This window comes from Nyctibius grandis, chromosome 25 (genome assembly GCF_013368605.1).
Source record: "Nyctibius grandis isolate bNycGra1 chromosome 25, bNycGra1.pri, whole genome shotgun sequence".
NCBI lineage: Eukaryota > Metazoa > Chordata > Aves > Nyctibiiformes > Nyctibiidae > Nyctibius > Nyctibius grandis.
Window position 1 is genome coordinate 5,470,740 of NC_090682.1, and position 142,575 is coordinate 5,613,314.

At 45.1% G+C, this 142,575-nt stretch overlaps 6 protein-coding genes across 9 annotated transcripts; 2 read left to right on the top strand and 4 right to left on the bottom strand.

Moving 5' to 3' along the window:
- Positions 1-4,480: 4,480 nt before the first annotated feature.
- Positions 4,481-11,836, bottom strand: ABCG4 (ATP binding cassette subfamily G member 4). The gene is made up of 14 exons (XM_068418342.1): positions 11,608-11,836; positions 8,999-9,116; positions 8,784-8,916; positions 8,475-8,525; positions 8,145-8,290; positions 7,710-7,833; positions 7,349-7,463; positions 6,908-7,047; positions 6,486-6,584; positions 6,120-6,288; positions 5,446-5,546; positions 5,100-5,258; positions 4,818-4,936; positions 4,481-4,706 (listed from the first exon to the last, which is right to left on the bottom strand). The coding sequence occupies exons 1-14, from the start codon at positions 11,834-11,836 to the stop codon at positions 4,481-4,483; spliced, it is 1,929 nt and encodes a 642-aa protein (XP_068274443.1).
- Positions 11,837-17,672: 5,836 nt separating this feature from the next.
- Positions 17,673-22,560, bottom strand: HINFP (histone H4 transcription factor). 3 transcript variants are annotated; one of them, XM_068418256.1, is made up of 10 exons: positions 22,287-22,560; positions 21,857-22,083; positions 21,536-21,647; positions 20,896-21,048; positions 20,229-20,306; positions 20,015-20,135; positions 19,763-19,901; positions 19,352-19,476; positions 18,876-18,994; positions 17,673-18,701 (listed from the first exon to the last, which is right to left on the bottom strand). In XM_068418256.1, exons 1-10 carry the CDS (start codon positions 22,447-22,449, stop codon positions 18,472-18,474), a joined length of 1,467 nt encoding a protein of 488 aa, XP_068274357.1. In that variant the 5' UTR covers positions 22,450-22,560; the 3' UTR covers positions 17,673-18,471. The 3 variants fall into 3 exon arrangements, with proteins under 3 accessions (XP_068274357.1, XP_068274356.1, XP_068274355.1); XM_068418255.1 differs by having other exon boundaries at positions 17,673-18,749; XM_068418254.1 differs by having other exon boundaries at positions 17,673-18,994.
- Positions 22,561-27,323: 4,763 nt separating this feature from the next.
- On the top strand, positions 27,324-31,981 carry POU2AF2 (POU class 2 homeobox associating factor 2). Its single transcript, XM_068418156.1, has 4 exons — positions 27,324-27,443; positions 29,857-29,899; positions 30,654-30,952; positions 31,580-31,981. The coding sequence occupies exons 1-4, from the start codon at positions 27,324-27,326 to the stop codon at positions 31,979-31,981; spliced, it is 864 nt and encodes a 287-aa protein (XP_068274257.1).
- Positions 31,982-36,875: 4,894 nt separating this feature from the next.
- POU2AF3 (POU class 2 homeobox associating factor 3) lies at positions 36,876-42,541 on the top strand. The gene is made up of 5 exons (XM_068418147.1): positions 36,876-36,892; positions 37,373-37,490; positions 39,824-39,881; positions 41,466-41,689; positions 42,203-42,541. Exons 1-5 carry the CDS (start codon positions 36,876-36,878, stop codon positions 42,539-42,541), a joined length of 756 nt encoding a protein of 251 aa, XP_068274248.1.
- Positions 42,542-46,704: 4,163 nt separating this feature from the next.
- LOC137673562 (NF-kappa-B inhibitor delta-like) lies at positions 46,705-56,613 on the bottom strand. Its single transcript, XM_068418420.1, has 8 exons — positions 56,585-56,613; positions 53,675-53,780; positions 52,914-53,060; positions 50,554-50,605; positions 49,976-50,142; positions 49,500-49,616; positions 47,124-47,288; positions 46,705-46,776 (listed from the first exon to the last, which is right to left on the bottom strand). Exons 2-8 carry the CDS (start codon positions 53,750-53,752, stop codon positions 46,705-46,707), a joined length of 798 nt encoding a protein of 265 aa, XP_068274521.1. The 5' UTR covers positions 53,753-53,780; positions 56,585-56,613.
- POU2AF1 (POU class 2 homeobox associating factor 1) lies at positions 56,545-109,240 on the bottom strand. 2 transcript variants are annotated; one of them, XM_068418418.1, is made up of 5 exons: positions 109,147-109,240; positions 59,430-59,557; positions 58,666-58,708; positions 58,303-58,574; positions 56,545-56,856 (listed from the first exon to the last, which is right to left on the bottom strand). In XM_068418418.1, the coding sequence occupies exons 1-5, from the start codon at positions 109,238-109,240 to the stop codon at positions 56,545-56,547; spliced, it is 849 nt and encodes a 282-aa protein (XP_068274519.1). The 2 variants fall into 2 exon arrangements, with proteins under 2 accessions (XP_068274519.1, XP_068274520.1); XM_068418419.1 differs by lacking the exon at positions 109,147-109,240 and adding an exon at positions 66,613-66,628.
- Between the last annotated feature and the right edge of the window lie 33,335 nt (positions 109,241-142,575).

Here is a 142,575-nt window from a genome sequence, read left to right on the forward strand (position 1 = left end):
TGCACGTGTGGCACAGTGCAGAGAGCCAGCAGGGCCCTGCCAGCAGCCCTGTGCTCCCCACAGAGCCCGGGGGCTCGCCTTCGCCCTGCCTGGTTCCTGCCAGGCTGCAGTTGTGGGCAGCAGTGCCCTGGCCTCGCTTCATGGCCTCATTCCAGCAAGGCAGAAGAACCCAGGCAAATGCCACCCACACGCTGCCACCCCAGCAGAGCTACGGCTGTGCGAGCAGACTCCCTTGGCCTTTGAGCTGTTATCTGCATCTTATTTTGATGAACGGTCCCAGGAAAAAAGCAGCTCACATCTGGGGTCATGTGGGAGCATGGATCTCAACAGCTGCACCTCTCTGCATGGTCCCCCCAGCCCTGTATCACACATGCAGCCCACTGTACAACCTCCCCTGCACATGCAGACAAGGCGAAGGCTGGAAAACCACAGGGTCCAGCATGGCAGGGATGCACAAAGAGATCCCAGGCAGCTGCATGGTGTCCATGGCACCAGGAGCTCCCATGGCAGAGGGACAGGACAAATGGTGTCCACACACGGTGAGAATGAAACACTGTTTTATTGCCTGATTTGAGAGAGGGATGAAACCCTGGGAGAAGCCCCATTCCCTCCCTGCCCTAGCCCAGTCTCCCCTCCAGCAAACCCCAGCACCAGCTGGGTGATGAGACATTTGCTCTTCTTGTGCATGTGACAAAGGTGGCCTGGCCATGTGTGGAGGTGAGAGGCCATAGCCCTGCTTGCCTGCCTGCATTCACAGCACGCATAGGGGAGAGGCAGTACCTGATACAACCGTGCCTGTGGGCTGAAGGAGCCAGGCTAAGGGGCTGAAGCAGTTTTAGATGGGTTGAGGTTCAAATGGTGCTCCCAGGGAGATGGAGCCACAGCCTGAACCACATCCTCATCCATTCAAAGTGCATTGCAAGGGAAGGCAGGGGGCTGGAGGGGAGAGGAGGTGTGGGGGAAGAAGCCTGCTCTCCTCCATCACACTCCTCGTGATTATCCAGACACGTTCCCCAGTGGGATTCCTGCAGCCAGAAGCACCCAGGGCCCCACTCCCCTGCTCTGATAAAGTGCATCCTCGCTGCTGTGTGCCAGCCCAGCACGCGGGTGCTTCCCACCCACTCAGGACAAGGCAAGACCCAGCCTGGGCACCCCTGGCCCCACACCAAGGAGTGAACTGAGCCAAGGTGCTAGCACTGGGCCACCCATTCCCCCTTCCCTCTCAGCAAGGACAATCCCACTCCTTGGGCACCATTTGCCCTGGGGCACCACCGAGGGCACCTTTGCCTGGGGCAGTGTCTGCCAGACCCAGGCCCTCTGTGCCACAGGGTGCCCAGACCTCTCACTCATTGTGACCCCTTTGTACCAACAGATTCGCTTGCCAGCTCTGCTGGGAGTGCCAGTGCCCTTCTCCAGGGTACCTCAGACCTTCCACCCCCCTGGCCCTGGGGACAAGAGGTGCCTGTCCCATAACCCCCACGGCCCAGCACCCTTGCCCAGCTCGGGGACACAGCCATCCCCCATCTCCAGGGCTTGCCCTGGCCGTGTACCTGGTCAGCTGTGACTCTGCAACCCGTGCACTCACCAGCACAGGAGGCCTGGGCTGTGCTGGACTGTCCTAGAGATCCTGGGGGTGCTGCCAACTGCTCCATCCTGGGCAGACTTGTCCAAGCAGCCAGCTGTGGAGCTACCTGCCCTGGCAGTCTCCCTCCAGCCATGCCAAGCTCGGGTAGCCTTTCCCATGGGTTTTCTCTGCAAGCAACAGAGGCTGGCCAGCAAAGGCTTCTGTTGCAGCATCCCTGGGCATGGGAGACATGGGCAGTGGCAGTCGTGGGTACCTGCTGGTAGTCCCCTCTGCTCCACACATGGGCCATCGCTAGTCCGTCTTGTCCTGGTCCTTCTGGGAGTGGCGGTGGTGCTGGTTGCGATGGCACAGGGGTGTCCCAGGAGGCACAGGGCGCTGGGTGCAGGCAGCAGCAGGACACGGCGCTGGGGACAGCAGTGCCTCCGGTGTGCAGGAGCAGGACCCACCACGAGAGCCCCCGCTGCCAGGGAGTGGGCAGGAGGCAGGAGCTGTACAAAGCTGCACCATCGGCCCCTCCTGCCATCTTGGTATCCATCCAGGGAAAACCCTCGGCCCAGCCGTGCACACTCTGCGCTGGGCAAGGCTTGACTAGCCCCAGCCCAAGAGCAGAACGGCAGTGGGGTCATCACCATGGACAGTGGGGTGGAGAAGCAGGGAGAAGGGGCACCCATCAGCATCATGCACAGGGGGCAGGGAGGGCACAACCCGCAGCTCCACCGGCCCCTGGCTCCCTGCCCACCCACCCACCTCGTGACACGGCAGACACGGGGACCGGCCCCCACGCGATCGTGCCCCAGCAGCTGCGCTTGGCAGCGTCGCGCCCAGGAGACTGCAGCCCCCCAAGCTGGCACAGCTCCACTGCCGAGCACGGCACAGGGCTGGCAGTGAAGGAAGATCCGGGAGCGGAGGGGAATTTTGTGAGGGACAGCAGTAAGTCAGACAAGATCCCCTGGGGAAAACCCCAGTGTTCAGCATGGAAAGGGCATCGAGGCATGTCCTGCGTCCAGACCCTCTGTGCAGGAGGGCCCCGTCACTACAAGCTCCTCGCAAAAATGCTGTCCAGGCAGGGGAATCCCAGCCTTGCTGAGTGCCCAGCATCAGTGCTGCCACACGTCTGCCATCCACCTGCAGGCCAGCCAGACCCTGCTGTGTGGAGCAGTCCCAACATGAGCCAGTAAAAGCAAAGAACAGTCTCTTGCTGAAGTCTGGCATTTGCCCTGCAATCCCCTGCTGCTCAGAGAGTGCCAGCAGCAGCAGCATCTCACAGACTGCACTTGAACCAGGGCCCAGCACGCCAGGATGGGGCAGAGCTGCCTTCCCCACATCCGTGCTCACTAAAAACCAGTGGGTTCCCATGTGCGTGGGTGACCAGTGCAGCCCTGCGACACCAGTGCCATCACACCCACAGAGACAGGCCCGTGCTATGTGGCTCAGCAGCGTGCTGTGTTCCCGGCACAGCAGCACGTGCAGATGCCCCACCAGCTCTGGTCTCAGCCCTGTTCCTTTGGAGAGCCAGCGAGGTGCTGAAACGCCTTCCCTCCACAAGTGACTTTGGAGGAGCCACCAGCAACACTTGCCAAAAGGGGCATTTTCCTGATACCAGTCATGAAGTGCAAAGCCCTTCCCAGCGTCAGGCTCGCCCAATGCAAACAAACCGCTCCGAGATCTCACCTGCTTTCCAGTTCTGCCACTGCTGGGACCCCTTCTGCACAGCGTTACCCTGGGAGGTTTGCACTGTGGTGAGGCTGTGTGTCCCAGGGGCTGGCATCCCCTCCTTGCACAGCCGGTGCTGAGCGAGGCTCGTCCTCCCTGTTCTGCTGAGACAGCCACAGTTGTGCCGGGGGAAGAGGGGTGAGGAGCGAGATGGTGCAAGGGAAGGGCTCAGGGCCAGCTCGTCTCCTGCAGCAGAGGCTCCAGCGATGGCACAGCTGAGCCTAGCCCTGCTTTTCAGCTGCCTGGCTCTGGCGGGGTGCGGGAACCTAAATCCTCCCTGCTCCATGCAGCACTTGAAGGGACCAGTCACTTCTCTCCATGTTGGTTGATTTTATCCTCTTGGCTCAGAGCCCAAAGATGACAGGGACTGAACATGAGAATCCCTAAGGTCTGAGAATACTGTCCCATTCCCACAGATCCTGCTACATCCCCAGGTTTGAAGATCCCATCTCTGAGGATGGCATCCGAGCAGAAGTCTGAGGCAGAGCCCCAAGCCCTTCTCCGCCTGCTGGCTCCCCTTCCCCTCCATGCAGACTGGGAAGCAGTGGGTTTATAAAAAAAAAAAAAAGAGAGAGAAAAGAAAAAAAAGAAAAAAAAAAGAGGGAGGATTTTTGCAGGAGGAAAAAGGGGATGCAGCAATTTCTGTGGCTACAGCAACAGGAAACACTAAAGCCTTGTGCAACTTGGCCTATTGTATCTTTGGGCTCTTCTTAGCACGGACACACATGCTGCTGGCCAGGGCGAGCAACGGGGCTACGTGCTGTGCTACCAGTCTGTGCTCTGCAGGTGGCTCCTCCCGGCTTCAGCCCCAGGCTCAGGCAGCCCCAGGGTGCTGCTCCCTTCCTGCCCTGGGCAGCCGCCTCCACGGGACTGTCCCCAGTGTCTCAGAGCAGTGTCGGGCAGGGGCGACAAGAGAGGACCCAGGCTCTGTGGGGTTTGGCAGTCCTGGGAGAGAGGGTGGCACGTGCCAGGGCTGTACAAAACTTTTGCAATGAAGAGTGTGTGGAAAGGTTAAAACAGTTCCGAGACGTCTCAAAACCCTTCTCGACTGAGCCAGGCCTGGCTGGCACCTACCGATGCCTCCACTGCTGTCCGTGACCTGCTCGGAGCACTGTGTCCGTCTGCAGAATGTCTCGCACAGCAGGCCAGGCCCGGGAACGGCACTGGGGCCCTGTGGCCCCTTTATCTCTCTGATTTGACCTTGTACCTGAGGACCAGGTAAGCCAGGAGCCGTAGGATGATGAAGAAGATGCCCAGGATGAGGAAGTCCAGGTAGAGCTTGGCCTCCTCCACATCCAGCTCCTGCAGGATCTTGATGGGTTTTTGGAAAGGGCAGAAGTCCTCGAGGCACTCCAGGTCCTCGCGCTCCATGGCGTAGATGGTAAGAATGACGCCCTCGAAGCCATACCTAGGGCAGAGCACACCACGAGAGTCACCGTGTGCCCCAGGCAGCCCCACTCTCTCCCCAGCCCATGGGAGCCCAGGGCAGGGAGCTTCTGGCCAGAGCATGGGGACCCACCTGACGTAGGAGACGTAGGAGCTCCACTGCAGGTAGGTGGGGATGGTCTTGAAGCTGACAAAGAAGCCCGAGAAGAGCAGGACGGGGATGGCTGTGACAGGTCCCACAAAGGTGGCCACCTGGGAAGCAGAGGCCACTGGGTGTCAAGTCCCCGTCCACAGGCCTGTGGCATTCACACGCCTGCCTATGGGCAACGCTTCCCTCCACCCCTCCTTGTCGTGGGACCCCCTGCAACTCTCCTCCCGTCTCCACATAACAGACAAAGCCAGGGCCACATCTGACCTGTGGGGAAGTGGAAGCAGCTCCGATGAGAAGCCCGAGGGACTGGGCCACCAGGGCCGTGGCAGTGGCCAGGGCAGAGAAGAGGAGGAATCGCGTGGCTTCGGGTGGCTGGCCCGTCATCCAGTACACGATGCTGCAGTATGCGATGGGGCAGATCACCTGGAGAGGGGCAAGCAAAGAGACTGCTGTGCTGGACCCATGGCCATCCTCACCCCACAAACCCTCCCTGGGGGATGGAGGGCTGCAGGGACACCTCAAAGGCCAGCTGGGCTCTTGGGGTAGCCGGGCTGTGCCAAGGAAGGCACATCATCATCGGGGCCACGCTTTAGTCCAGTCGAAAGCTCACCTGGAAGGGCACATCCGCCATGGTCTTTGCCAGGTAATAGGCTTTCAGGCTGTACCAGTAGTTCAAGTGCTCTCGCAGGAACACAGACATCTCCTGGGGGACTGCAGGGAAACAAGGAGTGTTTCCATGAGCCAGCGGTGCCCTGACCTGGGCTGCTCCAGCCCTGACTCCCATCCGCCCTGGTGCAGGCAGACGTGATGCTGCCCCGGCACAGAGCACCAGGCAGCCTCCTGCCTGCGCCACAAGCTCAAAGCTTCCCCAGGGAAAAAAAGTCAGTGACCGATGTGGGAACATTCTGCATGGAAAAAGACAGCTTGGCTGGGGGTTTTTAGGCAAACTTTTTGAGGAAGTGAAAGAGAGGTGAAGCAGCTGAAAATGCAGCTTTACAGACACTTTCTCAGCAAAAAAAAATTCCAGCATTCTGCTTTGAGCCAGCAAGGACATTATAGCCAAACATTAAATAAAGGGCAAAACTGCAATATACCAAAACAGAAGTTTTCCCTCTTCTTTGTTTGAATTGTTTTCCTCTCCTCTCTTATTCCCCCCTCTTTTGTCCAATTCATCTGGCTCCACCACACACCACCCAGCAGACATGCTCCCACACAGCTGGAGCAACCCCCTCTGCCCCACAGGTTGGGAGCAGTGAATGGGTGTTGGGGGAAGGAGCTCCTTACAGGTGAGGATGGTGGGCATCAGCGCGGCAAACATGAGGAAGAGCATGGAGAAGAAGAGAAAGCCAGTGTTGTTGAAGACTTTGCCCGCATCGTTGCCAATGTGCAGGTAGAGCAGCCCGATCAGCACCCCGATGCAGATGTGGGACATGAACCGCAGGTGGGTCAGCACCTGCAGGCAGAGAGGGTACAGGGGCTCAGCGAGGCAGGTCCACAACCCACGAGCATCCTAGGGGGGCAGAGGACAGCGTGCCTGCTCCTCAGGGGTGAGCCCCACTCCAGCCCCCATTCAACTCCCGTCTCTGCCTGTCCCCAGTGACTGACAGGCCCCCATGCCCTCAGCCCTGACCCAGCCTCCCCTGCCCTCACCGTGTCCCTTAGGATGCAGACAAAGGTTCTCTTGAAGAGGATGCAGAACTGAGTTGAAGTGCTGGTGGCAAATGTGTGGCTCTCGATGGGGTCCACATCCTGCAAGACCACGGGAAAGTGAAGGACGTGGGTCAAGTTCACAACAAGTGCTCCCAACTAGGACGGCACCCAAACGCTCCCACGTGACCCTTGTGAGCACTCCTGGTGAGAACAGGCACTGCCAGCTGCACGCACGGAGCTGTTGCTCAAGACAAGCAGAGGCTGGCTGAACACCTCCACGCTCCCCACCGTGTCCAAGGGGCTCCAGGCATCACAGGGTGTCTGTGCACTGCGCGGCAGGAGGGACCAAGGTGTCCCTGGGTGGGCATCCCGTTCCCTGCCGCTCCGCATCACCGCAGGAGGCTCCTCTCACCCCCACTCACCGTCACACAGTGTGCCGGACATGACGGATCTGCCTTGTCGGGGCTGCTCTTCTTCTCAGCCATGGTGCACATGCCATTCTGGACGGCGCGGAAGAGGACAGGGTTGAGGTCCCCGTACTCTCCTGAGGCCACCTCGATAACTGTGGAGGAGGACAGGACCCCTGAGAGGTGCTGAGCCAGCCCTTGCCATCACTTTGCTTAGCCTGACTGGACCATGACCCTGTGGGGCAGGGGGGTGGGAGCCCAGCACAACCCCCACCCTGCGATGCTGCACCACACAGCAGCACTGCCCAGCCAGCACCTAATGGGAAGGGCACGGGAAGCCCTGCTCCCTGGGCAACCCGGGGGAATGCCGGGCAGACCCTAGGGCTTGGACACTGGGTTTGGACCTTGCCACCCTCTGCTCCCCACCACAGCCCCAGATGGGGCAGGGGCACTCACTGAAGTCAGCAGGGTTGTGGTATGTGGGGCAGTGGAGGCCAAGACCCTTCAGGTAGGGGATGAGGTTGGTCACGATGCCTTTGAAGATGCACTGGCCCTGGCTCAGGATGTACAGCTGCAAGAAAAAGCCAGGATATGCAGGTGCAGAGCAGCCAGGGGCACCGTCGCCTGCTCCTACCCACCTCCCCATCCTAGGGTGACACAGGCCACCCTTGCCAGACCCCGGCCATCAGGGCTGTGTGCCACACAAGCCTCAGGTCAAATGCCTGCAGCCCATCCCTCCCATGGCCTCTCTCCTAGGTCTTGGGGCCAGAGGGACCCTGCGCCCCTGAAGGATCCTGTGTCCTAGCCCAGCCCAAACCTTGTCAAACATCTCAAAGAGCTTGGCGCTGGGCTGGTGGATGGTGCAGATGATGGTGCGCCCACCCTGAGCCAGGGACCGCATCAGGGAAACCACCTGGAAGCAGGAGGCACTGTCCAGACCGCTGCGGCAACGCAGGATGGGGTGCAGGAGAAAGAGACAGCAGAAAGAGAAGGGGAGAGATGAGAGGCAGAAAAGTACATCCTAAAGATGCCCCCGCTTGCCTCCCCTTGTGGGCACCCTCCCCTCGGATCGACGGAGAAGAGCATCCCTTTGTAGCCCCAGCCCTGCCATGCCCCAGCCCCCTTGGAGCCCTGGTGGGCACAGTCCCGTCCCACCCTCAGGTCTCGCAGACCTGCTGTGCTCCAGAGGGTACCGGCCACCCCACTGTCCCCTGGCAGGGGTGCTGGGCAGCCCCAGCCCCTGCAGCCTCACCTCGTGGGCTCATCGAAGAACATGACCGGAGGGTTGTTCACCAGCTCCAGGGCGATGGCCAGGCGCTTGCGCTGGCCCCCCGACAGCGAGCTGGTGCGGGTGTAGGAGCACTCCAGCAGCCCCAGCGCCGTCAGGATCTCGTTCACCTGTGAGACAGTCTCATTCACCACGGCCTCCCATGGACCCTCACCCCATCCTTGCCACCTCCCTTCAGACCTCCATCGCTGGGAGCACCTCAGCATCCCCTGGTCCCCTCAGGGACCTCCCTTCCCTATGTCCCTGTGTTGGGGAGAGATAAGGGGGCCTTGGCCCACCTTCCTCTGCACTTACCAGCTCCTTCTTCACCTCTTGCTTCTCACTCAGCTTCAGGTTAGCAGAGACCTGCAGGAAGAGGATGGGCAGGGAGACACAACTATCAGACGTAGGGAACAGAACCAGCCGCACCCTAGCCCCATCCCTGCCCAGCCAAGGGCTGGGAGCGGTGGCTCAGGATGAAAGGAGCAAGAACAGCAGGATTTTGTTCCCGCATCCCAGAGCCCTTGGAAATGCCTGATGTCAGTGTGGGCTCAGTGCCCAAGGACACAGCCCACAGGATGCCCCACAGAGCCCCGCAGGCTGCCTGGCTCCCGCAGCGCTCACCATCATAGCCTCCAGCACAGTGAGGTGCGGCAGGAGCATGTCGTCCTGCATGATGTAGCAGGACATCTTGCGGAAGGTACGCAGGTCCCGCGGCCGGCCGTTCACCAGGATCTGGCCCTTCATGCCGGTCTCCCTGCAGGAAAGAGGCGTGGGGGAATGTAGCACAAGGCCCCCAGCCCTGCACCCCCAGACCTGCTGGCTTCCCCCCGCCTCACCTGTAGCCAGCCAGGATGTTCATGAGCGTGGACTTCCCAGCACCCGAGGGCCCCATGATCCCAATGAGCTCCCGCTGGCAGAACTTTCCTGACAGGCATTTGAGGAGAGTCTTGTACCCTGGAGGGAGAGAGCAGCGTGGGTTCGGCTTTGCGAAGCAGGAGCACTACAGGGACTGCGATGCCATCCAGCACCTGGGGGACCTCAGGACCCCCATGGGTCATGCCAGGGGCTGCATGTGCCTGGAGACTGTCTCCAGCGTCCCCAGGGCTATAGCCACAGCACCTATCATTTCCAGCATGATCTCTGACCCTGGTCCTTGGCTGACCCCACCGATTTCCAGCACCAAAGAGGCACATGCTCTGAATCATGGCAAAGACCAGAGAAATCCCTGGGTCAGGGCATGTAGCCACTGAGGAAGATTACCAGGCTGTGACATTGGTCCCAGGAACGTTGTCAGACCCCCGTCCCTAGGGCTAGTGGAGAGGGGCAGCGAGAAGCAGGGTAGCATGGGGCAGGCAGAGTCCCCAAGCCCACTGGATGCTCGGCTGTTGCCTTCATTGGCATTCATGCTGTGACACCCGGCAGCAGCCACTGCTAATCAGACCTGGAATTATCTCTGCTTTAAACGTAGCTGATTAGCATTTTCTGGCAGAAGGAACATGATGTGTCGGGAGTAGGGAACAGGCACAGCCTCAGGCTCTCAGGACCTGCCCCCCCCAAATACAACCCAGGCAGGAAAGCAATGGTATACAGGGTGCTAGGACCATGCCAAACCACAGACCAAGTCTGAGCATCTCCCTGCTCGAAATATGCCCCCCTGCGCCCTGTGGTGGCAGCTGGTGTTGGGTGAGGGCAACACATCCATCCCCTGCCCACGGGCTGGGGCAAGCCTCAGGGCCAGACCAGCTCAGGGCCCCCGCACTGGGGGGGCAGCCCCTCTGGTTTGTCCATCCCCAGGACAGGGGGTCCAGCACCACAAGCTCCCGGTTCCTCCTCTGCACTCCTCAGAGTCAGGTGCCCTGGATCCCGGAGCCTTGCGCAGGGGCAGCGAGGACTGGGAGGGGAGGGCGGGGGGCTGTGCATGACGACAGCCGAGCGAGCATGCCTGGCAGCCCCCCCGGCGCATCCCGGCACCACGCACACAGCTCCGGCACCGCGCATGCTGCTCACGTCGGTGCCACTGCAGCTTGCGCAGCGGTTACTCGCGTTCATTGACTGCCAGTAACCTCCTGCTTCAGCAGAGCGGGGCAGCCCGGCTGCATCCTGGGGGCTGTGGTCAAAGGCACCACAAGCTCCCCGCCAGCTCCTCCACCTGTGCCTGGCCTGGGGGAGAGGACAGTCCCTCCCACCGCCACCCCAGGACCCCAACACCCCTCGGCATGCTCCTATCCAGGCCAGCTGCCCGAGCCTTTCCCCCTCACTCCCTGCAGGGCACTGGCCCACTGGCAAGCAGCTGGTCCCCAGGACTCCTGGATGCTACAGTACGCTCTGCCCATGGTTGTACCACGGCTCCTCCTGGGATGCTTCCTCAGCCTCCCAAACATGCAGACCTCATCCTGCGGGATGTCAGGGCTGGTCCCACTGTCTTTCAGTGCCTCGGTTTCCCTAGCTGCAAAGCCTGGTTGGGGACAGGGTCAGAAGCCTCATCTGGCACTCCTGGCTAGCAGGGCACCCTGCTGAGCAGCCCTGCACCCTCGGTCTGCTCACCCCAGGCCCCTGTTCATCCCTCCTTGCCTTCAGCTTCTACAGATCAGCTCCCCCTCCATCTCTTGGGGCTACCTGATTGGCATCCCATTAACCGAGAGAGCTAATTAAAGGAGACTACCACCCACCAGCTGCCATCTGCCTCCCCTCTCCCCTCCCTGAGCTCTCAGCCAGAGCCACACAGAGGAAAGGGGACTGTGGCCTCAGCTGCATAGGGAGCTGCTAGAGAGGAAATCCCCTGCAAACCACATACGTTCTCCTTGCCAGGCTCTGAGCTGGGGCACCCCTTGGGGTCTCCTGCTGTCAGCACATCGCACACAGCCACCATACCCCAAACAACAGTGCTGGGGAAAATCATCCATCCTGGCTGCTCCTGAACCAGGAAATCTGCCCAATGTTCCCCATGCAGCCCTGGCCAGAGGGTCACCTGGGATGCAGTCTGCTTTCCTCCAGCATTGCACAGCAGAGGTATGCAGCGACCGCTGCGGGACATGAGCCTGCCCTCCACCCATGGATGCCCAGCAAGGACAGCCAGCCACGGCGTGGCTGCAAACAGCACCCGCTGCTCAGGCAGAGCACGGGGCCAGTCAGCCCAACCACCCAGCCAGCCCCCACTGCCACAGGGGACAGCAGGGTGAGCGGCTCCAGCATCTCCCACTGTGGCTCCCTGTGTACAGCCCCACTGCCACGCACCGAGGCAAGCTCCTGCTGGCAGGCAGAGCTGAGCCACTCTATGCTTGCAGAGGCTGGGGCTGCCTGAAGCAGGAACTGGCAGGGAAGTGATGAATCCTGCACAGAGGGAGATGCTGGGGACCTGGGTGAGATCAAGGCATACAGAACAGGAGAAGGGTGTGACAGCCCTGTGCGTCCCCTCCCCTGCCCTTCCCCAGCTGGCAGCTCCTACCTCTCTTCCTCCACCAGGACCCTTCACGCACGGAGTAGGACAGGTCGATGAACTCGATGTTGACGGCTGAGCGTTTCGGGAGGTGGGAAAATCTCTGGGCTTCTGTGATGTGGTTCTCCACCTTCTTCAAGTGGGTGGTGAGAAGCGGGGCATCGGGGGGGCTGCCATGACACACCGTGTCCTCCAGGGCGATGGAGACGCACGCAGGATCCATACCCTTCTCTGCCATCCTGCTGCTCTGTAGGAAACACACAGGGATCGACTCACAGTGGGTCCCTCTCTCAGGGTCAGACACTGAAGGGGCCAGGGACCAGCCCGCAGCAAGTCCTCTCACAAGCTTTCCTGCTGGCTCCAGGCCTCACTGCCCCCCTCCGCCCTGTGATACACTGCCCAGACGTGGTCTGGCACCCACAGCTGGGTGGAAGGATGGACCTGGCCAGGGCAGCTGAGCCTGCACCAAGGGGCTCACGGCAAGGAGGAGCTGATCAGCTCCACAGTCAATAATTCACGCACCTCCTGTGGCTGGGTCCAGCCCTGGCAGCAGAGCTGGTAGGCCGTTCAGCTCCCCTGGCCCTGCTGCTGCTGGATGTGCAAGGTGGGAGAGCTGATGTTCTGCCCTCAACAGGGGACACCCAGCTGTGCCTGGATGTCCCTAAGGGCTCACCAGGAACTACCCCTGCCTGGCCTGGTCCAGGGCTCGGGGGACACAGGTATGGGGTCCCAAGCAAGTAGACTGTTCTGGCCAGTTTCTCGAACAAAGCATGCTGTGCCTCACCCAGGCTTCTGGGGCAGAGTGGTCCTGGCTGGATTAGACCCTCAGCTGGTGCTCAGGGTCCCCATGGGCTTGCTGGGACAGACTTAGTAGAACAGGGAGGGGGCCCTGCTAGTGCCAGTCCTTCTCTGCCTCCCTTGGCTCATTTCACCTTTCTGGCTCTTACCAGCACAGCCTCAGAGACCAGACCAATACTTAACTGGGGCCATTGCACGATGCTAATGCACACACCTGCCCAAACGCTCTCCTGCTGTGCAGCGTCTTCTGCCCGCAGCCCTCCCCACAGCCGGTGCAGCACAGCCAAGCTCCCCGCATCTCTGCTTGGCTTGAGGACTCTCTGCGGTGCTGGGGGGGACGTTAAGCCAAGCAGGATGAGGAGCACACTAACCCAGGGTCCCTCTGCGGCATCAAAGACTGGGAGGGGGTTGGGGACCCCCACAGCGCTGTTGAAAGAGCCCGAGCTGTGCCTGAGCAGGCTGGGCCCAGCACCCACCTCGCCTCCGAGGCTGGGGTCCTAATGCTTCGCTAACCTACATTTTGCTGTCGGCAGCTCCTCGCTACAGCTGCAATGCACACACCATCCCCCTGGAAGGGGAAGCCGGCCTCGCGAGGAGCTGCGCCGAGATCTTCCCAGCCCTCCACCCGCTGCAGGCAGATCCCTTTCGGGGCTGGAAGAAAGCCAGCCCCAGCCCCGGGGAAGCAGAGGTGGGAAGGAGGGCAGCGGGACCCCAGCGCTCGCATCCCCCTCTCAGCAGCCCGGCACAGGGGCTCGGCCGCGGCAGCACCCCGGGGTGCGGGGCGGGGGGGCAGCAGGCGCGGAGCGCCCTCGGGCTCACCTTGACTCCTCGGCTGGGCGCTACGCGGGGCGCTAAACCCCGCAAGCCGCTCTCCGCGGCTTAGCCCGTCCCCGAGGCGACGGGTGGCGAAGGCGGCTTTGCCGAGGATGTTCTGCCTTCATCCCGGTCCCCTCCATCCCCCGCCGCGCCCCCCCCCCCCGGCCCCCGCCCCGGGCAGAGGAGGGGGCTCCTCGGGGGCAGGGGCTCCGCAGGCTCCCCCCAGGCTCCCCCCCGGCTCACCTGGCAGGCGGCTCCTCGCCCCGCCGCCCCGGCTTTGCCCCTCCGCCGCCCCTCGCCCAGCCGCGCCGCCGCCGCCGCTCCCTCCTCCGCAGCCAAAGGGGCGATGCCCGCGGCGGGGGCCGGGAGCCCCGAGGCAGGGAGCGGCTCGGGGGCAGCCGAAGGATGCTCAGCGCCGGGACCGGGCGCTGCCCCCGCTGGTCCCCAGCCGGGGTCTCCTCCCCATCCCTCCGCAGGGCTGGGCTGGGCTGGGCTGGGCTGGGCGGTGGCAGGCAGGGCGGGCCGGGGGCTCTCCGAGCCCAGCCCTGCAGGGCTAGCAGCCCCCCGGGCCCAGCTGCGCGGCGGTGCCCCTCGCCGCTAGCCCTGTCCCCGCTGCCGCTGGCTGTCGGGGCGGCAGGATGGGCTGCCGGGGCAGGCAGCGCTGCCAGGCAGCGAAAAATCCTCTTAAAGGGACCGGCCCCGTTTCATCTCCCTGCAAGCCAGAAGGCCCTGAGCATCCCCAGCCCAGAACCCTGGGGTTTGCCAGCCCTGTCTCCGCAGCCCCCCAGCACCCCTCCCTGCTCCCGTTCAGAGCCCACCGCAGCTCCCTCCGTTGCCCCAACACCCCCTAAGTCTGCTCCCACCCGGGACGCTCCTGCCCCTGCTCAGCCCTGCACGGACCTGGGACAGGAGCGGCACCACTGCACAGCCACCCGAACGGGGGCACAACCTGGGTGAAACCGGGGCTGCGATGAACAGGACTGCCTGGGAAGCCCACACCAGGAATCAAGATAGGAGGGTGTGACCCCCAGGGCTTTGCCCCCAGCACACACTCCCCTCTCCAGCTCACCCTGGGGCACCTGCATCCCACTGCACCCGCGCCATCCACAGCACCATGCTGGCTCCGTCCTCGCTGTTACTCACACCTCTCACCCACCACAGCACTTAAATGTGAAAGACATATGGAAATGAGTGGCACTAACAAGAGTATTAATTAAAAAACCATCTGTTGAGCCAGGGAAAGCTTTCCCCTCCCACAGCCAGCCTTGGGCTGGGACAGGGCTTAGGGCAGTGATTTGGCTCCTTGGCAGAGCAGGATCCAGCCAGAGGAGAGACTGTGAGGCAGGGCAGTCCACAGGCTGGGGAGGGCACGAGGAGGTGGCCATGGAGCCAAGCTCTGCATGGAGGTTCTAAGTCATCTTCTCATGGAGCAAAAGGCATACTGGACCCATCCAGTTTGCTCTGTGTTCAGCACGCTGACTCCCATACCCAGGGCACTCACTGTCAGCAGGTCTCAGCCCAGGCACCCTCTGCGCAGTACAAAACAGCCCTGCTTCCCTGCAGGTGGGCACAAGCAGGGCCTGGGAGTGAACCCCCTTGATGCTAAAGCCCCTTCCTTCTCAACTGCTCAAGGCTGGGTCAGGAGCTCCTGAGGCCAAGCTGGTGGCAATACAGCAACCAGCAGCTGCTGCAGCATCCTGCTGTGGAGTTGTTCCAAGGTGGAAGCCAGCAGGGATGAGAGTCCCGTGCCCAGAAATGCTTGGTGGTCAGTGCCATGGGCACATTCAGCATCCCTCTTGTCCCCAGCTAGGACCTTCCTACAGTGGCCTTGACCATAGCTGCGTCCCCATGGTGGCACACATGTTCAGGACAGTATCAGTGGCAGAGGGAACCTGTCCTGGCTCTGTCATTTACGTCCAGGGCTCCAGGAAGGCAGCCCCGTGAGAGAGTGAGTCCAGAACATCTCCTCTCCTCTCAGATGACAGCCTTGGGACGGATGGAGCTTATGGAAGGAGCGCAGCGATGGAGACACATGGCGAAGGGAAGCAGACATCCAGCGTGGAAGCCTCCCTCAGCATGGGGCCAGCGGCCACAGCCCCAGCTGGCCCAGCTTTACCCAGAAGAACCTGTAAGGAGAGCAAGTGCAGCAGATTTTGAGCCGTTTGGCAGCCCCCAGCTCTCACTGTCAACCTTTCCCACAAAGCAGTGAGATGGGCCCTTACCAAAGGTGGGCAGCTGCCGCCAGGACTCACTGCATGGGACGTGGCAGTCGCACTCACAGACGTCGCAGCGCAGGAACCAGCGGGCCCAGCCCGAGTGCTTGGTGACACAGGCTGAGATCTTGATGCAGCCATGGTTGAGGAAGGCTCCCAGGTGGGTCTGGGTGCTGCAAGACGAAGAGCACCTCCCAGTAATGTCCCGCTCGCTGATCTCGATCCGACCTCGCAGGCAGATCCCTGCAAAAGCAGGGCCAGAGCACATCACAGGGTGCCCTACAGCCCTCCCGCAGCGGGCTGGGGGAAAAGAGGGATGGAAGACATGCCTGCAGCCCTCCCGCCTGCTGCCCGTGCAGGCAGGGTGCCCCCTCGGGCTCCACGTGACACCCAGTGGTACTCACGGAGGCAGGTGGGCTTGGGGGTCCAGCGGCCGTCGGACTGGCAGGCGCTGGCCGGGTCCCCCAGCAGCAGGAACCCAGGCCGGCAGCTGTACCGCACCACCGAGCCGACCCACCAGTCGTTGCCGTACACCACCGAGTTGAAGTCCGCTTCGGGTCGCCCGCAGTTCACTGGGGACAGGGGGGTTCCCGCGGGCAGCACAGGGCTAGCACCCCGTGCAGCCTGCTCGGCAGAACGGCAGCCCAAGGGGATGCACCCAGACAAGGCTGCGGGTCCTGGGTGAGGACCAGGGTGATGGGCAGGATCGGCGGGTGCCCTGGGCTGTGTCCCCCTGTGGCCCGACAACCGGACTGGTGGATAGACTCCACGCATGTGTGCGTGGCACAAAACCTGCCCTCCCCACGCTCGCTGCGCAAAGCCCTGCAGCCATCCCCAGCCCCCCCCCGGGTCTCCCCCCTCCAGCTGTACCTCGGCAGAAGGACTTGTAGCCCAGCCAGCAGCAGCTGCCGTTCCCACACTGGCTCCTCTTCAGCTCCTTGTGCTTCCCCTTGCAGCCCCCCAGGCAGATGGGTGCTGTGCCAGACCAGTAAGTATCCAGGTCTCCTGGTACCACAGGGAGCAAGGCAGAGCAGGGCTGGGCTGGGTGCTGAGGACCACCCTTCCTGCCAGCTCCCCAGCCCTCAGAGACCCGCAGGGAGGTGATAGAAGCCCAGCAAAGGCTTGTCTCAGCCCACCCCTGATCCCTGCTGTGGTGAGGAGTGCATCCGCTAGCAGCCCCCCGCTCTTCTGCAAGTCAGCTCCCGCTTCCCCTGTGCTAAACCTCGGCACAGGGATGTGACAAAGGTCTTGCTCCCTGCTGGGGAAGACCGGTCCAGCCAGGTGCCAGCAGCTCTGGGGTACCCTGTAAGCCCCTCTTCCCCCAAACACCCTGTTACCTTCTGGGTCCTCGCAGGAGACCAGCGTGCCCAGCATGGTGAGGAAGAGGAGGCCCAGTCCCATAGCGCACACTCTGCCCTTCTCCCCTTGCCCCTCAAATCAAAGGCCCCCTCTCTGCTTGCCCCGGAGAAAGTGAACTTGGTTTTCATACACACAGGACATGGGATGCTGTAGGACACGGGGGAAGGGAGGAGACATTCCCTTTAATGCCAATCCTCTCCCCAGCAGATAATCTCTGGCAGATTACCCTCCCTGGACCCACTATTTAAAGGGACAAGTCCTCCCAGCCACCACAGCCTCACCTCCACTCCCAACACCTAGCACTTATACAGGGCAGGAGCGCTGCAGCCTGAGATACCGCAGGCACAGCCGAGGCTTTGGCAGCACAGCCCCAAGGCTGGAAGCGCTGCAAATGCAAACCTGGCAGGAGGCCCTTCTCTCGAAGGTATCCTCGGCCCAGCTCTGCCAAGTACCAGGGAGCAAGGGCTGGGCAGGGTGGGGAAGGCTGGGCAAGGTCAGCCGCATCGCATGCTGGCAGCCCAGGGATGCTCTCGCAGAGCTAGCAGCATCCTCCTGCAGTGCATGCTGTCAGGGCTGCTGGCTGCCTCCCACCCCGCCTCACGCCGAGCACAAGGTGCCCAGCACACAGCCCTAGCTGCGTTTCACTGGCCCATGGGAGGCACTCCGCACACACGCCCCTGGAGAGAGCAGTATTGGGGTGCACGGGTGTGCATTGCCCTTCACACATGGATCCAGCTGACATTCACGCCGTGAAGGAGGCAGCAAAAATCAAACCCACATCAGGACAGCAGGGAACAAGAGTGCCAGAGCTAAACCTGGCCTTCCAAACTCTCACCACAACATGCCACAGCTGGCAGGGATGGGGCTGAAGGAGACACCAGACACTGGTTGGCCTGGCAGTCTGACTTTTATTTGTCTTGCCAAAGTACACTTTGCCCAACCAGGAGCCCAAACCCCAATGTGGGGAGGAAACCCAGGGAAGGACAAAAGCAGTAAGAAGCTCCCAATCCCCCAGTGCTGCAGGGTAGCAGTAGCCTGCAAGGGATAGCACCTCCAGCCCTCTCCTCCCAGAGATCAGTGCAGTGTAATGGGATCAGCGGTGCAAAGACCACCAACAGCACCAGCTGAATGACCCAGGAAAGACAATGTGCAGGGAAACGCTGATGAAGGCCAAAGCAGAGCACACTATCCCTTGGAGAACAAAGTATGGATGTGGGAAAACAGGCCTGCTAAGGGCCACACATCTCCCCAGGGAAGAGGCTTCAGCCACAGTGTCTGCTCAGCACACCATCCTGCCTGGCGGGATCCCAGCTGAGGGCCAGGCTCAGCAAGGGCTGACACCTTAGCTGCACAGCAGCAGGGACATCACCAGTGAGTGACCAAGAGGTGAAGGCCTGTGTCAGGCTAAGGCCAAACCTCCTGGAAGGGTGGGAGTGGCTTGCTAGTCCCTCATCCCCAAAAGGAGGAGACAGACAGCTCTTTCCAGCTCAGATCACTTGACCCACAACTGAGAGAGACCTGTCCTTCCCCTCTCCCCATGCTGACCAGAACTGGCAGCCAGTGAGGCTGGGGAAGCTAGCCAGCTGCAGGTAGGTGAAGACAAACTCAGCATTCTGCCCCAAGCACTTCCCAACCTCCCCACCAGCACATCCCAAGTTTTCCACACACAGAGATGCAGGTGAGCACCTCACACGATCTGGATGCCCAGCTCCTCAGCTGTCTTCTGCAGACGGTCCATGACATTCTCCTCCAGCTCCATAGCCAGCCCGCCGGGTGCTGCCACCTGCTCCTCTGAGGATGTGCTGGCCATGACATAATACACGGTCTCGCTCTCCCCGTGCTCGTTGGTCCGGTTCACCACACGGATGATGGGGCTGGCCGGGGTGCTGGGTTCTTGCTCGGAAGACAGCGCAGCTCCTGGGAAGGCACTCGGCTGTGCTGGCTCAGGGTTGTCAGCAGAGCAAGCTGCCGGGCGCAGCGGGGCCACCTGCAGCTCAGTGATACTGTTCTCCACCAAGGGAGCCTCTGCCGGGGCCTCCAGAATGATGCCCTGCAGGTTGCTCTCACCCTCTGACAGCACCACACACTCACTTGAGCCATCCAGTGCCTCGCCCCGCTTCTCTCTGTCCTTCAGCAGCTGCTCTGTCAGCTCCACGCTCTCGTAACGCACCAGCTGCAGCCTCATGTAGCCATCCTCATGTTCCTTGTACCTGAGCAAAGACAGGTGGGGTGATGGAGCCCATCACACTGCAGCCCCTTTCCAAGAGACAGGTAGCAGCCTGAAGCAGCAGCCAAGGAAGGGGCACTGCATTCTAGGTTCCAACACCCAGTGCTGCATAGGTGATATTAGGCAAGTAGGATAAAAACCCTTTAGCCCCTACCCCTACAAGCCCATTCATGTGACAGCTTCCGAGCTTTCTGCCAGGCCTCTATCATCTCCCAAGCCCATCTCCTTCCACCACTCTGTTTCACTGGGAACAGTTAAAATCCATCTTCTTCCCCTCCCAGCTTTTAGGCTCTGGAAACCCTTTGGAGTTTCCTAGATAGGATGCAGCAGAGGGCAGTACCTGAAGCGAGGATGCCCCGAGGGCCATTTGAACTGGTGTTTCTTCCTGAGGTGGACAGTGAGGTTGTTTCCACGTGTGAAGCACTTGTCACAGACATGGCACTTGTAGCGGGGCTCCGAGTCACCCTGAAGGGCAGAGAGAGGGATGTGAATACCCCACAAGCCTGATCAGACGGCCTGGTACCACGCATAGGCATGCAAGGAGGAATCAGGTTCTCTGAGGAGACTGACATGAGGTACCATTGCAGCAGTAAGAGAGGAATGCAGCCTGACCTCACATTCCTACAGCCCCAGTAACTACACATGACTTTAGCTTTTTTCCTCATGCTTCTGTACAGCATGTTGCACTCAGGGGTTCCCAGCCTCATTGGGAGAGAATACACAGCAGAATAGCCCTCTGCTCCCTTCCCACCTCATGGACTTTCCGGTAGTGCAGTTTGATGGAGCAGAGGGAACGTGCAGTGAAGCTGCAAGCCTCAAACTCGCAGCGATAGGCTGGCTCTTTGCTGTGCGTGTCCAGATGCTTCCTCAAGTCAATGAGATTCTTGCAGCTAAAAGGAAACGATAAGGGAACAAAGCTGAACGCTCTGTAGCATACACATGCATGTGTCTCTGGGTGCTTCTCTGTCACCAGTCTGGGAAGACAGAAAGCCCTGGTCCTCACCTGTAGTCACAGTAGTCACACTTGAACGGCCGCTCCTCGCTGTGCCGAAAACGAATGTGATTGCGCAGGGAGGAGGGCAGCGGGCAGGTCATGTCACACAGAGGGCACTTGTAATGGTTCACTGTGCAAAAGAACACGTGGAAAACATTACCACAAAGCAGGGGAGAGCACATGCTCTTCGGAGCCTTAGTTGGGAGAAGGGTCCTTTACTCACCATGGTTCCTCATATGGTCACGGAGCAGCCGCTCAGTGGCAAACCTCTTGGAGCAGTGAGAACACTGAAACCTCTGCTCTGCAGCACCGGGGCCAGGGAGAAAGGGGAGGGGTGGTGAGAAAAGAGATCAAAGCAGAGAGAACAGCACAAAGAGCAGCAAGCGAGAAAAAGAGGTAGTTACAGTGGAGCTGGGAACCCTTCTCTCCAGGCGGAGACAGCAAACTGGACTTTGACTACAAAGCCAAACTAAAAAATAAAACACTTGCAAGGACCAATCTGCCTCCCCTTCGCACAGCCTCCTTGTGCTGCCAGTGCAGGAACACACACACACATCGCCAGCACAACACAAGGGAACACAACAAGCAAATCCCACTGCTGCTGCAAGTGCCCAGCTGCTGCCTTTGACTTCAGCCCTGAGTCCCTACAGGAGGAACAGCTCTGGCTGCAGCAGTGTGAGCCCTGTGCAGCCTCGTCAGCCTCCTGCCTCTGCGAGAAGACATTTCTCAGAGATTCATCAGTGTCTGAGTTCCCAGTCATCACAGAAGCCAGGCTGTTTCCAATCACACCTGTACCCTTTGCTCGCAGAGAACAGGCAGCTCTAGCAAACCAAATGGCCCAGCCAGAGGACTGCTCACAACCCACTCCTCCCCTGCCCGCGGGAGCTTACGGTCCAGCGCAGTCTGACGGCGGATATGGTCAAAGAACTTGGTGTTGTTGGCGAACATCCCCCCACAGGTAGGACAGGCCACCACCTTCTCCTGCGTGTGGCTGCGCAAGTGCTCCCGCAGTTTGCAGCGCCCCTTGAAGGTGCAATCACAGTCTAAACAGAAACAACAGAATGCCATTAAGATCCTTCACACATGAGCCACAATCCACAACCTGACTGAATGGCAGGCTTCTTGCTTCTGTTTTCACTAGCAAAGATCAACTCCTTTCTCCAAAAAGCCCACAGAGCAGGGTCACAGCAGGATGAGATCACTAGCGTACAACTGGCATGGGCCCCTCCCACTGCAAGCAGCTAAGGCAATTGCACAAACACAGGAGAGAGAAATTATTGAACAAAATAAACTGGAGCCTTTTCTTCTAGGGACTAATTAAATATAAATGAAAAGTTCAATATTAAGCACTCAACTGGATCCCCCAAAGGCAATTCTACAGGAACATTTCACTGTTAGGACCACGTACACATATTTTTGAAGTTCAAGAGGCTCTCTGAAACCTGTTGTACAGACTTCTCCTGCACAACATTTGCAATCCAGCCCTGCACAAAAAAGCTCTCTAGTGAGGCCTTGCATGCACCCACTAACCTTTCCAGCCACAGAGGACCACATGGTTCTCCTTCCCTGCTGCCTTGTACTCCGAACAGAAGCTGTGATCCTCCACGTGACGATAGAACCACTCAGGATTATCAAATGATCTCTGTTGGGGAGCAAGGGCAGAGAGAACAGGGCGAAGAGATCAGCACAAGCTGGCCTCAGCCAGAGCACAACAGATGCTTTCACACAGGTACAAACACAGCCAACAGGCAGGCATGCAGGTGAGCTGCAGGACAAAAGCTGCTCTCCTTTCCTTAGCTGCCACATCACAGATAACACACAGGAAAGCGAAACTGGGTCTCCTGTTCTCACCTCACAGTACTCCCAGAGACACAGAAAGTTCTCCTGGATCTCAGGGATGATATTGCGGCTCTGGAAGTCCAGCTGACAATGGCTCACATCTGACTGGCTCTGCAGGGCCCGCAGCCCCCACTGCTTCAGCTTGGTGTGGTAGCAGTGGAAATAGACGTGGCGAATGAGGTCAGCTGAGCTCTCTGGGGAACAGAAACCGCATTCCTGCCACAAACATGTATATTCCTCTGCAACACAAACAGGAGACATACAGGTCATAATAGTCTTATGGAAACTCTCCAAGTAAAGCTCAGGTTCCCACAGACAGAGAAACACCACGGCTCTTTGCATGAGACTCCAGTCCTGAAACAGGCAGCGCTGCTCTCAGAGAAAGGAAGATTCTCTCACAACGACATATCTCAGAGAAGAGGGAAGGCTGCCAGCTCCTTACCCAGAGGGTCCATCTCGTCCCGGTGCTCCCCGGGAAGGTGTTGCTGCAGGTGCTGGGCCACGTGCTCGCAAAACTCCTCCATCTTCGAGGCCACGTAGGTGCACGCCTCCCACTCGCACTGCAGCACCAAAGCCTCCTTCCCGCCGGCCTTGGCGGGCGGCATGGCCGGGGCGGCCGGCCCTGAAGGGCAGAGCGGAGACGCCGAGGGCTGCTCTCACCGGGGCGGCCACCCAGTGCCCCAAAGCGGTCCGGCCGCTGTCCGGCAGGCTTCGGTGAGGGCAGGGGCGGCCGCGCGCTCCCGCAGCGGCGGTCAGAGCCGGGGCCGAGCCACCGGAGCGGGCCGCCGTGCGCAGCGGCACCGAGCCGGCGGGCAGGACGGGGAGAGCCCCGGGCAGAGCGGGGCGCAGGAGATCGCCCCGGTCACCCTCCGCGCTGCCCCGCCGGGGGGCGCCGGAACCCAACGGACCGCGCCCGCCCGCCGACCAATCCCCGCGCAGGAGCCGGCTGCGCGCGTGCAGCTCCCGAGCGGGCCCGCCGGGAAGCGGCGCCGGCTCACGAAGGTTCCGAGGCCGTTTGGGGCCGGCCCCCCAACGAAGCGCTTTCGGACACCCGCGGGATTAACGCGCGTTTGGATTTGGGGAACCCGCACCCCGGGAGCCGGGACCGCTTCTGCTGTTATAACATAGCACGGGGCCCGGCTGCGCGGCGGTGGAGCGCAGGGACCAGCACAGGCTTTGCTACTGCCACACATGTCAATTTCTGGTGCCCCCACACTCATCCCTCGCCTAAACAAGAGCCCTCGCATCCCGGCCAAGTCCAGACACAAACCCCACCGGTATTGCCCTTCCTGCTGTGAAATAACGCAACGTATTCTCTTTACTCAGTAAGAATAATCCAGATTGAAATGACGGTTTGAATTAAACAAATATACATTGACTACTACATCTGCTGTTCCAGGCTTTTCTAACACAGAATGGAGACACAATTCCCAAAGTTTGCTTTGGCACAGGTAAACGCCATGCTAAAAACAAATGGGATTGTATAAAACGTGCCACAACTGCTTCTGTATCTCTTGTCATACACACAAGCTCTCCCCTCTGACATAAATAGAAAGTACACGCCCAAACTCACAAAATTATATACAAAATCTGTGTCTGATGCTTTTTCAAATGAAAATATAAGCTAAGAGATGGATCTCATCCAAAAGGAGGCTGGCTGAGTTTTTATTCTATCTCTGTTTATTGTTTTCTGCAGGATTTGTTGTTTTCAATGTAATTATTTTGTAATCATTTTGTAATCAGTACAGAAAACACCTGGAGTGGCTAAACAGTGCAAACCTATTAGCTTGAATGAGGCTGGGATTTAGCTTGTATATCCTAACCAAAGTATATAAATATCCAGCATAGGAGACAAAACTATCTGGGAAGCCTGCCAGGAGGAAAGTGGCAAACAAAGCCTGTTGCTGACAAAGCAAAGACAGCCCTCATCTGTTGTGACTTTACATCTGCCCATGCTTTCCTGACCCACCTGGTGCTTCCTGCCCATTCTATTACCTGTCAGCCAAAGCCGAGACACCTGTGGGTACCAGGAGGGGGTGGCCAGGAATGAACAGGCCAAAATAAGACTTGTCTTATTTAGGAGGCCATGTATACATGGTGAAAGATTCTGTATACAGGAGCTTGAGTCTTCCATGAGCTTGGTTGCGTGATGTGCTCTTGGTCCTGAGCTCCATGTCTAAACAGGCAGAATACGCAAGTCATTCTGCAAGTTAAGAATACTGGGAATTATTCAGGATGTTATTTCAGTTCTGCTTTCCCCACTTGCCTCAATGGCCTCAGTAGATGCAGCCTTTGCCAGCTGCTGCGCTTTGTATTTTCTATTTCTTCTGAAGGAAAAGAATAATAACACCTAAAAAAACCCAATAGCCTTCCCCAGGAAGGCAGTTCACATGACAGGCCAAATTCATCTCCAGCCCAATGCTAGGGAAAGCGCATGGAATTACAGAGAGGGACGGATCTTACCTAATAGACCCACAAGCTGGCAGCAGACTCCACAAGAGGAGAAATATTTAATTATGAGGAACGTATTGGCGCCAGTCTTGTCCTGCTCATGTAAGATGAGCACAGCAATACTGTGCACCAGCCCACTCTGCTTGTACACAAAACACTCCAGAAATCATCTGCCTCACCACAGCCTGTCCTCACCGTATTGATAGGTTGTGCTAGCCATGTTGCAGGGAAAACGGCACTCTCACAGCAAATGCAGATATGTTTCAGAACTAGGATATAAGCCACGGTATCCTTAAAGAAGGATTTAAAGGCTTAACTCTGCTGCTTGGTTCAGATATTGCAGAAACAGACTTGCTACCATTTGGAGGCTGGGAACAGAGGAATGGCTATAGCAGGTCCCTTTAGTCTGGGTCCAGCAGCAGTGTAAGAACAGGTCCTTTCCTGGCTGCTGTTTCCCCTCCTGGCACCTCACTGGACACTAACCTCAGACCTTCAGAAAGGGGATCCCTTGCTCAGTAATGCAGAGCCAAACCCTGGCCTCCCCACCAGGAGCATGTGGGTTTGCTAAAGGCTGTTCCTGCCGGTCCCAGGACCATGCTGTCCCTGGCTGAGTGTTACCGCTCTCCCTGCAGGTGCTAGTGGATGCCATGCAGACAAAGCCTCCTGGGTTCACAGTGTCCAAAGATCCCGTTTTAATTGTGTAATGCACAGGCTAGCCTGTGGGGTCCCAGAGAGACAGTTCTACTCCCCGAGTAAGTCCTGCTCTGTGCATCTTCAACAGCACATGGGTATCTCACGCAAGAGAAGATGCTCTTGTCCCAAGCCTTCTTTTTCCAGCCAGGTTCCTCACCTGTGAGGAGATGTCTCATCACAGCAAGGCTTACCAGCCTTTCACTTTAACCCAAGATTTTTCTGTGGGTAAACCTCAGCTCAGTTTTCATCCATGAAATGTCAGCTCAGACAGGAAAGAGACTCTTTGGGAATGATCCACACTGACCATGCAAATTGGCATGAAACACACATCAGGAGATTTGCATTTAAGCAAATCCCAAACAAGGTATCGCAGAGACATCACTAAATTGTAGAAAACATATTTCCATCAGGTTCAGCTGGAACTTTACCAGTGGAGTATGAGCACTGACTTCAGTCTGCTCTGGGAAGCTCATGACAGACAGCCCTTCTCCGAAGTCCTGCAGAATCTGAGAGCTGGGACTTGTCAGCAGTGACAACAATGGAAACAGGTGAGTTTCAGCACCTTGACTTTTCACAAGTATAAAGATGCATCTTCATGGAAATATCAGGGAAAGAACATACCGTGCCACCCTTGGGCTAATATTAAAAAAAAATCAGAAAGAAGAATTGTCTAAAACAGATGTGTGGCATCTTTAATGTCTCAAGAATTTAACGGTATCTATTAGCATGTTCTGCCTTCTCTAGACCGAATTTGTATTCCTTCACAATGCAATATTTTTCCAAAAGGCAGTTAGATCAAAGTGATGCAAAATAAGATTCAATCTACTTGAAAATTATTTAAACTCAGCACCCATGTGTAAAAGTAAGGTGTGGAAGTTTTTTTCTAATGTCTTTAGACCATAGTAAATAGGAAAACAGGAGTGCAGAAGTGCAGAGCATCAGGCACTTGCTAGAAATGGTCACAGGGAAGCAAGGTCAGTTAATACAAAGATTGTAGGATTTGGCAATATCAGACTGCAGAATAAAAGAATAAAAGCTGCTCACAGCTTTTCCAGTGATGCTATTTCAGAAATATCCCCATTCTGAAAACTAAATATAAGAGTGTCTCCTTGGCCTCAGTCCTCCTCCAGAAGTTCTGTGTTGAATCAAGGCCTGAATCTTCAGCTGGGTGCAGCTAGCAAAGGCTGCATGAGTTATCACAGGTATCAAACCATGATGGAGTTCCATGAACTGGGCTATACAGTTCAGACTTCTCCATCAAATCGCAATGCTGTTGTCTCTAAAGGAACTCTCATGCAAAGATGCAAAGTTTCCAATGCCAAAAGTATAGCTGTTTTTGCCAGTTATACCTGCTCTGCCACAGCTTTTGAGCTCCAGATACATGTGCATACCAGGTACCTGTGCTTCCAACTGCTATCAGTAAAAACAGCCCTGAAAAGGGACTACAGGAGGAAGATTTCTTCCTTGGGCAGTGGAAAAGAGCTGGCTGTGTCCTGGCTTGTCCACAGATACTCTCTGGTCAGTGTGCAAGCTCAGCATGCACCTCTATTTTCACTGTTTTGGTCATAAGCTTTTTGTGGCACTGTCTCTTGCAATGTGTTTGCCTTGTGCCCAGTCTTGGCTGAAGTCTCTCTGGTTAGTACTCAAAGACCAAAACTAAGTTGCAGTTGCCCAAAATTGCAATTGCTATGGCCCAACAGAAAACATTTGGGATACCCCAAGGCAGCACTGAGATTCTGTATTCTTTAAACCCTCTACTCTTCCCTTTCTAAGCTCTACATGTGCATGTGCACCTGGGGACACAATGCCACATGAACGAAAGTGATAAATGGAGCCAACAGAGCTTTTCACATCCTGAAAAGCAGAAGGGCAAAAAGATAAATCATAATTTTGGAGATCAAACACATCAGCTGTGGAATTGCTGTTTGTATTCCCTCAGGAGAATATGGCTGCATGTTTTCCAAGGGATTAGCTTCAAAGTTAAGTTCTTCTCTGGAAGATTTCAATAAAAGCCCGTATGGACACTCCTTCCTGGCTCCACAGGTGCAAGCTCTCTGTTCAGGCACAGCCTGCTAGCCAGGATAAAAGAGCTGTCCCTGGTATTGTGCCTCATACCTCTCTGCCCTCACTTGTGCCAAAACGCCTGTACAGTCTTTGTTCTCTGCAAATGAGCACCCTTCGCTGCTGGGCTCCTAAGGGATGATTTTGTATTAATAATAGCAGTCTTATATTCCTCCTTCCTAACTTGGTGTACAGAGGTGATGAATTTGCTGCTTCTGCAACAACCTCTTCTAGATGCTATGTGCTTTCTCTGAACTCCTCTAATGCTCATTTCATGCCCTCAGTCCCTACAGATTTTGGCAAGCGGGTGTACCAAGGAGTGCGAGTGAAACACACAGTCAAAGATCTTCTTGCTGAAAAACGATCCCAGCAGAGCAGTGGCTCCCGCTTTAGTGTAAGTCACTTCCCACCACTCACTCCCTCCCCTGAAAAGTAATGTCATGTAATCCTCTGGTTTAAAGAGCATTTATGTTGAGTTCAGGGTACTGCCAACATAGACAGGGAATAGCAAAACCATTTGCAACACTAGTGTTTGATTTTTTACATCAGTGAACCTTTGAGATATTAAAGTAGTTTTGTTTTTTTTTTAAAGCAAATCAGTAATGTTAAATTTCTCATTCCTTTCATATCTTGCATATGACACCTTTCCAAGTCAACTTCCTTTTTCCCTAGATACATTTGAACAACTCAGTGCCACAAAAATAGATGTTCTTCCCTGAATGTTGTGCTCCTTCCAGCTCCTCTCTGGCATACTAAAGTGCCAGGGGAGATTCAATGATGTTACAGTCTGGAAAGAGGCCAAGCAGCAGTTTGTAAACGATGATTTCTTTTTAAAATGGTTCTGTGGCAACAGGAAACCTAAGTCAAATTATAGTACACTACATTGTTTTTTCCTCAATTACTAGCCAGAAAAGCAATGCTGTCTCCCAGCACTTCACTTCCAGGCTGATTGGGAGCAATGGGGCCACTGACAGATGACGAGATGCAGTCAAACTGCTCAAACTGTGTCCTGGAAGGAAAGGGTGGGAACAGAGACCTGAATTACTGGCAGTCTGCCCTGACTGCCCGGTCATGTGTGAGGCAGGCTGGGACCAAGCTTATCAACAGCTGAATATGCTGTGGGCTCAAGTGATGCTAAACAGACACGATGCGTTGCAAAAGATCCAGCTACCCCAGTCCCACGGCACTGAAAGGAAGTAATGCAGGAAGGAAATGAACTAATGGGCTTAAATTAAGCTGAGCAATTCTGTTGCGTGATAAGGAGTCAGGAGGCAAGTGAAATGTAGGTCTCTGCAAGTATGAAATGCTTTCTATGATGAAGGCCAAAGATGGGCTGCTGTAGAGGCTCTTGCAATTGAATTAAGGCAGGTAAAGCCCTTGCAGCTGATGTCAGCTCTGTGGCTATCCATCGTAAGTGTGCGCAAGAGGACCTGCTGCCTGTGACACACAGTCAGGTAGTTTCAGTGGCTGTTGAACAGGCAGGATCAAAGATGAACTGAGATGCACTGGTAATTTTAAATGCTCCATGCTAGAGGCTGGCAGCTACACCCAGGGATCTTTCTGTCCTTCTGGCAAAGCATCCCAGCTCCCATCACTGCAGCCCTTTGACCTGTAGGCAGCATCTGTGCTACTGAAGCAGGAGAAGGTATTACTAAAGTGACATGGGTGCTGAGAGAGGGGTGTCTGCTGAGACCAGATTTGCATGTGGAGGCTTTAGCTTTGCAGGGCAGTGTGCATTACCAGCCATGATCCTCACTGAGGTCTGTGGCCAAAAATGGCCCAGCTGGAGGCAGGTGCAAGCCCCAGCCCTGACCCTGCAATGTGAACTCTCTCATCTGCCCGCAAGCCAAAGGGCTCCTTCCTGACTGTCGCTCCTGCAGTCCACATGACTTGTGTGGGCTCAGAGCTCATTTTCATGGTGGAGCAGGGAGCAGCTGCAAACCTCCCTCAGCAGTAAAAGGAAGTCCTAGCACTGGCAAATTTAATTCAAATCTAAACCTCTAAATTTGGTTGCTTGCTATGTCAGGAACCTCCTGTTTGCACTATGCAAACTGGAAATAGCATGCCACCGTCACTGGCCAGGGCGACAGCACAGCTGAGGTAAATGCAGCCGCGGGCACTGTATTTCTGCTTTATGGCTTTGGAGGTCTGGAGACAGAACTCAATGAAACTCCATGTATGAGCTCTGCCTTTGCCACACTGCTTTGTAAGGAATTAGCCACCGTGAGCACCAGGGTCACTCAGGGCTAATTCTCCCTTACCTAGGGACCAAGAGGAGATTATTATTATCAGTATTGATGTAGCACCCAAACAGGAGCTAGAAACAACTGCCTTCCACACAGAGCCTGCTTGTTCTGCTAGGAGGGGCCAGCTAAAGCGGCTCTGTGGCAGGTAGACACAGCACAGGAGAGCTGGATTAGAACATGGGCAGTGCAGAATCTGCCTGTTTTGACCAGCCAAGGACTTAGATACCAGCTTATTGAGACCTGTTTTGTGCCAACATCAAAATGACTGCTCAGCATTATGCCTGCATTAAGGGACCCTGCAGTACATGAGAAAGAAGACAGTTATCTTGATATTTCTACTGTTATCAGCTCTACACAAGACTTTCAAAATCTCTTCTTAGCCTACATCTGCTAATACCTCAGACACCCCAGGCTTGAAGTCTGGTAGTTAAGCTCTTCATACTCATAGCACCAAGGCTCAAATAGTGCATCTGAATTATGCCAACACCTTCCCAAACTACATGCTTAGAGAGCTGCCTCGCTTTGAAAAGACATTTTTTAACAAGTCTTTATCTTTTGCAGGGCAGCGCCAGCACACCACAGTCACCATTTGCCCAAATGCCAGGTGAGGTTTTCGTCCACCAACAAAAACCTTCAATGCAGGTCGGACAGTTGACACTGCTCCTGTCTCTTCTCCCCCAAAGGACGTGGAGTGAACAAAGGAGCACTGAAGCAGGGCCACCACTCAGAGAGCACCCAGGAGGAAAGTAATTGAAAGAGTCAAAATAGGAACAACAATAGCAAAAGAAAGGCCCCTGTAGTCTTTTATGAAATTCCCAAAGAGGGGAAAGAGAGGTAATTAAAGCAGTTCCCACCTCTTTTGATAGAGGTGCCACACAGAACCCCTTCTTTTCCCTCTGCATCTTCCAGTTTTCCCTAGAGCCAAAGAGAAAAAGTACAAAACCAGGAGCTGACTTGTTTACTCCCTTGAGCTCTTGGGCAGGAAAAGGGGAGTGGGGCTGGAAGAGAGGCAGGTGGTCTTGCAGCTGTAACCCCATCCTCTTCCTCATGGGTTGTAGCAGAGAAAAAACAAAACAAGGCTGGCAAAGCTTAACCTCCCTACCCTCATATTTGAAGCTTCCCAAAACACATTTAGTTTGCTGCAGATGGAGGTCATCACCTGGACCAGGGCAGTTTGAGGTGCTAAAAGCACTTGGGCTGACACACCTGTTTCAAGACAAGATTGATTCCTGCCTTGGGTGATGCTAGAGAGAAAAGGGCTCTACTTTACACCTGCAGAGGTGCCTGTAGCTCTGTGGCTCCCCAGGTGCTGCTGTTACGGTTTCCTTTTAGCCAACTCTTTTTTCTGACCACCACAGGCTCACCTACCATGGCTGGTTACTACGGCATCAGGAGATCCTTCACAACCGAGTTGGATTTTCACAACACAAAGCAGTTTGTCAGTGATGTCTACTCATCCCCTTTAGGGTCCAAGACCTTCTCGTGTGATTCCTCTGCCACTCAGGGCTACCCGGCACTTCTGGACCCATATCTCACCGACCAATACGGGGATTACCGTGCTACTCCGCTCACAGCTGGTACCGGCTCCTTCTTCAGCCCTTCTGCTGTGCCCCCTCTCCTGCCATCCTTCCCTAATGACACAGCGCACTTTCTACTAGTGAGTGAGTCTACGGTTCTCAGTCACCCAATGAAAGATTACCCAATTTAAAACTGGGATTAAGTCAGGGGGACTCGTGCGGGAAGGATGTGGCTGTTAGGGGAGGCAGCCACAGCAGAGCACACAGAAGATGGAGCAGGGCTGAGGGGGAAATCTTTTTCCCATTGTTCCCACCCTCCATCTAATTGTCCCCTCTTCCTGTTGGAGACCATCTCCCAAATTAATAACCTTCCCTGCTCCACAAAACAACTCCATTAAGCTCCTTAAATTTCTAGAAATGCCCTTTGTTGGCTCCAGGCAGTTGCCTATCCCTATGCCTGCCGCTTCCCAGGAGCCGGCTCCATTCACATCCCCAGAACAGAGCTCCTGGGCCTTGCAGGGTCAGGGCTGGTCAGTCCCAGCAGGAGACTGTTCCAGGCCTTTCCCACTATTGACAGCATGGGTGTTTCCTTTCAACAGTTTTAACACCAAATACTGCTCCAGAGCAACAGAAACCATTGTGAGTTCTCCCAGCTAGGCTCTCGGGATAGCTTGGCTTGCTGAAGCCAAGCTAGATATACCAGTGCCTCCAGGACAAGCTTTTATTCTGAAGGGTCTTTCTTGCCTTCTCTCCCCGCTTCCATGCAGAGAGAGCCCTGGGAGCAGACCTCACCCGACAGTCTCAGCCAGTCAGACGGTGCATGCTCAGACCCTCTGCAAGCACTGCCTGCCAGCGCCAGCTGCCTCTCCTCGCAGGAGTCCGGAGGTGTTTCCCCATACCGAAGTCCAGGTTGGACGCCAGCCATCCCTGGAGCCCAGCCCTACCCTCTGCATCCTCTTGAAGATGTCCACTACTCCCCCAGCTATGCTGCCACCTCACCCTACTCCTTCTCACCATTCACGACTGTGGCAAACGAGCTTACCTCCAGGACAAGCCACCTCTCGCCAGAGCAGTCCTCGGAGACGCCACCCCTTCACGATAACTCTGCCTGGGCAAAAGAGGATGGAAGTCCCATCTGGGGGACTTATGAAGGCCAGAGAACTTATTGATGAGAGATAAGAGCTGGAAGAAAAGAAAAATGGACATTATTGAATCAAATTAATTACTTGTCGCTTTTTACTAAAGCTGGTCCTTCAAACAGAGGATGCTAACAACATGCAATGCTTTATGCTCTGTTTAGAAAGGCAATCACTTGGATATACCACGTTTAGCTTATAGTGGTGCCTTCTAGCGCCTTATGAAAGTCATTGCTCATAGTCCCACTGTGCTACAAGTAAAATACACAGCCTGAAAAATATCTGCACGCTATGGGCCTTTCCTATGAACAAGGGTCTCAGGGACTTCTTTTCAGATGCTGAGAAAACAAGCTGCTCTGAACCTTAAACTACATCTACAGAGCAATGTTACCAGAAGAGCTTTGGGAAGGCTGGGGAGCAAGGCAGGGGCTGGGGGAAGCCCTCCTTAATAGCACAGAGCCTGTATAATGGTACCTAGTTACCTAGTGACATAAATGTACGTCCCTAATGCTAGCCTGCTGTGAACATGGCACTGTCTTGGGCAACAGTTATGGCCAGAGTAGCAAAGGCACGGCACATTTGAGCCTACAGCACAGAAGGCTACAACCAAATAAAGCTGACCATGCTACACCAGGGCCTGGCAAACAGCTTAGGGTGCTGGCAGGGACTGTCGGGGCACTGTCCTGCCCCCTGAGCTGCGCGCGAGGAAGCCTCACCATCCCTCCCACCTGCAATGCAGAAAACACATCCTCCCCAATGTCCCTCTTGCCCTGAAGAGAACACAGAGCTGTTCCCCTCCTTGCCTGCGCCAGATCAATACAAGTGACTTGACCCGAAGCCTTGTGTCGGGGGCATCATGCAGACAGCCCCCAGCCCCTTGCCAAGGGGCACCCACTTGGGGCTGTGGCTGGGACCAAGGCTGATGTGAGTCCCAGTGCCAGGCCAGGGTCCGTGGCCACTAGAGGTAGCTCTGCACACACAAACACGCACGGGGAGCCCTGCACATCCCTCACGGACGGGGCCAGTCCCGCCTGCTGCATCCGCACCCGGCGGAGGCTACCCCCTTTGTCCCGTCGCGTCCCCCAGCCTGGCACCCACAGAAGCAGCAACAAAAGCCTCGCTGAGGAAGAACAGGAGCTTTCCAGCCACTGGCAGTGTGTAGTGATGAGATGCTTTAAGGTCCTCCTTGCCTTTTCTCCTCGAATCCTGGGGCTGATGGGGCATTTGGAGCCTTCTCAGCACCCTCCAGGATCATAAATTGCACTGGGGTCACAGGATCAGACCCCATGAGGATGGCACCCCTCATCCTGTACCCTAGGAATGTCCCCACACCTCGGTGAGCACGCAGCAACCATACAAGCCCCTTGCTCAACCCACACCTGGCAGATAACACCTCCCTGGCTGTTCAGGGACCCACAAACTCTCCAGAGTATGTTCTGGCATCAAAGGATGGAATGAGTGCTCCCAGGGATCCCCACACCTACCCCAAAAGGGAAGGCTCTGTGCAAGTTGCCCCGGGACAGATCTCTCACCCTGACCCCTTGCAGCACAGATGAGGAGCAGCTCCAAGAGCCAGAGCCCATTGTTGTCTTCAGGGGGGTCCGCAGCCCCAGGGTTAGTCTGGCTGTATTCCCGTCAGGCTCCAAGGGAGAATAAGGGACAGAAAGTTTTTTGAGCTGTCTTGGAAGTGTTTGACCCACTCTGGCATTTAGCTCTTAACCAAGGCAGGGCCTCTGTGAGCCTGGAAATGCTCCGAAACCCAGGACATGCAGGAACACCCAAAACACGGGTGCTTCATGGTTCCTTAAGGCGTAGAGCTCAGTCATGACTGGAGCTGAGCAGCCTGCATGCTGTGCTCTGTGGTCTCTGGTTACAGAGGTAAACATTACCCCAGCTCCCAGGAGTGCCGGCTCCTCCACACCGGCCTCACCGGGCTGTACCCACCCACCGCTGACGCTTCAGTGGGAAGCAGCCCCAGCAACGCATGGGCTTCAGGTCCCAAACCACTTAGCACGGGCAGTCCTGTGTACTGCCCTGCGAACCCCACTCTGCAACTCCCCCTCTGCAAGTCCCCCAGCACAGCACACTCCTTTTTGCTGCATCGCAGATGTGGGGAGAGGGTTCCTCTCCAAGAGGGGCCCGGGAGAAGCGTCCCTGCAGAGCTGTCCCGAGCAAGGCTTGGCCAACCAGGAGCTGCAGAGGCACATTTCAGCACAAGGAATGCCATTGCCACTGCGACCACTCCGCACGGAAATCAAGTGTATTTGTTCGACTTAAAGGAAAAGATTCAGCTGTAACAATAGCCAAACTGAACTGCTAGTAGATTATTAACAGCCTAGCCTGCTTTCTGCCTCAGCCAGCTATTCCCAGGGCACAACAGAGACTGAGGTGCCCAGGGAAATGTTTAAATGCAACCTAAAAAACCCAACTACGTCACTATTGTATAGTGATGAAGGGTTACCCCAAAACTGTGTCATCCCACCATACACTGAAACCCCACCACTTGCATCACACAGGACAGGCCAGTGCTGAAGCATGTGAGAAGAGAGGGGCCAATTTGTGCAGCAAGAGCAAATAGTCTGAATTAGGGGAAAATGCAAATAAACTCCAATATAAGGCCAGCACCTGGGCAGAGGGAAGGGAACGCTGTGGAAAGAAGTGGGGTTCGGGTAGCTTCAGCTACCTGGGTGCCCAGGGCAGCCTCTTTGTTACGCCATGCTCGCCCACTGCCATTTTGGTCCAAAAACCTTAGTATTTAGCCTTAAAATGTGAAAAATTGTGCAAAAAGCAGCTCAGTCCCTTGTAGAGTCCTCTCTGCAGGTAGCAAATGAAATATGAGAGGGCTGGAGCCCAGCCTGTGCATCTGAGGGGAAAATACTGAGCCAGTTTCCAGGCATCTGCTTCGTTTGGGGAAAGATGGATAAAACCCTGCAAATGTCCCAAAAGCAAAGGGTTAGGGAGGGTGGCCCCACCAGATCTTATTCCCCCAGACCCTCTGCTAGATGGGGATGTGCTCAGTTTCACAAAAAGATAGCCCATTTTGTGGAGCCTTTGAATATTCAAATTGAAAGTATCGCGCAATCATTGATTGTCAAATCATTGGTTTCTAGAGGTTTTAAATACTTGGCATTAGGAGAGAAAAACTCAAACTTATACCCGTAGGGATAAAACAATAATATTGTCAGGATCCACCTGGCATTGCCACCGGGCAAGCAGGTCCCCTCACCCCCAAATTCTAAGCCTGTCGCCTCTTGCCCCCTTGCCCTGCTCTGGGGCCGGCGCTGGGGCCACAGCCGCCGCTGCACCGGGCGCCCGGCGAGGTGCTGCCCACCCCGGCTCAGGATGTCCGGTAAGCCCCGCCGCGCCGCCCCCGACCCGGCCCCCCGCCGCCCCGCTGTGGGGCCGTTTCGGGGTTCGCCGGGGTCACTTCGCGAGCGAAGCCATCTCGCCTGCCAGCGAGGAGGAAGAGCGGGGAGGGCGGGGAGGAGGGAAGGAGGAGGCAGGGAAGGGCTCCTGCCCGCCGGGTGCCAGCCCCGGCCGGCCGCGGGGCCGCCAGCGGGGCGCAGCGGGGCGCAGCGGGCAGGGCCGGGCGGCAGCGGCCGGCGGGGGGAGCCGGGGCACCGCGGAGCCGGCCCGGCGCCGCTCGCCCTCCGGCGCCCATTCCCGTGGCTCCCGGCGGGGCAGCGCTGCCGTCCCGGCCCCCGCAGCCTTGCCTTGCCCCTCACCTCTTGGTGCCCTCCCCGCACAGCCTGCCCTGCTCCCCGACCCCGAGCCCACCCTGGCCCCCAGCCTGCCCTTGGCACCCTGCTCCCCATTCCCAGCCCGCCCTGACCCCCAGCCCACCCTCACCACCCTGCTCCTTGACCCCCAGCCCCAGCTTCATCACCCTGCCCCTTCCAGCCGCAGCCCGGCCGGGTCAGGAGAGCTGGCCGTGGTAGCCCTGCTCTCGGTGCTTCAGCTGCACACAGACCACGCCGGGGCCTCGGGGTGCTACAACAGCAGGATCCTTGGGGCACGATGCTCTGCCCGGGGAGCTGGGGGCTGCCTGACAGCCAGCCCCTGAGTTACAGATGTGTCCATACCTCACCTGCCAGTTTAAGTTGCCCATAGTGTAGCCCCTAACCCTGTCCATCTACCTGTGCAGACCAGAGCTAAGGCTGTGCACAGCACAAACCCAAACTTGCAGAAGGGGCTGCTAGCTCAGGGTCCTCCTGGCTACAGGGAGGCCTGGTAACAGGGTGTTCTCGTTAAATTCAACCCGTCCATCCTTTCATTTTCCCCATCTTTGGTTTGCCAAATAGAACACAACATAAAAATACGAGGTGAATAATCCCCAGCTGCTGAAAGCACAGCTCAGCAAACTCCCCTCGAGGCAGACCCGGCTCAGCCTGACACCTTTCTTGAGGGACCTGTCTGCCTGTTACAGCATGTCCTGAACCAGAGCACCAAGGGGGCAGCAGGAGGGCTGGGGGTGGGCAAACAGGAAGGTGAAGATGCTGTACAGCCATCAGCAATAGGGAGAGGTTATAGCAAAGAGGACAGTGCCTATAGTGTGGGATTTCTTGGATATGTGGGTGGAACCCACAAATCCAGCACAGTTGTCTTGCTGCACGCAGCAGCAATAGGACAAGGAACCTGCAACAAGCTGCCTCCACTGGGGAACAGCTGACTGCAGGATGAGACAACACTAGTGTTCGTAGGATCTGCTGCTGGATGAAAATAACAGCAGAAAGTTAGGACAGAAACAGAACTGCCAGAGGCTTGAAGTATTTTAGCATGAGTACAGCAAGTGAAAGTGTAGGTAAATTCTTTACCATTTCCTGTACTAAAGATCCCTCATCAGGTAGTGACTGATGATTGATGATTGGTTTTGGATGAATTAAAGACAGCCTAAATGCCTGTTTGAAATACATGGGAGTTGTACAGAATGAGCAAAATAAAGAGGTAACGTAGGCTTTGCAAGAAGTGATTCATGAAAGCAGTCATTGTATTTGTGTTTTGTTTAGCCCTCCTAATAACTGCCCACATATTTCCATTCTTTTATTCCTGGTCTTCTTCTGCTGGATGAAGTGCTTCCCACATCTATTTTCAGGTCCGAAGAGCAGCAAATATGATAGGAATTCAAATAAATTCAACAGTAGCACCAGATGGAGCTTGGTATTAGAACACCTGGAGGGTGGGGGGGAAGAAGGAGATAGTAAAGAATAAAACATGTATGATTACTAAATATAAACAACACCAACTACTTCATAAATGTCTGATTGTCACAAGCTTGAATAGCAGCTGTTAAAGAGGGCTATAAACTGTGATTACAAGTGACTTAACCTGTTAATCCTCTGTTAACTCTAAGTAGACTCCACACAGAGCATGCCTGAAAACATGCTGGATTTGCTATATGCTCTGAAAGTCTCCCATCTTGTAAAGTGTTCTTCCACAAATTCTTTCAGGAAAGCCCAAGGTGTACCAAGGGGTTAGAGTAAAGATTACTGTTAAGGAGTTACTGCAGCAGAGAAGAGCAAGACAAGCAGCAACCGGTGCAGCAGTAAGTAAAAATCTTTTGGTGTCTGCTTTGTCTCTTCTCTCTTAATCTTTTCTGCATAAACTGTAATCTCTGGGCCAAGGAGACTCCCAAAACCCAAGAGTAACAGGCTGGTGAGGATGGGAGAGAGGAACATTCAGCCAGGGTAATTGCAGATCTGAACAGGTGACAGTCTGAGCCTTTAGTGCAGGGGAAAGCAGAGCTGGTACTCACTCTGGGATGGAAGGCTCACATGGACAAATTGCAGTCCTACTTACAGTTATCGCAGCTGCTCCAGTATCATTTTGCTGGATGAGCAAGGCAGGCCATCGTCACTGCCCCTCCATTTAAAATGTAGCCTGGCCAGGCTGACGCATGCACCGAACTTTTGCAGCATCAGGTGAGGCATATGCCCAGGGCACGTCTTTGACCCAACCTGTGTATCTCTGAGGAGCAACCAGTGCAAAGCCCTGTCACACTAAAGCTCCCCTAATCTCCCCCTTCTCCACAAGTCTCAGCCCCCAGGAAGCTGCTTTCAGCCACCCCCTACCCCTGGGGGCTTTCTCTTGTCTAGTTAGATCAGGCAGGAAACGAAGGCACCAGAGGTACAGTGCCTCCAGCAGCTCCCAGGCAGCAGAGAAGGTTTGGGAATTTGGGACTTAGCAACAGCCCCAGACTTTGGCTAGCAGAAAGGAAGAAAAGGCATGGGCAAAGACCCCTTAAGCAGGGCTCCATCCTGCTCCATCAGGGGTCCTTAGTGTAACATTCAAGCGTACTTGCCTGAATTCAGGTCTCCAACATTTTTCAGTACCACCTGGGCAGCTCCTAGCCCCATCCCTTCTAAAGGAGGGGATGGAGATCTCGGTGTGTGTACACACGTGTGCACTCACTCTCTCTCTCTCACACTCTTCCAGTCTTTGTAGGAGTTCTCTAGCTCCAGCCACTCCAGGGATTTACATAAAGAGGTTGGTAAATCATTACTTCTTCCTGGTTCATGACATTACAACTTCGGATGGTTTTCAGATTTCATCTCCCACCTCCTGTACCTGTTTGCAGCTGATTGCACAAAAAAAGCTGATCAGCCTGCAAGGCACAGGCAGAGAGGCCTGGGTGAACAGTGCACAAAACTGCCGGGCTTTGGAAATGCTGGGTCACTCGTCCCCTCCAGCCCTAACGGAAGCAGCCTCTTCATCGCAGCCAGGCGTCACAGGGCTGCGTGGAACTGGTTTTCGCTTCCCGCAGCGAGTTTACACGGCGCTTGTTTTGCCCACACAGGAAAAAGTGAAAAGCGGCAGTGCAGAAGGTTACCTCTGTGATCTGCAAAAGGTACGCGTTGTCCTGGAGAGGCCCCGGAGGTTAGGGCCGGCAGGATAAGCTGCCCCCGTGCGCTGCTGAACCTGAAACCTTCTGCTGCTGGTGTGGCTCTGTCTGCCTTGTTACACATCTGCAGCCAAAGAGAAGAGGGGTAGTCCTGCGGGCACTTTCACCCCAGAATAGCCACTATTTAATGAAGCCAATTCAGGGGGATGTGCTAGAAAGTTGTTGCTAGAGAAATGAGCCACTAACTCGAGAGCATTGTGAATAAAGGAAAGTGGAAGCCTGTATGAATCCAAACTGAGGAAAAAGAACAGTATTTGTATTTGCAGAGTAAAATCCTGGTCCCAAACAACAAGCGTCAGAACTCCAGTTGTTTTTGGGATGGATTTCTCCCCTCTGGCAGGTCAGCTTCCTAGAACAGATTGATCTGTCCACTTCAGCTTCCAGCATCCCTCAGAAAATGAGACTGTCCATTTTCATAGAGGCACATAGCTGTGTTAGAGCAGGGAGCGATGTCAGAGCTGAGTCTCAAATGGCATCAACACCAAGCATGGTGACCCAGTCTGATGCCTAGCCGTGGGGATACCTGCAATTGCCTTTAGTATGTTTCAAGAGTGATCACTACAATTTGTTAATTACTCAATTATATTTGTCACTACAAATTCTTTTGGGATCCGCCCACTGTGGAATTCATGGTCCTAGAAATGAACACTTGTTAGTTTCACAGGCAGCCACAGCTCTGCTGAATTAACAGTAATAATAATTAACAGTAATAATGCAGCACACTAGCAAGGTGCTCTATCAAGGGCTTTATACCAGGCTGGTGTTGTGCTCCTCCAGTGCTGTTACAGGCACAGGGACAAATCACATTATGCACATTAATCTTGTTCTGTCAATACTAGGGAAGTTTTCCATGTCACAGGTAAATAAGGTTTACATAAATAAGTTGAAGCGAAATCCTGACTTACCTCAGCATGCAGAAAAATGCTTCCCTGTGTTCCAATGTCTACAATTCCTTTTCTTCCCTTCTCTTTGGTCAGGTTTCTTGGGGTGGCAGCAGCATCCAGTTTTCAGAGTCTGTGTCTCCTCCTCACCCAGGTTGGTACAAAGCCCATGCACATGTCCCTTCCCATCCCCTTCCCAATTTTTCCCACAGCCCAGAGTCTTTCCAGCCCTTGGTCGAGGCAAGCACTACCAGATAACCAGCAATGCAGCCAATCAGCACCTGAAAGGAGCCCATGACATGCAGATGAGGATGCCGTGAGGCCAGCAGGGTACATATTACCCCGTTTAGGAGCACACTCATATGCTCTCCTTTGTGCAGTTTATTTTTCCCATGGCAAGGAGCGAGATCCCCTTCAGGAAGGGATGCTCATCCCCTAGGGAATAACACTGCTGGCATCACCTCCTGCAGGCTGCAGCCTGTGGGTCTGATTGGAGTTAGAGAGTCAGATCGCCCTGGAGCACTTTGCTGAGCTCCAGCAGAGCTGGCTGTTCTCACTCTCCTGGCAACATCCATAGGAGCGAGAGGAGTGTCAGGTTTTCAGCAACACAGAGTTTCTTCCTCCCGTATGTGAAAATCCAAGGAAAGGGGTGGAGGGAATCGCACTTTGGGCTCACAGATCCTTCAATTATTCTGCAGCCAAAGCACAGAGACCTAAAAGGTTGGGCAGGTGTGAATATATACATTGTAGGGACATGGAAATTATTAAATCATCAATATTTGGGAATCAATTTGCTTATGTTAATACAGAAATGTGAGACATACCAAAGATTTTTCAGGCTGGAAAGTCTCCATCTGTTTATGTATTTTGAGTGCTTGTCACTTCCTTCCCACATCCAGCTAAACACTGCCACCTTGAACACGCAAACAGTTATGACTGAGTGACTCTACCCACGTGCAGTTCCATTGCCTTTAGACCTGTGCCCCTCCCTGTAGAGGGGGGCTTTGCTTTTAACTATACTTGCACACAGCATGGAAAGATATTAATTCTGAAAAGTCAGATCTGCTGCAAGATTTCATACCCCCAGCAAGCGTGTTGCAGTGCAGTGAGAGTCTGACCCTACAGCTTTCTAGGAACTCACACTTTCACCAGTAACGCTACGCGGACACAATGCTGCGTTATCACTGACTTGCTCCATTTCATCTGCTCAGAAGTTTGTCTCCTGTCTGGCTGTTTGGAGGATAAAAGGGCAAATTATTCTTCTGTTATCCCCTTCTTCCTGCAGATGTAGCTAACCTGCATCTGGAGACTGGGTGAGGCAAAGGCGCAAGCCGTCTGCCAAGCTGTGAAGCATAAATCACTGCATGGCAAGCTTCTAGGGCTGTAAACAGCTGACATTTGAAGGGAGGCCAGAGGGTCAAGAGTCTGAGGAAGTTTCCAGCTGGATCCCTGTCCAAAATGGCTGGAGGCAGAAGAGTTTCCAGCAGTATTTATACAGCTTTGGAGCTTTCCGTGGGGACTAAGTTCCCAAGTTATTTGCATGCTTTTGAGTATCTTCCTCCCGGTGTCTGCTTCCCCACAAAATTCACCCTGAACCTGGAGGACCTTTTTCCCCTGTCTAAATCCATAAGGGTACTGAACATGTGAGAACACTGAAACCTGACCTGGGGCAACACCTGCCCTTTGTGAAGACAGATACTGAATAATCTGCTCCTGTCTGGTTTACCTTCTCTCCTAGCACCTTTTGATGCAGAACCCGTCTCTTCTGTTCCCGACTATTGTCCACCATGGCAGTTTTCGAATTGCCTCTCCTGCGAAGAAAGCCCTAGCTATTTGGAGCAGCTGGTAGATTCCTGTCTTCAGGCAGATGCACCCTTAGACCCAGCCTTCAGTGCCTTCCAGACGTCCTTGCACTACACCTCAGATGCCTTCCAGCCAGTAAGCTGCTTTAACCAGGGCCTGGTAAGCTTTGTGTCCCAGGGAGCAGCCACAGGTGTGCTCAGAGGAAAGATGGGGAGGGGAGTCACATTCTGGGGCAGAACAGCAGCAAGCTGATTTGGAAATGTGGCTGCTTTTAGGGGCATGGGGTACAGCCGCAGCAATGCAGGCTGCTTGTGGGGACTTCTGCATAGTTTCCCATTGGGAGCAGAGGACAGTGAGGCCCAGCCAAACCTAGAGAGAGGCTTGAAAATAGGTAACGTCCCTTCTACAGATCCTGTAGATTTTCTGCAAAGAATAGCCCAGTTCCTGCTAGTGGTTGTCTAACTCGCCAAAGAAGCTCCTTATTAACACTAATGTCACAGGAACTGCCTCTTGGGTTCAGGCCTCCAAGGGCTAAACCATCTCCCTGGGTAGCCAGACCCTCCTGAGAAAGGCAACGGTGTGGGAATTCTGGCTGCTGTCTGCATTTCCCCAAATGACACCCTGAAATGTCCTGGTTTGTTTTTCTTTTTTTTTTTTCCCCTCAAACTCCAGGCTGCCGGATCCCCCAGTTCAGCTGATCTGTCCAGCCCATTAAACTATAGCTGCTCTCCTCCTCAGCTATCTCCTTTCACCCCGCTGACCCACAGCCCACCCTCTGCTCCGGACACCAAGACCTGTAGCTACCCTGCAGAGGAGTGGTCCTGCCATACCCCCTCCCCATACACCACCCCTGCCTGCTGCTGCACCGCTTGTGCCTCCCAGCACGTGGACAACAGGGTCCCGCAGTACTTCCCCTGCACCAGCACGGACTGCATGGACTACCTACCGCCCATGGCCATGGCCGATGACTTCTTCGGAAGGGATAGGAACTGTGACATCTGCTATAGCTAATGAGGACTGTGGTTTTACACATCCACTGTATCCAAATCAGATTAATTGCCCATGAACTATGCAAAGTTGCGCTGCCTAAACACAGTCCAGTTTATTCTTCACTACTTACACATTTTTTACATGATGCTGTCACTACATGAGTCCTCCTGTCTTGTATGGCCAAAGGTGTTGTGTTGCTGTTGTGGTGGTTTGGTTTTTCTGTTTGTTTTTATTGTTGTTGTTTTTTAAAGAAATCCTAACCTGCTTTACCAAACACATGTCATTAAGCCAGCTGGTTTTGATACAAATAAATAATTTGGTACACATGCTGAAGACTCTTTGTTCCTCATGTGCTAAATGTCAGTGCTTTTCTTTTTGGCTACTGATCCAGGATCCTGGCCCTGTTCTCACAAAGGTGACAAAGACACTCTCAGCAACCTACACAAGGAGCACATACTCAGCAGCATGAAAGGTCTCGCTTATCCTTTCCAGCAGATAAAAATTCTATGTATCTCAGCACCCAGCACACTATCCAGAGAGATAGCTGTGCAGCACCCTGCTCTGAGATGGATCAGCAGCTCTTAGCCACTGCTTCTGCTCAGGCTGCCATGATGATACTCTCTAGCGGTTCTTGCAGAAAAGGGAAAACGCTGTTTTCTGTGCAAACTCAGGGCTTAGCCCCTGGATCATGTGCCAGAATGGCCCCTCAGGCCTGCACAGAGGTTGAATCCAGCACGGTTAATAGTATCCCAGTCTACACAACAGCACCAGCATGGAAGTAAAATAAAGTGTTACAGTCTAATAGCGTATCCCTCACCTCCACATCAGGCAGATATCTAAATCTAATATGTTATCAGTATATCGTGGCATAGATCTGTACAGCTATCAGTGGTTACACTGCATCTCCAAAGAGATGCTCTGTGCAGACTGTGGTGTGCAGTGGAGAAGTTGTGCCCATCACTGAACCCCCTCCCACTTACTTAAGTAAGTAGCTCTGTCCTCCATCCTTGCAGCCTCTTCCTGTTTCTCTGAAGCTCTTTCTCCAGTTGTTTTGCAATCCCCCATGCCATGGGCTGCAAACATGCTTTAGACACCGTTCCCCAACTCCATGTCAATAGCTCCAGGTGACATATACAGTGCAAGTAAAAGCTTGCTGGCTGTTGACACAATGATGTCTTGTTGACACAAGAAAGGAAAAAAAACAACAGAGGAGGACTATTCAAAGGTTGATTGTGTACCTTCTGGCTATCAGGAACATATTCTTTCCCTCCTTTATTCCCCTCCCCTAAAAAAAAAGCGGGGGCGGGGGTGTAAAGGTAGCTTGGGTCACATCTCCAACAGAGATGGCACAGCACTATGGAAATGCTGGCATTTCATCAGTCCCTGCCAGGTGAAGTTCTGCCAGCCTATATAAACACGTGTTTACACAAAAGTGAGGATCACCCCTTTCTTACAAAAGCCATGAATAACTCCAGAAGTAACGTGCAGTTATAGAGAAAATAAAAGGTTCTTATTTTCAGGTTCTTTAGCAGTTGCACAGAGTATTTGATCAAAAAGTTTTCCTTGCCAACCAACTGGCAACTTTTTTATGGTGCCACTTCAGAACATTTGTTTGGTGATAACAAGCCTTTGTTATTAGCAACTTATCCAAAGCCACAGGTAGGAAGAGATAAACTGTGCAAATAAAGGGGTATCACACACTGCCAGCGCTGCTAAGGTTATAAAAGGTACATTTCCCCTGAAAGAGTCATAAAAAATTGAGGGGTTAACTGTGAACTAAGATACTGCTCAGATCAATGAATTTCACCTCAGAATAGAAGCATTAACACTCAGGCCACCTTTGAGCCTTAAAAGGGATTTTCTTGATACACAGGCCAGGACCCAGCTGGCTTGAAAGGGAAAGGTGCTTTACATGCGTGGGGAAGCAGCAGCCTCCAACTGTCTCGTGGATCCAGTCCAAAGACAATATGAACAGCTTGTTGATTGTGGCTGGCTTCAGAGCAGGCTTCTGATGTGCGAGCTTTGCGAAGCTGAGCACAGATGTGCCTGTAGAGAGAACGAATCCTTCCTGGGTCGGCCATGGGATCTTCCCCCTGCAAATATCATCAACTCTGAGTAACACGGGCTGCCAGGGTGATGCTTTGAATGAAGCCACACCCATCCCTCCCCAGACCGATACTTTCCCTGGTACTCTGGAGATGGTGATGTTTACAGTCCAAGAGTCACTGATGGCATCACTCTGGAATAAACATCCAACAGCAGGCAGATGAAAAAATAAAGAGACAAGCCACTCCAGAAAACAGCTCATGTATTTTTTTCACTTGCTGCAAAAGGACTCCTCTTGTCTCATAGACATTTCTAGACAGCAAAACGCTTTTTGCCATTTTCCCTCGAGCATCACATGCCACTTTGTCACAGTTTTCCAGTTTTGTTGCTAGCAAGTTCAAGAAACAGGTATTTTATTGACCATTTGTCTTGACACAGAGTACTAACTCGCCAATGCAGTTATCACTGAATTCAGGGCTTGTTATAACATCCCTTCAAAGTAAGAAAGCACATGCTTTTGCTGGCCTGTGTCCAGATACATGCAAATTTATGCAAACACATACAAATACACGTCTGCTTTTTTGTCAGCGGATGTTGGCAGGTTTGTAGCTATGACGTAGTGAGAAGCAATAGCAAAACGGCAGAGAGGAGGGCTGAAAGTCGAGAAGATCTCTGCATTTCTTGAGAGCTTTTGTTCAAGTCTGCTAAACAATTGTTTAAACAGTCCAGGCCTGAGAGACTGACAAGTGCTTTAGAAAACCCCATTCCATTGAGTTAGTCAGTGAGTGATCAAGGAAGTTACTGCAGTGATTTAAGACATCTGCCCTTCATCTTATTGTTCAGTCCTGTTAGAAAAAATAACTTGTGCAACATTGAGAAATCAGCGAACTATAATTCAGAATGTGTACTGAAGGTGAGACACCCTCTGTGAAAGGGTTGTTGAAACATGGCTTTCACTCCCTTCAGGCATCTACCTTCTATCCTGTTGACCTGACAGAGACACTGCTGCCAGCTGATTGCACAGCAATTCACAAATCATTTCACAGAAAGAGTAAGAATCATCTATTAAAATGCCCCCTTAAATAAGAATGGGAATAGGGGAGCACTTACCACATTGCACTCTGACCCTGCTGTGTGCAGGCCCACACGGCTCAAAGCTTTTCTACTCTGCCCATGCCTAAAAGCTCTTGAAGACCCAAAGGAAGCCTCTGCCTCCTACACAGGTAGGTGTAGGTTCAGCTCCCCACTCTGAGGTGCTTTCAGAGCTATTCTTTGCCATCAGAGCTGGAGACTTGCATTGGATCAGATGTCTCAAAGAGGAATCGCTTCACTGGGAAGCACTCAGTACCCACAGGAAGCTGCACTGCTGAGAACCTGCCCCATGTTCTTGCTATTACAAGCATCTGTTTTCTTTTCTTGAGGTGCGGTGAGGGACTGTGTCAATGCACAGCTGCTTCAGCTTTCTTCCACAAAGTGCTAAGAAATGGGATAGTAGCAGCTTGCAGGAACCCTAACTTGGAGCTCTTGAGTTCGGATGTCCATTCACTCAGGTGAAATACAGCCGTGGATGACTCCTCAGGCTAACCTGACCTCTTCCATTCAGTCTTTCCCCTCCACTCAGGTTCCTGCATTCCCAGGCTAGCAGGAACAACGGAGGTAATTGCACAGCACAAAGGCTTCAGCGTTTCATCCAGTGCCTCTGTGCTGGACCTAAGAAGAGGCACAGTTCGAGCATATCTTAGAGCAGTATTTCTCAACATTTTATAGCCAAAATACCATCTTGTGTTCCGTCACCACCATGGGTTTCAGTTGCCATCAAATCAAAGGTTGGCTGTACTTCGAACATTTGCTTATTATGTAAGAGCCATTTGCTTTGCTTGCCTTCTTGCTTGCAAGCAATGCTTGAGGTTTATTAGTATTCCTTGTTAACAAAATAAAGTTTTCAACCATTTGAAAGCTCATCTTCAGATATCTTACATGCTACTCATGGTCCACAGGTTGAGAAACACTGTCATCCCACCCTGGTTTAAAAACTCTAGGAGCAGGGATGTTTTGGTTAACCATCCTCACAGTCTTTCTAAGAGGCCTTGTGCAATCAACAAGCTGAAGTTGAAGCCATTCCAGAAATTGCAGGCAACCTAGGATCTGGCATTTCGGCGACAGGAAATGAAGAGAGATGCAACTTTCCCTTTCTTCAGCAAATGTCTAACCTGCCAAAAAACGGAGAAGTTCATAACGTACCATGTGAAATTGTGCAGGCAGACACCCCAATACATACATACACATGCTTATATACCTGTATACGTGTAACTGAATACACATATAAACGTATCAGAGACTACACATTGATACCTCCCCAGATGTATTTGCAGTACCAGCTAATGCCTGCTTTGTGCTCCTTGGTTACGGGTTTACTTAAGTGGGGAACCCCCAAGCCTACGCCACTGCAACGTCAGACCCATGTCATATGGCTTGTCCTCGCTGTTCCCCTGGTGAGGACAGACAGCTGTGGTGTGCACAGATGTGTTAGGAAGCAGCAGCAATGACGATCATGTACCTGATCCCCAGCTTTTCCAGCAGGAGCCATGTGGATTGGTTGATCATTGTCTAAGTTTCGGATGCTCGGGTCTGCCCCATGGTCAAGGAGCAACTGGACAATTTCTTTCTGGTTCTTGTCACGAGGCAATGCAGCTGCCATATGCAAAGCTGTGTTGCCATGTGCCTAATGCAGTGGAAGAAAAAGAAAAAGAAGGAAAGCAAACAATAAAAAAGAGCAACCTCCTGATAAGCTGTGCCGCCTACTCAGAATTGTCCTAGAAATGGAGACTTGTGAAATGAGAGCTGAAGAAGCTTCACAAGCTTCAGTAACAGGATCAGTACAGAAAGGCCAGACACTATTTGCTGTGAAGCCACGCGGGGGCGCAGGACGGAGCACACTGCGATCCGTTGCAGAAAAGCTCTGCCATCACCAGACCGTGTAGGAATCTGTGCCCCTGCCTAGTCAGGTATGACTGGTAACGGTTTTAAATGAGAAAAAGCTAATAAGCAAATGCATAAGGCAAGGTATTTTTAGTCTGCAAGAAGTCTCATTTAGGCAGCTGTATATTTTTTTCTCTCAGAAACGATCATACGTTTGCCATGAACCTGGAATGGTTGGACACAACTTGCAACGTGCATTACTATTCCAGTTGTTAAAAGGAATACGTATGATTTTCAGGTCCTATTTACCACTGAGACATAAGGGAAATTGAAGCACAAAACAAATCAGCAAAATCTTAACAGCTATTCTCAGACAAGGCACTTTTTTACAAGCCCTGAACAAGCAGATCCTTGTCAATTTTATCATCTCATAGAGTCAGGGATAGTTACAAGCTCTTTATAGGACTTCTTGTTAAAATGGAAACATCTGCATTTCTTTGCTGCATCTCTGTGGCAGGAGCACTTGATAGCTTCCAAATCCAGGCATGGGGCTAAAAAAACAAGGCAATCTGACAAAGCCTGATCTTGAAGCCTCTCATTGACTTTAATAGGGCTTATGTGAGACAATGGTCCAGAGCACCAATATATGGCCTTTAGGAATCCATCAGATGAAAAATACCTCAAAGGCCTCAATGCTTTTCTCATTGTGAAATCCACAAGGAAATGGATTTGGAATGAGACAACCACAGCAAGCAGTGGGTGAGCCAGGAAAGCCAAAACATGGATTCCAGCATCCCTATTTTCTTGTCTTCATACTTAGAAGAGCTAAAATGCCAGGATGAGTATCACATAACCTTGCCATCACATTTCTCACTGTCTCAGACAGCTCACCGACAAGACTGAAGACTCCAAGTGATCCTATCACAGTAGGAAGCTCTCAGAGGATTGTGATCAAGCGACAACAGCAGACTCCCACAGACAAGCTAGCACCTGCCTAATGAGTCTTAAAAAGATACAGAAAGAATGTAATGAAAAGGCGGCGTTAAGGGCCTTCACTGAACAGAAAGACAAAAACTCAGTGTTATTACCTACATACACAGAGCAAAACATGTTTCCTCCAGTCCAACAGAAATCTGTAGGGGGAAAAAAAAACGTGGAGCTGCCCACTATCTGCTACCCAAATGAGCAACTGAGTTGACAGAAAACACTCTTTTCTGATGGACACAAGCATGTGGGTGCTCTGGGGAGTACAAGCAAGGCTAAGAGACTGACACCGTTGAAATGAAAAGCTCATGCACTGACCCTCTCAAAACAGGGAGCCCTAGCCTTGTCCTCTCCTTCCTCTGTCCTTTCCTGCTCGAGGGTATCCTTATGCAGAAGGACCCAGAATCACCCACTTAGTCCTGCTGAGAGGGGGCAGCTAGTCAAGAGCTAAAGTTCTGGCTGATGGTGAAGGGCGATGTCTCAGCTAAGGCACAGGAATGTAAGGATTTTTGCTTAGGAGGATGGGTGAAGCTGATACATCTGCAAGATAGTGTCACTGCTTGGTATCTGCTCAGAGGTGAAGTACAGGGCAGCAAGGGGATGGGTGACACAACAGCAGCACTGGGAAGGTTTCTGGCTTGCTTTGTATGACCTAGGAATAGCTGTGCCTCCAGAAACCCTGCACTGAGGAACCAAGGTTAGCAAAACTTCAGCTTAGTAAGGAGGCCTAAAGGAGTGCCTAAAGCCAGGTCTTGAGCCCCTAGACTCAGAAGTGATCTACTTGCCACAGTGCCTATGCTCCTGCATGCTCAGCAAGGATGCTGCCTCACTTCAAAGAGCTGATTGAACTTTCCCTCCAGAAAAAAAGTGTGTGAGAAGAGAATAACTGGTTTCTGCAGGACCCCACAGAACTCTTAATGCCTCTGTCTGCATGAAGTCTCCCACCGCAGCACAGTGCTCGCACTGCTCTCGGCATCTCCTCTGCACGTGGATTTGCACACAAATCCTGTCCACGCACAGCCTGACTCACCTGGCTGTTGACAAAGTCCTTGGACTTGAAAGCATTCAGCTCCAAGAAGTATCTGAGCAGGGAGATGTTCCCATCCTGGACTGTATAATGAAGAACTGTCTTGTTGCTTTTCACATCCTATTTAAAAACAGAAAAACCAAACAAAATAAGAAATGTTCTGCAGAACAACCTAAAGATATTATATAAACCCATCAGAGAAAAGTCCAGGCCAGCTCTGCAGCTGATGCGGAGCACCTCCTTCCCTTCAGTGGCCCTCATACTGTCCAGTGTTTGCTTCGGGCTGCAAGAAAGTTAACTCCAAAAGGCAGCGACTGACTCTGCAACCAGTCACTTGAAAGGGAACAGGCTTGGTCCTTCTGTCAGCAGTTCATTCCTTCTCCAATTCTACAGTTTGAGCACAGCACAAGCATCAGGCAGGGCAGGGGAGAGTTCCCATACAAGCAAATTGCACACGGATAAGTGAGCCAATCCCTTACCCGGCTGTAGATGGAGGCTCCTGTCTGCACCAGGAGGTGGATACAGGACTCCAGCTCTTCGCTTTGGTGCTGAAGATCTTTCTGCTGCTCCTCCATCAGTGTCTGGCAATCCTGCTCCCGGAGCAGAGCGTTGTGGGCCAGAACAGCACAGTGGAGTGGGGTATGGCCTGGCAACCAAGTACAGGAGGAAGATAACGACAACCCCAACAAAGATATTGATGTGCAGAGAGGAAGCGAGGGCTGGCGGGGAGAGCGCATGCATCTCTGCACGTGTGTTGTTAAGGCACAAACCCTCCCCTGGTTTCAAAGGTACCACACTGGCTGTATAGACACTTTATGGGGCACTCCAGCATGTGCTCAATTCCAGTTGCACATTGAATCATCACTGAATCATCAGCACCTTTGAATTCTGTGGCGTTTGAGTGCACAGCAACGAGTCTCCCCCAGGCAGTTTCTGAGGCCGCTTTGGCCTCCCAGCACACCACCAAATACCAGTGGGCATCAACCGACGAAATAGCCAGTACAGTTTTTCATTGTTTTTTACCACCACTATAAAATATTTGTACAAAGGGTTTTACCTTCAAAATCCTTCATTTCTAAATCAAGAGGGAAACCTAGTGACAGTATAACCTAGAAGCAACAGAGAAATGGAAAATTTTAGTTCAGCAGAATACTGTCCAAGCCAAAATCAGTTAAAACTAACAAAACTTCAATACAATCAATCAGATAATTATCACTTAGCTACAAACTAAGCCCTTACTTGACACTAGATTTCAGCGCTGTGAATCTGTTTCCTAACAGGGACACTCAGGGTTACACAAGATGACCATGTTCCCTAGTTTCCTAAACCCCACCTAAGTATAGCATTCTATTAGATTCTCAGTTCAGAACAGTAAAATTAAGTCAGTGCCCCCAGCTCGAGTGCTAGCCTCCTCGCTTTCACCCTGGATTAAGCAAACACACCAATAACACCAATTCATATTTATTCCGAGTTATTCTTGGCAAGGATAAATGAAAATCTCTCCTTGACATATACAGCCAAAATTTATTACCTAAAAGTTTGCTAACATTGGAAATTCTCAGACTGGATTTATTTACTTTTCCTTTTTAATGTGCGGCAGATGGGCAGCACTGGGACAGGTCGAAACCACAGCTTGTTGCAATGGCTGCAGCAATGGGGATGCAGAGCCTATAAATGGTATGAAATAGTGGTCTGCAGACGAGCATTGCTTGGATTTAGCAGAGAGTAAAAATTTTAAAACTCCCTAACTTAAGAAAATGATAGACTCAGTGTGATGCAGCCAACTAGCTCCTTGTCTATATTACTACAGATAATGCATTTTTTGCTCTTGATTGAATAAAGCAAGTTGTTCACATTACAGCATCTTGGCTGAGAATTTTAGCAGTGCAGTTACTCATCCAGAAGCTTGTCAAGTTAGACAAGGTGCAGGACAGAATCCTTCTGCTGAAAGATTATCCAGAACGGTTAGGGGTTGTGCTCTCTTTTCCTAACAATATTATGATATACACAGATCAAATATTGACAAGTAGCTCTAAGATGCCTGTTGATAAGAGATTAGATATTTAATCCATTAGAAAAAACAATTAAAATAAACAAACAGCAAAGCATTTCATGGCTTTGATCGCCCCAAGAAGCAAGCTTGTGTGCATTTTGACTTCTTATGTCAAGGGAAAAAAGAAAACAAAACAAAAAACAAAACACAATCCACCACAATGCACTCTGAGAGCCTTTGTTGGAATCATGTGGATGTAAAACACTTTCCCCCTCTGAATGAAACACCTGTTTTCCAAAGAACTGGCAATGTTACACATTAACTGCCTGCTCATGACTTAACCCAGGGCGTGTGCAAGGCAGAGCTAACGACTACTGGAGATGGACTGCTGGCATGCCAGGTATCCCCTGGCACTTCCACTGCCACATCCCTCCTCCTCAGAGGACCCTGTGCCCTGCCCTCAGGTACACTCAGCAGCAGCCACACTGCTGCAGTGAAACTCTGCATTGAAGCTGCTTATACTCAGCCCTGACATGCCCCAAGGCAGGCACGTTTTGTTAGTTCCGTTTTATGGCCAATAGTTAAGCATTTAAGGGACTCATTCCAGTATGCTTATCTCTGCTATGTAATCCCTTCCAAAAATTCCCACAGTGCCTTTTCTAATGTGCTAATTTGCTCTCCAGGGCTGTTAGAGTCTGGCTGGCACACAACTTAGATGTAGACCCTGTCTACGGAAAGATCTGTGAAGCAATAGGGAAGCGAAGATCTGGTCATATAAGTCATAAAAGCTCTAGTAGATCCGGATCATACAGGAGTGTCCAGTTTCTCTCACGCCCTGGAAAAATCTTCTCGGTGGATCTTGGTTTTGCATAAAATCTGAAAACTGTGTCTCATTTTGAAGGCTGTGCCTGTGCTGGCTCTGTCCGCGGGGTCACATCTGCTCTCTTTTCAGCTGGCTTGAGTCTGGACACAATTCGTTACTCCCATCTGTATGACGCTGACATCAGGGAAGGGGTTTCACACTGGCATTATTTCTCCCTCTCCTCACACCCCACAGCTGCCTGCAGCCTCTAGGGAACCCCTCCAACACAGGCATCAGTACAACACTGGGGGCTCAAGCCAGAGCAAGCCCACTCTGCCTGGCCTGCATCAGCAGATTTAGATCTATGATCTGCAGAAAGAATTTATTTTCCCCCACAGATATGCTAAAGCCATTTCCTCTGTAGCAGAAGGCTGCAAACACAGTCCTAAAACAGGAATAGCCTGGGAAGTTGATTCCTAACGCAATGGAAAAGGAGACTTTGGTCAGTCTTCATTGCTTACTAACATCTTGACCTCTGAGACAGTTATTTAAAGATACCAATATTGAGACTTTATTGTAGGTTTATAACACTAGCAATTAAAACCATAAAAGCTTCTCCTACCTGAAGAACTTGGGCATACCCATATGTTGCAGCAAGATGTAAAGCTGACTGCCCTTTGTGGTCTACAGCATTGACATCTGCTCCTGTCTGGATCAAATCATAGACAATAGCTGGCTGCCTGGCAGTGACGGCCACCAGGAGAGGGGTCTGAAAATAGCAGCACAGCAGATAAAATGTGAGAGTCTAGAAGTAGACGCTATCATAAAACAAGGAATGGGGAAAGGCAGTCTGGGCTCAATGGTATCTAGAATCCCATGGATTGTGGTGCATAAACCAAAGAGAGCTCACAGGCAGATTTTGAATCCCACGTATTCGGACCCAAGGCATCACAAGATTGGGGGCATTTCCCAGGTCCTGTTGAACTCCCTCCAGTGTTCTTCAGCCCTAACATGGATGACAACCCAAGTCCAGCATTTTTGAAACACTGTTTATGTCAGCTGCAGCACTCCTAGCATAAATCTGTTGTTCATAAAACCTCTGGCCTCAGAGACTACTGCCAACGTACACATATTTTCCTGGGCCATTGTTGTCTTAGATCACTCTATGAGCCGTGGACTGAAAAAGGAAAAAGCTCATTCTCATCCCACCTAATTTTAGAATCGTGCCAGGGCACCAAAGCAAGGCATATCAGTGCCCAAGGCTTCCTTTGCAGTAACAGAGAGACAGAGCTGGATTTTTCAGGGCATCAGTTGTTCCGAGTCATACAAAGCCCACGCCCATCCCAAACACCGCTGTTTGCAGGAGAAAGTGGTCTATATTACCTTTCCTCTGTGTTCCTTGGCATCAAGTCTTCGCAGCAATTTCATGCGCTCTGCAGCTGCCAACGTGTACGCCCTCATACCTTTAGCTGCATAAATATGTAGAATTCTAAGACAGTAAATAAAGACACTGATCACTGCTTGGCCATGAACCACCCTTGGAACAAACAGTTTTACAGGGTGGCATAGCCACTTTGGGGGTTTTATACCCACTGTTCCACAAAACTATGCCATAAGCCCCAAAGGGCTTGACCTTGAAAGCACCCACTCCCATGGAAAGGGCTTCCTACCTCAAAATAACTGCAGCTTTCAAGAGCCCTCAGCACTCCTGAGCTTTGACATGTTGTTTCCTTTCCACTTCAGCACTTTCTTTCAGGGCATATTCACCCTTGTGCTGGGAGGTACCCAAGTCCTCCACAAAGCCTAGTGCTGGGGCCCAGTGCACCATATAGTATGTATGTATCACTTGTTGGGGTGATACGGCCTTGTATACATTGGTGATCTCACCATCCAGGGTAACAACCAACCTCTCCTGAATAGTACATTTGTAAGCAGCCTGTTAAGCTCTGCTTCTTTATGAAAATTACTGGTAAGAGGGACCGAGTCCTTATCTTGTGCACAAGACAAAGGGTTGTCACAACCCATAGCAGTTATGGGCTTGCTGGTGACACGGCCCTTAATGATGGGGAAAACACTTCACTTCCTCACTTTGGTTGCCTGGCTGTATGGCTGGAGCTGGAGAGAATTACACAGAGCTACTTGCCACTTCCATTCCCCCAGGTCCCATTTGCAAGGGCGCCAGGATTGCACAGGTAGCTTTGCAATTCCCCTTTGCACAGGTGGAGACCACCCTACAGGCAGTCCTACCAGCCCTTGGGTTTGTTTCACTCCAGACAGAAACATTTGATACTTTTTAGTCAAAGGGTGGTAGGCAGTCCTTTCTTTCCTCAGGTAATTTTGTACCTTGCCATTTCAGGAAGTAGAAATGCAACTTTATGGCATGTCTGATTTTTCAGTCAAGCTCAGCATTAGCTGTGGCTGCATACGCACACATCCCCAGGGATGCCAATAGAGGATAATAATGATTGAACTAACACCTGAACTGCAGGAGTGCTTCTGTGAGTAAAGACTGCTTGAGTAAACAGTGCCTCCAGGCCATATTTGGATCATGGAGTTCCTCCTCAGTCTGCCTTAATGTGCAAAATTAGCAGAGCTAGTCTGTGGTTCTAGCCTGTACATATGTTATTGAACTAATTGATTGCTAAACCAATGCTGGGTTACCCTTTTGGATAGGAAATAAAACACTCTAGGCATATGAAAGTTACTGTAGATCTTTATTGAAAAAGGTTTTGTCTTTTTCTAACCAGAACAACCCAGAAAGAAATTCTGAAACAGTTCATCATTGTTTTATATTCACATACAGAATTTACATACATTGGAGTGAAAAATATTTAAAACCAATCTTAGCAACCACGGGCTTGATTCACAACTGCATTATCCAGTTTTACCTACTGAATGTCTTTGTACTTACAAAACTGGAGTAAGCAGTGGTGAACTAAGCTCCTTCTAATTAATTTCTTTGCTGGGTTTTTCTGCAAATGTAAGCCACTAATTTCAAGGCACCTGAACTACTGCTATTTTCAAGCAACTTTATGATCACTTACATGAACTATTGCTTATATCTTCCAGATTAGTCGATATTAAATAACAAAATATGCTTTGAAAGTCCTCAAGACTTTCAACCTGGGCTTGCAAACCTCACTCAGGCATAAACCATAAGGTCACTTGAAATATTGCCTGGGTGGCAACTGGAATGCTGGACACCAGGTAATAAATTATTTGGCACTTAGTCTTACAAATAATAAAATCACCTAAGGATCCTGGGCTTTAGAAAGCAGAAAAACCCAGAGAAATTGTGTTCACCAGCCAAAACTCCCTTGTTTATTAAGAAAACAATAAACAGAGTTAGAAGGGGATATATGTCCTGCAAATATATTTGCCTGTGGCATGGCGCTCCTAAACATCAACAATAATATTTACAGTTGCAACAGAGGAAAAAGTAAAGCTACTCATTCTCCAGTAAAGAAAATCAGAAAGCTATAAAGAAAATGCGTGCACCTGTGGGCCTGGGAGACTACAGCACAGAGAAACTTTCCATAGCAGTAAGGCACGAGAGAGGTCACTAAGGTTCCCTGGCTCAGCACGACATCGCTGACTTCACACTCAAATGCTACAGTACAAATGAAAGTATTGCCAGCTAACAGCAATGCCATGAAGTCCAGATTTTGGAAGACCCTGTCTTCTCAATGATCTCCTGATACAGGGCCATGTCTTGCAATCCTGACTCAGGCATAACTCCTGGTGACTTCAGTGGGACCAGGATCTGTCCATTGGTAGAATATGCAGCATTACCAGCTAGTCACAAAATCAGCCCCCCATCTCGAAGCTGGATATTTTAGAGTCCAAAAACATTCTGCAGCTGAAAGAGCATGACTCCAAATCAGAGGCAAGCGTATCCTCACCAAATGCTACAGCTGGCCACGTCTACACTATAGTATGTCAATTTGAGACCCTACCCTGTGTCTGAGGATGAAAGTCACCTCGTGCTGATGCTGAGCACAAGAACTATGCAGTATCAAAAGCCTGCCTGGGAGAGGTAGCAGGAGCTGTAAGAGCAGAGAAATCTTGTGCTGAGCCCCAGGACAAAGCAAGTTTCACACAAAACACAAGTCATGGTGTGCTAGAGGTAGACACCAAAATTGCAAGTAAAGTTCCCACCCCACTCCCCAGCCTGCATTTCCTCTGCACTCAAAACTCACTGTGGTGCCAGGTGGAGTATTGAGTAGGTGAGGATCAGGCCCCAGATGTGCAACCTAAAGCCCTTCAACAGAGAGAGCATGGTTTAAAACATACGTATCATTGTCTTCGTCTTCTAGAAGCAGCTTCTCAATGGGCAGCGTGCCGATGACTCGTCTGGCATCCTCCAGCTCCTGGGTGGCTGGTTCAGGAATGGAGATCGGCAAGGGCACAAACTGCGGCCCGGAGAGCGTGGAAGAAGCTGGCTGGTACTGCAAAGTGGAGGCTGGCAGTGCAGAGAGGGGCTGAGCCCATGGGAAGTACGTGAGAGATGGCTGCTGATCCGTCACCTCGAGCTGAGGCACTACAGCGGGGGTGGTGCTTCGGGGCTGTTAAAATAGGAAAAAAATAAAACAAAATAAAACAATTGGCCAGGTGGGGTAGGGGAAGGACACAAAACAACAGACTAAGGATGCTCAGTCTCATTTTTAACATCCCTTTTCCTGTCTCTCTGGGTAAGGCGTTATACAGAGTGCGACAGTTTTCCCACGCTGGCTCCCATGAGAGTGGTGGCTGTGGGTGTCTCAGGTGCTTGCTGCCAGTAGTTCACACTCATGTCAAGTCCCCTCTAGCTTTCTGTTCCCACTCCTACCCTCACTGTAAGCCCATGAGACAGTTACACCCTGTGCTGAAAACTGCCTTCTCTGACAGTCTCTCCTGCAAGTTGAATGCCTGGGCACAACTTTGCTGCCACAAGGTTGAAGGCAGCTTACTCTGGCCCTTGCGACAGTCCATCCTGACCAGCCCCTGTCAGCCAGGGAAGAAGCACATTTGAAACACTAGCCCTTCCGCACCAGCAAAGGCCACAGGACGCAGGCACAAGCATCAGCTGATTTGGTGTGTCAATTTCAGCAGCTGAACTGAAACATTCAAAGGAAAAGAAGCTGCTTGGGTTCAACAGAAACTGAATTCTCTGCCCTTCTCCTCTAAGGAAGAACAAATAATCTTGGATCAGCCAGATTTTGTCCAGCCTGAAATCAAATATTCTGCTATGTTTACATGCTATTTTGGCCTTGCTCTTCCATCTTTAAATAGCAATTTCTGAGAAATTTATTGCTAAGTCATTCTTCCTGCTTCACCTGGTGGATGTGTTTCCTGGAATCCCATTTGCTACTTTCTTTTTTTTTGAAGTTTGGAATTAAATAGTGAAGAATCCCCTGGATGCTGCTCACATCACTGGTGGGAGTGTGTCCTAAGTACTTGTCCAGACAACAGCATTTATTGACTATAATGTGCATCCACTCAGTGAACTACTTTAATCCTGCTTCCTCAAGTATTCCAAATCCAAGCTGAAGAACAACTCCTCAAGTTGGAAGTGATGGCAACAGTACATGTAACATTCCTCATTGTTACCCTTGAACTGCAAACCGTATTCTCCTACTGTGAATAACTGTTCATAGCCTTGAATAAACTCAGGGCAATGGCAGCCCTGCTGCTGACTTGATGAGAGATGACTCATTTCCCAGGACAACAGCAAAGAACAGTGTATGTGTTAATAATGTGGAAAGTCTGGAGGAGTGCAGAGAGCTGGGGAAGTGGCAGTGAAGTATGCCTGATTTCAGCACAACCACAACTTTTTGTCCCACTCAAACCATACTAATGTCCAGCACAGTGAAGACAGGGCTAGTGCTGGAACAACTATGTGGCACGGATGCAAAGACACACAACATTATAGTAATCAAATAAATTATACTAATTACATCCAGCACTCCCCATGGCTCTTGCTAGAAGGTGGGGCATGTGCTCTCATTTATACCTAGGTATTTTTGACTTACTGCAAAATTGGTGATCAGCGGTTGAGAAGCATAAGTCAGAACAGATGAAGGTCCAACCAGTGTGTAACTGGGACACATAGGCTGAACATACATATCTGCTGTGTATGGACAGCTGACTGCTTCGTGGGACACATAGTCAGGGTAAGTGGTCCACTGAGTCAAAGGCTGTAAGGATGTGGGAGAGGGCTGCGAGATCCAGCCAGGACAGAGTGCTCCTTCATCTGTGACAGGCAATGCAGAGGCAGCAACATCCATATCAATGCAAGGCTGGCCTAAAACACAAGGAGAGGATTAAAGCCCAGTTCAGCATAGCCTTCCCTGCAGCAGGGCTGACAAACACTTAGAAAGTCAGGGAAACATTACCCATTGGTGAATAGGAAGGTAGCGGCTGATGGGGCAAAACAACCTAGAAAAAAAAAAAAGAATAAAAATATCCAGGGATTAAGACCATAAGCATTAAATTCAATCCCCTCTGAGAAGCACTGATGGACAGAGCATATTAACTATTATCAGCTGATTATCAGCTACTACTTTCATGTCAGTGCCTCAATGTTCCCACCTGCCTCTACAGAAGGGCCAGAAGAACAGAGCCTGGCAGCCAGCACACATAACCCCAGCCCTGTTCATGGGCCTAGCCAAAGTCCACGTGTCCCTTCAGCTCAAGGGCGACTTAAACAATATTTAAACTTTGTGTTGCAGAGGGAATTCATCTTCAGAGAGAAGCCAGTCAATCTACTTTCTCCTGGGAGGACAGACAGAGGTAGGCTGAAACTAAGAAGCAGATAGCCAAGGATGGCTCTGGCTGATCTCTTTTTGTGGTCTTGAACAAGCTGCTTAACTTCCAAGCCTCTTTGTGCTCCTATGAGTTAGATCCTGCCAAGTGCAAAGCACTTTCACCCATTAAGTCAATGGTGATTGAAGGTGCTCAGCACCCTAAAGGCACTCCACCTAAAGTAAAGATATATTTAATGGTATCTCCAGGTAACATGAGGCTGCATTGCCTTCAAAATTCTATAGAAATGCAAAGATTTCTTTCATTGCCAAAGTATTGCCAGCTGGTGCCAGGGCTGGTCAATCATTTAGCTACTGAGGAAGAGTTTTCTGCCTGTGTTTGTTTTTTCTCATACCGTTGTAGCTGCCGTTGCACTGGCATTATGAAGATTTCCCCGTTTCCTTTTCAATAGCTCCTTCACTGGCTCTTTGACACGGACACCTTGATAGGGGCGAGGCTGCGGCTGCTGTTCTGGAGCAGAAGCTGAGGAAAAAAAAATGCAGGCAACATTTATTTTCCTTTCCTGCTATTTCCACAGAGCCAAAATCCCCATGGCAGCCTGCTTGTTATACCTTTCTGGGGGGAGAAAAACTGAGTCTAAATACAGACACTGTAAGTCAACCTCAAAAAATAAGTGACAGAGGAAACATTGCTGCTTTAATTTCTTTTTAAAAAATGAAATACTTCTTTCCCTTCAGCTTTGCTCCACCATTAACTCTTTCTGACTCACTACATACCATTTAATCATGAAATCTTGATTGGCCATTATAAATACTTTTGGTACCAGACACTACACTTATGTCTTGAACTGTTGTCTTCGTTACCTTTATGCATACTTTGCTTTAAAATAATAGCTGAAGAAAAGATGATTTTTCAGCCTTTGCCTGATCTACCTTTGCTTTCTGCGGACATTCTTCGTGGGATTTTAAATTGGGTGTACTTGCATTCTCATGAATCCTGTGGCTTTGGAAATGCAGTTAACAAAGAGAATTAAGGTCACTTTAATTCTGCATACAAGCATCCACAAGGGCTTTTAATACAGTTCACATTTTGCTTTTAAAATTTAATTGGTATTAATTTACCTGAGTGCAAACAATAGACAGTGCTAAAAAGTGCTGTGATACGAGCTATACTGAGAACTTTGAAAAGGAGCTGAATACTAGACAGGAGATCTGAAATAAAGACCATCACAAAGGCGCTTTCTTGGTCTTATAAGAGATGGAAATTAATTATTTGTACTTTACTGAAAAGCTCTTCAGAGTCAGACATTGCTGCTGTTCTTTATGCTGATGAAAACATCAACTCCGACAAAGCAAATATGAGCTCTGCTATAGATTGCATGAGAGGCAGAACTCTTGGGTAGTATCTTATCCCTGCGTAACCACGCCGATTTCAAAGGGCCTCCTTGCACAATTAGGGTGGGGAAGGATGGCAGTTTCTGACTCCAAGTTTGGGGGATGGGAAAGAAGAAATTTACTGTAAAAGCTGACAAATATACCTATTCAGAGTTTCCGGTGTAAGCAGAGTAACCAAAAAAAAAAAAAAGAAAAAAAAACCAAAGTCTGCAGAACATATTTCGGTTCCCCCAAGCTGACCTCCAGAAATAAAAATAATGCTAGCACAGCTGCTTTTCCACTCTTCAAGTGTGTACCAGGTCTGAGCATTACAGACAAACCACAGCAAAATTACTTTTGGCTTCAGTCTACAATTCCTCATAAAGCAAAAGAAATATGATCATTTAAAAAGAAAAGCATTTTGAGAAATAATGACGATTAAAATATCCTTGTAAAGGAAGTACGTGGATTTAATAGTTTCCAGCTACCAGGGTTCTCTTAATAAACTATGAAGCCTGCCTCAGACCAAGTTTCAATTATATTTTTGTTTAAGTCATGAGCTGCAAACGCACCAAGGTCCACATGCCCAAATTCCATTCAAATAAAAGGAACAGCAGCGCGTGTGCGCCAGTGCTCAAGTGCCCGCTGTGTTCTACCTGGTCTCATACAATTCAAGGACCACAGAACAGCCATATGCTGTTCCTTAATAGGCACTGGATCTTGATTTGCAACTGCTCTCTGAAGTTGGAGCAGTATGAAGCATCAGAAGTCAAGAAAGAAGAGATGGAATCTAATTGAACTGGTAGGAAGCTTTGCAACAGTTTCTACGTGTAAATATATTTTCGCTCGCTGCAATGCTTTTGCCAGGCTGCCTTACAAATCCATGGCGCGTGTATACACTCAGGCTCCTTTCATCAATGTTATCACCTACTGTATTTGTTGAATGTCGACAAAAGTCTAGCACAAACCTTGAAGACTTTTGAGTAATTTTTCAAAGTGACTGGATAACACAACAGCTAATGGAAAAGCACCAAATGCAGCAGTCCCACCAGCTCTAAGTATCAAGTGACAACAGAAGAAAGCCTGTAATGATGTTTGCTTCCAGACAGCTCTGCAATGCATCCTGAAAGTGTCCAGACTGCACAGGCAACGCTGAAGGTTGCCAGTTTCAGTGGACTCTGGGTGAAGATTTGACAACTCCATTACTGTTGTTAAGGTCAACACACTAATCTCTCTGCATTGATTACCCCTCTGCCAACATTTTTACAATGTATTTGTACTCCCTAGATTTTTGTCATTACAGTATCTATATGCAGATACAGTCTCTTTAAAGATACCTGCCTCTTAATAACATCCATGAAATACTGGTCTGAGCAAAAGATCAGACAGGGAAAGCATACCAAGACATTGCCAGACAATTAAACAAAGCAACTTCAAAACACATCTTCCTCTACAATTTTATTTAACCATTGCTGAAATTGGAGGGAACATAATGGCAAAACAGCTGTTGGAAGACTGCAAGTATTGAAGCGTGACAAGTTTCAGATCACTAAACTTCATATTAGCACCACTGGCCTTCACACACACAAACTGCAGATCAGTTTAAACCTTTGTCCTTTCAAACAAGTCAGAACGATTTCCCATCAGGCCAATTTTCAGTTTGAAATACACTGCTAATCTTTAAGAGCTTGCATGACTACCTGCCTGCAACAGCAAATGACACACTTGTCACTGTTTCAGAAGATTTACTGTTTCTTTGCTCACACACTGACATGTGATAAGCTTATCGATTGATCAGCGTTAACAGTGTAAATATTTTTCTCTTTTCTTCTTTCACCTCCAGTATAATAAAAAATTGAAAAGAAACACAATAGAAAACTTTTTCTTATTTGCAGTAACACCAAAAAGCAAACAGTAGCTCTTGAAGAACATGAAAAAATGAGATTTCAATTAACAAACTAGTGAGTTTCTGGCTTGGATATTTAAGACCAAATTACATTAGGCAGCTGCTGACATTTTTATCGTACAGAGTGAACTTTGACTAATAAAAAGAAAAAAGTGGCTTAGCTTTGTATACACTACTTGGATAGTTAGACTCTAATCAAAACCTTTTTACAGTAAGACATCAGTGCCCATTTAGCAAGGGACTAAATATTTCATCATGGTTGTCTGCATTTTACATTGACTTCAGATACAGAACCTCTCAAAAATATTTTTTTAAAAGTATTAAAGCTAGTAATATTATTTTGTGTCTGTTGCTGCTTTGGAAATGAATCATGTGATCAGAGCTGACATCAGAACTGAAATGGCTGTTTTTGTGATGTTGATAGTGTTCCACAGTAGATCATGGATCACTGTGAACAGAACTTTGAGAAAATGTAGCTCTTAACAGCTAGGCAGGCAATCCTTCGTATGAGAATTATTTAGTCAGCTCCACTTGTATTTACATCCAGCCTACCTAACTATTGAGTAGCGGGTCAGCAAGTAAAGACAAGGAAATCTAAGTCCAGTTCTTAGCTCTGCCCTGTACACAGTTGAGGGAAGGGTGACCCAATTGGTAGATCTCCAAAGCTATTTGGCTGCCCAAGGATAAGTGCTTTCATAGAACTGTCAAAAGCACTTTTCAGTGGTTTTTGAAATCCCCGCAAAGGAGGATCTGCAGTCCTTAGGCAGTTAGATTCCCCTTGAAAACTCAGAACTTTACGAGTCTGTACAACTAGGAGAAAACCTGTCCTTATTCCTTTTGGGTTTCTTGTGTTTGTACCGCTTTTATGACAACAACCTGACAGTCCCCACAGGGATATTTAAGTGGTGCTGGAAAGGTGCTGCCATTCTCATGGCAACAGCCAGAGCTTGGATGCATTGACTCTAATCACAACACCAGTACCCATTTATGCAAGGCAGTAAACAGTATAATATTTGTTGAGGTCTCTGTGCTCGCTCAGGCACAACCATCCAGCTGGGGGGCTTAAAGTGCATTGCAGAATGACCGTCCCCAGTCGTGACCAGAGATGATGAGCCGTGTCCTTATTTTCTGGCTAATTAGACAGTTTTCCTCAATATGTTACCAAGAGTGATCTTCCTTAGTCTCTGCTTTCAATGAAGATTTAGTTAAATGTAAAGCACTAAGCAAACATCTGGGCAGAGAACCTGCTCTACAACAAACAGAAGAACTCAGAGCCTGAGCAAAAGAGCCAAGTGATGGTTCACTGCTCAGCATAAGGAAATGAACTCAGGAGGGGTCTGAGCATAATTAAATCAATAGACTAAATATTTCACTTGCTTACCAACAACTCACTACAGCATTTGACTAGGTCTCTTTCTGCTCTCTTACACAGTGCTATAACTACCAAAGTCAGTGAAACAAGTTGGTTTGACAGTAGTCTATTTCAGAATTATGCCCAATATCTTTATTTTTCAGGTGATTATCTGCAGTTGGAAGATTGCCAGGAATCAGATTCGCCTTAGATACTAGCAGATCCACGTGTACCCTGCCTGCACCATTCTTGGGGGCACAGTATGCTTTTAACTACTGTCCTTTTGAAAAAAGGGCTCCTTCACACCTCTGGGTGATCCAAATGAGTGGAAGTCAGGAGAGCACTGTGCAGAACCTACATTCTGTTCCAACACAAGGAAGGTGTTACAGATTGGCAAGCAAAATGTTAACTTTGTATTTTTCCACCTGTATAGAAACAAAATCAAGGGGAGATGTGAAGACACTTGTGAAACAACATGAAAGGCTGGCAGTAATCCCTGCTGCTTTGACTATTCTAACAAAAAAAAACCAAACCACAAAACAAGAGCTTCCAAGTGCCAAATAAGAGTTGGATGCATTGGCCATGTAGTGGTGAGGGCTACTAAAAATTATCTCTTTCGGAACAAGAGAACCCCTATTACAAAGGGGAAGCTGAGATAGACAGAAAGTGTCTTAACCATAAGTCTCACCCGCACCTCCTAATTCCTCCCAGCCCATAATACTCTTTCCATTTTAGTAATGCAAGCTTTCCATTTAATTGCTTATGTGGTCATTCGTAGAGCCTGACACCTGCTTTGTAAAGCATGGATGGGCTCAACTTTCATACTATCCATCTTTCCCAGTGGGGTTTTACCAAAATTAAAACTCACAAGGTGCAGCATATCGCAGTTTCACCTCTCAGTCTCATTATCTGATACTTTCAGAAAGGCTGTATAGAGCCCCACATCTGTTGTGGGCAGAAAAGGCTTCATGCACTTAAGCATTTGGGAAGAGGTTTTCAAAGGTGCAAATTCACATATCTCAGTTGTATGGGAATCCAAGCAGTCAGTGGAACAGCTAAACAGCTGAATGCCGACCTTATGTTGGACTGCAACAGGAGCCGAGTGTCCAAAGCATTTTGACCTAGCCAAAAGCATCACCTAAATGTGAAACTCTCACAGAATTTCAACCTGCTTGCATACCCTCTCACAACAGAAAACATCTGCTTGCAAGGTACGTTCATTTTGTTTTCAAAATACAACATGAGGTAACTATCTGCATAAAGACACGTAAGAGGAAAGGGGCTGGAGCTGCCCATTAGAAATTTCCCACCCCTGAAGGGCTGCTAGGCTGCAGAGCGGGCCTGCTTCCATTCAGCAGAATCCTGCGAAAAGCTGGGAAGCCCCAACCAGTCACTTCGCTTCTGCCGTGGGAGGGGATGCTTTCAGGCTGAGACAGTCTCTGGGGTTTTGCTGAGCGGAAGCTCTGGGCCCCGCTCCTGCAAAGAAGTGCACTGTGCCGTGACCCCGAGGGAACGATTTCCAATGCGCAGGGCCAGCCATGCGAGACTCCCTGGAGGACAAGAGCCTCTGCGCGCAGCAGCTGAGGGCAAGCTCTGGTAGTTTTCCTTCTGTTCCTGCAGGGCTTCCTGCAGAAGGGTCCCCCGAAGTGGGAAACTGCCCTTCAGAAGGTGGCTGACATCAAGATACAGGTTTTGGTCTCTTCTCATGCAGGCTTGTAATACCTGCTTACCATTGAAAGAACTGTACATTTCAAAGAAAAAACGCAAAGGAAAAATACCAATTCAGTTATCAATTTTGTTCTACCTAAAGCATCAGGTTGTTAGTATTGCTTTGTCATTGCAGAAAAAAACCCAAACAAACCATTAATGGACTTCTGAGATGCAAGATTAGATTCAAGATTTGAATCTAATCATCTTGCAGTATGCTCCACATTGTATAATACTGATTCTGAAAACAGCACAAGATAAAGGGGGAAACAAGGTGCGTTGCCATAGCGCTCCCGCTTGCTGCTTTAATACTTGTCAGATAGATTGAAACACGATCGAATAAGCAGTCGGAGCTTCTTGCTACAGGATGTTGCAATCTAAAATATAATTTCACAAATATACATTTGAGCTTCTAAAGCGTTCAACTGAAAAAAACACGAGAAATGTGTAACAGAGAAAACAGACTTAACTGCTAATAAGCTCAGAAAGGCATATGCATAGTAAACCAACCTCTGAACAACGTACAAGCTATTATAAAAAGAAGATTAATGTTAGTTCCATATCAGATAGGTCAATGTCAAATACTTAAGCGATTATCTTCTTCCATTCAGGTGTATTGTACTATTCCAGGTTAACGGAAGAGCATGGTGAAATGCAAAGGATGGCAGCACAGTTGCAAAAATGAGCATAATCTACAGATCCATACAGAGAATGAAAAACTTCAAAGAAGCCAACACCTACCTGTATTATGATCAGTAAACTATTTGAGCAAAGGTGGGCCAAGAGGAGTGAAATTATCTTGAAAACAAGAAAACTGATTTCCTGTAAAGTCATAACTGTATTGCCCTCAACTGCTTTGCTCCTTATCTTTTTTATTAGTAGAAAAAAGTACATATCAAAAAAGGCACAGAAATAAGATTTCTCACAGGTTTCACTTTTAAAAAGGAAAATTTTCTGGTATGTAACCACTGTAACCTTTGATATAATACCTGCATCCTGTTATTGTTTTTATGAATCATAGTCTTCCACTTGATTCATAGTGATGAATGCCAACAAAGCAGCAATGCTGCCCTGTGTTAATATCCCTGCTGGAAAATTAGCATCATGCCTTATCATTTGCCTCTCTTGAGCCATGCATCTCTTCACGAGTATTGTCTCCCGTGCTATGCTAATGCTTACTTATTCATTACAATCTTCAGCTTTTATCTCAGTTATGAAAAACAAATCAGAGCTCACTTACATTTTTGCCAGTGCATATTCTGTGTCAGGACGGAGTCTTTTTTTCTCTTTGATGATGATAGCTTGGCTTTTAATAGCAAACGTGTGTTTGACTCCTTTACGGGGATGTGATAACTGACTGTCAGGATGTTTCTTTCAGCTTTTTAAAAGCCCCATGTTCCCGCTGAACCCTGTGATGTCATCACATCCTCCAACCACAACCACTTCTATATTTTCCCTTGCTCTATGTTGTTCTTCATGATGCTAAGCAGTTCCTCCAAGAGCAGTGAACTCTGGAAGATATTATGCACAAAAAGGCACTCGATATCACCAAAACGTATTTGAACAAACAATCAAACCTGGAACCTGCTACTCATGGGGCTTTTACCACAGATTTGCAAAATTGGGTCAAAAGGTTGTACAGCATGAAAAACACAAGGGTCTTTTAGTAAGATTTCAAGCTCCTGTGACACTAAGGATGGTCTTGTTTCACGTAAGACAGCATTCTGCTGCTTTAGATGGGATAACTATTGGCTCCGTACACTTCACGTAGACTGAACCAGCCCACACGGCATGTCTGCCTGTCCCTTTAAATGTGCAACACACTTAAAATACAAAACTTGAGTGTTTGCTCCTGCCTTATGAGAATCTCAACTCCCTGGGGCCACTAAATTTGAACTTATGAGGAAACACCTGTAAACACTTCAAGCCTCATTAAACGAGGACGTCCTTCATTTAAAAAAGAAACCCTTTTTTCTGTTTTGTTTTTATCAAAATACAACACTTCCTACTAAAGAAGAGATGGCCCTTCCAAAATAGCTTGCAAAGCCAAAAGCAGGCTGAGAGAGACTTGCCATTGGAGTTCAAATAATTTCTTAGCATTAATAACAGCACCATATATCTTACCTCCTCAAACCATTGCATAAACATCACCTCTTAAACCTCTTAACATTCTTTGTTCTAAAATCAGACCATCATGATGAATTTTCACAAGTAACACTGACTTAGGAGCTTCATTCCCAGAGAAATATTTGTTGGAGGCTGCACGGTGAGTTTAGGATTCTGGTGTTCCTATCTTCCTGTTTAATCACTGAACTGCTGTGGCCACAAAGTTTGCTCTCACAAATTTCTCTTCCCATGAAAAGAAGAAGGCAGGATCTGGTCAGTTCTTTGGCCTGTAGTCTATGAAAAGATTTTCATCCTTTCAGGGATGCCAAACACCTCTCAGGAGTAGGTCCATTTTGTGAACTATTTTGCAACATACCATTAGTGTTGCATTTTATGGAAAAACCCAGACGAAACAATTAAAGAAGAATACTTAATTGTATTCCCTGTAGTTTAAAGATTTGTCCAAAAACCACAAAGAAGTAAACTCTAAAGCAAGCAGAGTGGAAAGAAATAAGGAATGTGTACCTCCAAAATATTAGCTGCCCTCCAAAATAGCCCCCACCTCCTCAATTGTCAGGCACAAGGGCATTGTTTAGCCACATTTTGCATATTTGCACTAATGCTTACTACCAGCCACACAGTATAACATCCCCTCTGCTGTTGAAGTTCTTAGTAATAGCAAGCAACCTGTTAGCAAATACTACATAGACGGACAGGTAAGCTAGAGTCTAACACATAGCCCAATATAGCCAGACGAAGTGAGGAAGAATATTGAAACTGGCTTCAGTGGCATTTCAGTTACACCAAAGCGGGAAGAATTTTTTCTGGAAATACCTGAAATCTGACATCACAGAGCTACTGGAAAACAACATGGTAAATCAAGTTTTTAGGCAGGTTTCTGCCAAGAATAAAACCTTATTTTTAAGTATGAGAACATATTCTGTGTACATTTGTGCTCTGCAGAGTAGTAAAAGCACAGTCTGAGATCTGTACACACCAGGTCTTATGTAGATGTGAAGGCAAGCTGCATAATACACGAAAGTAAATATACAGAATCTATAATGCATATCATCTCACCTTTAACTATACTTTAATTGTTCTTAGAAAAGCTTTAGATAACATTAAATCACTCAGGATTAAACTGTTTTATATCAATATTTTAAAAATATGAAAGCAGGCAGATAAAGTCTTGTTGTAATAAACATCTAAAATGAGGAAGTTGCAAAAAAAGGGCATGTTTTCCACAGATAAAACAGCCAGCATTATTTTGGTGGCTGATAATCATCCATTTCCATATTTTACACACAGATACCAGATAAACTTTTGACGTATTAACAAAGAATCACTCTCCAAAAAGGAATTTCACAGTTATACATTAAGATATAAAGGGGCATGTGTGTGTAGCTCGGTGACCCCACACCATACCAAACAAAATAAAAGCTCTGTCAAATATAAGCCTCTTCTCATTTCATGCATTTTACAGGAAAATGCAGTTTGCTTAAGGACCATTTTACTAATGAGGTCCAAAGGAAGAGACAAAAGCAGAGAGAAAGATGAGAAACATCATTTAGCAAGTACCGTATTTGCCTCTTCCTCTGACAACTGTTTGCAAATCATTATTCAAGTTTATAGCCTATAAATATGGCTAGAGCCCAGGCTATTGTTAGTTGATCAAACAGCACCGACAGCAGGAAGGCTGCTTGTGGACAGCTGTAGCTGTAAGAGACACTCAGAAAATTAACTGCAGCCTTTGCCACTAGATGCAAATCCAGCTGCCTCTGGTCATGCCTTGACCCGTTCACTATAAGACCAAAGCAACAAGCTCTATGTCAGGCTGCATGTTAGAGTCAATCAAACCTTGGTTTGGCAAGGAACATCTCTACCCTGAGTCATGGTACAATTTCTCATGTTCCTGGTGGCTACACCGTCCAGAGACTAAAAGATTCACAGGCGGCATTATAATTTGGTCTGACTGCCACACACAGCTGTTCAAAGGATAATCTGAAACTAGCTGCAAAGCACATTAGATAACCCATGCGCTGTGTACAGTGTCGAAACCCTTCTCTTCAGACCTACAGTGAGATGCATTTCTCCTAAGCAGGGTTGGTGGCTTTGTACACACAAGAACCAGTCAAGGGTTACAGCAGATCCCAGTGGATCCCTGCAGCTGATCTCAGCAAGGATGGTAAGAGCAGAGTGCAAGGATGACTCAAGCTGCATGTGCCTTATCTCCTCTTCCAGCCAAGATGATCCAAGTGTGCAATAAGGATGGCCAGCATCAGATTTTCCTTCATTCATGTACATGGGATGTGTACCTCATCAGACAATGGCAGCTGGAAAACCAATACGTCAGCCACAGCATTCAGAAATCTGCTAGTAAACTACCCACTGCCAACCAGTGGGCAAGACTTTCATCTGAACACTCAAAGTAGTTGCAGACAAATCCATCCTTTCCTTTTTCACATGACAAAGACTGCCTCCACCTCCCATCTTGCCTGTGGGCAGCAGTGGATTCAACAAAATTCACCGCAAATGGCAAAGAGCCATACAGCCTCTGCAGAAACCTCTTGCCACTGGTTCCCCTCACTACAGAAATGCAGATGAGCAGGATAAAGTGATTAAGAGAAGGTAGTTGTTCAGTAATCTTACAGCTAAGCTCACTGCAAACACCAATGGATATATACTACAAGCCTGACGCTCCTGTTAAGCAGGAACTAAAACCAAGAACTGTGCCTATCTGTCTGGTAGCAACATGGCCCTGCAAGAATTTTGACTGTACAAATAACATAAAATCATAGGGATATATTATGTTTGACAATCTGAACCTGAGCTTTATCTCACTCCCTCACCTCTTTGATGTTGTTTTATTCCCAGGACAGGAGTTGAGCTCATAAGTAGTTTTCTTCCAAAAGTGGATTAATGCTGTTGACAGATGTACTGTGTTGGTTTTTGTTGTTGTTGTGGGGCATGAAGTTTTCTTGGTTTTTGTTGTTTGTTTGTTTGTTTTAAAAAAACATGTCAATATTAGCACTTCAATCCTGACATACAACATAAGAAGTATGAAAATATAAGTAGTAGCCTGAAATTTCAGAAAGCTTTGTGGTCTGCAAACACAAACATTTGCCTTTGAGAATACAATAACTAAATTAATAAATGGATCTCTACCTCGTAATTTTGAATGAGTGTTTAAAAGACAACTGTGCTTATAAAAGGTTCTCATACTCCTTTCCTAATCAAACAAGAGAGAGAATAAAGGAAATGAAAAGTTGAGCCTCATTTCAGGCAACAAGATCTGACATCTGACTGAAAAAGATTTGCTATTTCAGATGACAAATCCCATAACCCATGTCTTTGTTTTGTAGCATGATGTTACATGTGAAAACGTAGCAAGAAACAACCCAGAACCAAAGCCCACAGAGTACGAGGCCAGGATTTGTCACAGCAAGCTTATATAAACCGTATCACCTAACTTAGGAGCACCCCACTTTGCCCTCTGAAACAAGTTCTGATTCATACCTCAGCTTTGATAAGGAACGAATGATGCAGCCTTCATATATGCTCAGTGCTAGAGATTAAGTCCTTGGGCAGTGTAAATCACCATAGCCCTCATGACCTCTCAGACAGTAAGGATCTGAACCTGGGACATTCCACATCCACTCCAGGGTTACTGTACCTATTTTTTCACACGAAGAAAAAAAAAAAAGAAATAAAATAAAATCCTTCAGAACTTCTGCACACAGATGCCTAAGTGAAGCTATTTCCCAGCATTCTCAAGAAAGCTCTGACTTCTAGAGTAAAAAGAAAGTAAAAAACCAAGCCAACCATATTTCTCACACTGAGACCATGTCTGCACTCAGAGAGATAAGAGTTTCCCATGAACAAGCACTTGTGTTTTCTAACACACATTAACTTCTAGAACAGACCTTTCCAGGATTTCTTTGTACTTTATACCCCTCAGGAGATCATCTGGTCTGTTCCTGAGCTCCAAGATGTGATTGGTTTACCCCTCTCCAAAAAAGAAAAAAACAACCCCAAAACAAATACCCAACCCAAAATCACCCCACCACTTCTTAAAGCTGAATACGCAAGCTGTTTGTAGTGGTCACACACACACACTCTCAGATCTACCCTGTCCTTGCTTCTCCCTTCCTGCTGCTCACACACAGGCCATGTTCAGCACCATGCTTGCAGCCTACCCATTCTCACTCAAGTGTTTTTCTGTGAATGAGTTGCAGTCACGTTTAGTTCAAGTTTCCGGTACTGAGTCAGGCAACAGAAACAATAGCACATAACACAGCCTGCGTCCATACTGCAGCTGGAAGTGAGACGTGAACTAACCTTGACCAAGCCAGCAAGAGGACCAAGAACAGTGACGATCCCACAAGCCTGGGACCACAAGCACGTTACCATGTAGCTAATGCACATTGAAGTCCTTGTCACTGCAGTTTCTCTCTGCAGTTAGGTGTTCAAACTAGTTTGTGTATGCCTGTGCATCTTGCAGGCTTGCCTCTGGCTGCAATGATGACAGATGATCTTGGGTGAGCTAGCGCTGGGAGCAGTTGCACAGCCTCTCCCCTTTCACATGTCACAGAGTGGCTGCTAAAGCAGATGGTATCAAGGGGTGAAAGGAGCAGGGCATCTTTGTAACTTCCCCACCCACAGTAACACCAGTCTGGTGACTTGCTGGCTTGCAGAGTTTGTGTGCACCAGCACAGTGAAAACCACCCATCCAAGCTATCTGTTGAGAAATTACACACAGAACCACCCCCAAAATAAACCCGAAATTGGCAGAAATCAAAAGCAGATCTCAAATGATTCATGAAGAAAAAACAGGATTAAGAATATCATTGAATGTTACGCACATAAATCGCATGACTAGCTCTGGAAGTTAGCAATGTGAGACAGTAAGAAAGTTTGGGGTTTCATCAGCTATGAAAGCGATGCAGCATAAAGGTTTGTTCCATGTTCCCACTGGAGTCTCAAACGGGCTTCCTTCTGCAGCGGTCATGCACAGAAACCAGTAACATGCTGCACTAAAGCCTTTGGTCCCTCTTTGTTGAGTCTGCTGAAGTAAAGCATTTCTTCAAGGAGTTCTTACCATCACATTTTCAATAGCTCTCTTTCTTCTCACAGAAGCAAAACTAAAGAACAAGGAAGACTCTGTGTAACATGAATTCAGTGGTACTTCTCACGACCTATATTCATTATTTGTAGAAGTGGGTTTCATTCAAAATTCGCGTTACCGTTGACATGAATTTCAGATAAAACCCACTTTCTGAGAATATCTCTTTTGACTGGATGCACACTAAGGCAAGTCCTAGAAAGGCATTTTAGTTAGAGCTGACACCCTGTGCACTCAATTCATATAGTGGAAATAATGGTTGAAAAAGCCACATTCAGCCAAGCTATGTGCCCAACTCAGCAGAGTAAACCAGGGACTTCAACACCTTCTTTCATATTCAGATATTGGCCCAGGCTTGCCAAAACCTAAGCAACCAGCATTTCTTCAAGATCATGGCTTTAAGCAGATGCTAGATATTCTATCAGATCAGACTTTCTGCCAGAAACCACACTGTCAGGCTGCTTTTAACTAGTTCATTTAGAATAGGAACCTTGCCACTGTTACCGAGGGAAAAGCTTGAGCCCTGATTGTGTCACAAGGAAAGTCAAGTCATCAGTGCCTGGTCCCTTCTGGAAAACATTCATGTTGAGAGTACTCTCTGAGTACATTTGCCCCCGGAGTTTCATAGAGAAACAGGACTCAGCAGCTTTGGCAGCAACCTCATGCCTGCCTTACCCTGAAACCCATGATGTACAGCTGCAGAGGAGTGGGCAGAGCGCTACAGAGAACAATAGCACTGTACTGAGCTGTGAATCTACACAAAAGTTCCCATTGCTTCATTCAGCATTTACTTTTCTGTGGTCTCCTTCAAACATCTGGGAAACCCCCTTGAGGGTGCAGTTGGTTCTGAAAAGTCAGGACGTTTGCTTTTCCCAGGACACAAGCAGCATGGGAGATTAGACGGTTTTCTGTACTGCCTGCAGGACCACCTGCAGATCTCAGCTCATCTCTTCATTCAGAAGATTAAGACCCTGCTTAGTCTACAGAAAAGGATTCCATTAGAAAGTCTGGGGAAGGGGGGGGGAAATAGGAAAAGTTTGGGGGAATTTCCTGTCAAGGACCTGCCTTTTCATCATTAACAGCGAGGATACAGGTTTGTGAACCTTATGTACAGAGCTACTAATCACACCTTAGGATAGTGGAAATGTCAGTTCCCCCTCCTAAAGGCATTGACCTCGATTTAGAAAACAAGACCTGTTACATATGCATTTTGCCCTTATTCTTAAGAAAGACCATAAGATTTTCAAACTGATTTCACAACTAGAAGAAGAAAAGGGAGCTAAAAACCACCCCTCTACCTTATCAGCTCCAGTTCCTGGCCAGGCTACACTCAGAAAAGCTGGCTTTCAGTTTGTCAAGTTGCACCAGGGGGCTTGCAGGGGGAACTTTTACCAAGGTCCTTGCCTATTCGACAACTAATTAGAAAGAATGGAAAAAAAATACCTAGACTAAAATGCAGAATGAAAAGCTTGGTAAAGTGGAAGCATTGCTGCCCACTCTAGAGAAAGTGTGCACGGCTGAAAGCTCTGCACTGGAAGGGAAATTATGAATGTTGGCTGTGGTTAGCAGGAACAAAAGACAAAATGCCAATTTCTGGTCACTGCCATGGGAGCAACCACCACCTGGGTCTGTTCTAAAGTGAGATAAAACTCTAGGAGTGATTGCTGGAATTCTTTCTGCATCCTCATGCTGATTGTCTGCAGGAACTGATCGTGGGTTCTCTGTGACCAATAGCTCAAGCCTCTGCTACAGGCAGGCGGCCTCTGCAGAGCTTCTTTAGCTTCTTCTGAAACACAGTGCCTCTGGTCACTCTGAGAAAGAATCCTGGAGGGAGTTTGTCTCAAGTCTACTCTTTTTTCAGTAATATTTTATTTTCCTACTAGCAATGAGATTAAATTAATTAGTTTAAAAGCATCGTACGTAGAAGTGGGGAAATTCTCGAGATGGAAATATTCATAGGGGTGAGAAGGCACATTTATCTGGCAGCTGAGAGAGCTGAAAGTTATTAATGACTCGGTCCAGGAATTTGGATCTCGTTGTCCAGGATGTTATTATGTATGTCACTATCCAGGCAAACCAGAATGGAAGCCTCAAAGAAGAATGTGATGATGATGATGTCCCAAAGACTCACTCATTCTCACTCACATATTCTCCTTGCAACACTTTATACTACGCTCACTCTTCTCCACATATATGCCCTTTCATTTTTTATGTTACTGTGATAGTATAAAACTGTATTTTGACCAAAAAAAGCAAACTGTTGACTTTTAAAAAAGGCCACATCAGCAAGTGTGAGTGACAAAATTTCTCTGCCCTTGTATAGTTAGCAACACAAAGGCTTTATGTCATGAAGCAAAACTGCATTTTTGTGTTTAAAAAAATAAAGACTGAGAAGAATGTTGCGGCTCTCTTTCAGGATTTAGTAAGATGAGATCTGCAGTTTGTGCAAGTCAGTGGAAAGATTTCAGCAGCCACGTTCAGATAGATAAACAAATGCCAGCCTTGGGATGCAGAGGTGTATATCAACATTTGAATGATCTGACTCGCTTGTCTAGGACAAACAGTCCCTATACAATAAAAGCAATCCTTTCCTGAATGCAAAAACCAGTCCTGATCTAGAGTCCAGTATTGCACCGATGGCTCCAGCAAGAGCCAAGTCTACTGCTTACTGGCAGGTGTCATTGTCCTGAAACTCTGTCATCCACAGCATCCAAAGGGGCAATGAAGCACAAGCTATAATTTAGGTAAAAAACAAATAAATCCACTATTGCCGTCAGTGTTTACAGATTCGTTTGCTGCTGAACAGACGTGATAGTGGGGTGAAAGCGCCGGCTGCTGGTCAGTGCTCAGATGGGCTCAGCAGCTGTCACCAGGCTGCCGAAGCTTTGCAAATGCACAGACCCCAAATATTGCAGCTCAGCCTCGGACAACCTGCTCTGTAACACTCACTACAATCAGGAATTATCATAACGGCCCAAAAGAAAGAGGCCACATTACCTAAAAGCTCCAACTCAAAAAATAATTCAGAGTTTTGAAAACACCATTTTGGAAAGGAAGCTATGCAGCAACAGGCTTACCCAAATATGGATATAAGAACAACATCATTCTCAGGCAAACGTTTGACGTTCAGCTCTGATTTTTGTTAAACACAATCAGGTAAACTGCTATATCTCTAGTGAGATTTATGGCACATTGCTGTAAAACAGAAACACTGTTTGCACACGTGAATTTTCTAGTATCTATCTCTGTCTGTAAACCTTTTATTTAACTCCAATTTTAAAAAAATGGACATTTAAAATATAGCAGATGTTTAGAAGTTTCATCAGCATAAGTCACATAAGTAACATCAGCAGCAGTCAAAGAACACATCTGAGAAGAATGCTCCCAGACATTCTCATTTAAAATATAGCATTGCCTGCTGTCTACCCATCTATGCTACATATTTTTGAGTAATCCCTCTCTCATCTATTGCAGTGCAGAAAGATAAGGGTATTTTCTTTCACTCCAGATGCACAGAAAGCGTTTGATTAACATTGAGAGTTCCCTGGAAATTTAGGGGCTTTCCTTTTGTAGGACTCAGTTGTGAAAACTCCCTGCTCTTTTCTTTCAATGATTGGAACTCTCGCTGGGTGATATTTTATTGTATTAAATGCAGGTACAGAAACCAGCTATTATTGTACCAGATGATTCTGGTGCAAGTACCAATAAAGTATTTAATCTTCCATTGAACCCTCTCCTTTGTTTCTCTTTTGTTTACCTGTCAATAGTTTTGCACACTCTACAGTTTAATTTATTTTCCACACAATTTCACCTCTTAAGGTACTTTGAGCCAGGGAAAGACTAATGTTGAAAGATTATTATGTGAGAAACTCAGGCCTCAGGAATCCTCACCTGTAATATGAGGCTTGGCTATCAGAATTCATTCAACACACACTCTCTCCTGTAATGCCAGTCCCATAACCAGTGACTGTACAACGCAGCATCTCTTCAGTGAGACACTACAGTTACTAGAATTTCATCTAGCTTTTACAGCTTGCTTCTACTGAGGAACTTTCAACGCATTTTAGGAGCTCCAACTGAAGCCTGACAAAATCTGACGAACTTCAATGACTGCACTCTCAGTGCAAGACATAGAAGCCTCAAGCACTACGACTATCACAGTTACATGCTCATTTGTACTCTTAGTTGTATTTTTTTTTTGTTGAGAATAATGTTTTCCCAAATGAGGAGGCAAATACAGCCAGAAAAGTATGTTTCTGAGTGTGATCCCTGTGCAACAGTAAAATGCAAAACTAGTTTTGAAAATATTAGCCAAAGTTTTGGAAAAACCTGCTTATAACAAAGATTCTGGGAGCTGCGTTCCCCCTCTGATAGCTACCATACAGTTCCTAGTCATCTGTTAGGTCTGAGTGATTCAGCGATGCGTTGCTGTGTATCCCCACCTGGCAAAGGGCCATGAAAAGATTGTTTACAATTAATGAATGGAGATGCATTCAAGCTGGGCTCAGAGGAATGGCTTTTCTTCCAGTCAACACAGATCCAAAGTGGAATACATTTGCACAAGTTCTGCAGAAAGAATTTGGGGATTTCCCCTCACGCAGTCTGTAAAATGCTGAATAAGTAAAAAAATAAAACAAGACTGTAACAAACCTAGTTTAAATTACTTCATTTTTTTTCTCCTCTAGAAAACATGACTTATAGTGTAGAAACACCAACTGCAGGATTTCCCTACTTCTGTCTTTCTGTGCTCTTTAATGTGTCAGACTTACCAGGGATATAAGCAAGAATATGAGAAGAAATGACATTGCATATGGTCAAAAGTGGAAATAACTTCTGTATGCATTAAAATTCAGGCTTTTTTTCCTTGCAACTTTATGCACCTAGGTCACTGAAAAGTTCCAACATCCAATGAAAACACCAGATATCAACTGGCATACAGATTCTCTCTCGTTATTCCTCTTTGGATTATGGTGTGATCTGTCCACTTTTGCACCAGCATTAATTGTAACTGTAATTGTAACCATTTGTGAGACTTAAACCCAAATATTAAGAGAGTCAGTTGTGGTTTTTTTTCCAGATTAGACAAGGCCAGGTGATTTCCAAGGAAAGAATTTTAAGTTGCTTTTATGTTTACAGAAGGGCAGAATTTTCATATTGGACAGAGCTCTACACGGTTTGGATTACACATTAAACAATGTTAAAATCATTTATTCCTTTTGCAGGTAGTGAGGGCACAAAGCCTGAGTCTGTTGGAGTTCAAGTGCATCGCACAGAAGCGTGCCAAATGCAGACACACTATGGCCAGGTGAATAAATTCATAGCTTTCAGGGAGAAGTTGCCAGTGCTGACCTGAAAACGATGGGAAACACTTGGCTATATATCACCTGTTTTTTATGCCTGTCTTCCTCTCCGTTCTTGGCAAAAATCATGATCTCAGCACCGCCGCCCACCTGCAGAGCCCGTGGACAGAATACAGCAGCCTTTCACTCGCATCCTGCATGCACACACACTGCCCCAGCTGCCCTTTGCAAAGGAACAGGTAGGAAGGTGAAGCCTTGGCTCTCCAGCCGACACATTTTGCGCATTTATCACGGTCAATCCTGCGCCATGGAAAAGGGAAAAATTCCCTGGAGCTTGACAGGCAGAAAAAGGAACGTTGTGTATTTTTACCAAGAATTCGTTTCCCTGCAGCCAGCAGCAGAAACCAATCTTTCGAAGGCACAAGGTCAGGGTGCAGGGCACAAATATCTGCATTATGCTGGTGGTGCTTAGGGCTCTCCAGAATTTGCATAAAGTTTTCTGTTCTATCTGATAACATCACAGAAAAACAAAACAAAGCAGATCATACTGTTCCAATTATAAGTTGCTACAGTGAGGTAAACATGGACTTTCCCAGCTAAACATCTCGATATTGTGAAAATATTATGACTCAATTATTCTGATTTGTTTTGTCTTTATAACATATAAATGAAACATTTAAAACAAATGAACAAATACACAAATGAACTGAACTGAGATGCTAAATATTTTCATATAAGGAAAAGCTTTGTTTTCAGTTTCCCTTTCAAGCTTTGTCAACAATTTAGTCAAAACTAAATGTATTTTCTTAACAGCCATAACAAATGGAACATTTCAGACCTTTTAACTGAGGCATAAAGACCCAAAGCACAATAGTAAATCCTTCTCTGTCATTAAAACACTGAATACTCAGAAACTGAATGAGCTTTTTGATATTGTATTAAAAAGAGGGAAAAAAAAAAAAAAAAAGCACCAGCCAAACTTAAAAAAACCCCAAACACAACACATCCAACCAAAACCCAAATTCACAGAGTACCAAGTTCAGGATTCAGGTAGGAAGGGGCCACTGGAGAGCTGCGTTCTGTTCCCACCCTTAGTGAAAGATGCTTTTTGAAAACTGTTAGATGTGTGCATTTTTTCAAAATTCTATCATCTAGTTTAACAACTCTCAGAAAGGTCCCAGTACTTATGGGGCAAGCATCCTGCTGTTTGTGAAAAACAGTTCCTTTTAAGATATTAGAAAACAAGTACCCCTGAAATTATTTACCCTTATAACAATAATATACAATAAAATACCTAAACCTTTTAAAACTGGCTTACTAGCCTAAACTGCTCGTGACATATATGATCCCTTTCCACAGAGATCTCAGTCATCACAGCAATGTTTTATTGCGATACTGCACTTTTTAACCCTGTTGACAACAAACTACATCTTGTAATAGTTCATGAGCTTGAAAAGTCACTACTGCTGCTTTCCTCCCTAAATGATTATACGCACCGAAAGATCAAAAGATGAAGGTACTAAATACTTTATTGCATTACCATTATGTCTGTGCTTCATTTCAAGTATGCATTATGCTACCTAGGATGAAAGTCTACACTGTCCATAGTGTTAAGCGTATGCTTCGGTGATGACGGGTTGTGGTTTAAGCCATTTGACTGCAGTCACGCAGGGATTTTAGCCATATGCAATCACAGCATTTCACAAACATAGGTGCAGAAAGCTCCTCCTCATTAGACAATCCCTTTAGCAGATTAGAATGTACCTCCAACCGCTGCAGCAAAGCACGCAAAGTGTTCTGGGTATCTCTAGGCATTAAAAGCCAAAGCAAACCCAGCTGCTGACAACAGAAAATAAGCGAGATGGGGAGGAGAAGAGGCTGAGAACAGACTGGGCAGACAGAGGAAGGGCCAGCTCACAGTACTGTAGTAGCACAGTTCCTCTTCACCCACTCATACTCGAGGTTAACACCCCACCTATGTCCCCCACCCTGCATGTCTTCAAGTCTTGACAAAGCTAAATCCAGTCACTTTCTAAAGCCAGTTTCACACGCACATCAGCTGGGCCTGTCTCCTGCAGGAGGCATGAAACCCACTGCCTAAAATTTCTTGATTGCTCCTTTTCCATTCCACCCAGAAAGACAGCAGTCAGCAGCTAGGAAGTTTGCACTAGAAGAGCAATAAGGCAGGACACAACATGTTTTATGGGGACCACTGCATTTTTCTGACTGCAACATGTTTTATGGGGACCATTACATTTTTCTGACTGCTTGGATTTGGCTCAAGGCATAAGCAGCCTAATGAAGTGCATCTTACTGTTGTTGACTCATGCTGAAAACGACCACTTGTCCTGCAGGAAGAGTAAGATTTGCTCAAACTCTCAGGAGCAAATTGGCAGCTCTCGGAGAGAAGTGGGTGAAACAATATAAGCAAGTATAATGCCTCTTGTGGTACTTCATTGCCAGGTCTGAGGTGCCAAGATTTTTTACTTTTTTTCCCTTCCAACTGTTCTGTTTTCAAATTTGTGACATCTGACATTTATCTTAAAGAACCAGCACCTGGAATCAAGTGGTTAAGAGCATATATCCATTTAATTAAGAAAGGCCAATCCCAGGGGCTTAAACTGCAGAAAAGTACTTGCAAACATGAGCCTAAGCATGTTTAAGATTCAAGAATAGACTACAAATATGAAAACACTGAAGTTTCTTTAATCCTGTTAATCTCAAGCCAGTCTTTCGGTTTTGAGGATCAGATTTGGGATTTTTGAGTATTTAAAGCTGATTACATGCACAAGAGCTGGATACATTCCTCTGAAGGTCATAAAACCACCTGGAATCTTGTCATTAGCATCCACAGGCTCTGACTCTTGCTGGCTATTGCAGCTGGAATAACAGCATTATAATAACATCTAGCTCACAGCACAAGAGCAGGAGGAGGAAAAGGGTCCAACGGCAATGCAAACATAATCTGTGGGGACAAGTAAAAAGGCAGCTAGCCTCACAGAGGAAAAAACACAACTCTTTATCTACTCCCAAGCTATGATAAGTCTGACAGCACATGGAAGAGGAGACAGGAGCAGCTGATCCTGCTGTCATCAATTCACAGAGACCTCTGGGCAAACCGTGGATGCTCTAAGACTGTCTTTCTCTCATCCCTGCCATTTTATATATTATTTGTTTGTTTCTGGCTTATAATTCCCCTGAAACACCTGGCAGTGAAACATTCACTGCACAAGTGTGTATGTGTTGTGGGAGCAGCAGCTCTGTAATTGCAAATAAGCTTTTTCTTAAAAAGAAAGAAAGAAAACAAACAAAAACCCCCACAAACAAAAACACACTACCAAAAAACCCAAAAGAAAACAAACAAAAAACCCAAATCCCAAAACAAGACGTGTATTCAGAGGAGACTCTTAAAGGGCTGGCTGCCATCCAGTTCAGGGATAGATCCTCACATGAGCGACACTCAGTGTAACTGAATATTAAGACCACAAACAGATTGAAGGTGGAAGTTCCCAGCAATCTGAGTGACACTTGAAGGCGAGTCCCACTGTAAGCTACCCTTCCCTGCATTCAGAAAGGACGTCACCTCTGCACGTAACGTGCTGTGTACCTACTCTATCACACAATCACTCAGGTCAAAAATAGCTCTGGATTAAGAGAAGGGATTTTTTTTTTTGCTAAAATAATGTTATTTCACCATAATCCTTCCTTTCTAACTGTCAAGATCCACAAGGCCACCTCCTTGTCTATCAGATATAGCTGGAAATTGAAAAAGCAACAGAAACATGAGATGAAGAACAGGTTATGAGAGAGCAGAACAACACATTGAGTAAGCGAGAGGACGTGAAAGGTTACTGGGGTCTGCCTTGGGGCTTACAGAGGAACATGAGTCAAAGCTGTCACGAGTTAGGCACAAGTACACAAACAACTTAGCACAGTCCCTGGAATAGATCTGTGCCAGCTCCTTCCCTTTTAGGTAGAGTGACTAAACAATCTCCCAAGGAAACTGCTCTTTTCAACAGTCATTTCTGTTTCATCAGTAACACCTTCATCAAGTTTCTGACCCTGCTTCACCCATGGAAACCTACCCTACACCTGGTTCCACAGCAATTCACAGATGCAGAACACATTGCTTTAGATTAGACATCACATAGGCATCATTCCTCCTCTAGTGGGTTTCTCCCACAGGAGAGAGTGACCAAGGGAACAGCACCCCCATTTCCCTAAAGCACAGTTGGGCCTAGCAGCAGCCCCAGGAATGCAAAGATTTTCTGAAGGTTAGAGATCTGACATTTTAAGGAGCAGCAGGTTTGGGAATGAAGCAGTTTGATGGTATCACATACACTCGGTTTTCTGTCTGTAAAACGTGCGCAGAAATTATCCTATTGAGCAACATACATGGCATCGTCCCTTTCTTTGTTAAACCCTTCCCTCCCTGGGAAGAACAAACACAGTAACCAATGCAAGTTACAGCCCTGCAGAATTATCGCTCTGAGTATTACTGATTATATCAACTGCCATTCAGCTTGCTGTAACAAAACCAATATGTCCTGAGGGAAAGCAGTACATACAGAAAGCCACAGAATGAGATGAGGTATTGGATGAAGCTCCCTGTTACCGAGAGATGTAGTGCTACTCCAGTGCCTCACTGACACTAACACTCTTAGCTTAAGTTTTAACAGAAAAACATCTGCCTCTTAAAGCCTTCCAAGCACACTGGCATTCATCTGCCCTTTATTTGCACCCTCAACAGAGGGGGCATGAGCCATGCAAACTGAAATCCTCTTTAGCTACAAGTAGTCATTCCCCATGCAGCTAGGACTCAGGTTATATTTTTTTCAAGGGAGAATGAGATTTTCCACCCACCAGCTCCATACAGAACAGGGAACAGGAGTCTTGTTTTCACATCATTCTTTAAAATTCAGTCCCACAACCAATTAGACGATCATCACTGACCATACCTTGGGTGGTTCCCATGTCTGAATGTCTTTATCAGGGTTGGGGCAGGACACTTCACACTTCACATATCAGCACCAAATCTAAAGATTTCCTCATCTGCCTATGGAAACACTGCTCTTAAATCTTAAAATCAGGGTAGGTTTGAACACTTACAAATAGAACAGCAATTCACTCACCAAGTTCTGTTGACATAATAATTTCCCTGCTCTTTGCTAAGTGGAAAGGCAAATTAAAACATGTATCCATATAGCACTTTCTCTATAAAGAGTATTTACATGAACGCATTTAACTTGCACAGTCACGAAAAGCTGTCACCCAATGTTTGGGGCCATGTCTATCCTCTATCACTGAATCCCAGATTCTGTCCCTTTTAGTGGCCAGAGAACAGGACTTATGAGTTACCCAGAGATTGAAGCAATAGCCACATATCTGAGAAGGGCTGAAACTACAGGATAACTAACTTTCAGAAAGTGTCATTCAGCTCAAAATTTAGAGAATCCATCACTCACTGGAGCTCAAGCACATTCAATACTGGAAAAACCTTGAACTTTTGTGGTTCTTAGGGGTATATCCCACATAAAGCTGGACCTGTAGTTCCTGGATCAGGCCAAAGCTAACAACAAAAGCATCAGAAATGTCTGTTCACACAACACTTACACCAGTGACCACATCATCAGGGGCATCAATCTGTCTAGGTTCCTCAAAAATCAATTTAGCCATGGTGGCTTGGTTTAGTTCAAGGCAGGAATTGCCCTGACATATTAGATAGCTTGGTTCTTCTCATGAATTCCTTTAGTATATACAAGTGGCAAGATGGTAAAAAAATGCACCTGAGGTGGAAAAGGATGCAGAAGGACTGAGAAACGATCACAGTGTTTCTAGGGGGTCACTGTTCTCCACAGAACTGCAGGTGGCAAGTCTCTTCTTGCTTTGCACAGGTGTAAGGCTTGTACCAGATATTTGCTCCTCTTTCAGCTCTGACTTTTTGTTCTGGAATTATTGGAATGATAACAAAGAACCTGCATATTTAATCTGTCAATTGGTATTTCTTTTACTAGGTAAATATTTAATTCTTTTTTCCTTTTTTTTTTTTAGCAAGATCTCCTTGTGTGAGTTGTGCTTCCATTAGCCTCTTAACCCTGGATAAAGAGGAGCAAATTCCAAGGAACACCTGTATTTTTGCATTTTCTCATTTCCCTACACAAACTTACCCTCAGTCAGTTACGTATCCTAGAAAGTTGCGTCATCTTTCACCTCTGTTGCTTGATAAGTACATTTTTTTTGAAACATGATTGAGTTTACTGTAGGAACACAGCACTCATGCTGTGTGCATTGGCTCAGTTAGCAAAGGCTTGCTGGAATCAGTGGAACTTCCCTAACTTAAAGCAGCTAAGACTGTGGTCTGAAGTGACAGACATTAACCTTCTTGACGAGAATAAAACTTTTTCTCGTGGGCGTTTCCATCAGCTGCTTACTGCCCTCCAAGGGAGTACTAGTACAGCCCTAAAAGCTGTAGGTATCACACTGTGAAGTTGTTTGGTGTTTCCATTTCTTCTGTGTCTGTGTAATCCTTAGGTGAAAGAAGGACTTGCTGACAGAGATAGGAGCTCTGAGACTAAAGAATGAAACCTTTTAAGAGCAGAAATTGTAGGGGCAGTAGCTGTAGCCTAAGGAAGCGGTACTGGAATTTACCAAGCAATACAAATGACAAAGAAGAATTAGATGCAGGTTTGTACTCATGGAGAAATTAGGTCAGACTCCAAAGACATTAAATGATTTATGCTAATACAATATTAACTTAAAACAAGGGGAAATATGTTGGCACTTTCATGGAAACCTACTGCTCAAGAAAAAAAATACACATGGCAAGAAACCAGCCCAAACAATTGCCAGATTAGACTGGTTTGGTCAGAGAGTCTGATCCTCAAAAGCTGACATAGCAATCATTTATTTATTCATGGCTCAAGCAAGTGATATGAACTATAGCAAGAACAATCCTAAGTAAATCTCTCCTATCGCCAATGAATATATTTCCATAAAATATAACTATTCAAGAGTAGCAATTTTCTCATTTGTCCTCTTATGCAAGTTTCCAGGAGACATCAGCTGCACAGAATCAAGATTTATTCACCGACTCTTACTGGAGGGCTGTGAGATACATGTTATTTTCCTCATTCGCAGTGTGTGGCATGCTTTACTTGACAAAGCTTATTGGACACAAACAATTGCAGATGGCAAAAGCTAGTGTGAAATGGAGAATTTCTCTAGGAGCTCATATCTGCAACAGAGAGGTTTTAATTTTCTGGGAAGAAAGTCTGAACACAGGTGCCTGGAGGAATGAGCACAGGGTTGCCATATTTGGCTGTTCCGCATTAAAACACAAAAGCTCTGGGAACCGCTCCACATTTCTGCCTGTTTAACAGCTGTGGCCAGATGTTGTCAAGCTGTTGCTGTGTAACCATTCAACAGCTGCTGTGAGGATTCAACAGTTCGAAGTTATACAACTGCTTGAGCAACACATTCACCTTTGAAATAGAGCTACCAAATGCTTCACAAGCTGCCTGCAAAGGCACTGTGCACGCATACAGCACACTGTTTTCTCCTTAGGCTATAGTTACTGCCACCATTTCTGGCTACCTTTGGGCTTTCCTTGACTCCAGTGAAAAAGGAATGCAGTTCTAAAATGTAAGTGGGAAGCAATAATTGAACGCTTAGCACATTTTCTCCCCTCTGCCAAGCACTGTAGCTAATTAATACACTTTAAATACACCCAGAACTGTGTTACTGCTTAAGTCTCAGTTCAGTAAACTGCTTAAGCACATACTCAGCTATAACAACAGGAATAGGCCCCATAAAGATCAGCAAGAGTTCTCTTGAAGTTCTGAACTGAGACTGATGTTCACTTCACCAGCCTGTGTAACTCACCCGTCTTTGGCCCCTGTGAGATCCCTCATACATCCCTGTCTTATTGTGATATTTCTCCTTAAACTTTGTGCCTAAGCTTAACAGAACATAAGGGCTTGGTTATAAAAGCTATGTCACAACAGAGCTGTGCATACATAAAACTCTTAGAGATTAGTTTACTCTGCTACAAAGGAACTGAATGTTGCTGAATATATTTCTTAGCCTTGTTGATTAATAAGGTGTACTTCCTTATTTTTAGATAAATACTAGATGTCACAATTATTAAAGAAAACCAAAAAGCAATACTATACACAATACTGAACAAATAAAGTAGCTCAGTAAACTCAGAAATTTTACAGAGTTGTTTTTCACAGTTCTGCTCTTATTCATTGTATTATTATCCAGAGATTACCATAGCAATGTCTGGATCAAATTTCATAATTAAGTGTTAACTTTGGATATCATGAACTTGAACCCCACCATAAGAGGGGTTTTGTTCGCTACTTCCTCTCAGGCCAGACAGAATCTTATTAAATTCCTGCCTTCCGTTTCTACAGGAAATGTTTTTTGTTGTGGTTTGTGTTTTTTTTAAATCAAAATTATTTCCCCATTTGCAAAGTGACTGCCTTAGGTCAAGGATAAGCTATATCCCTGTTTCAGCAAGGGTGCGATAATACTACAAACAACGACAATGACTCCAGCATTTCTGATCTTCCCCACTGTTGGCTGTAAAGACCCAGTGTTATATGCATGCTCAGGGTAGGATTTTTTGGTGTGTCTCAGAAAAATGTGATACATTTTCAGACGCAACCAGCATAAATGAGATGAAATCCCAAGGGATTTTTAGGTCTGTATGAAATCACTTCTCTCTTTTCTTATGCAGCCATGGTAGGACTGCATTAACTGACCTCAGTGGGAGTCATTTCCCTGATGCTGAAAGAATTTGGATGAACGCCATTGGGAGTGAAATATAATCTCAGTGTATGGGAAAAGAGCTCTGAAACTTGACTCCAGATTACAAACCATTGTTGTTGTGACTTTCAATGTATTTCTTCAGAAGGGAAAATTTGATTTAGGGCCTTTACTTTAATTATTAACCCTAAATAAGCAAATTTTTACATAGTTAAGTTGCTAATGGGAGAGGATTTGCAATTTGGTCCAGCTTAATTTCTTGTTTCATTCAGCTGCTCTGGCTTGCTGAATGACTAACAGGCTGCCTCTCTCTCTCCAGACTCCCTGACATGCAGATTTTAAGGAACACTCTTTATGTGGATTTTTTTTTTAGATGAGAGGTTCTCTGAGGATTTGGTTGTGGAAGCATGAAGTTTCTGGCAAATATCTTCAGTGAATGTTAGAAGTTGTTGGAATTCCTTTCAAAAGCAGTAGAAATTCAACACCAAGGGACTAAAACATACTGGAAAAGGGTTGAGTGCTAATAGAAGTGGTGTTTGCCCCGCAGTCTACTGTGAGAAGTTCTATTCCAATACAGGCACCTTGAAGCTTACCTCCTACAGGGAATATAAACAGGACTTGAAACAGCCCTTGCTTTTTATAGAGAGATGCATTTGAAAACAAATCTTCTGATATCCCACAGAGAGACCCAGAAGATTTGGAGTCTGAAAGCATACCAGGCAGAGCAGAGTATAGGAGATCAGGAATCACCTGTGGGATTAAATGTCCCCATGTCACCCTCTCACACATAGAATTCATGTAGCTACTGAAAGAGTTTTGACTGGTGCAGTTTATTATATGCATGAAAATCTCATAGCTACCTGTACAATTTGTATTTTAGTGTTTTCTTCCCTCACTGATTGCTGCCCTGTATGCAATCCAGTGGAGAGTCACCAAACTTTCTTTGTGCTTGCCAGAACTGAGTCCGTGGCAAGCCCAGCCAGATGTACAGTTATTCAGGCATCATATGTCTTTGAAGAGTAAACTCGATACCTTTGTAGACATGCCTAGCTTGATGCCAAAACTGGTGCACCAAGGAACTTCATGGAATATTTAACTACCATAAACAAAAAAGTGCAAGGGCCCCAATTCAAATAGCATATGTTTATGGTTAATGTCAGGCTAGCACTTAGCTTCCCGACTTAAGTGCTTTACTGAATCCCTGCCAGAAAAGGCTGACCAAAGACAACTACAAGATAAAATGTGGCAGAGAGCAACCTTGTATCCTTAAGTGACGTTCTCCACTAGATCACCATCAAGTCTGAGATTAAGCAGAAAAAGAAAGAAAACAGATGATTAAGCATTTTGTAGCATCTCAGTCAAGATAGGACAAGAATGAAGAGAAAGGATTTGCAAATGAAAGAACTGTATGAAAACAATCTGAAAATTTAGGGGTTTGGGGCTCAACTTCCCCACCTTTGTTCATGTGGAATAACTCATCTCTCAATGTAAGCAAGCAAAACCGTTCGAGCAGCAGCAGTCTCCTAACAGAAGAATAGCAGATCCCATGTGCTTGTGTCTGTCATGGACAGGACTTAAAAGGTGAGAGAGACAATATTGTGAAAGAGTTGGAGAAACTGAGTATTTTGACTGGCTGCCAGCCATGTCATTGTATTTCAATAATTAAGCAGATAAATGATCCTATTTAAAAAAAAAAAAAAAAAAAAAAGAGACTGTAAATAGAGAAGACTGCTCAAGTACCCAGTCTCAAAAAGAACACGTGTTTGTAGCTCTAGCTCACAGACACAAAAATATTAACCCTAACTGTCCATCCTTAAATTGAGTCTATCTCTGCAGAGCCAGCAAAAGGCCTCTATTTTACTGAAGCATTTTTTTGGTATGGATGAATAGGTCTAAATTAAATTTACTAAACTAAAAAAAATCCCTATAAGCTGCAGGGAGACAAAAAGGCACATTTTCAAAGGCATGAATGCCGGGAAGAAGAATAGTTCAATCCTGAGATTCAGAAACGTAGAGATGGTAGAAAAAAGTAGGAGTAGCTGTGCTATTTATAGCCAGGTGTTATAGAGACATTCAGAGTGAGAGCCAGCTGCCTTATTATGTGCGTCTCCTGCTTGCTGAGGTGCCTTGGGGTACCCAAGCCATCTGCAAGGAGCTAGCAAGTGTGACATAGCACTCACAGAAGACCTGCACCACTCAAGGGGCTGTGGGACATCCAGCATATCTAAAACAACAGGATGTCTGGGCACACGAATCTAGCCATAGCTCACATGACAGAATCTGTACCACATAGTCCCTGGTGTTCTACATTACTTACATTTAAACACTACCTTCTATGAATCCTTTGAGATTAATATTTTCACCTGAGCTTCCACCTGGACAGTTCTGATTTAGTACCTAAGACCAGCTGCATTTTTGAAAGCACACTGTCCCTTTCACCCTGAATTCTGGTTACAGCTCACAGTGAAACTGTCAGCCAAATATTTGACAGGTTCGAGTCACCAGTTTTGCAGGGAGGGAAAAGTAATAAAAATGGTATTTCTGCCATATTCCTCACTGATGTACATTTTAAAACAACACTGGGGAACACAGGGAAATCCTCATCCATCAGACCTGTGTCAACATGAGATTTGGACACCCTGTTATGCTCCTCCTAGCTGAACTCGTTTTCTGGCGAGGGTTTCCTGCGGTCTAATTCACAGCACCATCTATTGACAGAACTTGGGATACCAGGAACAAAATTTATATATTGCTCATTCGATTTTCTTGGCTCGGTTTTGTTTTTTAGTTGTTGCAAATTAAAAGGATGATGAAAAATTAAATAGAAATAGATTCTCAGTGAGTGAGTGAAAGTGAAACAGTATACATCGAGACCAACTTACTGGTTTGGTTTCCTAGTTGCACCAATAATGTTGGAGTCACTGAAGAGAGATCAAGTTTAAATGCTTTATTGAATTTGGGGATTTTTTAAAATTATGTACTTAAAATTCAATTTCACTTTTACGAAAAAATACTTCAAAATGTTTCTTAAAAAGTCAAACCTAAGTACTTGCATTTTTCCTGTGCTTTCTGCTCAAATCTCCTTCAACCAAAATAACTGTACAGAAATTCACAAAACAGTTTAGGCAGCCTAAATCTGCATTTAACAAGGAACAGAATGTGCTGAGCCCTACTTCAAAATCGCTTCACATTAGTACCTTGTAGCTACAGTTAGACGCTGGTACTCCACAATCTGAAGGTTATTTGAAAGATGAACCATCTGTGGATTTCAGAGCACAGTCAGTTCGAAAATTTAATATTAAAATTGACTTTAGAGCTATTTAATGTACATACAAATGGATGTGTATGTGGATAGCTTTCCCCCTGCCCCATGCCAATTCCTCTGCATAAGCAAAAATTTTAGAAGCAAAGCCCCCAGAAGCCCCATAGGCTTGGTTCGCATTGTTTGTCTTTCTACATTCAGTTAGTCCAGCCTAGCTGAGGCACAATAGCCCATTGTTCCTCCATCATCACTTATGTCTGAACCTGAGAGCTAAATGTACATTGTTTCTAAAGGCTTCAGAGCTCATGATGAAGGTATAAAAAAAAATGACAATAACAAACAACTACGAGCCCTGTTCTCAGTAGGTGTAACTCTGTACAATCCTACTAAAATGCACCAAGAACACGGCCCAAGGACTAAGTAAAATGAAATAACTTAAAATACTTTGTTTCCTTCCCTAGTTTCTAAAAATTATTTTGCTTGGCCCGCTAAATATTCAGATTTCCAAATGACAGTGAGGTAATAAGGAACGTACGAAAAGCCTGACCCTGCAATTTCCAACAGTAAGAGCATGAAGTCGTGGAGGAAGAAGGTCAGTTTTATCATCGGAGACATCATTACCTCTTCAAGTATGAGGAAATGCTCTTCCCCATGTACAGTCATGATGACTCAGCCATCTGGAAAGAATGTAGAGAGCTCAAGAAACATAGAGGGGAAATGGAAGAGTACTGTGAACTGCTTCCCTGTCCCACAGTATGCCAGGATGGCCCCAACATGTTAAAAACACAGTAAATCCAACCAGTCTATAATACATGAGTCTATGAACCTGCTTATGCCTGCAAATGCAGACCAGTTTTTGCTAACTTCCACCAGCCACTCCAACAACACATAAGCAGAATCATTCCTCTCAAGAGCTCAGCAACAGGCTTACTGTCGGTCACAAGCATGTTTTACTTCATCAGCTACATGTAACAGCAGACTATGATGCATTTTACTCTCTAGCTCCCATTTTAGATCTCCTGGGAAAATAACTATATTCTGTTAACAAACCAGCATCTGCTAGTACTTTTCAGCTGAGAAAGCAGAGACAAGCTGCCTTTAAAACCAGGTTTCAGAGTACAGATCCATTCTCTATAGCTCCTAAAGGTTTGCTTTGGCAAAGAAAACAGAAGAGGAAAGAAAACAACCAGAGGAAACATCTGGAAATTTTTTCTTGGAACTCTTTCCAAGGTCTGTCTGAATAAAAAAATTTCTTACTGAAAAACTGGTTAAAGTGAAAAGCACCCAAAGGAAGACCCATCACAATCCTGCAAATAACAAGATTTTTCCCATTTGTCTTTGTATGTATATTAGGACCCTAAGTTTAAACTTCTTCCTTCAGCTTTTCTGGGTATTTGTGACAGGTATAGGCTCGTGAAAATCTATGCCAGGAAACTGATGAATAAACAAGGTTAATATCATGGCTGGCTAGTTATTTGGAGAGCTGAGAAACCTTGCGTATAGTTTGGGATTAGGTGATGAATTCCATAATGGATTTGCCAAGTCAATGAAATAGAAACATACACCACTGACAGCTCATCTGTGCCCATTGGAGGTCACTGTTGCTTCACAGAATGGAGCAGATGCACCAGTTTTAGGTTAACAGCATAGTTCGGATCAGGAGCGCCAGCAAACCACTTTCTCTATCGTAGCTCAGAGTTTCTCTCCTTAATTACCTTTTCCAGAAATACACCAAAAAGCAAGCATGCAATTACATACTTCTGAGTGGAAACTGATACTTCTCAGAGCTGTACTAACAGGAAATCAAATCACACCTCCAGATGCCCTAAGGCATTGAAATTGGGCAGATCAAAATAGTTTCTTCACCCTTGATACCCTGTAATTCTTCAAGACCTGACCACACAGCTTAGAAGAGAACTGAATACCGTCAACAACTAACTGCATCTGATCACTACCTACAATGGCATTAGAAACTACTGTCACACAGGAGAACCAGCTTTACTTGTCATAGTCTAAAGAGGTGCAAACAGTCTGGGAAATTTCTTGGTTCGTATCTGTGGGGTTTCAAGTCAAATCGGCAGTCTGACACAAGAGAGATTTCATCACGGTTGATTAAAAGGTATTTCGGGTAGGTAAAAACAGTCTGAACATGCCATCTCTGTCATCACTAGGGAGCTCTGCATCCAAGGAAAACATTTAGAAGTAACTATGGAGCATCATTAAAGATGAGTCAGTAGCAGACAATTCTTGGAAATTTACAATAAAAATCACGCAAAAAGCAAGGATGATGTTGCCAATTACACCTTCGTTACAGCTGCAACCCACTCTTACTCTCCTGCCTTCACTATATATTTTCTTCTACAGTGAAGATTGTTCTGCAGGCTTCAGTCGATTTCACAAGCTCTGATGCCTTCAGCCCTCAAGATGCATGACTGTGTGAAGTGGGTGGAGAAACAGCTATCTGTACAAAGCAAGTCGCATGACTTCTTCAGGACAGAGATAAACTCTGCTAGAATTGAGCAAATAATTGGCAGAACAGACATTCTAAGGAGATCTGAATGACTGTGACTGGTAAGAAAAATTAACTTTGTCTTGCAACACAGTTTTGTACTGCAGCAAGAGGTAAGTAGAGTTCATATCTCATGGTCATCGAAATGACTTAAGAGCTGCTCAGGTCCAGTTGCTCAGCACTGACATCTCTCATTATAGTTTGTTTCTTTCTGAAGCACCGCATACAGGCCAGTGTCAGCAGCCATCTCAGATACAATTACCCAATGGCCTGTCTCAGCAGAGCTAATTAGGTATTCCTGTTTTCTACGAAAATGTGAGACAAACTCGATAGCAATGTCACAACCCCATTTCATTGCCAGCATGCATGCAAGCTGTTAGAAGTATGCACATCTAGAGTACAGCATAATTTAAGCTTTCCACTGAGGGCATGCAAATGAAACCTCTGCAACAGAGCACTGCTTCCCAGGAGAGATACTCAGAAGGAAAAATCCACGCATGTTCTGCACTAGTTCTGAATTTTGTACAGCTTCATTATTCAGTGAGTGCCTTTTAAATTACTAATCAACCATTTAGTTCAAGACCTATTTACACAGTACGACGGTCACCTTTAAATAGAGTTATATGCATATGGTTGATTTTTTATTTGTATTCTAATCACACGTTGAAAGCACATGCAGGGGAAAGCCTTATGCTTGTTTCTTACATTAGTGCAAATTAAGCCCACCATCTCCTGATCCCTACCCTATGTGAAAGAGAATATTAATAAAGGAAACCTTTGCAACAAAGGATTTAATAGTCAGGTGAGTTAACAGCTGGCAAAACAACAGCATCTAAAGGGAAAGACAGACAAACACCTAACCCAGCAAATGCCGTTAAGTGGGTGTGTGCACTAAAGAAACATGTAGCAACAAGGGATGAAGGAAGCTAGAGACCATTCATCTTACATCCAAAGACATAAAAGGAGCTCTACCCACTAGCAGCATAACCTGAAAGTTTACATGGAGAGACATTTGCAGAACAGCCCATCACAAATCAGTTGGAAAGGAATTGCTTTAGTTACAGTTATCCACTAGGAACTTGCATATGGTGACAGCCATTTTTGCTGAAAATATTACACCACTAATCAGAATACCTAGATCAGTATACCAGCAATTACATCACTATACCTAAAAAGGGAAAAAAAAATCCCCTAACACAAAGAACTGGCACGCAATTTTTCCTACAGGAGAGCATGAGCAGAAGATGGGAAGTGCAAACCAGTCTTCCCTAAAGGCTCAGACAGCTCTGTTTATCACCAAACCTGTGTTTATACTTCATCCCCTTCCCCAGATGACTGTCACTAAAGTCCTTGACCCAAACATTCATACTTGTATCCTCATTTCTTACATCTTCACTGCTTGAAATTTTCTCCCTTTCTTAGAATAGATAGTACAAGGTAGGTTAAAAAAAGCAGAAATCACTAAAACAGTGGAATATAATTAAAATATTCTATGCCCCTGGGTAGAAGATACTTTTCCCAGCCCAGGTTTCACTGGGTAACAAACTACATAGTTCTGTCCATAGCTGTAGGAATCAAGATTTACCAACTGAAGCAGTATCTACAGATCCTAGAAAGCCATATTTGTAATCTCTCTGCTTGCTGTGCATGCTGAAACTTGCCTTGCCTGCCGTGATGTACACAGGCGTACATGATGTAGCATTATTAGCGGGTACAAATTTAAAATTGCTATTGAAAAGACAGAGTTGAAGCTATAAACGGACAGCTCATTTCCAGAAGTACTGATTTGTAGAATAAGGCTCATAAGAGCTATTTGAAATTAGAGTAACAAAGTATTCGCTTAAAATATCAGGTACCTATTGAAGTTGGAAGCAGGAGAACCACAAGATTCCCAGTTAAACAAATACAAAGCCTTGGAGACCATTCCTCATAGTGGCCATGTTCCAAGGTTTTTGTTGCTAGTTTGGGAAATCTGTTTCTCTTCTCATGGGTACAGGGATGTCTTTTGGTCCTTTCTGTACCATAAAACCAAGCTAATTCCTGCTTTCACTGTGAATGGAATAGCATATTATAAACAAGCAGTGAAAACTATCCAGTATATGGGTTGGAGTATGGAAAAGAATAGAAAAATGAGAAATCTCTGGTGTGATTTACTGCCCAATAAATGCAATGATTCACCACAGTAATTTCCTGTTTGCAGTAGGCCAGATTCTCCCACCTATACAAGTGTTGAGTAGTTCCTTAACGATGCCTTATCCTACTGATTTGAACAGTACCATTTACAGAATAACATACTGTTTCATGTCACTAAGGAACTGGACCCTGGCTCCAGCTTGTCCTAGATTCATGCAATCAACAAGGCAAAGTGGGTGAAATAGAAGGAAAATATTTAGTAAAGCAGAGGAGAATGTGTCCTTAGTTAAAAATAGACACCCTTAGTGGCAGTCTCAATGTCAGAAAGGTAAATAACCTTTTAACTTCTGAAATATCCTTTAACAAATCACTTCCCTTAAGCAAACTGGTTACAATCCATTAAGGAAGAAATTGGAATATTGGCTCACTACATGTCCTTAATCCCTGAACACTATCTACAGAGCCCTGTGCATTTCACAGGAATAAAACAGTTGCCTTGCCCTTGTTAGTTGAAATCATGGGCAGCCATGCAAAGATGTGGATGCGTTAGCCATGCCTCTCCCCTATGCATTTGTGTTTTTCAGATCCGAATGCAGTAATGTCACTAGATAGTAAGATCTGTGGAGCAGGGAGACAGGTAATAGCCTTCCCACTGCTACTGCAGATTGGTTCCTGATGCTATGCTTGTTCTACAAGCATCAGATCTCCTGGTTTGATCGATACCTAAATAATTCTTTCAACATCCCTGAGACTGGAGTTACTATGCTCAGCACAGACAAAGTGGGGGACAGAGGATTGCACAGGCCTGTAGAGAAAGGTCATTACCCAGTTTAAACTAAAACACGTATGTAACGTGGTTCTTTTAACTCGCTCCAGAAAGTCTGGCTGCTTTCTGCTCAGACTGATATATAAGATGATTCTTCTTGGGAGTAAAGCTGGAATGCTTTCCAAGACACAGGTAAGAAAGCTGCTGCATTTGATAAGTATTGTAATTTTTTCCCAAACTAGGTACTTGAGAGAAATATCTGCTTATTGAGTGGAAATGGCATAGCCCACAAGCAGGATTGTACAATGAAATATATTTTGCAGGGACATTAGAACGGAGCTTAAATCTGGTACTGAAGTCTCCCTATGACAAGGAAATAGTCTTCCTATAAGAATAGTACCCATCCAAATAGATTCTTAATCCTATTGAGTTTTAATAGTTGCACCTGTCACAATATTTAAGAATCCTCCCTTCCTAAAAAAAACAAACAAACGGCAAACTCTTACACAAATAGAAACAATATTATCGTTAATGGAGCACATAGAACTTCTCTCTCTTCACAGATTCAAAGCTATGCAGACTGTAGAAGATGTCTTTCCTTAGCTGAAATTTCATGTTTAAGGGAGGATTATTTATTTTCACTTCATGAAGGCTGTGAGCAATAGGTCCTCTTACGTAGCCTTGGAAATAGTGCTGTAGTTTTTTTTTTTTGAGAAAAGAATTCACAAAACATTTACTTCAGAATCAGTTACTTGTTTGCACAACCCTGTCAAGTAGTCTAATTAAGTAAGAGGTTGTTTTTCCCTACTCATGCCATTTGCAGTAAATCAACCAGAGTTTAATTTTTCTGTTTCACACCTAAGGAAAAAATATTTTTCAACTTGTACTCAATCTCTTCTTGGGAAAAGTCATTTCTTCATCAGCTGCTGCAGATTGTTAGGAAAGAGGGTGGGGCCTTCCCAGGCTGACGTCTTTCAAGCCATACCTGAGTATAAAGAGCACAGGAGAGCTCCAGCCAAGAAACTCTCAAAAGCTGTTTCCAGTGACTGCTGGGATTCCACGGCTGGCTTTATTCTGCAACTGCTATTAACTTGCTGCTAAAAAGAGAAGAGGGAAGCTCAGAGTGGCTAATTACATTGGAGAATTAAATACAATTACCATGTTCTCGTGAAACTGGATGGAATTTTTTTTTTTTAAACATAGCTGAATAAGCTTTTTTCCTCTGCACTTCTTTTTCATCTTTTTCTACACACACAGTGGTAATGTTGCAAACAGTCTGCATGAGTCCTGAACTACTGGTCAATCAAAACATCAGCGAAAATGAAATCTGTGGCTATAGTCCAGGCCAGGGATCTCCACTCCCTGGAGAAACTGCCAGTCCCAAAAGCTACTTTCAACAGAGCCCATCATTGCCAGACTCTGGATTAACCGAATTTAATGTTGCGAGTTCACAGATCTACACTCCTCCTTCACGTAAACCTCAAGAGATGTCTGCTTCCACTGGTAAGATCAAATCTTTTTTCACAGTTTCTATTTTATGCAACACTATTATGCTGCTTTTCCAAAGCAATAAAGTACACTGACTTGCAACTCCTTTTGTGCTAGCAGAGAGCTGTACTAACAGTAGCACCTATTAAGCTTCTATGGCAATAATATTGAAGATGTATGGCACGCTCTCCTACTCATGTCTTGTTTTTATTTTGTTGTGGTCTGCTGAAGTCAGAAATTACTGACTTGATATTCCATCGTTTCTGTCTATCTTTAGCATTTTGCTGCTCATTTACATTCTGAATTGCAACTTTGGTTCTGAATCTAACAGCAAGGTAATAGATATGACCTCCTGAGTTTTTAAGATCACAGTGTCATATGAAAGTGTGTGGTGAATCATTGCCTTTGCTGAGCTCTTCAATTTCGAGGACACATTAGGGCATATAATCTGACCTATCATATAGCATTTTTACTGCAAAACAGCTTGAAAGATAATATATTAGCAATTTCGTGTTTTTTAATAAAGCTTTTCAGAGAGGCCTTTAGAATACTCTACGAAGAGTAATTCCTCGTCAAAACACCAGTCTAAAAAAGAAATTATGGCAAATTCTAGAGCAGTCTGAGAAATAAACTATGTTTTTTTGAGATCCCAGTGTTTGAATTATTCAGTGATAGGTTAAACATTCAGAAATGCCAGAAATCTTAGCACAAAATGACAATTCAATGTATATTCAAAATACACTATTTGCTACTTGGGATTCAACACCCTCCTGCTGAAAGGGTGTCAGTCTCTCATTGCCTGGAGCGGGGAAGAGAAACAATATCACGCAACTAGAAACCACATCTTGTGTGGCTGGTTTCCATGCCAATATTGCCTACTCTGAGACAACCCAAGTTTGCAGAGGTGCACCATTCCCATCTGTTGAGCTCCTAGAGTGCTCCTCCTCAGGACTCAGCCAGCCAGACTCCAGCAGCTGCTACAGAGCACACACACAGATTTTGGTCAAGGAGGAATATTGGCACAAGCACCTCATGTTTTACTTAATGCTGACTGCTCCTGTAATAGGAACTGCTTGCCCAAGCTGCGTACACATTTTTCATTTTAGGCTGCTGTGTTGTTTAATCATAAGTGTGCTAACCTATTGGAAAGACCCTGAACTAATGCATTCTCCAATGACAATAGTTGTTACTGAATGCATTCTATATGAAGAAGGTCATTCTCGGGGAGAGGGGGAGACACACGACACACACTGTTACATAAAAGGTATTTCAAAAGCAATGCATTTAAGCTCCTAATCTGGGCAAGTCTTTCAAGTTTGGGGATTCAAGTACAAGATGCAAGAAGGCCTAACACAAACAATTACAGAACAGCTTGTTTTGACAAAGACAAGCTTGTTTGGCCAACTATATATATTCTCAAATAACTATTTCATTTCACTACAGAAAATCATTACTTCCCTTCGAATCACACCACACTGACTTCCAAACACACCAAGAACCATTGGAGAAAGGCACTGGACATAGCATCACTATCTCATTTCTGAAACGATTCTGTTGCTTATTGTTACACTGATATCAATATAACAAACCACAGGACAGGAAACTGCAAAGACAGATTTACTGCAACAGATGAAAATTAGAACATGACTAAGAGGTGCAGTAATCTAAACAGTGTTGACATATTCCCCAAAAGCAATCATGTGCTCTAAGTCAGTATGGCATCTCTGAGCTGAAAGGCACCAAGAAAAACTGCCCAAGGCCAAGTGTCAAGATAGTATGTTTATTTCTGCACCACCGAAAGCTCTAAACCAGAAACGTCTGACCTCTTTTCCTTCTTTTTCCCAACCATCCATCTGAATTTCCTTCTGCATTGCTACCCTGCTCCTATTGTCCTCTTTCCAGCTTCAGTGGCACGTTTACACTTGGGACAGTCTCTCCTCTTCCTTTGCTCAAAACTGAAACCGTCCCTGCACACTGAAGTTTGACAACGGCCTTCATGCACTAATTTGCAGGTTAACTCCGCACTCTGCTTATGCTCTCAGACTGAAGATCCCACAGCCAGCTTTGGGGTTTGTTTTTGTTTCATTTCTTAAGAAAGAATTCCCTTTGTGAGGCCCCACAGTCTCTTGTAGCCTGAGAAGCAATGCATTAAAGTAATTGTTAAGCAGGAAGTAGGCCAGGGTTAAGGAACATGTAGGGTGATGTGGAAATTTCCCACAATTAATGATGAACATCAGAATCACAGGCTGTCTCTCAGGGTGACCTCATCCTCCCACTATTCTATAATAGCTCAGAGAATTATGTTACTTTAAGCATCATGTTATGACTTTTCCAGACTCTGGACTTAGCTCTGATCCCCCTCAGAAGCGCTACATGGGTGTGAGAGTAAAGATGCCAGTACGGGAATTACTGAGAAAAATTCGGCTTTCCAAAGGCCTGGACCCAGCTCACAGCAAGGTGAGGACTCTTCTTGCGTTTAGAAAGGTTGCTCCCAGAGGTGCAGCATCCTGGTACACACACATCACACTTCCACCCTGCCAGTGTTCTGGAGAGGTTTCACTTACAGCTGCTGCCTCTTCCACCAAATGAATGCTTTTGATGAAGGTGGAAAATATACTAAATTTTAAACAGGCTGAGGGCCTGTGCTAGGAACATTGCTAAGACAGTGACAGCAAGAACCCATTTGTGCCCTGGATACTATATGTCATGCAATCAAGGCAAAGATGGCCCAAGAACCAATAACGATTTTGCCCTAGCAATCCAGATTTCTGAACAACCTGCAAAAACAGCCCAAGAAGCTGGTAGACTCACAGATACCTGCTCTGTTGTAAAGATCTTTATGAGGCTGCCATGAATAACCCAGTCATAGAAATTTATTCACCTGCAGTCTCTGCTGTGCAAAGTACATAGCACAGGACACAATTTACTTTGAGTTAAAATATTTGCCACTGTTTCATCTTCTCTTATGTGCAGGCATCTCAAATTGAGTTGAGTGTTTTTGTCTCCTCAGGAAGCCTCATTAATGAAGATGGTAACCAAAGGATCCTCAGGAAAAACAGGTTAGGAAACTCCTCTCTCAGTAACAGAGCCTCCTTTTCTAGTAGGATCATTGCTGTTAGGTACCCAGAAGAGCTGCACCACTTCACCACTTCTCCCCCATTGTCAGTGACCCATGCTGGTCCCTAGCTCCCCTTAAATTATAGGAGCAGGCCAGCTGTGCATCACCACCGTGTATGTTATCTATCTCTTATTTGGGACAAAATTTCTGATGAGTATCTTCTGTATGTGTCTCCCTCCCCGACACCCCAACTCAAAAGAGCTTATTTCTTCCTTTCTTTCCAACAGAAAAGAGAAGAGTTCACCCTTATACAGAGAAACAGCTTAGACAGGTATGCATAACACCTTCAACTCTGTGCTGCCAGCCTCCTCAGGCATATTTCATGTTGTATCACTGAGTGAGAACAGGACACTTCATGTCTGACTTCCCTCCCCCATCTTCCACCCTCCCCATTTTTGTTGCAGCTTCAGAGCAAGCAGAGTGTTGGGCAAACGCTAAAAGGCTTAGAGGACCTTGATATCCTGGTGGAGGTACTGCAGGAAGACTTGAACAAAAGCCAGTTGAAGGAGTCTCTGCATTCTGTGCCAGATGGTTTTTGGCAGGGCTTCTCCCCAGACCTGCAAGCCTCTTGGTGGGAAACTGGAGGAAGCAAGCAGGCAGCTGGTGGCCTGCAGGAAAGATGCCACAGCTTCACCAAGTTGCATTCATACTGCTGTTTTAAAGATTTCAACTCAGTATTGCGGGGAGAAGTAGAGACTTCTTTTCACGATAATCAGAAAAACATGCAAGAGTCCAACTCACCAGGAATATTCCCAAGGACAAGTGAGAAAGACAGTAGCTGGTGGATACAGGATGCATATACAAGTACCCGGAAAGATTTCCCGAGGCATTCTTCACAGAACGCATCTCCACACTTTAACCCATCCAGAGGCTGTTCAGAGGTGCTTCTGGAAGCTAATACAGGCACTACAGACACTGAGGGACATTTGAAGTCGACCCCAATTTCTTTCACACAGCAGGATCTCTCTGCCGTCTCTTTCTTCCAGTTCCAGCTACACAGGGAAGAAAGTTTACTGAGAAATATCCCAGCTGACAAGCTACTTGCACCCGATGAAAATGGCAACAGGTCTGCAATTTTTCTATTGACATATATTGATTTTTATTTCCTGGGGCATCACTTGTCCTGCAGCTTTGCTCTAACTTCAACTGCTAGTTTTTGAGCACATCTGTAGCAAAGGCTTCCTTGCTAAATGGGAAGCTCAAACTTGCCTCAGTACACACAGTTTTAGACAGACAGTAAAAATAGAAAGATTCCATATTTCCAGTAGTAGTATTGACAAACTACAGCTGACATCAGGACAAATTCAGTCTTACCAATATTTAAGACTGAGTTGTGTGTGTAGATATTCACAACAAAATTAAAATCAAGCAAAACAAGTAATTGCTACTGAAAAAAATGGATATGCCAAAGAGATCTTTTCCATGCTGCAGACACTCTCAGGATAATTACTTGTATTATTAGCTGGTAATAAAAATGAGTGGGAGGATTACACCAAAACATACATATGCTGCTAGTCTAGAGCATAGACTTCCAAAAGAACTGGGAGTGGCTGTTTTGTTAGAAATGAAATGAAAGCAAAGGTTTTACTGATTGCATTTTCCCTAGAATGGCATGCTTATAGAGAAAATAGCTGCGTATAAAAAAAAAAATAAAATCTCTTATTAGGTTCCATACTGTTCAGCTAGTTTGGGGAAGCTGGTATCAAATCAGATTGACAGAAAGCATGACATAACTCAAACTGTCTTGGTGGGAAAGAGATTAATTCCTGTTCATACAGACAATCGTGTTCCCAATTTAAAGTATTTATAACCCACATAGGGAAAGCGAAACACAGCACTGTCCTCTTCCATGAAGTACCATGTTCCATTCAGAATAATGATTTTCAGTGCAATAATAATTTTCAGTGCATATTCACTTTTCAGCAATAACGTAACTGTAACCAAGTTAAGTCACCCACTACCACATTCCCTGTACATTTTTTAAACAATACAGAAAAAATTCTCACATGAAACACTTGTACTATATTGCATAGTTCAGTGAGCCTGAATACACAGAAGAAATTGAGCTCACCTTCTCTACCGGACTGAATTACAGTTTGGAAATACTTCTTTTCTTTGAAGTGCAAGAGGAGGGTTTCCCTCTCTGAGTTTTTAGGTATCTTGCACTCTTTTCCCTGTACCGAAGGACACTTTACAAAAGGAGAAGGAAACAGAGATTGTTAGAAAAAAGGAGTCATGGAGTAGCTCCTGGAGAGGAGAGGAATGTCATAATAGGAAAAAGGGAGGACCAAGAAATCCTGGCATACAAAATCAGTAACTCCATTATTAGCATACAGACTAAATAAATTAAACGCTTAAACATCCCAAGATTTCAGCATTTGCTAACCTTAATATTTCATGCTTTGAAATACATTCTCACTGTTACTTTTGAGTATTTTAACCACTGCTTTATCTTCTAATTGTTTAAAAATTCCAGGCTGCTGCACAAGGCTGTTGCTCAGGGAAGAAGAGCTCTGACTTACGCACTTGCACAGCGGTTTGCATCTCTAAATAAGATCAACGAGAAGGATGCAGAGAAACGGGTAGGATGCTAACTTGCCAAGAATAGGGTCATTTTCTATCAACATGCAAATGTCTTTCAAACCCCAGCCAAGCACACTTTTGGATGAGGTGTGGCTACTGTCCTTGCAAAGAGGGGAAAACAGGAACAGGGAGGAAGTGATCTGCATAGAGCAAATACTAGCACAACCGATTACAGAACCCCGAGTCCCACCTCCCCACTTCATTCTCCAAGAAGCATTGTTGTTTTAAAACTATTTTTGCCTTTCACAACGAGTTCCTCCCATTCTTCTGTTCTTAGACTGCATTACATCTTGCTGCAGAAAAGAACCAACATCTGATGGTGAGTGACCTGATATCACTAGGAGCTAATGTCAATGAACAGGACAGTTTTGGGAAAACTCCGCTCCACTTGTGTGCAGAGAATGGATATTTGAGAGTTTTAGAGGTAAGATGGTCTTTTATGTTGCACGAAGACACGTGCAAAGCAGAGCAAAGACAACAAATGTGTGTTCTTTGGTTTAAAATATACAAGGGTTTTCCGTACCTGAAAATTAGCTTTGGTCTGATGTGGTTAAAATAAGATGGAGTTGGAGGAAGAGAAGGTACTTTGGCACTGCCAAAAATCAGGACTTATCTCAATCTTCTTCATTTCAGGTTTTGAAAAACTGCAAAAACAACGGGGTGTGTGTGGAAGTGAATCTGACTGACAATTATGGTAAGAGGAAGAGCTTGACCGCATAGATGCTTAGCATAGACTCCAAAAGTTTCAGACTACAGATTTCATCTAGGCCAAAGAATGTTCAATTTCATGTTTAGAACTAAAAGGTCTAGGAGGAGAGTGAATCTGTCTTAATACAGCACCCCCTTATGATTAGCCAAGTCTGGGATGCTTTACTCCAGTGAGGTGTTCAAGCACTGGATTTGTTTGACTTTTCTGTGGTCTGTTCTGTCCAGGTTTAACACCACTACACTGTGCTGCTCTTGCCCACACTGTGTTAGTTACAGAATCTCAAAAAACAGACACCGATACTGACATGGGAAGGTTTCTCAGACTACGCAAAGATCAAATTCTTGAGGGAATTAACTGCTTATTACAAATGGGAGGAAAGCCTGAGTTGCAGGTGAGGACCAGCAGCAGGCTGCTTACTGTGGCCTTAGGTTTTCTTATTCTTTTGCAATCACAAGTTTCACTGTCATTTGCAGGTACTAAATTCATGTCAAATTACCACTACCTATTTAAAAATTGAGGAGAACACAGAACTCATGTGTTTGCTTCAGACTCATAAACCTAAGGGAGAGAACATTCTTCAAGAGGTAACTGTCTATACCTACTTTTACACAGGCTCTAGCATTCGTACCCAAGAAAATAAATGCAGTAATGTAAGCTGTACCATCTTGCAAACACAGTAGATGATGCTCCAGCTTTTTTCTTTCAAGGAAAAGCACTGTACAAGCTCTTACCACTTTAGGTCCTATCCCAGCTCTAGGGACTGCCATATTTGCTATAATTTAGAGCAGTCCAGTTGCACACAGGTGCTGCCAGCATACTGCTCATACCTGTCCCCAGTCCAAACTCCTCGTAGCAACAATGCCTTCATTTCCAACATTTTGCAGCACACTAAGCCAGACAGAGGTATCTCAGAAGCAACACCAAGGGAATTCTTTCCTTGCTGATAAAGGAATGCTACAGGCCCAAGTATTGCCACTATATTCAGTTACCTGCAGCAGCTGCTTTAAAAGAGAAAGCTCATTTTCTCTGTCCCTTAGCACAATCAACACCAAAACTACCCAAAACCTGCATTACTGGGCCAAAAGAATACCAGATTATCCAGTGAGTATCAGCATCTCTTGCTAAATTTTTGGTGCAGGAAACCAGACACCAACACTGAAAAGCAGAAGCTTGAGTGCTTAACAGAGAACTCAGTTTCTAGGGTAAAATTCTGCTCTATTGAAATAATACAATATCCACCATAGATTCCAATATTCTTGTCCAAGATTAAGCAACTATTCAGTGCTTAAAAGTTACAGCCTTTTACCTTTTCTAGGGTCTTTTTTGACTCTATCAAATAAGAGTTCCCACCAGTGTACATGTACAGAAACTGATAATATAATAAGATTTCAATTAGAAATGCAGACTTAATGCCACATTCCAAGTCATTTAGGAACCTATCTTCTTAACAGTTATGCTCTGTAGTAGATAAAATACAGAAAAAAAAATAATTTCAATCCAGCTCATTACTGACAGAACTGTTAAACATGTCACCCTCTCCAATCTTATGGTAAGGCAAAGAAACTAGGATTCGCACGTCAAAACCTGTACAAGTTCTTGACACAAAGTCTGCATCACTGTTAATGCTGGAAATTTACTGTTCTGTTTTTTTCACCTGTATAGAGTTACAGTTTGCTGGATGCTCTGAGAAGAATGCCCAGTCCCTCATCACCGGATAACTTTTCTGAACTTTTTTCCAAGTCATCTTCAGACCTCTTTGACATCATTCTTAAAGGTATTTTGTGATAGGAAATTCATTTTTTTCCTAGTGGGGTCTTTGTAACTCCACAGCTGTAATGTAGTAGCTAGCTCCAGTACCTTCCTTGCATTGGAATATAACTATTAATTATCAGTTCATGTGGAACTAATGGAAAAGATGCCCAGTGACTTACAATAGACTTCAGATTAACTCCAGCGTTCTGCACATAACCTCTTTTACTTGAAAAACTCCTTACTCATCCAAAACCAAGTAGAAAATAGGGCAATAAATATGTGGCATTAGAATGAACACTTAGCATGTAGATTGAGCTGAATGTTTGTTGGTCTATTGCCTTCCAGGGAAATGCTGATAAGGCTCATTATCTGCATCTCATAGCCCGCGTGCTGCAACTGTTGCTGAAGAACAGACAGAGGACAGACAGTAAAAATCTTCAAATGTATTATAGCTTGAACTGACTGTTGAAAATATATCCTCAGTACCCAGAATTAAAGAGTAAACTAATAAATGGGGAAAACCCTTGAGCCAGGTTTCAACAGTATGAGATGCTCCAGTAAATGTATAGGTCTTAATTTTCTCACAAAGCTAAGCACTTGTACTTCTCTTTTGAAGGCCGTTTGTGTTGTAGGTGTTCTATATTCTGAAGCTCTGACAATTTTTTCATGCAGGTGTCTAGCTTAAGAAAAAAACCCCTTCGATTTAAGCCATTCAGAGCCTAGTCTTGAGGGTACCACTGTAAGGTTAGTCTCTACAGTCTGAACTTAATGTTCAGATGTGCTGAAAATCTCAGGCAATATGTAATTTTAAGCATGAGCTATGAGAACTCAGCATCTAATGGGCTACATTTAATACTTTCTGCAGTCTGGCTCTGAATTTGTCCAAGGCTGGAGTTCTCACCCTTTAAGGCAGTCCTATTGGAAAAAAAAAAATCCCTCCAAAATAAAACATACCTATGCACTGTTACTGAGCATGTTATTTTCAACAACAACAAAAAAAAAATCGAGCTCTTTTTATGCAATCAGAATTTGCCACCAATAATGGATTGTAGATGAAGTCTGGGACAGAAAATGTTTTGAATCAGTTCCTTTCACTCTGGGTGATCTAACAGAGGAACATACCTTTACAAAATTTAAGTATGTAACAACATTTTACAAGGATCACTTTTTATACTACGCAATTTTGCAAGTTAGAAGGATAACAAGGACCTCTAAATTATTCTGTGCTGCCAGATATCCATGTATTCAGTAGAATTCCTATAAATCAGATAATTATTGTCCCAAAACAAAATTATCTTCCCAGACTTAGCATCATTTAATTCTAACTTCTGATTGTGAATTAGCTGGTTTCTATGAAACTTCCCTGTTTGCTACACATGGAGCAATCTACATTTACATAACCTACAAAATGACTGATCCAGCAATCAACTCACGTATGTACCTCTTATTGAAGTAAATGGGAGATTTTTCACGTGTAATCATTGCAGGATCCAGTATTAAGTACTCAGCATGTTTGGGGAATTTTTTTTAATGAACCCTTTACATTTTCTTCTTGTAAAAAAGGTTACTTTCCTCTTATTGGATATCCTCAAGTGTTAAGCTCCAAGAGCTATGTTGCACAACATGAATTAAGTTTTACTGGAAAATGACAGTATTTAAGTTAATTCCACTAGGATTTGGGTCATATCCTATGTTTCTTATGCCCTGAACAGCTAAATAGCGCTCTTCTGTATTTTCTCTAGTCTGCATGAGACATGATACTTCAAAATTTTCATGTATTTTATAAAAAAAAAATTGTTATTCACATGATGAGTTGTATAATACTACAGAATATTCATCCACCTCCTTCAATAGGTGTCCCTCATGTTTTAATTATGTGAAGTCTTTTCTTTTTCCCTTTTTGTCCCAGATTTTACTTGGAAATACAAATATTTTCCTCTCTGATGATTTTTCTCTGTCCCCCTCACCATCACTCATTCTTCCTTCATGTTTGCATTTTAACTCACATCTGTGATCACAGAACTTTTTGTTCATTTGAAGAGAATTAATGAGTATCATCTAGGTTACTCAGCTTCCATTCATGTGATTTAAGGATGAGATCCAACACCCACTGAAATGAAAGACTCCTTATTTTCAGTGAAACCTGACCAAGAAATTCTACATCACATACAGAACCAAGAATGAAGCAGTATGTTGAACAAATAAAGAAGTGCACTGATAAGCATTTTCAGTGGGAAAAAAAAAATTAATTTGCTTACAGATTATCTTAAAAAACGTGTAGAAAACTATCGTATAAGTATAAAATATTAATCAAGTTCTTTTAGTTACATGGAAACCATTCAGCTGAAAGGACAGGGAGCTTAAGCTCTTTGTATCATTTATTCAATATACTCAAAGCTGAACTAGCTTGTAAAGTATATTCTACAACAGTTATACATTAATTGCATTGACATTAGTAGGTACGCTTTACATTGTTTCGTTGTTCTTTCCTGTCAATAAATATATTATTTCATGCAATATGTAACTTATTGATTTTTATGTACTGATATAGCCATACTACACTCACAACAGAAGTAACTAACATGAAAAGAACAAATTAAGCAGACTTTAAAAGCTGACAAATACATAAGGAGATTTTGTTGTTTTTGTTTTGTTTTTTTTAAGAGTACAGTGGTGCCTGTGCAGAAGCACCAGCATTACCACAAAAAGTTAGGGGGGAAGGCAATGTATTTAAAAAAAAAAAAAAAAAAGAAAAAGCCTTCTTTATTTTCAAGGCACATTCATTAACCCACTATCTCTAACTAGGAGCTAGACAGCTATTCTTTCAATGAACCATAAAACTAATTCTTAACATCTTTTCAGCACGAAAATTTTTGCTAGGCTTTCCTCGCTAAGTCTTTCCATTCAGAGCTGGGTGAAAACAAGTATCTGAGCCAGAGCTCTAAAAGGTGAAGTTACCCAGAAGACAAGTTGCAAGTTACAGCAAGGGGATAAACAAATACATGTTAAAACAGCCCGAGGTGAGGGAACAGGAACTCTACCCTTGGTGTTACCTCTTTAGGACTTTGCCTGAGTATTAAATCTTTCTCCTACAAAACCAACATCTTAAGGTTCCAGAAGGAAACAGGACATTGTCACAGATGCTTGGATGCTGCTACTACACAGTCACAAGTGCAACAAGTCCTGAGAACAAAAGCCTTCAATGCTAAGTCATTGAGCTCTACTGAACAGCTTTTCTAGTGCGCACAGATGTATTTCCACTAGCTTTCAGAAGTTATCAGTAACACAACTACTTAGTATAGTCTACTATAAAATGCTGTGAAAAATAAAGTACAAGCATTGCCACCTAGCAGCTCATCTGTACCTATGAAACATACACAAAATAAATTGTGGAGGTGACAAATGGCATCGCAAAAGATGAAAATATTAGGGAAGATATTTTACGGGTTAACAAGAAACTGCATGGCAGACACATGGAAGCTCTTCTAGTTGTTAGATAAATTGAAAGAGTAGAAACAACACAAGAATGGGAGCAGAGAGATTCTGGCCCAGATTTTCAAGTGGCATAAAATTCTGCAGGCAGCAAGAGAGCCTGTTACAGATCATTAACTCTGGAAGGTGTCTTAAGCAAACAGCTCCTCTGGGAGGGGCTTTCAGTAGCTAGTGATGGCAAAAATGCTCTAGCATTCTCCTTTCCTACTACTTATGCCAAATGGAGCAACAGGACCCAAATTCTTTTTGGCAGAAGGGTATCCCAGTCTGGAGGGATCTGACTGCTTTCCGACCCTGTCACCCCAGCCTTGTACCACACCAAGACTGACCACAGCAGAAAATCCACCTTCTGTTTTGTTTTTGTCCTCCTCAAAAATCATGCTTTGCTGCATATCCACAATTACTGCATCAAAGACTCCCTAAGGCTGCCAGATTTTGCTTAAACAAGCTATCATCTCCCAGATACCAAAAGTTTAGCTAAGAAGCATATGAACCATTGCCCACTAAAACAGATAATGTTAAACACAGAACAATGCTACGACTGTAAGCAAAACAAACAGATGAAAATAAACTACACTAAAAAAATTCCTTCTAACACACAAACAAAAAGAATTCAATCTTTTAGATGAGGAACCAAGAAAAGAGTGGGGGGTAGGTTGGGCACTGAAGAAAACCCTCCACAGCCCTTTTGAGAATATGGATGAACAGCTGCCATTCAAGAAGAAACATTGACATTTCCTCTACACCACTCTGCATCGCATTTCCCACAACTCCACATCTCTCTCCACGTGATGACAACCAGGCTGAATTGCAAGCAGAGCTGGAGGAGCCAAGTTTCTGAGCCAAGCAAGAGGGAGAGGCTGAGCTCTTGGCTGATTCAGATTCTTTTAGAACAGTCTCACCCATCCAGTTTTATTTTTCCTGCTTTCTTTGTGGCTAGAGAAACTTGGAAATCAAATGATTCAATTTAAAACAAGACATGTTTCTGCAGCTGCGCTGAAGAGGACAGATTAAATAAATTCAGAGAATCCCCTCTCTAACTGAAAAATTACAGAGAATCCCACTAACTGAAAAATTGAGTGCCTCAAGCACTTTGACAAGGGATCATGGTGGGGACAGGCAAGAAAAGGAAAGAGGACAGGACAATGGCTCCCACTCAAACTGGACAGCAGAGCTCTCAAACTGTAGCAATCGCTATGACCCAGACTGCCCCAGCCACACACAAGCCAGGAGCTGCAGTTCAATGTTGCTGCACACTTCATCAGTCTGTTTACCCAGAAGTTTCACTTGTCCTGAGGATAAGCACGTTATGCAGCTTAGCATCTGGGAGTTCCAGCATCAGACCTAAAGAAGTCCCGTCTGTCTTGAGACAGTCTAGGTGGGCTGGAGGTTCAGGCATCCCTACTTGCCCTAGTTACTTACATCCATGAGGAGCTGGTCACATGGCACCTGTGCCCCAAAGTACCACACCACCATTTTACTGTCTTTTTTTTTTTCCCATTCCTCATTCCATGTGGTTTCTAGGAGGGGGAAGGAGTTTAAACTGACGTTATCAGGAAAAGTTTTTCCTAAAGAAAGATGGTGAGGGGAAGGGGGTTCTTGTTGAGCTTCCTGCAATGCCCAGGAAAAAATGCTTGTTCCTTCTTCCCTGGGTTTCCAGGTTACAATTTTTTATTTGTTGTCTGCTTTGAAGCCACTTCACGTTTACTTCAGTGGTGCAGTTTTAGGGTTCACTTGTCTTATCAGCGAGTGTTTAGGCTCCAGTGGATAAAACATCACTTCTCAGGTATAAAAACACAAGATTATATTTAACCAGTTAATATCAGGAAGGCCCCAGGCACTGCTCTGCTCTATGCTTGGCCATGCTTCACTGTTACACCCATGAGAAGCCTGTCTGGGTAGGTCCCAGCTCTTAATTATCTCTATTTGTTATCTCTATCTATCATCACTAGCCAAATAAGTTTATAGAGGTCTCATTTTTTTTGAGCATAACAAGATCTCCAAACACAAATACTGAAATGTGTGTGGTGTGATAAGTACATGCAGAAATCATAACACCATTACCTCTGTAACCAGAGGGTTACTGTGTAACCCAGAATAAATACTCACTTCAGATCTAAAGGAAAACATGCAGCATGAATTAACACAAAAATCTAGTGTCAGATTTTAAACAGTAAGGTTGGCTTCGTTTTGCTTTGTTTTAAATAAAACCCTCTGGATCCCTTTGCTACTGGTGAGTAACCAGTTTTTGAATCCTTCACAATTACTTCTAGAAAGGTACTCACAGCTAACTGGTCACTAGTGGCACAGAAACACACAATAACCTGCCTTCAAAGGTTTCCACAAAGGCCAAAAAATACTTCCATCCTCACAAACCCTGAGACTTAACAAAGCGTTTTAGAGTCCCCAAAGCACAGCCCCCTTAAAATGTCAGTTTTCATTTTCTTCACCAGACTCTGATGCATTCCTTTCTGCTACTTCCATAAAGCTTCTTTGGAGAGCAGGACTAAAAGGTATGTTTACACCTCTACTCAGGCTGTGATGAAATCACATTTCAATTAAGCAAGAAATATCTGCCTGCTAGAAAGACTCTAGGAAATACCAGTGAACAGAAATTAATCTACTAGGATTTTAAGTAATTGGACAGTTTCTGATCTCATTTTCTAATGCTTCCAGGTGTACATGTTTTGACTCCTAGTTAACATGACCTTTCCATTTCACTGGAATTATTACTCACACACAAAGACAATCCCTTTTCTGATATTAAAAAGATAAGCTTCTGCAGAACCCAGCAGTTCTTCGAGTTCACAGCCAAATACAGTGTTTGCTAAGGTGAAGCACGTACATTGTTAAAGTCCATCTTGATGACATTTATGCAAGTAATAGAGGTCATTTTAATACTGGATTTTTATTTTCTATGTTCACAGCAGGCTATTTCCAACAAAATACTTTCTATTGTCTAAAACAAAAACCTCAGCTACATTCTCTTACAGATTAAATAAAACTTTGGGATTTAATTCCCTGAGGAAGCAAAGGCCATGCACTGCTAAATTCCCCATGTTACCTCCTCTCCCTGAATCAGAGCTCAGCTGCAGAGATGCTAATTTATACCTTCCAAGGTTTTAATCCATCTAGCTATAAAACATTGCTATTGCAAAAATACAACTACAATGTCAAAGCAAAAAAGGCTAGCAGCTTCCAGCCTCTGCATTGTCCCTGGGACTTGAAAAACTCTGAGCTCTCTTTGGACTGTATCCTCATTTGTCTAAATTTAAATTATGATTCATCTGGCTTTTCAGGATTATCTCAGAATAACCAGTCTTCAGTTTTTTTGTTTTCCAACACAGCAATCTAGTCCCAGTTGCCAGAAGCTTTATGCTCATTTGATTCCCCAAAAAGAACAAACTAGAAGAGGAGTAAACAGTGAAGAATAAAGAGAAATAAATCAGAGAAGGCAAGGAAAGAGGAAGGAAAATAAAATGAGAATCTTCCACATGTTGGATCACTTTCACCACTTCAGAAAAACACCATCCATTAAACTGGAGATGACAAATAACCCTACAAAGCTCCAGGTTGTGCTGTCACATGCTTGTATTTTATGTGGAGAAAGATTCCTTCCTCTTTTGCAGGGATTAAGTACATTGCAGACCAAAAGAAAAACCAAAACACATCCAACCAAAAAAACCCCATGAAACAAAAAACGCAGACACAGGAAAATAAATACATGTTCTATGTTGCAACTCCTACTTCTTCAAACAGGAAGTAGGTCTGCAGGAACTAATTGTAAGTCATCTGATTTTTTCTCAGATTGGGGGCATAAAATTAACTTCACCCTCCCCTCCCAGTTCCGCTGCCTGTGAAACTGAAAGGGAACACAACGAATACTCCAAGTTTTTCATAACCTCCTCACCCTGGACTGAGGTGGAAAGGTTCAAGGTAAGTTGCAGTTTTTAGAGTAGTAAGTCCTCTGAGAATCACTTGTGGGTAATGCCACCAAGAAACATCAAACTTACCTCAGCTTTGTGCCAACTGTCACAGCCCAGCCTTTCACTGGAAGTCTTTAAAACTATTTCAGCATTTGCATAAGCTTCTCTTCAGAAAACCCATATGATTGTAAACCAAGCATTATCTAAAGGTAACTGGCCTTCTTCAGCAGAGCCAAAGGCTACTGTAAACATTATCTGGAGTAATAATAACATGGTATAACTATGGAGTAGGTTTGTCAAATATTTGCAGAAGAACATATACCACCTGCGGCTGTGTGAACACAGCTTTCCCTTTGTTTAGAAACCTTTATTCAATTTTACAGAGAAACAAGACCAAAATTTTGCTTGACTGCCTTACTAAACCATGGGTCTTACAAACATATTGGTACCTACTTATTCAGATACCATGTAATCAAACTAGAAATTAATTCTCATACCCAAATGCCCAGGAAGAAAAATAGCTGACAATAACATCCAGTTTGTAACATGAATCTGGTATAGCACAGACTGAAAACACCAGTGATTAAGTTCAGTGATGGGAAAAAAATAGCACTCCTAACCAAAATAATTACATGAGTTAAAAAACCGTGTGTTCGTCAGGGGTGCTTTTACGAGTTCCATAGCAGAGAAGAACAGCAAGAGACTGCTTTGCTCTCTTCAGGAGCTATTTGAGAAGGTGTGAAATCTCCAGTTTCTGTGTTCAATAATATGGTGGGTTTAGAGGCTATTTATCCAATAGCCTGCTCATTTTTCCATCTTCTTTAAAAATTAAATTGAAAACTGGAGTTTGTTGTACTTAGCCTCCCCCTCTTTTTTCTGTCCTTTTGCTGGACTGAAAAGTTAACATAGGTAATAACTAAAGGGTCATCATGCCAGCCAGGCCTTTGAGAATGACTCAGGCACTAATTCTTGGTCTTGATTACAGTCAAGAAACATTTTATGGGGATATTAAACTCCAGTCCTTGCCAGGAAAATGACAGCTTGACACACAGAGCAGCACTGTATCTCAGTTCTGTGGAAAAAGGAAGTTGTGTATCCACTCGTAACAGTGAGCAATACCTAAGATTCAACAGGCAAAATGTTATCACAAGCTATTTCCTTATTCTAGGCTCATCACCACTGTGAGCAAACAGCAGTCAGATACATGACTATAAAATACTTCCTACATGAAGGAAGGAAAGCTACTAACTTCCTCTCTCATTCTTTGCCTATGAAACCTAATGCCTCAGGGAATCTCTGGGGTCATTTCCACAATGCTCTGCATGTTACATTCCCAAACGCTGAACTCTAACAGACCCAGGACTGGGAGGCTTGCCCAACCTAATCTTCCCTGGAAAGAAAAAAAAACCTCCAGCACCAGGACTTCTAGACTTACAGTGGAACCCAGAGCCTTGTAGAAGCTGGCTGAAATATAGATGTACTGCTGGAGGGAAGGAGCTGAACACAACCATAAAACTACTCGCTGCTTTCTTTAGACTATGACATTAGCAGCTGCACAGCTCCAGCTGAACAGAGCAACTAGATTAGGCAGTCATTCCTCTGTGATCTCCCTTTTGCTCTCCTCCCTCTGCTCACAGATACTGACTGGCAGCAAGGTACTAGCTTGTGAGGTAAGAGATGTGGATTGAAACCTCTCTGGGAAAGAAAGGAATTGAAAGTACACTCCTGTGTGAGTGTTCCAGCTCCATGGATGGGTCTCACTTTATCTGTGATTAAAAAAAAAAGACTACAAAGAAGAAGAAATGTCTGCCCTTAATTTGGCAATTACCAGAACTTACTAGGTGTGCTGAGACTGGGACCAAAGTAAAGCCCTGCAGGGGACAGGAGAATAGACAGAATCACAGCTAGTTCCTGCATTCCAGTCTGTTTTAGGCAGGACCTATGCACAGGATTTCTCCAATGGGGGCAATTCCAGGCATGCTCAGAGACAGAGATCTCTATGTTTGGGGAATGCAAACTCAAACAAGGAGGTGAGTTTAGGCACTTCCAGCATTAGGCAGCCACTGAGTGGGAACGTTTTGGATTGCAATTTAAAGCGCAGGCAATTCAGATCCAAGTAAATCCTACTTTAAGAACCAAACTGTTTTAGTGGATGCTCTATTGCACATTCCCCTATAAAGTACAACCTTTGGCTGGGGACTCCAGTGAACAACAACAACAACAAAAAAAAAAGGTATACCATCTAACCTTTCACTGTAAAATCACACATTTGCCAAAGGGGCACCAACAATTTCTGGCAACCTGTATATTGCCAATTAAGATGCAGTTTTAACTTTTGCAAAAAGATAAATAAATCTCCTCCCTCTGAATGTCCCTCTCTTGTTTCCTATTTTTTTTCCAGGCTGACTAGCCAGCGGAACAATGACTGCCATTCAAAATATATCTGGAAACCACTCATTTATTGTGTCCCTAGAAAGTCCACCCAACTACAGCTCTTTGAACTAGTAGTTGCGTGAAAGATCTGTAAGAAATGTCTGCACATTTACTAGTGCCGCAGAAGGCACAAAGAGAGGCTGCCCCCTGCTGTGGGAGAGGTGCTCGGCTGGCAGCACCAAAGCCCTGCTCTCCTGCAGAGCAGGGTCAGAAGTACTTGCTGGTTTTGCCACCTTTAAAAGCCCCACAAAGAACAGAAAAGTGGAGAACATTCAACAGCAGGTCCCTGAACTGCATTCTAGAATCTGCCACAGATCTTGAAAAGCAGAGGGGACAAAACAGCCATGAACAATTACATTTTCTACAGTAAACACCGAAAAGACACAAGCTGCTTAAGAGTTTTTTGGTTTATGCTTATCATAAACTATGCAGCCTATCCCAAAAATAAAACCCAGCATATCCCATACTAACTGATGATCCTTTATGGTAAATGAGGATTCGTAAACTTTGAAAAAATCATGTCTGCTGTAGGGACCCTGAAAACTTCACATTACAAAGTACAGTAACAAATTGTCTGTAGTCATAAATAAGCACTTATCTGTGCTGCAACAGTCATATTTCACATGTAAATTCTTTAGACTGGACAGAGTACAGCTTCTGTTATATGACCTGTAATGAAGTACAACAGGCTCAAATAACTTCCATGAATATTTTACACCAATGCATTAGCATGTTTTAACTTTCACTGACCATTAAATATTCAGTGGCTGAAAGGAAAGCTCTCCTTATGTATGTTTGTTACTTACCCACATTTGACAATTCAAGCTACTTGGTGCAATAGATAAATGGCCCTCTTCCTCTTCATTTTCTCTATTTTTTCAAGCTTGCCTTGTGACAATGGGGAACGACAGCTTCAAAACGATGAGGACTGTCAAAGTGGAATTTACTGCAAAAGAAGAGAACAGAATCTGCCACTATGTCCAGCAGGTATTTGTAGATAATTTACCAAAGATTATTAGCCTCTTTAGAATGCTTCTCAGTCACATACTGCTCAATAAAAACACAGACTTTAATTTTGCTGAATGCTACAGGAGCTCTTAATCAATTGGGCTTGCTGAAATTCATGTTTTAAAAGGTAAGTAAGCTTAAACAAGTATAGAGCATTCAATTTTATTTTAATGCAATTTGCATATCAGAAGACTTCCTTTCTGTACTGCACAGGAAAACGATATTGAAAAGTGGGAATATTTTTGTTGAAGCAGGACTCATTTTACTGCTTTAGGTGTTATGAAATAAATAAGCTACAATATTTAAACTGGAAAGACACTAACTCATCCATCTAGACAATACAGAGAGATTGACAAGAATTTTTTTTGTTGTTCAAAGGTTTTTTCTGCCCTCAAGGAATCATCACACCAGTTCCATGTCCCCCAGGAACTTTTCGTTCAGAAGGAGAAGCACTGATATCGCACAGCTGCTTGGCGTGCCCAGTGGATTTCTTTAACCCCATGCCTGGCCAAAAAGCGTGTCTTCCATGTGGCTCAGAGGCAGTGCAGCCTGCAGAAGGGCAAGAGACATGCATCTGTCTTGGGAAAGGTCAGGTGTTTCAGGTACAGGAGCAGTCCCGCAAAAGCTCTTCAGTCTTAACACACATCAGTATTACTTCACATTTTGTTCTTCATTCTCTTTACCTCACCTGCACTGCACTATTCAGTTGACAGCCTTCAATCCTACACCTCATTTACAATTACATAGACCCACAGTGGGGGGGACAGGGACACCAGATCTGCATATGTTCAGAGTTTCTTCAGGGCTACACCAATCCCCCCCCTTTACTGAAAAGTAAAGGGTATATGTCCGGACACCAGTTTCTCCAGATCTTGGTCAGATAAGGTGCAATGCTTAATGCAGCAAGGTACAGAACAGAATCTGCGTAAGACTGTTCCTAAACAACTGCAGGTTCCTAAACAACTATCTGTTTTTTCTTCCAGCCCCGTGACGCTCACTGCACATGCCCTCCAGGTTATTGGAGGTCCTCAGGTGATGGAAGACACTGTGTCAGACAAGCTTATGACATTTGTCGAGATTCGGCCTCCCGAAATCAGGAAGGACAGTGTTTAACCAAGAAAGGATGGATTCATTATTGCTCAGAGAAGGTATTTCAATTTTTGCATTAGTTAAATCCAAAGACCATGCAGTAACTGCCCTAAAAGCAAGCTCCCAAGCTCTTCCTTCAGATAGCATGGCAACCAAGTGTTATTAGTGTTTTCACAGGAGGTTTTGCCTCTTCTTCAACCTGAAATAGGAAGCCCAGATTTCCCTTCTCACTTAAGGAACACCTGAACATTACTTCTACTGCTATTTTATTCCTTTTTTTCCCCTCTTGCAGGTTTGTACTGTCCCCAGAGATTATCAAGGCTATGACAAGGTTCTTGGCCTCTGCATTTGTCAAACTGACAGTCTGGAGAGTGTGTGTAATTCTCAGTGTAGAAGACAACAAAGAGATACTCTGCAGATCACTTGTACAGAGAAAAATGCTCAGCTTTTTATCACTTACGGAAATGGGAGCAAGGTAAAAGCTGTAGTTATTTTCACAATCTACCTATTTTTCTAGGCTTTCTAGACTTTTAGCAATCTTTTAACTAAAGAACACCCTCATTCCTTTTTTCTTAGAAAATTATAGAAAGCAACAAACAAAACCCCCAAACACTATTCTATCATATGCATAGCATAGTTTTACACCTGGTCTTATATTGCAACTGTGTGAAAAATTCGTGTTAAAAAAAATGTCTGAACTCTTTTTCTATTAGACTGCTGTTTTCTTAGAAGAATTAAGAACAGTTCTGCTAAGACCATACTTCTCTTTTAAAGACGTCTGCACTTCAGAACAAAGCAAATATACCCATCCCACATACATCGTGAAAATGAGTGGTAAGGGAAAGACTAACAAGAGCTATGGTATTATCTGGGTATTACATAGTTTTTATACACAACAAGCCTTTCCATTATATTTATAACACAAACAATAAAAAATCCTGATGATTATATCCTGATAGCATGCACTAATACAAATTCATCACTCCATGCAAAATTCAACTTACTCAATCCCAGAACATTCATCTGAAGTCTGTGTATTTCCAATATTACAAGACAGATATTCAGAGATTTCCTCCCATTCCCTAAGTTATGATAAACAGAGATGAAGAATAACTTTGCCTGTCAAAGGACTCCCTTCTGAGGTCCTTTATTTTCTCTTGAGCTTCAGATTTTAATGCACTTTTACCAAGCAGAATTAGAAATAGCTAAACATTTTTTTTTCCCCAGGATTCCAGAACCAAGCCATAGGCCAAAAGCACTATTTACACAACCATGTGAAAATTTAGTAATAACAATAGGATAGACTCATTTGCTCATGGTACCTTTGCACAGTTTCATTGACTTCAGCCAAGTTAAAGAAGTTGCTACTTAAGGAACAGGTCTTGCAACACCAAACAAACCCTAAAGGCTTTAAGTAAGGCCCAAGCATTTTAAAGCACTGTCCTAAATGTACTAAAAAGTATACCTTTTGGGTTTAGATTTTCTAAGTCTTTCTTGGGGTGTTTGGTAAGCTAATACTCTATAAACTAGAAGGAAAAGCAAAGTCTAACATACTAAAAACCAGAAGTGACCAATGTTTTTTATACCACTTCAGGGAAAGGATTTTTAGGGGTGTATAAACCTGACCCGCAACTATTTCACAACTTCATCATGCTAAATGAGGCTTCACCACATCACAAAAATAGGCCTTCTTCAGCAACAGCTCCAGGTAAGCTCTCCTCTCATACTCCAAAGCATGTATTCAACACAGCTTCTCTAGGATTTAATTGTGCTTTGTCATATTAACTATCTCCAGTGCTGACCTATGTAGGAAACAACAACAGTTAAATCAAACAGACCTCACCATCTTCTAATTCCTGGAGAAGCTGTTCATGCTAAGCATAGTGAAGTCAAACAAAAAGCATTACCTTCTCTGCACCACAAGTCAGAACCTCTGCAGCCACAGCCCAAACACACTGGTCAGCAGACCGCTTCCCTCTGGCCCCCACCTTTTCCCCAGGAGCAATGAGGAACAACTGTGTGGGCAACTGTCAAATGCCTCCACCTGCATCTGCACCTGACCCAGCACACAGCCCCCTGTGCTACCACTGCCACGTCCATAGGCATGCAGGGAGGGCAGAGCCCAGGAGCAACTGCCAGAGCTGAGCTGCTCTCCTTTCCTCCCACATCTCTCCTTTGTTTTAGTAGTCCCAATCCACAGTTTAGCTCCACTCTTCAATTCTAATCTACAGCATCCTCTCCTTAGCTTTGGGCATGTCAGATCACTTCCTTATTATTCCTTCCACTTGGATTCCTCTTGGAAAGCAGGACGTGAGTCCCTCTTTAGTGTCTGCAGAGGTATCCTCAAATCTATAGGCAAGCCAAATCTGACTAAACATAAAAGGACAGATGCGTTATAAAGGTTGCTGGTTTTGCAAGAAGTGCTCCTTCTTTACCAGATGGACCTCAGCAGAGCTGTTGCAAAAAGACAAGAAAATGTGGTGCACAGTTATCCAATGTCAGAAAAATGCCAGTGGCATGTTTGCATGCTGTCTTGACAGTAAACCTTGTTTTGGAAACCAAATTTGCATGTATAAAGCTTAGTCATAAAAATGAAAAGGAGATGCTATATCCTGTAGTTGTTCTGTAGACAGAAAATGATCAAAACCTAACGAGGGCTGTGCTTTTACAGTTAAGTCTGGCCATGAAGAACGCAGGTCTTCCCGGGTACAAAGCCTGAGACCTTCAAAATCCACATCAAAAATCATATTTACTGGCATCTTAAATCCTACAACATGCATTAATGTTAATGTTACCATTATGTTCATTGTCTCCAAGGAGCATTACCCAGTTTATGATGTGTAAGTACAAATGCTGAATGTAAAACTTAGCTAATGCACTTTTATTTAAGCTACAGAGAACAAGGCTGAAGTTCTCACTTTTTTCAACATAGAATTAAGTAAAAACATGACTACATGAGTAGAAATCTCATTGTTAAATCTACTTCAATGTCATTTTGACAGAAGACATTGTGGCACAGTAGGAAACAGCGTGTAAGTCATTAAGAAAATAACATTCACTTATTAAAATAAGCAAAATTAAATATATACATACTATTTCCAACCTGTGTTCGCACTCTCTTGACTTCTCACTGACTTATGCTATACAGTCCCTGTAGCTGACCTTAAGTTCTCTTCCCTTTTTTGTAGTTATTGAGTTTTAGGATCTTATTGGAGATAAGGTTTAGGTTTTGGTAAACTAACCCAAATGGAAACAAGTAGCTCCTTCTGCACTGAAAGCCTTAGGAACTCTGCCTTTGTGGCTTTTATTTGTTCGGATGGTTTTGTGGGTTTTTCCCCTACGGTTTGTTTTGATTTCACTTCTGTCATTCATCCAGTTTCAAAGCATACAAATAACACCAGGGACATGTAATCAATAATAAAACCTACATGTGGTTTCCACATTCTCCATGTTGACATCTGTGGTGATTAAACACCTATAAGGAGTCCCAGTGACTATTTCTTCACTGCTAAATAAACATCCATGCTGCTTGGGGTTAATTCCTGCTACTTCACATTTGTTTTGGGGAGAACTAGTTGGAGCAGCCCAAATCAAAGCAGGGGGTGAGTAAATAGTGGATCTGTGTGGATAATTAGAGGTTCAGTGCCTAAACTCACACTGATCCTTGGTTATTTAGTGGTATGGATGAACCTTGAGTGACAACTATGCCTCAGTAAATCTCTGCTGTAATTATGAACCTACACCAAAAAATGTGTATTGACAAGAACTGACTTTTGTACTTTTGCTCCTAGAAACAACCTGTACAACACGAATGCTGAATTTGACTGGGGAGACCTTCGAAGCCTCAGAGAGGAAGTAAGAGAGGCCTCCCAAAAATTCCTCCTCTTCCTTTTCCAGTTCCAGTACCCTGGTACCTATGTGCTACAGCTGAGTAGTAATCAGCACAAAAAAATGGTTTGTATCAAGGAATTCTGTCTTTGCATTTACAATGTCCCTCTTAGCAAAGTATTTCATGTTCCATACAAATGTCTGGAAACACAGGAAATTTAAAAAATAATAGTGAGCATCTTTTCGTTTTTGTACATCATACTGTACAGGTGAGTACAGCAATAAATATGCAAGTTTGCGTGCACGTGTGTTACATATATGAGTGCAAAATGGTGCAACTGCTGCAAAGCTTTGCCTCAGTGTAACAGACAAATTAACACTTCACATTTAAATCAGCATGTGTATTTAAATCAGATGCAGTGACATGTGACTGCCCTTTCCATTTATGCTCATTTCATTAAGTACGTCAGGGTCATGCCGCTTGGAGGACAGTGTTATGAAGAGGGACCATTCTTCCCCACAACACCCAGATATGCTGTACAGGTGGGCATTGCAAAAAAACAAGACCTCCTACTGAAACCTGACTGGACAGCAATTACTGGAGTAATCACAGGACTTCTCATATTGCTTATTGCCTCTGTGGTATTGACAGTAAGTAATAGTCAGATAAAATCTTTTTTTAGAGGATATTTCAAGACTTTGCGCAATGAACCTGCAAGCTATCTGTTCCCTTAGGCATCACCTATAAAGTTGAAAATGGGAACAAATTGTAACTCAACCTCATGTTTTATATATGGGGTAAAATTCATCCCTCTGAATTGATCCAGCACCACCAAAGCCCCAATATATTTACCTGTTACATAGGCCAGTTAGAGACACTTAAGCTATAGGTGAATTTCATTCCTATTTTCTGATTCATTAGATCAAACCAAAATAAAATTATTCACAACTCGCATCTCTTCGGGAAGGAATGAGATCATCAATGAGATTATAAATATTTTTTTTGTTAACGTCTGACCAAGCCTGCCTCAAAATAAAGAAGATGTAAATAAGTCCTGGAAAGCTATTATAAAGGACTGCCAGTCATGAATAAGTTTCTCCAATGGTCATTCTTGTGAATTCAGTTTTGCACTCCTTATTCAGACAAAAGTCCCAGTGACCACAACACACCTGAGATCAGGTGTGCTGTTTCACAGCTAAAAACCAACATGGTCCTTCAGACTGCTAATCCCCCAAACAGCCATTCTTTATGTTTCTAGCATATTCTGAAATCAACAGGCTTTTTCTGCAATCAGACTACTCAGGTAATGATAGAAAATGTGATTTATTCATCCATCCGATCCAAACAACAGATAACTCTGCTTCCTTCCCCTTGGTTTCAGCCTTATCTGTTGGGATTACTAATTCTTCTGTTTTAGAACAGATTACTTTAATGATGTACTTAGAAAACAGACTCTCAAGGTCTTTGCATAACAGGTGATGATGCATCCTGCTTGTTGACTGAATAACGTGTGACTCCCATTAATAGAACATATCGAAATAAGGAACTTACTTGTTTAATTTTGCTGTGTTTTGCAGCTTCTTTGTCAGAGACTTAGCTGGTCACAGAAAGACACTACCTGCCCTCCATTTCGAAGGCAGCAGCTGAAGTATAATCTGGACAGCTATTCCTCCAATGTATCAACAGTCTTTTCCATTAAAAAATGTCACCCCTCCCTGCAGAACAAAGATAGTATGGATGATGACTCTTGCAGCACTGATGGAACAGGTGAGATAACAGAAAGGCTAAACCACAGTGGGTCTGCCTGGTTGCTTGCATATAATGGAGCCAGAATTCCATGTTTTGCAATGTGTAATGGCTGCTAAGTTCAGTGTTTTACATGCATTCTTTGTTCAAAAAAAGTCTTAAATGAAAAAAAAATACTAATAAATTAATATCCATGTTTCAGCCTGCTTCCTGAAAAGGGGTGATGTTTGGGAGCCTGAAGAACAGATAGACCTTGAGTCATTTAATACCAATGTTTTCTTTGAACTTTTACTGGGACAGTCGCTATCTGTCACAACCAAACTGGGCCATTTCAAAGAAGAGGTAAATTGTGTTTTGGAACTACTCATATTTATGTAGAGAGCCTAAAAGATGTAGCTTTCTTATCATTGTTTCATGAGCCTTTGGCTATTAGGTACATGCTTTATTTCAACTTTCACCTTTTTAGAACATGAAACACAAATACGTACCCATTTTCTTAAGCATGTTGTTTATACCATGTAACATAGTGGGAAGAGTAGTGACCTTAAGGCAGAACACTTTGGGTTTCTTATGGTTCTGCACTGAATTGATACAGTTTTTGGAAATTGACTTCACCTTCCAGCTTCAATTTTTCATCTGCAAAATTAAAATAATATAGATTTCCTAGTCAAACACTTGAGAGCTGCAGATTCAATTGAGCAGAAATATAAATGAATGAATACACAGTAACACAGATATGGAGCCTCATTCTGAATTTTATAATAATCGCTTAGCTGAAATCAGTGGGATAGCATTTCACAGCCCTAATGATTAATCTACCTGTAATACTCATCTAACTTCATTTGTGGTTTAAAGGACAGTAGAGGGAGCTGGCATTACAGCATGCAGTTAACAGATGAGTAGTGTGGAGAAATCATCGTACCCTAATCTGAGACAAGCTAGCATTAACGTGTTTTGTACTGAAAACTCGGACACCATCATGTGTTTTAATTACATAAGAGGCATCTATTTTGAAGAGAGACTTCACCATCTCCAAATCATCTCTTACAGTCCTAATTTTTTTTTTTTAACCTCAGGTAAAAACTATATATCGCAAGCTTACGAGTGAAATATCTTCACTGAAAAACCTTTGGATAAAGACACTGAGTATCCCAGAAGAGATGGAAGCTTATGACAGCCCGATGACAGAGGCTTACTTAAAAGCTAAACAGCAGGTAGAGTTCAGTTCAGCAACATTTACACATGGAACAACAAATGAAATTCTCAGTACTCTCTTTTCGTTATTTTAGGCATAGTCATGTAAAACCTCATTTTTGGAATTGTAGACATGTCATATTTTATAGGATGCAAAACAATTAACTTTGTAATGTCTGTGAACCACAGGCTACACTGAGATTTTAAAGCATTTGAAGTTGCTGTTACTGCTTCATGCTAACACAGAAACATATCTCTGAAATATTACTCATTTTTTTCCTTTTCTTGACCTGATACATTCATGCATCCCATCTCTTCTGGGAGCTCTGGACTCTCTGCTTCAGTAGCAGAAGTTTCAGCTTTGAAAGCAGCATAAATTCATCTGCTTCAGCGTGTGTTGCAACTTCTTTTTCCACATCAGAACTGTACTTGTTTACATTGTTACAAAAGTTCTAAGAATGAAATGACTCCATGTCTTGAAAACAGAAATACACTTATTGTCTCACTTGGAAAAATGTGTATGCTACATAGTAAGGGCTTGCAAAAGCTAATTCTTTCTTAAGGACTTATTACAACACTTGTTAAAAGGATACCCTAAGTTAGTAGCTTACTCAGATGTGGATACCTGCTGATTACTTACATGCTAGATGACTATAATTCAGCATATTAGAGTTGTCAGCATATGTATGCTCAAATTCAAATGAACACATCAAAATTATTTTAAATTTCTAACCTTTGCCATTTTAATAAAGGGGAGAAAAGTTGCGATCTCTGTTTGCATTTGGATAAAACAAAAAAAAAAAAAAAAAGAGAGATGTTTGGATCTTATATCCCACCTAGGCAGAAGAAGAGATGCAGCAAAGGAAACAGTTGGCTGCTGAATATGAGGAAAGTGTGAACAGACAGATGCGCTTATTACAGCATGATCTGAAATGTCAGGAAGAGCACTATGTCATGTTCAATTCTGCCTTGCGAGAGGTGGTGAGATTGGCAGAGATGCTGACAAATATGGTGGCTTGTAAAGGAAACCAAACAATGCTGTCTCAGCCAGACTATACAAGGTAATAAACATACTGCAAAATTCTGCTGCAACTTCTTTTTTGCTAGCTAGAAAGCATTTGTGGCAAGCAATTGGGTTGGCTTGTGGTTGGCAGTACGTACATCTGGAAGCTGAAAACTGATTTTTGATCCAGAAGATCAGATGATGTAGATCATAATTTAAAGCAAGCCTAGAAAATCTCAGAGACAAACTCTGAAGAGATTTCCATCATAATGTCAGGGACAAAAATATTTTGAGGGTCCTTTCTTGTGCTACCAACTGATTTGGCTCTGGGATATCACGCCGGTTCTAGTCAGCGTGCCATCCATGCTCTGACAGGTCTTATCGCTGTCAGAATCAGAATGGTGTAATTAACAAGAAAAGAGAGAAACAGGAAAGTGGTCTTTTTACTGCATTAGCCAAAGCAAATACTCATCAAGCTCTCTAATTGCCAAAGTGCAGGTATTGTTTGCATGTCCATCAAAATTCTTCCTGTACTGCTCCCTTTAAATTTTTTTACCTTATCTTCAGATGGTGAGTAACCATCTTTATCTCTTGAATTCCAGCCTGTTAGCCCAGATAGAGGCTGCAAGCAGAAAGATGTCAAGCATAATAATAAAGGAGAGTCACCGCCTCAAAGCATGGGGAGTGCTGGGTGAAGGAATGGGAGCTCACCTTCTTAACAAAGATAAAACCAGGATACTAACCAAGCAGGAGCTAGTGGGTAACTACAACCTCTACAAATTCTTTTGGAAATTATGTTAGTGTGTAAGGAAGTGTATGGCAGGCCAGTGTAGCACAGGTCACAAAATATAGGTCACAAAAAATAGCTAGGTTAAAAAGAACTAACAGCAAAGTCAAAGGGACTGTATTTAGAAAATGATGCCCTCTTTGAGTTCCCACTAACAACTTGTGAATTAAGGGATTGTTACAAAAGCAAAGTCATCAGTAGAACTCTTCTACATTGTTTCTTAGGAAGAATGTCAGATTTGCATTCATCAAGATCTTTGACTGCGTACCTGTTAATTATCCCCTAGCAACAGAGAGGGAAATAAACTATTCCGTAGGCAAGTCTCAATAAGTTAAATTGATTTCTTCCTATGTGTTTGTCTGCTTTCTAATATTGTTGTATGTGTTTTGTTACGACAAAACGTAAAAGGTACATTGACACCAAAACACTGCTTTCTTTCACCCTTCGAAAAGGAACAGAAGTAAAAAAAGGACAATGAAACTGACTTTGGATGTTTAAATGAATGCTGCAGCGTGAGGCAATGAAATCTAAAATCCTGAAAGGACATTCATGAAACATCGGTCTCCTCACTGTTACGAAACTCATGCAGACATGGTAGCGAGATAATCGAATTGCCATGTACTGTAGACTCTTCCCCACAGACATCTTCTGTAAAAGGCAGTAGAAAGATCAGTTTCTTTATTCTCACCCCATCTCTGCCCTTGCATACAATTTCTGATAAACTAGTAACCCCACACACACACTCTTCTGCAAGGTCTACAGGCTGTTTCTTCTCCCCGCCTCTCATCTATTGTAATTTCTTTTAGACTCCAATGGCAATGCCCGAGCACCTGATGTTGTCTGTGTGGATCCTGCCACTGGATTATTAACTCCCTACCCACATTGCACCATGCTGCTGAGCAGTCAGTGCCCTGGGCCGGTGCCTAGCAATCATTTTCTGCATCCCGAGACTGGAAAGGTACTTCCTGTAGCTGGTAACGTTGGTTATGATCCCATCAGATCTAGGCTGGTCTGTGCTGTTGATTCTGCTTCAGGTAAGTGCCATAATGCAATAATCAATTGATCCAACTGCCTGTTTGTGGAGTACAGTTATAGTGAGGGTACTGGTTAAAACAAAACAAAAAAACCAAACTCCCCAACTTGCTATACTCATATGTACTTTTCCCATAACAAAACCTAAAGAAAATCTGAGAAAGCTTCTCATTAGCATGGCACTAGAAGAGAGTGTTGTTCAGTTAGATATAAGACTTACTGTGGATAAGATGTATTCGATGTTACAAGGCTTGTTACAAGTAACTGTTGAGGTATTCCTCATTTCTGACAGATTTAAGCCCCTCTGTTCATTAAACTATAAAAACCATTATATGCTGAGAAACTTTCAACTTTAAGGGAATGGCCAAAGCAAAAATTCAATTTAAAAAAACTCATACAATTGTCAGAAAGGGCTTACATACATTCATTTCATTCTGGACATAAAGACAACAAACCTTTACTATCAGCATCCTCTGAAAGCTCCATAGTCTCCATTCTTAGTTCTAATGCTTCCTTGCATTAGCAGTAGTTTGCATAACCATGTTAAATTTCTTCTGGTTCTACATGTAGGTAAGCGTCATAAGCCTGAAGTGCCCATATTTCCCTACATTCCTTACCCAGTTTGTCCCAACACTGGCCTACCCGTGAAGACAAAGCTTCCAGTCCTGTGTCCTGAAAAAGTGTTTGGTATGGGAGGACTCATGCTAGATCCGGTGACAGAAATAGAAGTTCCAGTGCTTGGGGTTACGATCCATCCTCACACTGGGCAAAAGCTGGCTGTTGGTGGGACATACCTTAACCCCCTCACTGGCATGTTGACACCTCTGGAGATTGGGGGTCCTATGACTGAGCCAGAGGGAGGCAAGATTGTTCCAATACTCGGAGTCGGTTTGGATAGTAACACTGGTAGGTGAATGCTCTTCATGACTCAGTAACTGTGGTCTGCACCGTTCATTTAACCTGCCCCTAATGGACTGATTCAAGGCACAGACCAGAATGAGCCTAAAAAGTCTTTATGTTCACCTCACACCTTTGCCTTCTCCTGTCGAGCCAACTGTGAAACAGTTGTACAACTTAGCTTTTACAGACCGTAATGCTTCTCTTTTCTGTAGTTTTATTTTATAATTTATCACTTTAAAGGTCAATAAAACTATCCAGTGATACTGTGAGAGACATCTAAGGTCATCATCCATAAACTATGACAAAAACTACTGAAGTTGATTTGACTCTTAAAGATGGCCCAATTGCTCTATTAAAATATTAAAAGTAGCAGGAAATGCATTACTTAGAGGCTTGGGGGGCTTGAAGTTCTAGATTTTAAAAAGCATTTTCACACACCTATATTCTTTATGACTCATGTTAGTAGATACACTAGACCCAAAAAAAGGAGTGGGGACCTTAATCTTCTTCTGAAGTAGAAACTGGGGGACTTTAAGAACATTTGGTGAGCCAAATTATTTTATAAACAACCTCAAACTTCCCCCCTCCTTGTGTTCCATTAGACTTATTTCTGCTTCCATTGAAGTAAATGATCATTGTGCCTTTTTCTGAATGGGAAGGACTGGACCATAATGATGAGTGGCCAGGTAATGTTTTGACTCTCATTTCCTGTTCCTTGACTGCAGGAGAAGTTACACCTCTAGGTGGGCTGGTGGGTCCTTCCGGAAATCTAATGCTTCTTGGAGATTCCTTCACCGAACCTTTGAGTGGGAAAATCGCCCGGGTACATGGAGCTCACCTCCGGCAAGACGAGGTGCTGCCCCACAGTGGAAGTTATCAAGCAGTGTTGGAAGCTGCCTGGCTGGTATCACAAACCCACGTGGTGGAAGCTCTAAAGCAGTTTAAGGCATCAGTTTTGGAAGATACCTGTCTAGTAACAGACAGATTAGCAGCACTAAAGGCTTCAGTAGAAGATATGAAGAATTCTTTCACCACTAGGTTTTATCATGCAATACATTGCTTGCAAAGCCTGGAGAAGAAACAGGAAATAGCTTCAAGTCTCAAGGGTACAGGTGGTAAACTGGGTATGTATAAAACAACCAGCCTGTTTTAAGGAGTAATCAGGTGTAATTACACGGAAGGCTACAGCAATGCACCCATTTCCTTCACAGGATTTGGCCAAGACATCAATACTTCAAACTTGTATGAAGTTTTTTGTCAAAATAGCCACTCTAGGAAAACTTATGATGAACTCAGCCAGGTATTATTTGGAAGCTGTAGGAGAAATATAAGCATTGTAAGCCTCTGAAAGTGAAAGTAGTGCTTTTCATCACAAAACTATTTAATAGTTTATGTTTCTCCTCTTTTTTGATCAAACTAGGTATGATCAAATATCCTGGCACAGAGATGTGGATCCCTGCAGTGTTTGGAATGAAAATCCCAGATCCCGGTGGGTCCAGTTTGATGGTGCCAATTCTGGGAATAGACTGGGACTGGAATACTAGGCAGCCTTCCCCACTCGCAGGAACCATGGAAGATAGAAATGGAAAAGGTAGAGTAGGAAATTGCATTGGATGATGTAAACAATAAAAAGACATGGACATGTTCTTTTCAGAGTGAGGAAATCACCCTTCCAAAACAGATCAGTTTCTACATCAACACTGAATGGAAAATGTCAATATTTGTGGTGTGTACATTCAAAACAAACACCACCAGAATATCAGTGAATGAGAGCTAGGACTGAGACCAAATCACACTGTGGCTTTCAGCCCTTCAAAAATCTACTGTACTCTTTAGGAGAACTATTCTGATGTTCTTCTCAGTGATGGGGCCATAAATGGATGCTATCTGAAGGTGAAGGTCTGCAGTGCCTTGGTGAGACTTGGTACATAGCATTTAGAGCTCAGGAAAATCAGTTTGTTTTTCATTAGGCGATTTGAAATCATTGTCGGTTCCTTTTGAACTTTAATAAAAGCTGCTCACTAGGGCTGCAGCTGGAATTCGTGATCTAAATTCTAAGCATTATACTTAATTTTTCTTTATCCACAGGCCTTGTCCCCATCACTATTGGTGCCAGAACCATAAGTCCAATAACAGGTGAAACTGGGCCTGTTATAGGTGCCCAAAGCAACCCCTGGACCCACAATGTAATTCCTACTGTTCAGGCTCTTGGAGCTTTACCACGAAGAGCTGCACATCCAGATTTGGTAATTACAGCTCCATCAAACTGTCTTTACTTGCAGCTTTGATATCTGTGGGAAATTCTTTGCTGATGCTTTTCCACTACTGAGAGGAAATTTCACTTCTTTCTAGGCCCCACAAGTAGTATTTTGTTATAGTGCAAGAAATATATCTGCTTCCCTCTGCTTCCTGCAAATCTGAGCTATTATGTCTGTCATTGTTTTACAGCTGGACTTTCTAGAAAAGGAAATAGATTCAAGGCATATATACTGGCATTGCAGAAGAAAAAAGGAAGAAGGGCTTCTTAAAAAGCTGAACACTCTATTTCTTCATGTCCTTGATGCTGCAAAAGAGGGAAAGGCACAGAAGGTATGGTGCATTTTTTTTGTAGCTGGCTTCAGAAAAGTTCCTTAAGGAAGTCTTGTTCACACATCTCAGATTCAAATATCACTGGTGCCACACCCAGGAGGATGGTGTTCTGAATCCAAGTCACTTCCCTCCCCAATACGGTGCAAATCAAAAATGTAAATGGAGGTGTTGCTACTTCAGTGCCACCACCACTCCCAGCATAAGGGAATGGTGTCAGGTGTCCTAACAGAATAATCAACAGTTCAAATTCAGCATGTGTCTATACAGAGCAAGGACAACACAATTCATAGTCGTATCAGAAACAGGGGATTTGCAATCAGTTTCTACACAATTAGAATAATTAAAAGGCTGGGGAAAAGCAATAACCAAATTAGACAACCTCTTGCTCTCATCTATCAGAGGAAAGTATCACAACAGGTCACTGTCTCACAAGTTTGCAATATTATCTAAAATTCCCTCTCCTCTTCCATTTCTTACAGATAAAATACAAGGAAAAAGTGAAGGACATTGAGGAAACATGCCATTTTCTTAAAAGGTCCTCTCTGCAGGAAGCTGAGAGACGAACCTCAAAATATTTTAGTAGCCAGCTGGCCACCGAACTATCCTTGCTATTCAAAGGTACAAACGGGTAGCTACAACCAGAAAAGAGGGAGGCAGGGTCATACATAATTTTCTGTGATGTTTACTCCCTGTGACAGGTTAGTTTATGCCTTACAAACTACTTATGTCCTCCTGAAGCAAGACAATAGAGAGGTAGGATCTGAAAATTGGGCTGTTCTAAAAGATAAAGAATGTAGATGTGGTGAAGCACATTGTGAAGGCATATTACTTCAGATTTGCTCTGTGAATTTCCAGTAGATTATCAGATGGGTGCTACTGCTAATATTTGCTATTTATAGGTGATAGAGATGAAAAAGAACAGGAAATACAGGTCCTGATGGAGATCAGAAAGGCACTGGAGAAGGTGATTGAGTTCATGGAAAAGATGAAACTAGAAGAACAACGAATATACATGCAGCTGATAGAGAGAGAAAAGCAAAGGAGCCACATCTCAAGTACTGAGACAGCTACAAACCTGAAGCTCAGAAAGGTGAGGTCACTGCTGGGTTGGGCTGAGCATCCCTGGTCTTAGTTCACATAACACTCTGATCAACCCTTGAGAGGCACTGTAAAATGGAATTTTAGAACAGCAGCGGCTGAGCTAGGAGTGGACATAGGCTGGACTTTGGAGTTAGAGAGAAGACCTGACAAAAATACCATGCTTTCCTTTATTTTCCTGAGTGGAGAAGATTCTCCTTATGTCAGGAGCTGAGCAGTCACTGGCAGAGAATAAATGCAACCTATGGTATAACATCACAGCTGTTAAAGCTGGAACAGATCTAGGAGATCAGGAGGTAATACTCTGCCAAAAAGCAGTGCATATTCCCTGTAGGGGTAGATCCAGGTGTGATCCAGATAGGGTATCTGCATAGCAGAATTTCTCTTCCTACATTCTTCCTTCTTGCAGGGAATGCTAAGAAGTGTCTAAAGACTTATAAGACTCCCATAGAGGTGAATCCATATTCAGCCCTTGAAAATATCATCAGTGCCTCTCCAAATAAGTATTAGCTAGTACTACAGAGAATGCATCTATTTCTGTCCAAGCAATACCAGCTGAGGTAAACACAAAGCTTTTTGCTGACTGAACAGATGTCAGACAGACTTTATCGAAATATATTGCCAGGAAGCTTTTTTTTGGCCCTTCTTCACATCATCTGCAGTTTCCATGACTGTTCTTTAAGGGCTACCCAGAAAATAGTGCTCTAGAGTTGTTACAGTTACACCAGCTTTGTAGCTAGTGACTTGCCAAATTATGTATAAGAAAGCAAATGAAAGCCAGGATTTGCAATTCACTTGAAGCAGGCTTATATTTTGTATCATTTCTTCCAGGTCATACTTGCCCTAGCCTCCGAGTCTCAGGAATGTATACTGAAACAACAAGCTAGTGTGGAGAGTGCATACACCAAACTGGAATATTTGAGGGACTTGTCAAATATCCAAACACAGCAGGCAAAGGTACTGACTTCAACTTAAGGCAAATAAAAAGCAATCATGTTACTTACTTTCTAACAAAAGCATGAGCAGTTGCCATGTTCTGAGAATATTCATCCAAAAACACTGCTGCAAGAAATCAGAGCCCTGTAAAAAAACCAAAAAACTTAAATGAGAATTGCAGAAGTCAATTTATAAAGTACATATCAAAGGCTTTGACATTTGGAAATTCAGTCAAATTTCACTTCGAAGGGCAGCTTTTCAACAGCAGGGTTAGAAAGAAGAATAGAATAGTGTAGCATTGCATAGTTCACTTGGAAGGGACCTACAATGATCATCTAGTCCAACTGCCAAGTTGTCAGTTTGTCTATTTGCAGAGAGATTTTAAACAGCTGGACACCTAAAGTTCTGTACTTCTGAACTTCTGCTCATCCATTCCCATGAGCCCATCGCTATTAACTAAATTTCAGTTTATTAATCCAAATGAGATAGGATTATTAGATCACGATGTTGAACAGAAAGCATTTTATCACATGTATGGCACTTACAAATGGATTCCAGAGAAACTGAGGACATTAAATACAAGTAATGCAGTTCAAATCATATCTTACAGCTTTTACACCAGCTTGAAGGATGTGGAAAAATCTGAGAGCTGGGAGCTGTGGGACCATAACCATTGCAAAAGGCTTTTAAGCTGCTGAGGCAAAGTGCTGTAGCATCTTTTTGAGTCACTGGACAATTTGCATAGGATGGCTATGCACTGACAATATAAAGTTTTCATGAGAAGGGAAAGAATGGCAGGATGCTTTTTTTCAATGATATTTTTGACAGGCAGGAAACGGCCTTTGTCTGCTTTGTGCTGTTTCAGGTGCTTTTCTCTGGGTCACAACAGTGTTTTGAAAACTATCAGACAACCAGATTTTATGGCATTAGTGGGATCTCACATAGTACATGCAAGGTCATCCAACAAAACCTGATCCCACTACTCAAGTCTACGGTTCAGATATTAGAGGAAAATAACAAAAGCAGTGTATCACCTGAGACATCAGGTAAGAGAGAAGATAAAGGTACTGTCAGTTACCTTATTTTATTCTAGCCTTGAAAATATATTGTTGGAACCTTTCAACTTTGAAAATCTAGAAAAATCTAGAAAGAGATTATTCCATCTACTAATTTATGCTTGGGACAGATTCTACACTGGAAATTACTGTCTGCATAAGCAGCAAGAAGATTCTATTGAGTTAAAATTTACCTGCTGTCGAAGTTTATTTGCAGTTGAAAAGGAACAAGTGGTATAAACCAGGTTTCCTTTCTCAGTGAACAGACTTGAAGAATTCTCATATCCAGATCAAGATGACTCTCAAGGAATTACTGATAAAACACACTTTATTGTTAAGAATATAAACCTGTTCTGAATATAAACACTTTTTTGTGGAAATGTAACTAGAACAGACTGATAAATGCCTTTTTGAAAGGTCATTTGGTTTCCTTCCAGCCAGAAAAACTGCTACTTTAACTACTGAATACTGTAAAGTTAAGGGGGAAAAAAAAATCCTAAGAAGGGTGTAATAGCATTTGACTAAACCCAAAATATAACACTTCAGCAGTAAATACATTCTCTAATGTTTCTTCCTCAGGCTACTCATCAAGGAGCACTTTAAAAGAATGTGCTGCTCATTCAGAGGTGTTAAGGGCTGAAGCAAGTCAGGAAAACGCTTCAGCTTCCATAGTATCACCTGTTCTGCCCACTTTACATTCAGAAAGGGTCAGCCACGTACAACAAGAAACCCAGACAAGGTAAGAAATCCTTCTTCTGCCTTGTTTAATTGCCCCTGCACTTTTAGTTATAAAAATATATTCTTTGCAAGTTTGGAAGGTTTTCTCCCCAGAAGGCTTGTATTTGGGTTTTGTGTGTGGCTCAACAGAAGACACCTGTTACAGTCTACTGCTTGTTCTCCAGGCTGTGTATGAATGTGAGAGATGCCTCATAGTAATGACTATACAAAAAGTAGTGATCTATATTCAGTCCTGTCTCATGCATATCTGGTTGTAGGTTTTTCTTTGAGAAGCACGCTTGTGAACTGGCACATCTGGAACTGTCCTTATTGACAGAAGAAATAAACACTATCTTTTCCTTTTATGAATCATCCAAGGCTAAGGAAAAGGAATACCATAAAGGAAATTGGGTAAGGTTGGCATTGCGTCATCTTAGAGTTCTCAGCTGATACACAGGAAAAGAAATTTTTCCATTTACTTTAATTCCTTTCAATTTTCCCACATGACTTCAGAAAAGGAAACTGAAACAAAAAGGAGCTTATTAAAGAAGAAAGAAATCTTCTGTTATGGCTACTGCAAAGCAAAACAGAAACTAAATTAGTTTTCTTTACTCAGTGTTAAGGCACAAGAAGCAGTGACCTTATTTTTGGTAACTCTTGGGTACTTAATCCCACATTAAATCAGGCTATTTATGTTACTTAAATGAACTTGGATGCCTAGTTTCTGTCTATGCTTTTTAGATCTCAGGCTCAGTATGACTCAGTTCTCATTCCTTTGATGCTCCTGATCATGAAGATGTTTCAGTTGGGATGTCTGTAGTTTCAGGGGATGAAGACCAGTAAAGGAACAGAAGGAACCAGCCCAAAGGATTCACTTCTGAAAGAACTATCAGAACACCACCACCACGCTGAACAAGCCCTCCGCCAGAAACAATTGGAAGAAATCAGGCATTCAGGCCTCAGCCCGGACTTAACAGTGCCCAAACAGACCCTACATTTTCTGGAAGAACTTCCACATCAGTTGTCCATTTGTCTTCTTGGCTTAAAAATCCCAGATTCTAACTTCATTGAAGGGCAAGTGAGTTTAAGGCATTTTCTTTATACTACTCGTGCTATTGTCACCTCACTGCTTTGCAAGAATGAATGTAATCCTCACTGGGTGATATAAACATACATGCTAGCTTTAGGCATTACATTGGTGGCAGTATTATCAGAACAGCTACAGGCATAACTTAAATGTTCCAGGTCTCCCTGTACTGGACTATATATTTTACTGTCTCAGTACAGGTGGTAAAGCACTTTCTTTATCAAAGAAAAACAACTCTAAGTTTTAAACCATCATTACACAAGAAAAAATAGTAAGTTACATTAACAGCTTACATGCCTAAAGGTAGTTTTTCTTTTTTCTTCACAACCTGTCTTTCCTCCAAGCTTCCCTTGGAGCCTCTACAGCCTCAGAGAAAAGACTAGTCCAAACTGATTCATAGTTCCCATCACAATTCTGTGGGAAATCAGACTTCACTAGTTCTGGTGACCACAGTGCTATTTGTTGGTGTAGAAAATCCCCACCCTTTATTCCCTTTTGCTTAACAGAAACCACAGTCTTGGGAAGTCGAGCATTCGCCAGACTCTCTAACTCAAATACTACAAGTTTCAGCAGCGAAGATAGTAAAGCTGGAAGCTCTGAGGCAAGCGTGTCTGTACAGAGTCCTGGATCTCTACAGCAACCTTCAGGTAGAGGCATTTCGTGCTTTTCATGCTCCACCCCTCCCTACACAAGCCTCACGGTAATTCACAAAACCTGTAAGCACACAGATGCCAATCCTGATGACAACCTACAGGATGTGCAGGGCACACAGGCTGGGGCATATGTGCAGGCACATGGCAAAGTGCAGTTACAGGAACCTCCTATAGAAGTCACCCCACCAGGACCCCGCTATTAAAAGCCCTTATAATTACATCCACTACAAACCTAATGCTGGAAGGAAGTTCATTTCTATAAAAAAAAATCATTTGCTCATATCACTATGCTTACCTGCTTCAGATTCTGACTTGCCCAGAAGATGTGACAAGGATCCTGAACAGTTTTGACTACAAAAATAATGGTGAAGAAGTAGCTCAAGAGGTCGCTCAGACTAGAGAGAAACAGCAAGTAGCAAAAGCAGTGGCTTTTCTCCAGAAGCATCATCAGGAAGGGGATTTACTTAAAGGTTTAAAGGAAGAGTCAGAAGCTGAGCTGAGAAACATGCAGGCACAATTTAGACTGGAACTTCAAACACAGACGGAAGAAAAGGTACATGAGCTAAAGCATTGCTATTGTCATTTGCTAACAGCTATACAGAGGGACAAGATTTTAGTAAAGTCTCTGGCCATGTTAATTTAGGTTCAGCAATGTTTTATGTGATTCACAACTATTTGACTCTTGCTGTCAAGGGAAACTTTTAGAAGTCCCTTTTTAAATCAATGGATTCCATGCTTCTTCAGAGTAGTTCATTTTTTCCCCTCTGGATTTCTATTTTCAACCTGCAGTGAGAATTGGAACATTTCCACACTTTCACAAGTCTGCAAGTAATCTGTAAGACTTTGTAATGTTTTCTTCCCAGATGCAAGCCAAAGAAATGCAAGTGATCCAGGATACCGAAGGAGAGAAGTTAGGGAATCTTGTGGCATATTTCATCCTATCTCAGAGACACCTGCGGCAAACAGTCATTATGCTACAAGATTGCTACAAACTCAAGAAGATTGCCTTGAGGTCCCAAACAGAGGGCACAGGCCTGGAACAGCTTGTTGTAGAAGTAAAACTCTCTTCATAGCTCTGTTTAGAATCTGGAACTCCTCCAGTGTGCTGTTACAAAAGTTGAAAGTTTACAAACTTCTCCAGAATTGTGCTGTTTATAGCAATGGGACAGCTAACTCCAGATTACAGTATATTATACTGTATTTTTTTCAATGCCAAAAAGAATTGAAAATATTTTGGGCTTAGCTACTAAAGATCAGACACTTCAGATCCATTTCTATAAAATTTACTTCAGGCTCCTTTGAGAATCTTAAATTTATTTTTAATAGTTGTGGGTTTTTCTATTGGGGTATTTATAAACAACAACAATAAAGGGTGTATAGGACTGCAAAATACTGTTACCTAGCTTCCACTACCTTTGATGGCATTTTCAAAAACTGACTCTTAAATCTGTTCTCAATGTATTGCGTAGAAAGTAAGATAACCAAAGAAGGTTCACAGATTTCATGTTATATTTCACATGACCATTTTATCTTTTAGGAGTTTTTGACTGATGATGACACCAGGGACTTATTGCATCTCCTGAAGGACAACACAGAGTATATATTTTTAGTGCTGGAATTTATGCAAACTGTAAGATTATTACAACTGAGAGAGGCACAGTTTCAGGAAATAGTCAGAAACCTAAAAGGCTGCATCCAGGAGAAGGTACAACTAAAAATATATTACCTAGAAATTTTATTCAGAAAATGCTAAATAATTTGCATTGCTATTGTTACTGTGCAAAGGACTTAGTTCTCCAAGTGTCACTCTTTCCAGGAAAATACCAGGATCTTGTGGTTTATTGTTTTGCTTTTTTTTCTTACATATGATCTGCAGTTTTTGGATGAAGCTAACATCATAGCCAATGAACTGAAAAAATTCAGAGAGCAGAAAATGAGAAGGCTGGAGGAACAGTTGAAACTCTTCCTGGAAACTAAAAGAACAAAGAAGAATATTTCAAGTAATTTTGATCCATTGCAGGTTAGAAAACAGAAAATCCTGAAAGTTTTCTAATTGAACAGGCTGCATCATATGTACAGTACATAAGATTAATAGTATAATGCTGATGAGACCATGACTGCAATTATATTGTGTGGAGCTGTGTAACCTTTTCTTTACTCCTCCCCTTCCATAAACTTAGGGTCTGTATTTTAGAAACTTCTGCTCCCTCCCATTACTCAATTGTTGGAAAACAGTCTGCTGGAGGTCTCTGTATTTGCTGTTTAATATTTTTTCCAACAATTGAGTTTACACAGAACCAAATATGAAATTTCCATTGTGCTTTTTACAGGTATTTACTTTTATATCTCCTTACTTCTCCTTGTAGAACTTGACAAAAGAATGCAGTGAAACAAAAGATTTCTTAGGAAAGGATTTTCATCCAGATTTGCAGAATTCAAGAATGAGATCAGCAGAAAAAAAAGAAAGAGAGATGCAGCAAGACAACTGTCCTCTGTCATCCATCACCAAGTCTTTCTGGGTTCCAGGGATACATCGTAAGGCAGATGACCAGCTCTTATTATTCTTAACTAAAAGTAAGTCTGGTTTGTCATAGGAAACTAGAGTGACCTACGATTCTTTTTTGATACTGATACATTGCCTGGGGGCCATTAATGCTCTGGAAATGGAATGAACAGGGAAGAGGTGGGGTGGAACTCAGACTATAGTTAGAGTACAATATGAGGAAAAATGAAGCAATTCTGGGAAAAAAAAAAGTCGGTCGCATTCTCCCAACTAACCATCAGCAGCAGAACACCTAAGAACTCCTAGAAACTGAGCAAACAAGCAGGAAGATTTTAGATTAGAAGTATATTTTTCAGCTCCGAAAATATCAGTTTTCCACCCTTTCAAGTAAAGAATATTACCAAAATTCAGATGTAAAACTGGATACTTACATGGGTGCTTGCCTTTTCTAGGACATGAATAAAATTAAATGTCTTACCTAGATTACGTTTATGCATCTGCAGAGCTGAGCTTATTTCATCCTTAGGATTAGCGGGTCTGTAGGGGTTTTCTTGTAACATCAGCAGCTACTTGTGAAGTAGCAGAATTTCCTCTTCTTTGGATTGAAAAGATTTCATAGGGATCCGCTGAACTATCACATGTGATCAATTGCTTAATGTTTCAGAGTCTTTTCCAGCACCTTCTCTATGATGTAAACAGTTGTTTATTCACTCATCTTGATGAAGTAGGATAGCAAAATCCTGGAATTCAACTAAACACAAAGAAACAAGGCAAAAGAAAATTTATTTGAAACAGTGCTATCTGAAACAAACTAAAAAGACGTCCTTCATGCAGCAAAACTGGAATTAAAGAGAGCACACACCAAGTGCATCAAGCAGTCCAGTTGGCCTTATTGCTCTCTTATCACTCTGTAAGCAATTCCCAGACCTTCCTGAACAGCAAACAGTACAAGAGTTACCAATTATCAGAATGCCAGAGAAAGATTTCCTTATCTAGCCCCTTGGAGAGATTCCAATACACTTCTGTATTTTTAAACCTCTTCCAAAAATTAGACATTTAGTCAAAAAGTACAACTTTTATTCCTAACAGTTGATTTTTAAACGGATGTCTTAGGCCCAAACACTATATAGGATAGTCAAGGTTAGCTTATGGAATGAGAGGAATAGACACAAACTTCTCTGGAATTATTTGTAGTCATTAACTACTATATACTCTTCTCACAGATATCAAGGTGCTGAAACAGGCAGAACACCTGACGGCAACCAGAATCATTCTTCTGAATCCACAGTTCACGACACGTTCTCTGTATGGTAAAAACCCTAAGTCGGTTTATTGAGCACTGTCCCTCAAACAGAGCTGCACAAAATGATCTCACAAGAGGCTGCTTTTCCTGCCAACTACCTCCTTTTTGTCTGCTTAACAACAACATGCATGAGCCACATGAGATATCTGTACAAGTAACTTGCCTACAGCTGTGAATTAGCAATGATGTAGTCCTTATAATAAACCAAATATCTGGCTTAGAACACTTAAACAGGTAGATTTTGTATTTGTTAGATGGGGAAAAAATTTCCTATCAAGTCTGATGAGATATGGAATTTGACACTTTGATAGAAAGTCACATTTATACATGTAAGGGCAGACAGAAAATTTTCTCTCATCAATAAAATGCATCAGTGACAAAGACAACTTTGTTAGGAAATATTGCGAGGCATATTCTGTAAGCAGTGAAAACAAGAACTATGGGAATGAGAAGTGTTTGGACTTGTGGTTTTTTGTTTTGTTGGGGTTTTTTTGTTTTAATTGAACATACAGTTCCTCCTGTTGAAACACACTTCCATATAATATTTGAGATATATGAAAAAGGAGAATACTAGTGAATTGGATAATGTAAAGAGATTTGGAGAGAAAGATATTTTCTCTGCAACTTTAACATCTTTGCCCAGACTTCAATGTCATGCTCCAAACAGCATAACTATTTCCCTGTTTCACCTTACTTGTCTACATAATTCCAATGTGTGAAATGTTTCCTCAGAAAAATATGGTAAGAGACAGATTGTTTAGGAAAGCAATCTTTCCATATTTCTTTATACAGGTGGTGATAAAACTAAATGTATAAAAACCTCTTTTCTTCTTGGTCTTCTGAAAGATGTGAACGATGAGCTCCAAAGTCATGCAGTGGCAGCGGGACTACTAGGAAGCCAAAGGCTGGACAAAAGTAAATCTCACCTTTGTTCTTTCTTGTATGAAAGTCAGAACTTGAGTGTAATGTGAAGATTTCTGTTTCATCATTCAGGTAGCTGTTGACTGTGTTTATTGTGGTAAGATTTTGCTGGACAGACATCATAAAGTTATTCTCCTCTTTGGAAGAAGTGCTCTGCCAGTGAAGGAGAAAGACTGAGAATGGAGATTCATCTCCAACTTTGCTGCTGATCAGCTCTGAGGCACACATAAGCAATATCACTTTTCTAGGCCTTAGTTATAGGAAATTTCACTAGGAAGAGTGACGTTTTGGGCATTGCCTAAGGGTATTGAGCACCTTATGACTCTTAAAAGAATTCATAACGCATCAGAAGGGCTTAATTTTATATTGAACAATGATATTATGAGGTGAGAAATGCAGTATATTATACACTTGCATTGCAGTGTTACCCCTTGGACAAACAAAACGAAAACAGAAACCCATTAGTCTAATGAAATGCTACTGTTCTTGCAGAAACAGCAAGTAATTCTCAGGGTATGCAGGATTCCTTGGTGACTCAAGAAGGAGAAATAACAGTAGTTGATCCTGCAACCCTTTCTACAAGAGAGTTTGTCATATATCAGTATGGCATCTCCATCCTACAGTTTCTCAGATTTCACATTGATGTAAGTTTTTAAGATACTGATATTTAGAAATCAGTGCTTCTTATATTTGTTGTGGCATCTTTCTTGAGCACATAACTTAATTCTTGCATTACCTAATCCCTGCATGCTGCATAATATTGTGATAAAATATATTTCCTTTATAACTTGGAGCAAGGATTCTCTCATTTTCTTTGTACTGTTCTTAGCACACTATGGCTTTAATGTAGGTAAACTCTCCAGGATTTTTCACAACAATATCAAATAAATAATAATAAAAATCATGGTGACTACAGCCAGAGCTTCAGGGCTGGAGTACACTTTCATTTACTTAATTATAAAACTGGCAAGATGAACTACTATGATTTGCTAGGGGTTTTTTTTAAACAGTCTCCATTTTCATGTTGTATTTGTTGGCTTTATGTACCCACTGCAAATCAAAGCTGACATTTAAATGAACTTATATCCCATTAGTCCCTCTTACTTTGCAGATCTGATGTGCATACATACACACTTTTTACAGAAGCATTTTTCCCTCTCTTTGCAGGCTCCAGAAATTAACCTGTGTGTTGCCTCCAGCATACCTCTTACTAACGCCACAGGCAATGCCTTCAGAAACTCTTTCTTCTATCAGGTTTGTCAACTTCACATCTAGCCAGTCTATGCAAGATTTTTATATCCATTAAGTTCTGGGACTAGGAAGTAAAATGCAAAAATGTTTCGTAGTTTTCAAGTCATAGTATGCTTGATGCTTTCTAGGAAAAAATATTGATATAAGAAATCCTCAAATGTTAATGGCATACTCCAGATAGATCTGAACACAAACTTACAGAGCACTCTAGAATACTGAGTTTGAATATATGTTTAATGTGAGGGTCATACCCAAAGCACATTTATTAAATCAGCTCTGGTTACCCAATTTCTCATGTCCAAATTCTACCACTTCCATTTCTACCAAATTCTCTACGGGTCAGCTTTATAGAAGTCAGCAGTGTACTAGCGTTTTACCTGCTATAATTAAATTACAGAATCTGACTAGTCAGTACTATTTATTTCTGAAACTCTGGGATGTTGAGAGGGAAGTTTTCTAAAGTTCACGATATATAAATATAAAACTGTCTAGAAAGAAAGAATGCAAGAATGCTTTAGATTCGCATCATAGAGTATTAAGTAAAGTCTTATGACAATGCTGCTGTCTTGTGTATAGGGATATTCCCTAGCACTCTAATTTGAATCTTTTAACTTCCCTAAAACTGAGACAAACCACTGGAAGAGTTGTATCGTCTGAGCTGACTACTGCTGTGCCCTTGTCTCAGCTCTGGATATTCATTCTTTCTCAGAATTCAAAGAACAACCTATTTGTTCTAAGGGATTGCCTGAGTTCTGTAGGAAGTTTCCTTCTCCTCCTCGTGCACTGCTTAGCTCATATCACCGCTGCTGACTTCAACCACGACGCCAACCCACTCTTTCTGAGGCTTTTTTATCAGGTACATCAATACGTTCCAAATGTAATTACATTATAGCAGTACTCATAAAAAATTACCATTTTAAAAGTGGGGGGAGTTAACACCTTTGTACAATTTCCAATAATAAAAATCAAAAGGAGAAATGAAACAAGAGTTAACTATTACCTGAACTGCCATTACAGCTACACAGTGGCTG

Excerpts from the sequence above, each read along its gene's own strand:
- ABCG4 (XM_068418342.1), bottom strand. The coding sequence starts at position 11,836 with ATGGCAGAGAAGGGTATGGATCCTGCGTGCGTCTCCATCGCCCTGGAG. Across the intron at positions 8,917-8,998 it reads AACATCCTGGCTGGCTACAG|GGAGACCGGCATGAAGGGCC; the intron begins GTGAGGCGGGGG and ends TCTTTCCTGCAG. Across the intron at positions 4,707-4,817 it reads TCCTACGTCTCCTACGTCAG|GTATGGCTTCGAGGGCGTCA; the intron begins GTGGGTCCCCAT and ends GCTCTGCCCTAG.
- HINFP (XM_068418254.1), bottom strand. The coding sequence starts at position 22,449 with ATGCCGCCCGCCAAGGCCGGCGGGAAGGAGGCTTTGGTGCTGCAGTGC. Across the intron at positions 20,136-20,228 it reads TGACCATATGAGGAACCATG|TGAACCATTACAAGTGCCCT; the intron begins GTGAGTAAAGGA and ends TCTTTTGCACAG. Across the intron at positions 19,902-20,014 it reads TGTGACTACTGTGACTACAG|CTGCAAGAATCTCATTGACT; the intron begins GTGAGGACCAGG and ends GTTTCCTTTTAG.
- POU2AF2 (XM_068418156.1), top strand. The coding sequence starts at position 27,324 with ATGCCCTCAGTCCCTACAGATTTTGGCAAGCGGGTGTACCAAGGAGTG. Across the intron at positions 27,444-29,856 it reads GCAGTGGCTCCCGCTTTAGT|GGCAGCGCCAGCACACCACA; the intron begins GTAAGTCACTTC and ends TATCTTTTGCAG. Across the intron at positions 30,953-31,579 it reads ACACAGCGCACTTTCTACTA|AGAGAGCCCTGGGAGCAGAC; the intron begins GTGAGTGAGTCT and ends GCTTCCATGCAG.
- POU2AF3 (XM_068418147.1), top strand. Across the intron at positions 37,491-39,823 it reads AAGCAGCAACCGGTGCAGCA|GTTTCTTGGGGTGGCAGCAG; the intron begins GTAAGTAAAAAT and ends CTCTTTGGTCAG. Across the intron at positions 41,690-42,202 it reads GCTGCTTTAACCAGGGCCTG|GCTGCCGGATCCCCCAGTTC; the intron begins GTAAGCTTTGTG and ends CTCAAACTCCAG.
- LOC137673562 (XM_068418420.1), bottom strand. The coding sequence starts at position 53,752 with ATGAGGGCGTACACGTTGGCAGCTGCAGAGCGCATGAAATTGCTGCGA. Across the intron at positions 50,606-52,913 it reads GGTATGCCCAAGTTCTTCAG|GTTATACTGTCACTAGGTTT; the intron begins GTAGGAGAAGCT and ends TGTTGCTTCTAG. Across the intron at positions 49,617-49,975 it reads GAGCCTCCATCTACAGCCGG|GATGTGAAAAGCAACAAGAC; the intron begins GTAAGGGATTGG and ends GTTTTTAAATAG.
- POU2AF1 (XM_068418418.1), bottom strand. The coding sequence starts at position 109,240 with ATGCAGAGTGGTGTAGAGGAAATGTCAATGTTTCTTCTTGAATGGCAG. Across the intron at positions 58,709-59,429 it reads GTGCAACGGCAGCTACAACG|GTTGTTTTGCCCCATCAGCC; the intron begins GTATGAGAAAAA and ends TTTTTTTTCTAG. Across the intron at positions 58,575-58,665 it reads ACCTTCCTATTCACCAATGG|GCCAGCCTTGCATTGATATG; the intron begins GTAATGTTTCCC and ends CTTGTGTTTTAG.